This window comes from Pseudophryne corroboree, chromosome 4, assembly GCF_028390025.1.
Source record: "Pseudophryne corroboree isolate aPseCor3 chromosome 4, aPseCor3.hap2, whole genome shotgun sequence".
Taxonomy (NCBI): domain Eukaryota; kingdom Metazoa; phylum Chordata; class Amphibia; order Anura; family Myobatrachidae; genus Pseudophryne; species Pseudophryne corroboree.
In genome coordinates, this window is record NC_086447.1 from 319,630,938 (window position 1) to 319,775,116 (window position 144,179).

A 144,179-nucleotide genomic window follows, 5' to 3' on the forward strand; every position below is an offset into this window, starting at 1 on the left:
ATAGATTTAGATTTGTTGGGGGGGGGAGGTGTTATACACTGCTCAAAAAAAATAAAGGGACCACTTAAACAACACATCCTAGATCTGAATGAATGAAATATTATTTTTAAATACTTTGTTCTTTACATAGTTGAATGTGCTGACAACAAAATCACACAAAAATTATAAATGGAAATCAAATTTATTAACCCATGGAGGTCTGGATTTGGAGTCAAACTCAAAATTAAAGTGGAAAAACACACTACAGGTTGATCCAACTTTTATGTAATGTCCTTAAAACAAGTCAAAATGAGGCTCAGTAGTGTGTGTGGCCTCCACGTGCCTGTATCTCCTCTCTACAACGCCTGGGCATGCTCCTGATGAGGTGGCGGATGGTCTCCTGAGGGATCTCCTCCCAGACCTGGACTAAAGCATCCACCAACTCCTGGACAGTCTGTGGTGCAACGTGGCGTTGGTGGATGGAGCGAGACATGATGTCCCAGATGTGCTCAATTGGATTCAGGTCTGGGGAACGGGCGGGCCAGTCCATAGCATCAATGCCTTCGTCTTGCAGGAACTGCTGACAAACTCCAGCCACATGAGGTCTTGCATTAGGAGGAACCCAGGGCCAACCGCACCAGCATATGGTCTCACAAGGGGTCTGAGGATCTCATCTCGGTACCTAATGGATGGCAGTCAGGCTACCTCTGGCGAGCACATGGAGGACTGAGCGGCCCCCCAAAGAAATGCCACCCCACACCATTACTGACCCACTGCCAAACCGGTCATGCTGGATGATGTTGGAGGCAGCAGAACGTTCTCCTTGGCGTCTCCAGACTCTGTCACGTCTGTCACATGTGCTCAGTGAGAACCTGCTTTCATCTGTGAAGAGCACAGGGCGCCAGTGGCGAATTTGCCAATCTTGGTGTTCTCTGGCAAATGACAAACGTTCTGCACGGTGTTGGGCTGTAAGCACAACCCCCACCTGTGGACGTCGGGCCCTCATACCACCCTCATGGAGTCTGTTTCTGATCATTTGAGTAGACACATGCACATTTGTGGCTTGCTGGAGGTCATTTTGCAGGGCTCTGGCAGTGCTCCTCCTGTTCCTCCTTGCACAAAGGCGGAGGCAGTGGTCCTGCTGCTGGGTTGTTGCCCTCCTACGGCCTCCTCCACGTCTCCTGATGTACTGGCCTGTCTCCTGGTAGCGCCTCCATGCTCTGGACACTACGCTGACAGACACAGCAAACCTTCTTGCCACAGCTCGCATTGATGTGCCATCCTGGATGAGCTGCACTACCTGAGCCACTTGTGTGGGTTGTAGACTCCGTCTCATGCTACCACTAGAGTGAAAGCACCGCCAGCTTTCAAAAGTGACCAAAACATCAGCCAGAAAGCGTAGGAGCTGAGAAGTGGTCTGTGGTCACCACCTGCAGAACAACTCCTTTATTGGGGGTGTCTTGCTAATTGCCTATAATTTCCACCTGTTGTCTATTCCATTTGCACAACAGCATGTGAAATTGATTGTCAATCAGTGTTGCTTCCTAAGTGGACAGTTTGATTTCACAGAAATGTGATTGACTTGGAGTTACATTGTGTTCTTTAAGTGTTCCCTTTATTTTTTTGAGCAGTGTATAAATTGCAGTGTAAAAATAAAGCAGCCGTATTTAGCATGCACAGAAACAATATAACCCATCCAAATCTAACTCTCTCTGCACTTGTTACATCTGCCCCGCCTGCAGTGCAACATGGTTTTGCCCATTAGTGTGCTTTTTTGGTTTGCTAACAAACCTGAATAAACCCCTCAGTTACTTAAATTGGCCACTGAACCAGAAATGGAAATTGTATATTACCTTACATCAGCGCTTAAAGTGGTTCTAGAGAGGTGGTGTAACTCACTCCTCAGCCCCACCCTTGTGGGTGTTACATCACTAGCCCCGCCCCTTCTTTCCCACCTAGCAGATGCCATGCCCATAGCCCCTCCCCTTCTTGCCCACCTTGGAAAACATTAATCTGCTGCTCCACTCTGTCAATCTCACCACTGGCTGCCTGTTGTTTACCAATTTCCATATAAAATACTTCTGACACAATTCTATAAATAGAACTACACCAACATACATCTCTTCTCTTATCTCACAATATCTCCCAACTCGCTCATCCATTGTGCACAAGATCTGCATATCTCACACAAGCATTACCTGCTCCCAGCCGCAGTTACAGGACTTTTTCCATGCAACACCCACTCTGTGCGATATTCTTCCATTCACAAGACCTTCTTCTAGTCTCCAAATCTTTTAGTATTCTGAGAATTTACATCTTCAGGCAGTTTATCATATTCCAGAACCAACATACTGTAACCTCCTTAAAATATTCTACCCAAATTACCTTCTACACAGTCCACACATACCTTTTTCATGTTCTCTCCTTCCACACGTCCTGCTAACACCAGAAATAAAAGAACCTCTGCATCTGGTTAGACTTCTTTAATGTGGAGGCCGGATCTAGGCTGGAGCAACAGGGAGAGTGTCCCTCGACGCACCCAGCCAAAAGGGACCCACAATAAACATACATTCATCAATTCAACCCTCAGTGGGAGATTTAAACTGTAAAGCTGCCAGAGCAGATGCTTAGGTTACTAAGGTGTCTAAAGGGGGGTGCACACGGAGAGATCCGTGCATAAATCTAAGCAATCTGACTAGATTTCTTAGAAATTAAGCACAGATCTCTCGTGTGCATGCCCCCCAGCAATAGCAATGTGTTATCGCCGGTGCTAGGCTCAATCTAGCAGGTCGCTCACTTCAGCGCTGTGTGAAGTGAGCACCATCGCTCAGCACACATCACGCTGAGTGGGGGGAGAGATGTGTGCTGAGCAGTCACTGATAGATCACTCAGCACACATCTCTAGGTGTGTACCCCCATTAAGTGTTCTTTTGACTCACCAATCCTTGTAACAGGAATTTCTGTTAAACGTTTGTCACTACTTCCTTTGCATTGGATCAGCACACAGCTCCCCCACCCCAGCACATTTACTCTTACACACAGCTCCCCCACCCCAGCACATTTAATCCCACACACAGCTCCCCCACCCATTCACTTTTAATACCACACACAGCTCCCCCACCCCAGCACATTTAATCCCATACACCGCTCCCCCAACCCAGCACATTTAATCCCACACACAGCTCCCCCACCCCAGCACATTTAATCCATCAGACAGCTCCCCCACCCCAGCACATGTAACCCCACATACAGTTCCGCCCCAGCACATGTAATCTCACACACATCATCTACCCCTACATGGCCCACCCTTGCAGGTCTTTCCTACCTCTTTTGCCACTTGCCCCGTCATTGACAGCCTCTAATATGGTCTGCACGGGTCCTTGCCTTGTACATTGTGCAGCAGCTCCTACCCTTTACGCAGCAGGAGAGACAGACGTGAGGGGACAGCCCTCCATGACTCATTCCTTCTGCCAGCGCTAGGGGGACATGTGGAGACAGGATAAAGTAAACTCTGTGTGCCGCTACCCACCCATCAGCTCTATTAACGTGAGAGGAACGGCACAGCACATTGACAGCGGGGAGGATGCTCAGCCTAATCAATTAGTCCTGTGGCCGGGTAGTAGTTGGGCTGGTGGTGGCGGAACTCGTTCCGCCTCTCAATACAACTGACAGAACGCAGTACCACCCTGTTCCATCCCACTTTAACCCCTGCCTTATATACAGTAATAATTTTAAGAAATAAGGGTATAGTTTGAGTCACATCCCAGTAATAAAGTTAATGGAAGTGTAGTAGTAAAATGCATGTCACTAGTAAATGATAAAATTAAAAGCAAAAGCTCTCAGGGTACAAATTAAAGACTGGAAGAACAATAAGGGACATTGGGTTATTACTAAAGTGTTTTATAGCATTGACCATTATAAATGCTGTAAGTCCACACTTTGGTCACTGTTGCTGCCTCACAGATAGAAATTAGTTCTGTTCACAGTCTCAGAGTTCACTCAGAAACATACTGGAAAGTTAATTGGCTTCTGACAAAAAAACGGACCCTTGTGTGAGTAAGAGAGATTAGATTGTAATATCCAGTCACCCAAGATGGCTACCTCCCCCTTTTAAAAAATGTAAAGTGCTTTGAGTCCTACTTGGAGAAAACCACTAAGATAGATAGATAAATAGATAGATAGATAGATAGATAGATAGATAGATAGATAGATAGATAGATAGATAGATAATTAGTATTATTACCTCATCAAGATAAACCCATTTCACTTTGAAAGTTTTGGCTTAAAAATCTATAAATAAATGCGCTATAAATTGAGAAAAAACAACTTATAGTGTAATACAGTGATTCTCAAACGGTGTGCCATGGCACCTTGGAGTGCCTCGGGATACTTGCAGGGGTGCCTTGGATGTGTTGTCCAGGACCAATTTGAATTATTTACGGTCCATGTGATAGCCAAAACCTAGTGCTAATGGCTGCTGATGGGTGTCTGCTGATGGGTGCCATGAAAAAATTCTGATACACTAGGGTGCAGTGATTCCAAAAAGTTTGGGAACCACTGGTGTAATATCTTCAATGATAAAGCTAAATAGTGCTCACAAACAATGTGACCAACAGATAACATGCATTCTGGAACTGTCTCATCTGTAGTACATCACATTGGAGTAACACAGAAACCTCAATTAAGTATCGTTTCCCTCACGTTCATTCCCCAATATTAACTGGAGAAATAAAAAATACTATACCGGCAAATTTACCAATGAGTGATATACGAATGTTAAATGGTGCTCCAGGCAATCAGCTACTAACTGTCATATATTTAATAAATGACAGGAGCTGATTGGCTGGAACACTGTAACATTTGTAACGAGTCATAACAAAAAGATCACTCTTTGTTAAATATCCCACCTCAGTATAATAATAATATGCACAATTGTTTAAATTACATTAACCTCCACCTGTGCTGCAAAAAACAGTGCAGAGAAAGATGACTTTGTGAATGGACAAAACCTCCACCTCAGGAGTAATGACTTTGTACCATATCACTGCAACCAATATGTGAATACACAAGGCTACTACTAGGACATGCTGTTATACAGTATATGCAAAATATATACCAGATACAAACTTGATATGGAAGCTCATCTGGAGCCATTCAGGTTATTTAGCCATCTGTATCAATGTGGAATCAAGAAAGGGGACATGATGAAGTTCTGCTTTGAATAGCATAAGAGACTAAACGCAAGGAGGACGATGGTAACCCATATTGTCTCCTACCCTGATGATAACAATGTGACTTTGGGGGATAAAGGGGGGAGGGGGGTTAGACTGCACACCCTAATCTTAAACATAAGAGGTGCTACTTTTCCACACATAAAAAAAGAAAAATGCAGATGCACACACTAACCACTAAGAACACTGGTAATAAAAACAATTATAGTAAACGTCACAATTTAATACTGAGTAAGACTGAGTTTCTTAGCACAATGTTTGGCCAAAAATATGGGCTTACCAACTATATCACAGTGACCTCATCAGATGGGTCACTAACATCCCTAATGCCAACATATTATATAAATGTATCCAGATCATACCCATCATAGTGCCCATTCTAATATGTAAACAGCAATGCAAGGACCCATATTATTTAAATACACCTTAGGGCAGGTTGGTGGGGTACTTGTCCAAGCAGAAGGGTCTTCACCTTCATGTGTACATACATACACATTTACAGAGTAAATGGGGGTTGTGGACTACATAGCCTAATCTTAAACATAAGAGGTACTACTTTGCTGAGACTTGTAGTACCACACATAAAAGAGGAAACTGCCGGTGCACACTCTAAGCATTAAACAACACTGTTAATCAAAACAATTTTAATAAAGTCTAGAATTTAAGATTGAGAAAAACTGAGGTTCTTAGCACAATGTTTGGTCAAAAATGTTGGCCCACCTACCACATCACATCATCAGGTAGGTCCCTAATACTGATACATTATATAAATGTATACAGTTCTTACCTATCATAGTGTCCAATCTAATATGTGGTCAGCAAATGCATGGCCTACAGTATACTATTTAAAAACACCTAAGGGTAGATGGGTGGGGTATTAGTCCAGGAAGAATGGTCCCCACCTTCAAATATACATATGTACACAATTACAGAGTAAACTGGGGAGGGGTTGGAAAGCACACCCTAGTCTTAAACATAAGAGGTGCTACCTTGCTGAGACTTGCAGTGCTACACCTAAAAAAGTAAAATGCAGGTACACACTCTAAGCATAAATAACACTGCTAATCAAAACAATGATAGTAAAGTCTAGAATTTAACATGGAGTAAAACTGAGGTTCTTATCACAATTTGTTGCCAACAATGTGGGCCCACCTATCATGTTAAGATGATCTCATCAGGTGGGTCCTAAAGTCCCTTTACACTGACATATTATAAAAAAAAGTGTATCCAAATCTACTATATCATAATGCCCATTCTAATATGTAGCCAGCAAATGCAAGGATCCATACTATTTAAAAACACCTAAGGGCAGGTTGGTGGGGTGCTATTAGGGGTCCTAGTGGATGGGGCGTTATTATTGTATGTGGTATGTTAATAACACATTATTAAAAATACTATACAATGGAAGCCACCATTTCTTGTTTCCACATGGGATATAAATAAAGTACTGTAATCTCTGCACCTTTTTTTTTTTAAGCACAGGTGGAGGTTAATGCACTTTAAACACTTGTGTATATCAGTATTTTTATATAGTATCTATTTTTGTCCACAAATTATCCAGTTAATATTGGGGATTGAATAAGGAAAAATATTCTTTTGTTTCTGGCTCAAATACATATTGGGACTTACTTGCAATAGTCTTCAAGGAGCTGCCATTTGGAGTGAAAAGCTGAAAAGCTTTAAGAAAACTTTCACAGATAGATTGTATATGTGCAGCGCTGTTTTAATACCTTGTTGCTATATAATTAAATGTATGCAGGTTTCAGTAACTTGCTGGAAACAAAAATATTTGACATGAGGCTTTCTGTTGTTTGCATTTATGAAAGGGCACAGCAGCAAGCCCTTTAGAGTACTAACAATTTTACACATTGTAATTTCTATCAATATATGGGATATTTTACATTTATAAATGTAACAATTTTACAAGAATAGCTTAAGCGTTCACAGGACAGTGAGAAACATATGTCACTGGATTTAAAATGTCCACTATTACGAACTCAATTTAAACAGGAGAATAAATATGAAAATTCTTTCAATATCTATGTATTAATAGCTGAAGAATTACTTTTATGAGTGACATATTTCTATGATGCCGTTGTCTGAGCATCATAATACCAAATTAAAGGTCTTGGGGGGGGGGGGGGGGGGTATTCAGAGTTGTTAGCAAACAAAAACAAAAAAAGCACACTAATGGGCAATACCAGATTTAGATTTGGGTGGGGTATGTTCAAACTAAAATGTAAATTGCAGTATAAAAATAAAGCAGCTAGTAGTTCCCCTGCACAGAAACAATATAACCCACCGAAATGTAAATTTCTCTGCACATGTTACATCTGCCCCGCCTGCAGTGCACATGGTTTTGCCTATTAGTGTGCATTTTTGTTTTGCTAACAACTCTGAATAACCCCCTTGGTCCGTAGATTAGCTCAGAGTTATGTGGCAAAATGTCCACCTGCCACTTGCAGTGCATCATCATTGTGCTCTGGAAAATGTGAAAATTGGTGAACTCTCCCTGTGCATCTGCTGGATGACCTGAAAAATGTGACCTGCTGGGTGGTCTGGAAACTGTGACTGTTTTTTGCAGCCACCCACTAAGCAGGGATTTTTCCAAATTCAATGCCTAAGGGGGTTAAAAGGAGTAAAATGTTCTGCCTAGTAAACATTTGCCCAGTTGAAAACGGGAATAGGAGCTAGTTAAAGATGATTACATAACGATATGCTGCAATAAGTCTTTTTTTTTTTTTTTTTTCAAAGTAACAACCTCCCAAGTGCATTTTTTTTCAAACTGACATATCACAATATTGGTCAAAGCCCATCTGTTTATAATATGATGTCTGCACATAAAATGCTTGACTCATAGGTAGGCATTAAAAAGCATTCCAAAAGAAGTTACAGAAATACCTTTGGACAAATCTTATAATATGTATAACTTAAATATAGCAGCCAGTAGCATCCAGAGCACAAATCCAGCAGTCAACGTCGTCATCATCATCAACAAGTAAACTTGCACCAGGCCTTTGAAACACACAAAGATCTACTTCCTAAAAATCGTTACTTAAAGATACATGTTGATCAAAAACAGACACATCAAAAGGTCAAACAGAGGTGAACAGTTTTGCATGATGCTTGTTTGCAAACCATGTATTAATAATTACTGAGCTTTGTGTTTGAAACACGCATTCGATTAGAGGCAGTTTTTAAAGTAGCATAAAGGAAAAACATAGGGGGTAATTCCGAGTTGATCGCAGCAGGAACTTTGTTAGCAGTTGGGCAAAACCATGTGCACTGCAGGGGAGGCAGATATAACATGTGCAGAGAGAGTTAGATTTGTGTGGGGTGTGTTCAATCTGCAATCTAGATTGCAGTGTAAAAATAAAGCAGTATTTACCCTGCACAGAAACAAAATAACCCACCCAAATCTAACTCTCTCTGCACCTGTTATATCTGCCTCCCCTGCAGTGCATATGGTTTTGCCCAACTGCTAACAAAGTTCCTGCTGCGATCAACTCGGAATTACCCCCATAGTTGGATAAATGCCCTCTAATCCAGAGAAGATCTATTACTAAGTTATAATGAACAATGAATAGGAAAAGTAATATGTGATTTAACTATGAGTGTTAAAAGTCTGATAAAATAAACTTATAAGGGAAATGTACCAATCCTTGTAAAGAGTGGCCACGTTGCTTAGTTATAAGCAATCAACCAGCTTCTAGCTATCGTTTAATAGACTGTACTAGATAAATGCTAGCTAGAGGCTAAATTATTTCTATGGGCCACTTCTCCACTATTTACAAGCTTGATACATTTCCCCCCATAGTTATTGATCATGCCCACAGTAAGTGTAGCAGGACAGTATCAGTCCATGGTAAAGCAGCTACATTCAGAGCATCACAGCACATTTTCCCCATATTATACCACTGAAAATTCATTCTGTGCAAAGAATTCATCCTCACAAATAATGTTGCGTGAGTAGTGCTTAGATGCCCTCCTTATTATGGTGGGAGCCATCACCACACACTGCCATGATAATTGAGAAGATCATGCAAACTTTAACATTCTTCAATTAGGAGCTCTTACATATTTTGAGGTCTGTGACCTGCAAAAAAAATGAAATTGACCTATGGACACATAGATGACAGCTATTATACCCCAAATTCAGGGGCAATTGTGTTCACTAAAAGCTTGCATTTACATACTCTGGTGTTGATGTTCCAGCAGAGAAAAGAGTGGAGAAGTGCGCCAGAGGAGAAGTTACCCAAAGCAACCAATACACTTCTACTCATCATTTATAGAATATTCTTGATAAATGCTACCTCAAAGATGACTGTTATGGGCAACTTCTCCAATGCTCTACATCTCCACTTTTTTCTATGCTTGATACATCAACCCCTCTGTTTTATTAATTTGTATAAAAAAATGTATACAACAGAGCACAGTTCAGAATGAGCTGTGCCATTAGAGATATCCCATGTACAATCAATAAATCCAGGGCTCGGAAATATTTAACATCCAGATCAATAATAAGAACGGTAAAAAAAAAAGAAAATAGATATTTTTTGAGATACACTAAAAAACATCTCAAGGTGGTCTCATTGGTCCAGACCAGCAACATCACTATTAACAGAGTAGATTGGTGATTACTGGAAACTTTCAATAGTTTAAGAGGAAAACTAATCACACAAAAGAAGAGGAAAGGAAAAATTAGTTTGGCAAAGTGAATTTATATCTAAGCTCCTGAAAGGAAAGTAGGGTGCACCCTGGGTCAAAAATATCATTTACGGCTGTAATACCCAGAACAAAAGCATGGTTACACCAAGATCTAATATATTTGGTTGCCACGCTGGTCCTTCAAAATGCATCTTTAATACATCAGAAACAACTCCTTGTCTTGTTCGCAAGAGGAGAAGAAAAAGAGATTTGCTAACTTACACACTCATCATTCCTCCTCCTCTGCATTCCTCCTCCTCTGCATTCCTCCTCCTCCTCCTCCTCCTCCTCATTCCTCCATCCTTTTGCATTAGCAGTGGGATGCAGTGATGCCGCTTAATGGTCACTCACCTACTTACCTGTCTCAGCTGTGTCCTCTCAGCTCCACTCCCGATGCTCCCTCTTCCTGCCAGGTGACTCGGCTCTCAGGCAAAGTGTATGGCAGAGCCAGTAGCATGGAAAACAGGAGAGCCGCCCCGAGCAGCAGTTGCCCAAGCATGGCACACACTGCACCTATCCAGCAATTCTTGAAATGTCAGGCAGCAGCAGCAGTCACCAGCAGTTCCTGCACTGAACGCACAACCACCACACAAGCATCCTCACTGCACTGCACACACAGAGAAGAAACTGGGCGCCCACCACAGAGATGTATATTAGTAATATACATGACAGCGGGCACTGAGCAAATTGCAGCGGCAACCAATTCCACCCACAGGCCATCTGTGCTCAGTGCACAGACCGCAGCACCCTAGTTACAGCCCTGGCCCTTTACCTGGACAGATGCAGGGTGAAATAAGTAGGCAAATTATGCAAATATGCATAGAAGCTTACCAGTGCGCCAACTTATTTGCCCACAAGATATGTTCTTATTTGAACTCTGCGTCAGCCCCTGTGTATGGCACTTGGTTTTCAAACTAACAGTCTTGCCCGTACTTCTTTAAACTTGACCCTTTACATAAGTTTTACTGTTTTTTCATTTACATCTTTTTTATGTGATTGTAAAGATGTTTTTCTTTTTTAATTAAAACTAAAATACAAAAATGTTTCCATTATAATCATCCACACTGAACATCTCTGAGAATCTGAATTAGCTTGCATGGCCTTGAAGGTCTGACAGTCTGTATGTAATGCGTAATTTTGTTTTGAACCGGGCTCAAAACTCGTACAAATGATACCATGGAAACAAATTATTTACTTGATCACAGACAGAGCTTAGGTGATGTACTGTAAGGCTTTTATTTTTCAGTCATATTCTTTAACTCAAAAAGCTAAAGTTTGATCAGCAAACTGTGAAGTTGGTGCATTGGGAAGAAAATGTAGATTAATATGTCTGTATATTAACATCAATATGGATCATAACCAGCAGTTCTAAATGATACATTTAATGAGATTATACACTGATATTATATTTATTTATTTATTTATTTATTTAATATCCAGTGGTTTTCTGCCACCCTAATACTTATGTCAGTGTCACCTGCTGATGTAGCTATGTTTATTTACCCTGTTCTTGTCCTATATTGTCTTCAACTTTAAGTCACTTTTTTCCTGTTTTGATTGTTCTTTTATGTACTCTGTAATTGGGCGCTGCGGATCCCGTGTGGTGCCATATAAATAAATGATAATAATTTGCATTTCTACACAGAGCACAGGGGCATCATCGCTGAACACGCCCTTTGCTTCTAGCTATCAATCAGTATCAGGGCAGTAAAGTGTCTGGCTGAGCCCAGGTACTTTTCAGGGTGTGTGGCCTAATCGAGGAAGGCGTGGCCATGCACTCAGAAAAAAATGTGTACCGGGCTAAGGAGAAGAGCTGCTGCTGCCAGGTATGGGAACGTATCTTGGCCCTGCTGGGCCCCTCCATCAGTCCTGGGCTCAGGTAATTAGTACCTGCTCCCCCCCCCCCTCTCGGTGCCACTGGTCAGTATTGCAGTATCACCTACAGTGTCCTTTGGATGCTATAGGTAGGCCCCCCGCCATGTGTACAGCTGTTCAAACCATCCTTAAGGCAGGTCTTCTGGGTCTCTCAGCCCCTCTATGTGCAACATCATGATGTCATGCGCAAAGGCACGGTGTGGCACAGAGTACCATAAAGCCCTGTGGCGGTACTCTTGTTTGCTATGCTGAATTGTGCATAAGCAGAGGTCCTTCTGGTCTCAGATGGTCTTGCACCAGGTATAGGGCTGGTGCAGGTGATAATGACAATGACTATTTGAACATGCGCATAGATAGGAGCATTGTGGTCACATAGATGTATCTATGCAGCTCAGCATGTGAACAAATATTCGCATTTAGTTCCACAACAAATCTGATTTATAATAACAATTCAAAGGACATGGCCTAGTACTGATTTCTGAGACATCCCACAAATAACCATCCCAATCTGTTTCCCATCCCTCTGCCAGTTTTAGAAGCATATAGATACTGTTTTAGCTGCAATACCAATCTGTTATTTGGAGCGGTATCAAATATTTTACTACAATCCAAATAAATCACATCAATTACATTACCACAATCCGATATTCAGCTTACATGCTCAGAGAAACTCATCTCTCAAACGCTGTGTTCATTCTTTAAAGATTTTACTCACCGCCAAAATGTCAGATTCACTGGTCTGTAATTTCCTTGTTTCCTTTTCTCTTTTCCTTAATATTGGGACTGCATCTGTCTTCCGCCCAGTACTGATTTCTTTATGTAAGAGCTCTTAAATGACTTACATAACTTAAGATACCGTCTTCTGCCCATAGGGGTGAATACCATTTAACCCAGATAATGTATCACTCTTAACAAGTTATAAATGTACTTTCTTGATACAGACCAATGGTGCCTGATTTATGTATATATATATATATATATATATATATATATATTTATTTAAATAATCGAGCAGATCCATACAGTGTGCAGCTGTCCAGTCCCTTGCAGCCACACACTATATAGATTTGCTCAGCTGCAACACTAATCACCCCTTTACAAAGTACAAGGTAAACTTCAAATTGTTACAACTCTCCAGCTTGGAATTCTCTCATGACAATGGCATGGAGAGGCTTTGAAGATTTTGCTATGGTGCTCACAAAGTTCTAGTTATGCCCCTGATGTCATCAAAATGGCAATGGTGGACTAGTGATGACTTACCTGGTACAGCATATCCAGAGTTTCCAGCAGTGTCTTCCTTTTCAAGCAGTGATGTACTGATGACTTCTGTCAAATCTTGCAGCATTTCTGGTGGTGAGAATTGGTAACCCTAACCCCAACCTCCCTCCTAGTGCCTACCCCTAATCCTACCTTCATGTAGCCTAATGCTAATCCTCCAGTCCCTGCAGAATGTCAACATTTCACATATTATATTTTGCAGATGCCAACATGTTCCTAACATTTCAACAATGTTGATATTATAACTGTCAACATTATGATTTTCAACATTGTAAATGTCGATATTATAACTACAGGCCAAATTCATAGATGGACGGTATTACAGAGCTGCTGTGTCTTTGTACACAGTGGCTTTACAATAGCATCGGATCCCTCTGCCATTTGAGTATCCCTCTGGTTACTCAGTATGGGCAGGAAATTCACGCTGCTGATGTCAGTAAAGCTGCACCCAAAAATGAAGCCATTGGCTTCAGCATGCACAGAAAACAAGGATGCCACACTCCTCTTCTGCAGTGCTGCTTGTCACCATCTCCAAATGCCGGCACCATGTCAATCATGCCTCGGAATGTGAGGCACTACAAGTTACGTCACAGCCCCTGATCTGAACATGCACAGTGCGACTTCTGCATATGCACAGATCGGAAAACATCGAAGATGTACTCAAACCATTGGATTGGCATGCATCTCTGAAACAGGCCCTTGATCCCATATTTTTCATTGAAGTAGCTGCACAGCAATAGAAATATATTATGTAAATGCAAAAAAGTTATCAGTGATTGTACTGACCAATATATGTGGCATATGGGAGCTAGGAGTCTGGGGGGAGGGTTTAGCTAGAAACTATGGGTCATGCAGCGAGTATAGTAGGGATGGTGTTGGTGAGATAAATGGGGGAGGAGAAGGGGGGAGGGAAAGTGCAGCCAGTAAGGGTATTTACATGGGTTCTATTAAGGATGTTTAGAAAGGTATTGCTAAAGCATTAAATAATAACAATTATGTGTCATCATTACAGACTATAGAAAATGTTGTACGGGACTTAAGGGAAAATACTTATGTCAGGGCGGTGATTTTAGTTGGGAACATTGGGTTGACCAAAGAGAAAAGTAAGGGGGGCAATACTAAGTACGGTGGGGTTGGAGAGGGAGCGAGAAGGACAGTCTGTATCAGTAACTCTACGGATGCACTAGTTAACCAGGATGGGAAATCTTTAGGAAAACAAACAAATAAAGGAACCGATAAACTAAAATCTATGCTTGCAAATGCAAGAAGTCTAGCAGGTAAAATGGGGGAATTGGAATTGTTAGCATCAAAGGCTGAGTATGACATTATAGGTATTACGGAAACATGGTGGGACGACTCTCATGACTGGGTTGCTAACTTGGAGGGGTATTCTCTTTTTAGGAGGGACAGGGCTAACAAAAGAGGAGGAGGTGTATGTCTTTATGTTAAACCATCACTTAAACCATACCTAAAGGAGGTTGTGTCACTAAGGGTAGAAATCTCAAGTGGGGGAATTGATGCAAAAAAACTAGTCATAGGCACGTGCTACAAACAGCCGAATATTAGCATACATGAGGAAGAACAACTATTGCAGCAAATCAAAACGGCTGCGGGATTGGGGGACATCCTTGTCATTGGGGATTTTAATTACCCAGATATAAACTGGAGTAATGATTCATGTGCTAAAGCGAGGGGCAGCAGGTTCTTAAATATGTTTAGGGATCACTACTTGTCTCAGTTAGTCGAGGACCCAACTAGGGGTAAAACTACCCTGGATCTAGTAATTACTAATAATGTGGACATTATATCAAACACTAAAGTTGGGGAGACTTTGGGTAACAGTGATCACTATATGATCACATTCGACATCAGTTTCAGGAAACATAGCTACAGGGGTTCCACCAAAACTTTTAACTTTAGGAAGGCTAATTTCAGTATGCTTAGATGTGCACTTAACGACATAGAGTGAGAGGTTCTGTTTAATAACAAGAACACTTCGGAAATGTGGGCTGTTTTAAAAGGGTTGCTGGATAGCAATATTCATAACTTTATTCCCATGGGCAGTAAACGCAGGAATATTAAACTCAAACCGATGTGGCTTAACAAGAAGGTTAAGGCAGAAATGGATAAAAAAGTGGGCTTTCAAAGTATTTAAATCTAATGGAAAGGAGGAGTCTTTCATGTATTACAAGGAGTGTAATAAGAAAAGCAAAAAAGCAATAAGAGCAACTACAATGGAAAATGATAAGCAAATCACTATAGAGAGTAAAACCAATCCTAAAAAGTTTTTTAAATACATAAACAGTAAAAGGTTAAAAAAGGAGAATATGGGTCCATTAAAAGATGAATTAGGAGAATTGATAAATGATGACGAAATAAAAGCGGAAATACTGAACAAATTCTTTTCATCAGTATTCACCAGTGATGAACTGATGGTGGGAGTAGAGCATAACAATTGTGACAGTAATGATTCATGGTTAGATACTTGTATAAGAGCGAAAAAGTAGTCAGAGAGAGACTAAGCAAAATTAAGATTAATAAATCACCTGGTCCTGATGGACTTCACCCGAGGGTTCTTATTGAGCTTAGTTCACAACTAGCATGACCCCTATACTTGATTTTCAATAGTTCAATTAGATCAGGCATGGTACCGAATGATTGGCGTATAGCTGAGGTAGTGCCATTATTTAAAAAGGGATCCAAAAATCTTACAGTAAACTACAGACCAGTTAGTTTAACATCTATAGTGGGGAAAATATTGGTAGGAGTTCTAAGGGACATCATACAGGAGTATCTAAAGTCCGCTAGGATTATTAGCAAGAACCAGCATGGGTTTGTGAGGGACAGGTCATGTCAGACTAACTTAATTAGCTTCTACGAGGAAGTGAGCAATAATCTTGATCAAGGAAAAGCAGTGGATGTGGTCTTCCTAGATTTTGCAAAAGGCTTCGATACAGTTCCTCACAGGAGACTGATGATCAAATTAAAGGAGATTGGCCTAGGAAAAACTATTTGCACATGGATAAGCAGCTGGTTGGATAGCAGGGTACAGCGAGTAGTGGTCAACGGGAAGTCCTCAACCTGGACCCCAGTAGTCAGCGGAATACCACAAGGGTCCGTACTCGGACCACTACTGTTCAACATATTTATCAATGACCTAGAAATAGGCCTGGAAAGCACAGTGTCAATCTTTGCAGATGATACTAAACTGTGTAAGGTAATTAATTTAGAATTGGATGTGGAGTCCTTGCAGAATGATCTATCTAAACTTGAACTCTGGGCGTCTAAATGGAAAATAAGGTTCAATACAGACAAAAGCAAGGTTATGCATTTTGGGACTAAAAACAAACTTGCATCCTACATATTAAATGGGGAACGCCTAGGGGAAACAGAGTTGGAAAAAGATTTGGGGGTATTCATTGATAATAGGCTTAATAACCATACACAATGTCAAAACGCAGTAAAGAAGGCAAGTAAGGTGCTAGCATGCATAAAAAGGGGAATTGAGACAAGGGACTCGGATGTAATCATGCCGCTGTATAAGGCATTGGTACGTCCGCACCTGGAATATTGTGTTCAGTTTTGGGCACCATTGTATAAAAAAGACATCAGTGAACTCGAAAGTGTTCAAAGGCGAGCTACTAAATTGATTAAAGGCCTAGAAGGACTGGACTATAAGTTAAGAATTACTAGGCGGAATATGTATACACTAGAAAAGAGGCGCCTAAGAGGAGATATTATTAATATCTTCAAATATGTACAGGGACATCACAAAGAGTTATCAGAGGAATTATTTATTAAAAGAACACAGTTTAGGACACGTGGGCACTCGCTGCGACTGGAGGAGAGAAAGTTCCGAACGCAACGGAGGAAAGGGTTCTTCACGGTTAGGGCAATCAGGATGTGGAATTCCCTGCCAGGGAAGGTGGTAATGGCGGACTCTGTAATTGGATTTAAAAAAGGAATGGATACATTTCTGAATGAAAAAGCTATCCAAGGTTATAATACTTAAAATATCAACGTGGTTAATCCGGGGGTATCATGAGTTATAGTAGCTAACTAGTCATAAAACATTATTTAGCAAGTATGTAGAATCATCACAACTTAAAACAGGTTGAACACGATGGGCAATTTGCCTCTATTCAACCTCAAATACTATGTTACTATGTTACTATCTTACTATGTACTGAGCTTTGGAGAGAGATAAAGTGGAGAGAGATAAAGTACTGATTAATCAGTGCCATGTTACGGGCTGTGTTTGAAAAATGACAGGAGCTGATTGGTTGATACATTATCTCTCTTCACTGTATCTCCTCCAAGGCTTAGTACATCTCTCCCTATTTGTAGATTACCATATCAAGCACAACAAAATAATTGCTATCGCAGTGAACAGATAAACCCCCAAATAATTGTCAAGAGACCTCATTTCTTGCAAGTCCTATTCTCACGTTGTGTGTTAATAACTAAAATGTGACAAAAATTGTTGTTTACATCACATTGAATAAAACGACATAGTCACCCAAAAAAATAAGTGCTTATCTGGAGCATGCGCACTCCCGTTTTTCGACCTATCCTATTAGAAAATCATGAAAATTGATGACCTGCGATGTGTTAACCATCAAAAAGTGTAGGTAAAAAATCAGCCTGTGACATAGGATAACAATACAGAAGTATATTAGAGGGCATAATTAAAAAAAAAAATTAGGGACTTAAAATGTGATAAATGGTTGCAATATGTATGTTATAAAAACACTTGAAAAATTATAGAAAGTGAGCTTTTTTGTGTGGAAAATAAATGCTCTCATTAAATTCGGGTCACATGAAAACGGGTATGCTGTAAATATATATTTGGGTTAATTAAAGGCACTTTTAAAAACCTTGCAAAAACAACCAATTACTCCCACCTGGAAGCCTAAAAACACTTGTCCCACTCATAGAGTACCCCATATACCTGCAGTGGCGCACCCAGGGGGGGGGGGGGGTTTCCGAGCACCCAGAAACCCCCCTCCACTAAAGAAAAAAAAAAGACATTTTTTTTTTTAAGCTGCATGAGTATTATTAATGGCTGTCTAGCGTCCTCTGCAGCCTGCTGTCTTCCTGGTGGCACTTGTAAGTGCAATAAAAGTTTACTTTGGGGGTAATTCCAAGTTGGTCGCAGCAGGAAATTTTTTAGCAGTTGGGAAAAACCATGTGCACTGCAGGGGGGGCAGATATAACATTTGCAGAGAGAGTTAGATTTGGGTGGGTTATTTTGTTTCTGTGCAGGGTAAATACTGGCTGCTTTATTTTTACACTGCAATTTAGATTGCAGATTGAACACACCCCGCCCAAATCTAACTATCTCTGCACATGTTATATCTGCGCCCCCTGCAGTGCACATGGTTTTGCCCAACTGCTAAAAAATTTCCTGCTGCGATCAACTTGGAGTTACCCCCTTTATTTTAATTATAGCACATATATATCCATGTGCATACATATATACACATGTATATACATACATACATATACACACACACACACACACACACACACACACACACACACACACACACACACACACATGATATATATATATATATATATATATACATGTGTATATATATATGTGTACTGTATGTATGTGTGTGTACATATATATATATATATATATATATGTATGCATGTTTAATATGCTATGTATATGTGTATATGTATGTGTGTGTGTATGTATATATATATATATATATGTGTAGATATATGTATATATATATATATATACACACACACACACACACACACACACAGACACACTAGTTTTACGGACCCAGCATATACTGGGTCACCTCAGTCCGCACCCCCGTGATTGGCTCCTCCCAGTTCTGGAAACCCCCCCATGCAAATCCTGCATTTGCCACTGACCTGTCCCATACCTTTTACCCAATTTACATCACTTGTACTTTTTCACCCCAAAACTAACTTATTATTATTATTGGCTAATTAAAAAAATTAAAATCTTCAAAGGGCCTAATTAGTCATTAAGGAGGGTGTTCAAGGGGTTCTGTACCAAGTCCCAACATTTTTATACAAAAATAGGGATTTTCCCTAAACTTTTAACCTGCTCAGAGTAGGTGAAGAGAAATTTGCGATAAAGTATTTTAGAGAATTATCACATGCAAGTAATTGGATAGCTGCGATATTGCGGCTCATGAAAAAAGTGCATTTAGCATTTTCTGCATTGAAAACAGGTTATCACAGCTAACTGGATACCCCTTAAAGTGCATAAAATTACAATACAAACAAAATGCAATAAAGTAGGTATGAACACAGTAGAGAATTTACAGTACGCACAATTTTTGCTGACACTTGTACACTAGTTGAAGGGTGCAGAAGATGGGTATATATACACAGTACAGTACATAAACTCTTCCTCACTTTTGCCATTATCTCATCCCCATGCTTAAAGTGGGGGGGTGATTTGGGAGAACAGCGGTTGGGATGCCGATGATCACATGACTGACACCAGCATCCCGACAATTAGAATGCCGACAGGGAAAAGGGTAATTAATTTACCCCTCCCCTGTCCCCTATCCTAACCCTAATCTGCCAGGGGGTGGCGGCTGGGTCTAAGACTCGAAGGATGGGGGTCCATGGCTAACCCCCCTCTAGTACATAATTGGGTCCTAACCGTCATCCTAATACATACCTTTGTATGTTGGCAGTCAGCATTCTGGTGCCGGGATTCTGAATGGTGTTGAGATTCCGGCGTCCGCCTCATCACCATCTGTATCCAGACCACCGGGATGTTGACCGCATCCCTAAAGTGGTACATAACCCATATTCTGCATCAGTTTTCAGCAAACCCTGCTTTTGTTGTTATGATTGTGTGTGTATAATGTGTTCATTTTCGTTTATTTCCCTTTGTATACTTTCTGGTGCCTCCTGTTTTCTTTTATATAAAATTATTTTTATTCTGTGCACTTGAACAGGTGTAGTACAGTGGGGGCTGCCTTCTATATTGAATTTACAATTTCTATTTACCAATACAGTAACTTACAGCACATTAAAATCACCCAAATGTCTTAGAGATATCATATACATTATATTTCTCTAACGTCCTAGAGGATGCTTGGGACTCCGTAAGGACCATGGGAATAGACGGGCTCCGCAGGAGACATGGGCACTTTAAGAAAGACTTTAGGTCTGGGTGTGCACTGGCCCCTCCCTCTATGCCCCTCCTCTAGACCTCAGTTTGATACTGTGCCCAGAGGAGATGGGTGCACTTCAGGGAGCTCTCCTGAGCTTCCTGACAGAAAGTATATTTGTTAGGTTTTTTATTTTCAGGGAGCCTGCTGGCAACAGACTCCCTGCATCGAGGGACTGAGGGGAGAGAAGCAGACCTACTTCTGTGAGTTTCAAGGCTCTGCTTCTTAGGCTACTGGACACCATTAGCTCCAGAGGGATTGGTACGCAGGTCTCACCCTCGCCGTCCGTCCCAGAGCCGCGCCGTCGTCCCCCTCGCAGAGCCGGAAGATAGAAGCCGGGTGAGTATGAGAAGAAAAGAAGACTTCAGAGGCGGCAGAAGACTTCATGATCTTCACTGAGGTAACGCACAGCACTGCAGCTGTGCGCCATTGCTCCCATACACCTCACACACGGCAGTCACTGTAAGGGTGCAGGGCGCAGGGGGGGCGCCCTGGGCAGCATATAGACCTCTTTTGGCAAAAATAAGTATATGTACAGCTGGGCACTGTACATATATAAGAGCCCCCGCCAAATGTTGAGATTTTCAGCGGGACAGAAGCCCGCCGCCGAGGGGGCGGGGCTTCTCCCTCAGCACTCGCAGCGCCATTTTTTCTCCACAGCACCGCTGAGAGGAAGCTCCCCGGACTCTCCCCTGCTTATACCACGGTAGACAGAGGGTTTTAAAGAGAAGGGGGGGGCACAAGATTGGCGCATATTGTATATGTAAACAGCGCTATCTGGGTAAACATAATATTATTGTGTTTTTGTCCTGGGTCATACAGCGCTGGGGTGTGTGCTGGCATACTCTCTCTCTATCTCTCCAAAGGGCCTGGTGGGGAAACTGTCTTCAGATAAGAGGTTCCCTGTGTGTGTGGTGTGTCGGTACGCGCGTGTCGACATGTCCGAGGTAGAAGGTTCACCTAGAGAGGAGGGGGAGCGTATGAATGTGAGGTCTCCGACACCTGACTGGGTGGATATGTGGAATGTTTTAAGTGCTAGTGTGAACTTATTGCACAAGAGATTAGACAAAGCTGAGGCTAAGGAACAGTCAGGGAGTGAACCCGTGTCTGTCCCTATGTCGCCGGGACCTTCAGAGTCTCAGAAGCGCCCACTATCCCAAATAGCAGACACTGATACCGACACGGATTCGGACTCCAGTGTCGACTACGATGATGTAAAGTTACAGCCGGAAGTGGCTAAATGTATTCGATATATGATTATTGCAATAAAAGAAGTGTTGCATATCACAGAGGAACCCCCTGTCCTTGACACGAGGGTACACATGTATAAGGGAAAAAAGCCTGAGGTAACTTTTCCCTCCTCACATGAGTTGAACGAATTATGTGAAAAAGCTTGGAAATCTCCAGACAAAAAACTGCAGATTCCCAAAAGAATTCTTATGGCGTATCCTTTCCCGCCAACGGATAGGGTATGGTGGGAATCATCCCCTAAGGTGGACAAAGCGTTGACACGCTTGTCAAAAAAGATAGCGCTGCCATCACAAGATACGGCTACCCTCAAGGATCCTGCAGACCGCAAGCAGGAGATTACCTTGAAATCCATTTACACACATTCTGGTACATTACTCAGACCGGCAATTGCGTCGGCCTGGGTTTGTAGCGAGGTTGCAGCATGGACAGATTCCTTATCGGCAGAGATTGAAACCCTAGATAAGGATACCAATTTATTGACCCTAGGCCATATAAAGGATGCTGTCTTATATATGAGGGATGCTCAAAGAGACATTAGTTTACTGGGTTCCAGAATAAACGCTATGTCAATCTCTGCTAGACGAGTCCTCTGGACCCGGCAGTGGACAGGTGATGCCGACTCAAAAAGACATACAGATGTAGCCACCTTTATCTTGACTGTTTCTCCGCCGAGACGGGCGTTTAGTCACGCTAAGGCGATAGCTGAGTTTAATCACAGGTAGGCGCGTTGCGGCGATCTAGATACTCATCATGCATTACACATCTCCACCACTGTGTGGCTAATGCTCCACTAATCCAGTACTTTTGATCGTACAGTATAGCGGCGGATTGATCTACAGCTCTGGCAATACTGTAGGCGTAACGGGAGGCGGTGGAAAAAGTATGGAGTACTGTATGTGTATGGAGACGCAACTACAGTAATTGTGTAAAAGGAAGAATGTACAGGACAATGTATAAACACCGTGCTTTTAAAATACATGAGCGTCTGGGAATGGAGGGCTACAGTAGCTAGCAGGAGGCGGTGGAAAATACCGTGCTTTACAAATGCGAGCGTCCGAGTCCTCTAAGGCATAAACCAACACCAATGGGGTGGGGGCCGGGCGCTGTTTGCAGTACTTTCACACATGAAATTGGGAGTCTCTCATGAGGCGTCGTGGGCTAGGGGTGAAGGCTCCCACCTCCCACGCTGGGGGTCCTGGGTTCGAGACGTGATGTGCCTTCTTTTTTTTTTTTATTGTAATAATACACTGTATTATTTTATCTACATTGTAAGACAGTCAATGGAAAGGTGCACACAAGTTACATATAAATCAGAGTACATCTGCAGGAGCGATTCTTTACGCTAAATGCAACTAAACAGCGGGAATGAGTAGAAATTAGTGTATTCTGACGCTACTGTGAGCAAAACAGTACTATACAGTAGATATTCGGCGTTTGTGTATTGCACATGACCTGAATTCCCTCCCTGTCTACTGCATGATCTGTGCAGGCTCCCAGGGGGGAAGGGCAATAGGCTAGCAGGAGGCTACTGGGGACTCAGACTCATACAGTACTTGCATTTCAAAAGCACAGTATTTTCCACCGCCTCCCGCTTGCCCATCGCCCTTCCCCCCTGGGATCCTGCACAGGTCATGCAGTAGACAGGGAGGGAGTTATTCACGTAAACTAGGGCAAAGCTGCAGGAGCAGTTGTACTGTTTAGGGTCTATGCACCATATGGTATACATACAATTCTATAGCAGGGCAGACTCAATTGAAATGGCTACCGCCTGTGTCTCCTCGCCCAATGGAGGCCCTCGGCTATGGAGCAAGTAACAGCACAGATTTGGTAGGTCACGGGGCAATGCTGAAGGAGCGTCAGAATCCCCTAGCTAAAATACACAGGGGTGATAGGGATAAGTGAGGTCTTTGCGCATAACGATACACCGCAAAGTTCCCCATGGTTTTGATTATGCCTTTTCTTTGAACACGGTATTTTCCACTGCCTCACCCTACCCCCATCCCACTTTCCCCTTCCCCCCCTGGGAGCCTGCAAAGTACATGCAGTAGACAGGGAGGGAGTTCCGATCAGGTTACAAGACATGTGCAACAGTATACTACTGTATGTAGGAAAATCCACCGCCCACTCTGATTTATGTGAAACCTGTGTGCACCCTTCCATTGAATGTATAACAAAGAAAAATAATAATAATAAAGTGAATGTTACAGGAACACATTAAAAAAAGGTTGGCACTTCCTTCCCATTGGTGTTGGTTTATGCCTTAGGGGACTCGGACGTTAATACTTGTATTTCAAAAGCACAGTGTTTTCCACCGCCTCTCCCTACCCCCATCGCCCTTCCCCCCTGGGAGCCTGCACAGGTCATGCAGTGGACAGGGAGGGAGTTCAGATCAGGTACAATACACAAATGCTGACGATCTACAGTACTGTGTTGCTCAGTTAGTTGCGTTGGAATACACTAATTTATACTCATTACCGCTGTGTATTTGTATATAGCGGAATGAATCGCTGCTGCAGATTTACTTTGATTTATGTGAAACCTGTGTGCACCCTTTCATTGAATGTACAACAAAGAAAAACAATAATAAAGTGAATGTCACGGGAACATAGAAAAAAAAAGGTTGGCACTTTGTGACTCTCAGCATGGGAGGTGGGAGCCTTCATCACTAGGTTGGTATGGAAGGGGAGACAATTAGCTACCGGAGGGTACCAACCCCAAGTTTCTGTGACCCCCACAAGGCTCATGGCAAGCGTCGGAACCTATGGTGGGTCTGAATTAACGGTCCCATTATAGTCTATGGGAAAATGGGTCCACTTTGCGTACCGATATCTCTGGTTCTGGGTGTCCCAGAGACTCAGGACTGGTACCATACAAAAGAGGAGACTTTTGGCTTTCGGTGCAGACCAACCACTAGTTTATGTGACACTGGAAAAGGAAACGGGAAGCAACCGTGTTTCGGGTCCCCTCCAGTTGTCCGCTTAGCTTGCACAGGATACAGGGTTTCTGGCTAGATAGGAAATACTGTACAGAAATGCTAAGCATGGTAATTTGACATCCAGGAACATAGGGAGGAGTTTTTATCTCACTCCATTATACTTAGAAAAATTACACTTGCCACTGTACGTTACAAGCTGTTTGTGCTAATTAGTACACTAGTAGAACATACTGTACAGAGATACTAAGGACAGTGATTTGGCATCCACGAACTTAGGGAGGAGCTTTTATCTCTCTCCATTGTAATCTTTCTAAGTATAATGGAGAGAGATAAAAGCTCCTCCCTAAATTCCTGGGTGCCAAATAACCGTCTTTAGTATCTCTGTATAGTATTTTCAATTAGGGTACTAATTAGCACGGACAGCTTGTAAAGTACAGCGGAAAGTTTAATCTTTCTATGTAAAATGGAGAGAGATAAAAGCTCCTCTGGAAGTTCCCAGATGCCAAATCACCATTCTTAGTATCTCTGTACAGTATGTTCTACTAGTATACTAATTAGCACGAACAGCTTTTAACTGGATGCCAAATCACCATACTTCGTATCTCTGTACAGTATGTTCTATTAGGGTACTAATTAGCACGAACAGCTTGTAACGTACAGCGGCAAGTTTAATCTTTCTATGTATAATGGAGAGAGATAAAAGCTCCTCAGTAAGTTCCTGGATGCCACATCACTATACTTAGTATCTATGTACAGTATTTTCTATTAGGGTACTAATTAGCTGTTCGTGCTAATTAGTACCCTAATAGAAAATACTATACAGAGATACTAAGGACGGTGATTTGGCAACCAGGAACCTAGGGAGGAGCTTTTATCTCTCTATATTATACATAGAAAGATTAAACTTGCCACTGTACGTTACAAGCTGTTCGTGCTAATTAGTACACTAGTAGAACATACTGTACAGAGATACTAAGTACAGTGATTTGGCATCCACGAACTTAGGGAGGAGCTTTAATCTCTCTATTGTAATCTATCTAAGTATAATGGAGAGAGATAAAAGCTCCTCCCTAAATTCCTGGATGCCAAATTGCTGTCCAGAGTATCGCTGTACTCTATGTTCTACTGGTGTACTAAATAGCACGAACAGCTTGTAACGTACAGTGGCAAGATTAATCTTTCTATGTATAATGGAGAGAGATAAAAGCTCCTCAGTAAGTTCCTGGATGCCACATCACTATACTTAGTATCTCTGTACAGTATTTTCTATTAGGGTACTAATTAGCTGTTCGTGCTAATTAGTACCCTAATAGAAAATACTATACAGAGATACTAAGGACGGTGATTTGGCAACCAGGAACCTAGGGAGGAGCTTTTATCTCTCTATATTATACATAGAAAGATTAAACTTGCCACTGTACGTTACAAGCTGTTCGTGCTAATTAGTACACTAGTAGAACATACTGTACAGAGATACTAAGTACAGTGATTTGGCATCCACGAACTTAGGGAGGAGCTTTATTCTCTCTCCATTGTAATCTTTCTAAGCATAATGGAGAGAGATAAAAGCTCCTCCCTAAGGTTCCTGGATGCCAAATCACTGTATGTAGTATCTCTGTACAGTATGTTCTACTATTGTACTAATTAGCACGAACAGCTTGTAACGTACAGTGGCAAGATTAATCTTTCTATGTATAATGGAGAGAGATAAAAGCTCCTCAGTAAGTTCCTGGATGCCACATCACTGTACTTAGTATCTCTGTAAAGTATTTTCTATTAGGGTACTAATTAGCTGTTCGTTCTAATTAGTACCCTAATAGAAAATACTATACAGAGAAACTAAGGATGGTGATTTGGCAACCAGGAACTGAGGGAGGAGCTTTTATCTCTCTACATTATACATAGAAAGATCAAAACTGCAACTGTACGTTACAAGCTGTTCGTGCTAATTAGTACACTAGTAGAACATACTGTACAGAGATACTAAGTACAGTGAATTGGCATCCACGAACTTAGGGAGGAGCTTTAATCTCTCCAATGTAATCTATCTAAGTATAATGGAGAGAGATAAAAGCTCCTCCCTAAATTCCTGGATGCCAAATTGCTCTCCAGAGTATCGCTGTACTCTATGTTCTACTAGTGTACTAAATAGCGCGAACAGCTTGTAACCTACAGTGGCAAGATTCATCTTTCTATGTATAATGGAGAGAGATAATAGCTCCTCAGTAAGTTCCTGGATGCCACATCACTATACTTAGTATCTATGTACAGTATTTTCTATTAGGGTACTAATTAGCTGTTCGTGCTAATTAGTACCCTAATAGAAAATACTATACAGAGATACTAAGGACGGTGATTTGGCAACCAGGAACCTAGGGAGGAGCTTTTATCTCTCTATATTATACATAGAAAGATTAAACTTGCCACTGTACGTTACAAGCTGTTCGTGCTAATTAGTACACTAGTAGAACATACTGTACAGAGATACTAAGTACAGTGATTTGGCATCCACGAACTTAGGGAGGAGCTTTATTCTCTCTCCATTGTAATCTTTCTAAGCATAATGGAGAGAGATAAAAGCTCCTCCCTAAGGTTCCTGGATGCCAAATCACTGTATGTAGTATCTCTGTACAGTATGTTCTACTAGTGTACTAATTAGCACGAACAGCTTGTAACGTACAGTGGCAAGATTAATCTTTCTATGTATAATGGAGAGAGATAAAAGCTCCTCAGTAAGTTCCTGGATGCCACATCACTGTACTTAGTATCTCTGTACAGTATTTTCTATTAGGGTACTAATTAGCTGTTCGTGCTAATTAGTACCCTAATAGAAAATACTATACAGAGAGACTAAGGATGGTGATTTGGCAACCAGGAACTGAGGGAGGAGCTTTTATCTCTCTACATTATACATAGAAAGATCAAAACTGCCACTGTACGTTACAAGCTGCTCGTGCTAATTAGTACACTAGTAGAATACTGTATAGATATACTACAGACAGTGATTTGGCATCCAGGAACCTTAGGGAGGAGCTTTTATCTCTCTCCGCTGTAATCTTTCTAAGTATATTGGAGAGAGATAAAAGCTCCTCCCTAAGTTCCTGGATGCCAACTCACTGTCTGTAGTATCTCTGTACAGTATGTTCTATTAGTGTACTAATTAGCACGAACAGCTTGTAACATACAGCGGCAAGTTTAATCTTTCTATGTATAATGGAGAGAGATAAAAGCTCCTCAGTAAGTTCCTGGATACCAAATCACCGTCCTTAGTATCTCTGTACAGTATGTTCTATTAGGGTACTAATTAGCACGAACAGCTAATTAGTACCCTAACAGAAAATACTGTACAGAGATACTAAGTACAGGGATGTGGCATCCAGGAACTTACTGGGGAGCTTTTATCTCTCTCCATTATACATAGAAATATTAAACTTGCCACTGTATGTTACAAGCTGTTCGTGCTAATTAGTACACTAGTAGAACATAGAGTACAGCGATACTCTGGATGGCAATTTAACATCCAGGAATTTAGGGAGGAGCTTTTATCTCTCTCCATTATGCTTAGAAAGATTACAATGGAGAGAGATTAAAGCTCCTCCCTAAGTTTGTGGATGCCAAATCACTGTACTTAGTATCTCTGTACAGTATGTTCTACTATTGTACTAATTAGCACGAACAGCTTGTAACGTACAGTGGCAAGTGTAATTTTTCTAAGTATAATGGAGAGAGATAAACTCCTCCCTATGTTCCTGGATGTCAAATTACCATGCTTAGCATCTCTGTACAGTATTTCCTAGCTAGCCAGAAACCCTGCATCCTGTGCAAGCTAGGCGGACAACTGGAGGGGACCCGATATACGGTTGCTTACTGTTTCCCTTTCCAGTGTCACATAAACTAGTCGTTGGTCTGCCCTGAAAGCCAAGAGTCTCCTCTTTTAAATGGTACCAGTCCCGAGTCTCTGGGACACCCAGAACCAGAGATATCAGTACGCAAAGTGGATTCATTTTCCCATAGACTATAATGGGCCCGTTAATTCAGACCCACCTTGGGTTCCGACGCTTGCCATGAGCCTTGTGGGGGTCACAGAAACTTGGAGTTGGTACCCTCTGGTAGCTAATTGTCTCCTCTTCCATATCAACCTAGCGATTAAGGCTCTTACATCCCACACTGAGAGTCCCAGCTTTGAGTCCCAAAGTGCCAACCTTTTTTTTTTATATGTTCCCGTGACATTCACTTTATTATTGTTTTTCTTTGTTATACATTCAATGAAAGGGTGCACACAGGTTTCACATAAATCAAAGTAAATCTGCAGCAGCGATTCATTCCGCTATATACAAATACACAGCGGTAATGAGTATAAGCTAGTGTATTCCGACGCAACTAACTGAGCAACACAGTACTGTAGATTGTCGGCATTTGTGTATTGTACCTGACCTGAACTCCCTCCCTGTCCACTGCATGACCTGTGCAGGCTCCCAGGGGGGAAGGGCAATGGGGGTAGGGAGAGGCAGTGGAAAATACGTGCTTTTCAAATACAAGTATTTGCGTCCGAGTCCCCTAAGGCATAAACCAACACCAATGGGAAGGAAGTGCCAACCTTTTTTTAATGTGTTCCTGTAACATTCACTTTATTATTATTTTTTTTCTTTGTTATACATTCAATGGAAGGGTGCACACAGGTTTCACATAAATCAGAGTGGGCGGGGGATTTTCCTACATACAGTAGTATACTGTTGCACGTCTTGTAACCTGATCGGAACTCCCTCCCTGTCTACTGCATGTACATTGCAGGCTCCCAGGGTGGAAGGGGAAAGTGGGATGGGTGTAGGGCGAGGCAGTCGAAAATACTGTGTTCAAAGAAAAGGCATAATTAAAACCATGGGGAACTTTGCAGTGTATCGTTATGTGCATATACCTCGCTTAGTCCTATCGCCCCTGTGTATTTTAGCTAGGGGATTGTGACGCTCCTTCAGCATTGCCCCATAGCCTGCACAATCTGGACTGTTACTTGCTCCGTAGCCTAGGGCCTCCATGGAGCAAGGAGTCATAGGTGGTAGCCATTTCAATTGAGTCTGCCCTGCTACAGAATTGTATGTGTACTGTACGGTGCATAGAACCTTAACAGAACCGCTCCTGCAGCTTTGCCCTGGTTTATGTGAATAAAAAAATAATAAAGTGTCTGGAAAAAACTAACATGCATTCGTACTTTAGAAATCTAACTCGGGACTCTGAGTATAGGAAGCGGAACACTTCACCACTTCGCCGCAGACAGATGAATAAATCCATTGGTTTTGATTATGCTGTAATGGCTATGGGATTAGGACGCTAACATACTGTACAAGATTCCTAATCTCAAGAGGCAATAGTGAACTTCTAACACGTCCATTTGCGACAGTGTAAACTACTGGTTTTATGTTGTTTTGTCTGCGGGACTTGGACGCTCACATATTCATAAAGTACTGTAGATGGATCATATACTGTATGCTGTACTATTTGCGTCTGTACCGTATATACTGTATTAAATAATGCAGCATAATGAGTATTTACTGTATTAAATAAAGCAGCGTAATGAGTATTTACTGTATGCAGCGTAATGAGACGCTTAGTAAAGTAGTCCTTATTATATATTTCAGTATTGTATTTTACGGGAGACCACACGCATGCGCAGTGGTGATTGTAAAAGGCGACATCTGGTGGATGATCGCAGGTATTACACGTAAAGGTAACGCCAAACGCTCTGTCTGCCTCCGTGCGATTAGGTACGCCTCTCTGTGACTAGGCGCGCCTCCCTACGCTGCGTATGCTCGATCGGGACAAACGCCTCAGCCAGTCAAGATAAAGGTGGCTACATCTGTATGGAGGTTTTACCTTACAAGGGGGAGGAATTGTTTTGGGAAGGTCTCTCGGACCTGGTCTCCACAGCTACGGCGGGTAAATCTAATTTTTTGCCTTATGTTCCCTCACAACCTAAGAAAGCGCCACATTATCAAATGCAGTCCTTTCGTTCAAATAAAAGCAAAAGAGTGCGTGGATCGTCCTTTCTTGCCAGAGGTAAGGGCAGAGGTAAAAAGCTGCACAGCACAGCTAGTTCCCAGGAACAGAAATCCTCCCCGGCCTCTGCAAAATCCACCGCATGACGCTGGGGCTCCGCTGGGGGAGTCCGCCCCAGTGGGGGCACATCTTCGACTTTTCAGCCACATCTGGGTTCACTCACAGGTGGATCCCTGGGCAATAGAAATTGTTTCTCAGGGATACAAACTGGAATTCAAAGAGGTGCCTCCTCGCCGGTTTTTCAAATCGGCTCTACCGACTTCTCTCCTGGAAAGGGAGATAGTGTTAAATGCTATTCACAAATTGTGTCTTCAACAAGTGGTGGTCGAAGTTCCCCTACTTCAGAGAGGGAAGGGATACTACTCCACCCTGTTTGTAGTTCTGAAACCGGACGGTTCGGTCAGACTCATATTGAATTTAAAATCCCTGAACCTATAAAACGGTTCAAGTTCAAAATGGAATCGCTCAGAGCGGTCATCGCCAGCCTGTAAGGGGGGGGATTTTATGGTATCCCTGGACATAAAGGATGCATACCTTCATGTTCCCATATATCCACCTCATCAGGCGTACCTGAGATTTGCGGTACAGGATTGTCATTACCAATTTCAGACATTGCCGTTTGGGCTTTCCACGGCCCCGAGGATTTTCACAAAGGTAATGGCGGAAATGATGGTGCTCCTGCGCAAGCAGGGTGTCACAATTATCCAGTACTTGGACGATCTCCTCATAAAAGCGAGATCAAGAGAGAAGTTACTGAACAGTGTGTCACTTTCAGTGAAGGTGTTACAGCAACACGGCTGGATTCTCAATATCCCGAAGTTGCAGCTGGTTCCTACGACTCGTCTGAGCTTCTTGGGCATGGTTCTGGACACAGACCAGAAAAAAGTTTTTCTCCCGATAGAAAAGGCTCAGGAACTCATGATTCTAGTCAAGAACCTATTGAAGCCAAAACAAGTGTCTGTGCATCATTGCACTCAAGTCCTGGAAAAAATGGTGGCAACATACGAGGCCATTCCCTTCAGCAGGTTCCATGCAAGGACTTTCCAATGGGACCTATTGGACAAGTGGTCCGGATCACATCTACAAATACATCAGCTGATCACCCTGTCCCCCAGGGCCAGGGTATCTCTCCAGTGGCGGCTGCAGAGTGCTCACCTTTTGGAAGGACGCAGGTTCGGCATTCAGGATTGGATCCTGGTGACCACGGACGCGAGCCTCAGAGGGTGGGGAGCTGTCACAAGGGGAAGAAACATCCAAGGACTCTGGACAAGTCAAGAGACTTGTCATCACATCAACATCCTGGAACTGAGGGCCATATACAACGCCCTACATCAGGCGGAGAACTTACTTCACGAGCAACCAGTTCTGATCCAGTCAGACAACATCACCGCAGTGGCTCATGTAAACCACCAAGGCGGCACAAGGAGCAGGGTGGCAATGGCGGAAGTCACCAAGATTCTTAGCTGGGCGGAAAATCATGTAAGCGCACTGTCAGCTGTGTTCATTCCGGGAGTGGACAACTGGGAAGCAGACTTCCTCAGCAGACACGACCTGCATCCAGGGGAGTGGGGACTTCATCGGGAAGTCTTTGCACAGATTGCAAGTCAGTGGGGACTGCCCCAGATAGACATGATGGCCTCCCATCTCAACAAAAAGCTACAGAGGTATTGCGCCAGATCAAAAGATTCTCAGGCGGTAGCAGTAGACGCCCTGGTGACATCGTGGGTGTTCCAGTCTGTTTATGTGTTTCCTCCTCTTCCTCTCATACCCAAGGTATTGAGAATAATAAGAAAAAGAGGAGTGAGAACAATTCTTATTGTTCTAGATTGGCCAAGAAGGACCTGGTATCCGGATCTGCTGGAAATGCTCACAGAAGATCCGTGGCCTCTTCCTCTATGACAGGACCTGTTACAACAGGGGCCATGTCTGTTCCAAGACTTACCGCGGCTGCGTTTGACGGCATGGCGGTTGAACGCCGGATCCTAGCGGAAAAAGGAATTCCGGATGAGGTCATTCCTTCGCTGATAAAGGCTTGGAAGGACGTGACATCTAAACATTATCACCGGATATGGCGTAAATATGTTTCTTGGTGTGAGGCCAGGAATGCTCCTACGGAAGAATTCCATCTAGGCGTTTTCTTCACTTCCTACAAACTGGAGTGAATTTGGGCCTAAAATTAGGCTTCATTAAAGTTCAGATTTCGGCCTTATCCATTTTCTTTCAAAAGGAATTGGCCTCTTTACCTGAAGTACAGACTTTTGTGAAGGGAGTACTGCATATTCAGCCTCCTTTTGTACCTCTGGTGGCGCCTTGGGACCTTAACGTGGTGTTAAGTTTCCTTAAGTCACATTGGTATGAACCACTTAAAACAGTGGAGTTGAAATATCTCACTTGGAAGGTGGTCATGTTGTAAGCCTTGGCTTCGGCTAGGCGAGTTTCGGAATTGGCGGCTTTATCACATAAAAGCCCCTATCTTGTTTTCCATATGGATAGAGCGGAATTGCGGACCCGTCCTCAATTCCTACCTAAGGTGGTCTCATCCTTTCATATGAACCAACCTATTGTCATGCCTGTGGCTACACGTGACTTGGAGGATTCCGAGTCCCTGGATGTGGTCAGGGCTTTGAAGATTTACGTGGCCAGAACGGCTAGGATCAGAAAAACAGAAGCACTGCTTGTCCTGTATGCAGCCAACAAGGTTGGCGGCCCTGCTTCAAAGCAGACTATTGCTCGCTGGATCTGTAACATGATTCAGCAGGCGCATTCTACGGCAGGATTGCCGTTACTGAAATCGGTTAAGGCCCATTCCACTAGGAAGGTGGGCTCGTCTTGGGCGGCTGTGCCGAGCTGCTACTTGGTCGGGGTCAAACACCTTTGCAAAGTTCTATAAGTTTGATACCCTGGCTGAGGAGGACCTCCTATTTGCTCAATCGGTGCTGCAGAGTCATCCGCACTCTCCCGCCCGTTTGGGAGCTTTGGTATAATCCCCATGGTCCTTACGGAGTCCCCAGCATCCTCTAGGACGTTAGAGAAAATAAGATTTTAAACCTACCGGTAAATCTTTTTCTCGTAGTCCGTAGAGGATGCTGGGCGCCCGTCCCAAGTGCGGACTACTTCTGCGAGACTTGTATAGAGTTTTGCTTACATAAGGGTTATGTTATAGTTCCATCAGGTTGGACTGATGCTATGTTATTTTTTCATACTGTTAACTGTTTACTTGATACACAAGTTATACGGTGTGATTGGTGTGGCTGGTATGAATCTTGCCCTTGGATTAACAAAAATCCTTTCCTCGTACTGTCCATCTCCTCTGGGCACAGTTTCTCTAACTGAGGTCTAGAGGAGGGGCATAGAGGGAGGGGCCAGTGCACACCCAGACCTAAAGTCTTTCTTAAAGTGCCCATGTCTCCTGCGGAGCCCGTCTATCCCCATGGTCCTTACGGAGTCCCCAGCATCCTCTACGGACTACGAGAACAAGATTTACCGGTAGGTTTAAAATCTTATTTTCTTTTCCATACTATGCTTTAGTAAGCCATGTTTAATAAGCTGCAAGGACAGATTAAATGAAAATATTTATCTTCTGTACTTTCAGTGATTAAGCTTGTGCAGTATGTTTTGCCACTGGAAGTCTCAGATAAATGCCTCCCATCCCAAACAACTATGGGAATCCTTCCGTAGTTTGTCTGCAATATTTTCAGCACAATATCAGCATTTACCAAGCCCTCTAATGAGTGTAAATGATTCCCTGCTTTGAGTCTGATTCTCAGCTAATCTCCAACAGATAAATCCTAAATTAAGAACTAGAATTGAAGTTGGTGTATCATCTAATTAAACATATTAAAGACTGATGACTGAATACGTGATGCCATCTGTGCAAACTTAGCAGTTCTGATTTGACAAACCCATGAGAGGCTCCAGCTATAGAGGCAGAATGTCATTCAAGCTTATCCATGTGGCTTGGCTCCTTAGAAGGAATGCCAGTTTGTTGCTGAAGACAGTTAATCTGACGGAAGTAAATTCAGGTTTTGGCATAGATGAATGGCAAAATAAGGAGAACAATCTGCCAAACAAAATGATTTGAAGAAAATATATGACATGACCTCCCCAGACAACATCTTCACTTGACTCTGTCAATCTCAAGAAACACAACATATATGTAGTTACCTAAAGTATCAGACTCATTTAACCCATGGCACTGCAGTCAAAGCAGAGATAAATTCATAATCACCAACAGTCCATTCAGTCAACAGGCCCAGATGATCACAAGTAAAACCACACACAGAAATAGCTATATTGCTTAAAAAAAATGAGATAAAGAAATATGCGCCCACATAAAGTCTGTACAGAAGATCATTATGTGAGCTGCGTGCTGTTATTCAGCTGAAGCATGACAGCTCTTTACCTGGAGGGCAAATTGTTCCTAATAGGCCACTTAGCCAGTCATCAGTAGTCATCACATCTCCTGCAAATCTAGCTCAGTGCTGGGATAGACAACCTGCGACTCTCATGATATTGTCAATTGCTAAATCCCATGATTTGGCAACTGCCTGCCTGAGAATCACAGAGGTTGTAGTTCGACAACAGATAAAGATCTAAATTTTGACTACCCACTCTCCAGTAAGAGCAAATATTTCATTCAGAATAACTTGAGCAATGACAGGGCACAAACAGAGACAAAACAAATGTGCCAGTGACAAATCTTATGCACCTTCACAGAATATACTGCTGACACTAGATGAACAGCCACCAAAATATAACTTTTATTACTCTTTTAAACACACACTAATATTTGCCAATCCATACAATATAAAAATGCATCTATGAAATGGGATTGTAAACTGGAAAACATGGATATGAAATAACTTGCATAATGCATCATATGTGTAGCTTTTTCAAGGATAGACTACATTTAGGGTTAGGCTGAAGGGTTCGGATTCAGATCCCAACGCAAGTGGGCTGCACGTTGTAAAGTACTGATGTTCGGTATTTCGTGCCTGCGCCGAACCAATACTGCACTTGTGCAGTCTGCTGCTATTTGGGGTTCATTGGCAGTGGCTGTTTCCCAAAACTGAGATGTGCTGTCTCGGTTTTGGGGGAGTGATAAGGCAAGGATCTCAATCGGAAGACATAGATTTCTTGGCCTATTTAATGGATCTGCAACGCCCATCATACACGACCCCATAGATCACGCAGCTGGCTGATGGTGTCGCAGGTGATCTGAAGCTGCGTCTGAGGATGCAGCCTGGACCACTAATGCAAGCAGGAGGCATCTACTTATATCAGACATCTCCTGCTGTGTTACTATATTATTGCATCGTTGCTGCTTTCAAGGAAAATCATATTGCTGGTAGGTTGCAAAGTTTGTACCTAAATGCATTATTAGTAAATGAGCACTACTGACATGCCGGTCAATGTGTAAACTTTGTAAACACTACCAATGTGAACATTTTCTGGATTCCTAAAGACACACAAGGCTAAGTAAGCACTGGTGAACCATGTAGCAGGGCTTAAAGTGGTCCTGGAGAGGTGGTGGAACTCATTTACCTTGCTACCCACATTAAGCGGAGCCAGGGCCAGTGCTAGTATTTTTGGCCCCCTCTGCAAACTATATATTAGTGCCCTACTTCCCTCAAAGAAGCAATGTGGTCGCACAATAATGGTGGTCATTCCGAGTTGTTCGCTAGCTGTTTTCGTTCGCAGCGCAGTGATTAGGTAAAAAAGTGGCACTTCTGCACATGCGTATGGTGCGCAATGCGCACGCACAACGTTCTTTCACAACAGCCGATGCAGTTTCACACAAGTTCTAGCGACGCAATTCAATCGCACTGCTGGTCACAGAGTGATTGACATGAAGTGGGCGTTTCTGGGAGGTAACTGACCGTTTTCGGGGAGTGTGTGGAAAAATGCAGGTGTGTCAGATACAAATGCAGGCGTGGCGGGGGAAACGCAGGCATGGCTGGCCGAACGCAGGGCGTGTTCATGATGTCAAAACAGGAACTAAATAGTCTGAAGTGATCGCAAGCTAGGAGTAGGTCTGGAGCTGCTCAGAAACTGCACAATCTTTTTTTGTAGCCACGCTGCGATCCTTTCGGTCGCACTTCTGCTAAGCTAAGATACACTCCCAGAGGGCGGCGGCTTAGCGTTTGCACGGCTGCTAAAAGCAGCTAGCGAGCGAACAACTCGGAATGAGGGCCATACACTCCCCCTGGGGGCGGCGACTATTTGAATGCAAGACAACAAAGTTTGCAGCCCAGCGATCAGATCCGAATCACATTTGTGGTCCAGTGGGGTAAGTTAGATGTAGTTGCTTATTATTGTTGTTAATGACATGGACTTTTCAAGTGTAAAGCACAATAGAATATGCTGGCTCCAAATAAGTGAATGTTAATAAATAATGTGTCTAGTCTTATGTTTTAATTTTCATGTTTTTTTTTATATTTTGAATAAAAAAAACTACTGAGACTTCTTTTTCTTTATTACTATTTGTACTATCCAAGATCACTGCAGAATATTTTGTTTAATGCCAGATGAGTTTGCATGTGTCACTGTGAGAAAATTGGTCAGTTGTTGGCTACATTCCCACAGAGAACTAAAGGTTAACCTAGATGCAGCGTGCACTTTCCAGTAGCACAAAATGTCTCTGAATCACTCCTTTATGTGACTAAGAAATACTCCCAGGAGATCTTAATAAACTGTCCATTGTGTGAATTACTGGTACACACCGACTCTCCTCTCAGCCCTGAGAGATGCAGGCACTAATAGATGGTCAGGGGATTTTGCCCTGATACAAACCAACCCTGAATTAAACCTGTCATTTTATTCTGTGGTGCGAACATTAATGAGGCTATAATCTTTTCTTGTCCATGTACTATGAATCAGAGAGCAGTGTCTCATCTTACATTTGAGTCCATTGTTTTGATTAGATAATTTTCCTATGCCTTTTCATTTTTTTTTTTAAATTATAGTTTGAATTGGTCTTGAATAAAATCTCCAGTCATTTAATAATTTTGCTCCTATTATAATGTCTGCCTGGATGACAGAGAGAGATGAACAGAAAATGCACTTTATGAATTTCTCGCCACTCCTCATTAAATGAATGCGAGGCTATATGATCTGCCCTGATTCACCACACAACATTACTGTTACATCAGTAATACCTCTGGCTTTACATTGTCACATGATAAGAGGATCTTCTAGGTGTGGTCTAGTGGTTTCAGTGCAACACCTACTGTACATTATCCGGCAATACACACCGGAGACATGAGATTTGTTCACACATTAATTCTTTAAGTGTTTAAGGATCTTCCAAAGTAATGGACAATATATTACAAACTGTTTCAACAAGCCTATATCATAAATGTGTCATCTCTGCGTGAGGGCCTAAAATACATGATTGTAATCCCACATCAATAATATTCTGCATGTTGTGCTGTCATGAGATCAAACGGCAGAGATTGTATGTTGATACTTGTTACGGTTATATTTAATGGTTTGTACAACTTCCACAGAAAATATGTGATTATGTCTCGTTCAGATGTTAGATGCTATATGTGTGTATTCCTTATTTCTATGTATTTTTCTTCAGCTACTTGCGCGTCATTTAGCATTTATGGCCACACCATAGGGAACAATATGAGTATTGCTCCATTTGAAAAGGCAGAGGTCAACCAGCTTATTTGGGCAGATCTGTGGTGCCCTGACGCCTACAGACCAACACTCACCAGCTGCCAGGTCATAACTTAATGTGTAAAGGAATGTGGTCCTCAGTATGTCTTGTTTATCTCTCACTAGCATTCAAGTTATGGACATAGTGAAAAGTACAACACCCACTTGGAAGGAAGAATTGACAGTACCAGCAGAGAGTTTTTAGCCTTTAAGATACATCTTCTATGTTCACCACTGCAGGCCTAACTCACTCTAAAAGCAGTCTACCAGTTTTGCTCTACACATCACATTGTCAGAGATGTATTAAGGTATGTGTAGGCCCCAGAGCAACTGACTTATGGGGGCCCCTACCAATAAAATTGTTAAAATAATATACTGCTATATTAATAAAAAAATATAATGTGTAATGCCCCTAGTTCACATTATGCCACACAGAACCCCCAGTTGATAGTATACCACATTGCTCTCATGCTGGTGATGTATCTACAGTATGTGTGGGGACCCCTACATGTGGGCGAGCCCATGGCCAACCACCCTGCCCACCCTGTTTGAGTGAAGGGGCTGAAAAAGGCATAAACCCCACATCTACTCTACAGTAAGTCAACACATCCCTCAGGTATTACAAAACAAAGCTCGTTCTGTAACCTTCGAAGACAATGCTTACTTTGAATGAACATTTCAGCCAACATTTCCAATAGACAGTGTCACGCCGCCGCCCCGTCCGCCTCACTTACCTCTCCGGGCGCGCTGGTCCTCCCTGCGGCCGTTCTCGCTGGCGGCTCCCGGCTTCCGTCGCTCGGCCCGGCGTCTGGGCGGGTGACATCATCAGGTGCTTCCCACCAGTCAGATGGTGGTGGGAAGTATAAATTCAGGCGCCAGGCACTGCATCAGTGCCTGAGTATCATCTATTCTGCCTACAGAAGCTGTGATCTCCAGTGCTCCCGCATTCCTGTGGTTTCCACCTCCGTGCCTTCGAGCACCTCTGTGCCTCCAAGCACTTCCGTGCCTCCAAGCACCTCTGTGCCTCCAAGCACCTCTGTGCCTCCAAGCATCTCCATGCCTCCAAGCACCTCTGTGCCTCCAAGCACTTCTGTGCCTCCAAGCACCTCTGTGCCTCCAAGCACTTCCATGCCTCCAAGCATCTCCGTGCCTCCAAGCACCTCAGTGCCTCCAAGCGCCTCAGCGCCTCCAAGCACCTCAGTGTCTCCAAGCACCTCAGTGCTTCCAAGCGCCTCAGTGCCTCCAAATGCCTCAGTGCCTCCAAGCACCTCAGTGTCTCCAAGCACCTCAGCACCTCCAAGTACCTCAGTGCCTCCAAGCACCTCTGTGCCTCCAAGCGCTTCAGCGCCTCCAAGCACTTCAGCGCCTTCCCGCACCTCAGTGCCTCCAAGCACTTCAGCGCCTACAAGCACTTCAGTCTCTCCAAGCCCCAGTGCACTTTAGCGTAGTTTGTGCCTCCAGCACCTGGTATTCCTCACTGGTGCATCAGCACCTTTCAAGTTCTGTCTTTCAGGAGACCTTCAGCGTCCACGCGTGCCTCCTGTTTGCCGACCTGATCCTGCATGAGGAAGACTTACATTCGGCCATCTCTGCTGCGGACCAGTTGCGGTTCCTCTTCCCGGTCACCGGAAGAAACCCAGAGTCCACAACACTCCCAAACCAGGTCAGTGATAGTATACTCAGGCCTCATGGACCCGGGGGATCGGAACACGGACTCAAGTGCCATCCAGAATCTGGCTTCCCGAGTCCAAAGTCAGGAAGCGGCACAAGGTCAGGTGATGCAGTACCTCCAGGAGTTGTCTGGGTGTCTGGATCAGATTCAGGTGTCCCTAGCCTCGGTAATTCCAGCACCAGTTCCAGTAGCCGCACCATTTGCCGCTTCCAGCAATGTTCAGCCATCGGCCGGTACCACTCCGCGCCTTCAGCTGCCTACTCCGTCCCGTTATAATGGGAATCCTAAAAATTGTCGTGGTTTTCTAAACCAATGCGAGGTACATTTCGAGCTACTTGCACATAACTTTCCTACAGACCGGTCCAAGGTGGCATATATTATTTATCTGATGGAAGGATCTGCCTTGGATTGGGTGTCTCCATTATGGGAACGTTCTGATTCACTGGTTTCCAATTACTCTGAATTCATCACGTCTTTTCGATGAATTTTTGACGAGCCTGGCAGGATGACTTCGGCCTCTTCTGACTTGCTCCGCATCCGTCAAGGCTCCCGATCCGTGGGTCAGTATGTGGTTCATTTTCATACCATTGCCTCTGAACTTTGCTGGAATAATGAGGCTCTGAGAGCTGCTTTCTGGAACGGTCTCTCCGATCGCCTGAAGGATGAGTTGGTCACTCGGGAGCTTCCGGATTCTTTAGAGGAATTGATCTCTCTCTATGTCAAGGTAGATCTCCGGATGCAGGAACGTGGAGGTGAACGTAGTCGATCTGATCGTTCTAGGTTCCGGCTTCCCCCTGCAAGGCAAGCGGTGGTCCCAAGTCCGGACGAACCCATGCAGATTAACCGATCCCGATTGTCCCCGGAGGAGCGACAGCGTCGTCATGAAGGTAAACTCTGTCTGTACTGCGGAGCTGCGGGTCACTTCATCAAGTCCTGCAAATCCCGTCCGGGAAACGGGCAGGCCTAGCTTGTTCCGGAGGAGTCAAGTTGGGGGTTACGACCAAATCTTCTCCGACTTCGGACTGTTTGCTTCCTGTAACGTTAACCACCAAGGTTACTTCCAAGTCTTTTGAAGCCCTGTTGGACTCCGGGGCTGCGGGGAATTTAATTTCTTCTCTCTGTGTCCAAAGCCTGAATTTGGAAGTACGGTCCATCGAACGGCCTATTTCCTTGACAGCTATCAATGGTACTAGGATATCCAAGGGTATCATAACAGAGCGCACGGTTCCAGTTAAATTACAGGTCGGGGTTCTACATCAAGAATATTTGGAGTTCCTGGTGATTCCGGAAATGCATCACGATCTGGTTCTCGGAATGCCTTGGCTCAAAATTCACAATCCCCATATCCATTGGAAGACCGCACAGATTCGGTCTTGGAGTTCTTTTTGTCATGCTAACTGTCTCACCCACGTCTGTCCGCTTCGTGTTTCTACTAAGGCGGAGGAAGAATTTATCCCGGAGGCGTACCAAGAGTTCAAGGATGTGTTCTCGGAACAGGCGGCTGACCAGTTACCACCCCATAGGTCTTGGGACTGTCCCATTGACCTCATCCCAGGGAAAATGCCGCCCCGGGGTCGCATTTATACTCTGTCCCTTCCAGAGACACAAGCTATGTCAGACTATATCAAGTCCAATCTTCACAAGGGATTCATTTGCCCCTCTATCTCCCCGGCTGGAGCGGGCTTCTTCTTCGTGAAAAAGAAGGACGGCGGGTTAAGACCATGTATCGACTACCGCGGCCTAAATGGTATTACCATCAAAAATAAATACCCCTTGCCTCTAATCACAGAGCTATTTGATAGAGTTCGTGGTGCCCACGTTTTTTCCAAGCTCGGTTTGAGGGGGGCCTATAACCTTATACGCATCAGAGAGGGAGATGAATGGAAGATCGCCTTCAATACCCGGGATGGGCATTATGAGTATCTGGTGATGCCGTTCGGTCTTAGCAATGCTCCTGCTGTCTTCCAGGGATTCGTCAACGAAATCTTCCGAGACATGTTATACCTAAGTGTCGTGGTATATTTGGATGACATACTGATTTTTTCCAAAGACCTTGCTAAACACAGGATACAGGTCAAAGAGGTACTCCGCCGTCTACGTGAGAATCATCTCTATGCCAAGATATCCAAGTGTACCTTCGAAGTAACATCAATACCGTTCCTCGGTTATGGAGCTTCGCATGGACCCGGAGAAACTTTCCGCCATTCGGGACTTGGCACAGCCACTCTCCTTGAAAGCAATACAAAGATTCCTGGGTTTTGCGAACTATTACAGAAAGTTCATTAGAAGTTTCTCCACCATTGTTGCACCCATTACCGCTTTGACGAGAAAGGGTTCCAACCCGGGTTTGTGGCCTCCCGAAGCTATAGAGGCTTTTCCCCACTTGAAATCGGCTTTTATGTCCGCCCCAGTACTCCAACAACCAAATTTCGAGGAACCTTACTTCCTAGAAGTTGACGCATCCTCGGTCGGAGTTGGGCCCGTTCTTTCTCAGTACTCCTCAGATAAGAGATTATATCCGTGTGGTTTCCACTCTCGTAAATTATCTCCGGCTGAACGAAACTACTCTATTGGAGACCAGGAACTATTGGCAATTAAATCTGCCTTGGAAGAGTGGCGATATCTCTTAGAAGGGGCCAAACATGTGATTACCATTTACACTGATCACAAAAATTTGTTGTACATCAAAACCGCACAGTGCTTAAATCCTCGCCAAGCTAGATGGGCACTCTTCTTCACTCGATTCTCTTTTGTTATCAAGTACCGAGCCGGGACTTTCAATACTAAAGCGGATGCACTGTCCCGTTCACAAACTCCCACAGATGAAGAGGATTCTTTTGAGCGGAGTTTAATTCTGAATCCAATTTCTGTCTCCGCTGCCTCAACTACTCCAGGTCCTACCCCTGGAAGAATGTCCATACCAGCTAAATTCCGGTCGAGGACCCATATCTCTAAGTTTTCCGGTCATCCCGGCGCTCAGAAGATGTACAAGTTTCTGCAAAGATCCTACTGGTGGGACTCCATGAGGAAGGATGTGCAGGATTTCGTTAATTCTTGTCCACAGTGTACACAGCATAAATCTCCTCGCCTACCTCCTGCTGGGTTACTTCATCCTCTGTCCATTCCTATGAAACCCTGGACTCACATTTCCATGGACTTTGTCCACCGACTTGCCCTGTTCCAAAGGTTTCAACACTGTCTGGGTGATCGTCGACCGTTTTTCGAAGATGGCGCACTTCGTTCCATTGACTGGTCTGCCGACAGCTCCTAAATTAGCTCTAATATTTGTCCGAGAACATTTTCGGTTGCATGGGTTACCGCAAGAAATAGTCTCTGATCGAGGGGTACAGTTCACCGGAAAGTTTTGGAAAGCTCTCTGCTCGGCCTTACAAATTAAACTTAAGTTTTTGTCCGCTTATCACCCCCAAACTAATGGACAAATGGAACGAGTCAATCAAGACTTAAAGACTTTCCTCCGTCTGTATCTCTCCCCTTCACAGGACAACTGGGTAGAGTTATTGCCTTGGGCAGAGTTTGCACATAACCATTCATTTCATTCCTCCACTGGCGAATCTCCGTTCTTCATCAACTATGGCTTCCACCCACAAGTTCCGGAATTACCAATTCTTCCAACAGGAGAGGTTCCAGCTGTGACTTCCACTCTACTACACTTTAGACAAATTTGGAGTAAGGTTCATGCTAGTCTTAAAAAGGTTTCTGTCCTATACAAGTTCTTTGCGGACAAGAAACGGCGAGCCGCTCCTCAATAAAAGGTTGGTGACAGGGTATGGCTCTCCACACGTAACCTCCGGCTAAAGGTACCCACCATGAAGTTCGCCCCAAGGTTCATCGGTCCTTACCCTGTGCTACAAATCCTGAATCCTGTGGTCTGCAAGTTGGGATTACCTTCTCATCTACGCATACCAAATGCCTTTCATGTTTCTCTCCTTCGTCCTCTCATCCTTAATTGTTTTCATTCTAAGCCTTCAAGCCCCACTTCGGTAGAAACTGAAACTGGGACAGACTTTGAAATCAAAACTATTCTGGACTCTCGTTATCTTCATAAGAACCTGCAATATCTGGTAGAATGGAAAGGTTATGGTCCTGAGGAGAGAAGTTGGATAGGAGCTTCTGAGGTCTCAGCTCCTCAACTAATCCGAATCTTCCATGTCAAGCACCCTACGAAACCTGGGAAGTGTCCAGGGGCCACCCCTAAAGGAGGGGGTACTGTCATGCCGCCGCCCCGTCCACCTCACTTACCTCTCCGGGCGCGCTGGTCCTCCCTGCGGCTGTCCTCGCTGGCGGCTCCCGGCTTCCGTCACTCGGCCCGGCGTCTGGGCGGGTGACGTCATCAGGCACTTCCCACCAATCAGATGGTGGTGGAAGTATAAATTCAGGCGCCAGGCACTGCATCAGTGCCTGAGTATCATCTATTCTGCCTACAGAAGCTGTGATCTCCAGTGCTCCCGCATTCCTGAGGTTTCCACCTCCGTGCCTCCAAGCACCTCCGTGCCTCCAAGCATCTCTGTGCCTCCAAGCACCTCTGTGCCTCCAAGCACTTCCGTGCCTCCAAGCACCTCTGTGCCTCCAAGCATCTCCGTGCCTCCAAGCACCTATGTGCCTCCAAGCACTTCTGTGCCTCCAAGAACCTCTGTGCCTCCATGCACTTCCGTGCCTCCAAGCATCTCTGTGCTTCCAAGCACCTCAGTGCCTCCAAGCACCTCAGCGCCTCCAAGCACCTCAGTGCCTCCAAATGCCTCAGTGCCTCCAAGCACCTCAGTGTCTCCAAGCACCTCAGTGCCTCCAGGCACCTCAGTGCCTCCAAGCACCTCTGTGCCTCCAAGCGCTTCAGCGCCTCCAAGCACTTCAGCGCCTTCCCGCACCTCAGTGCCTCCAAGCACTTCAGCGCCTACAAGCACTTCAGTCTCTCCAAGCCCCAGTGCACTTTAGCGCAGTTTGTGCCTCCAGCACCTGGTATTCCTCACTGGTGCATCAGCACCTTTCAAGTTCTATCTTTCATGAGACCTTCAGCGTCCACGCGTGCCTCCTGTCTGCCGACCTGATCCTGCATGAGGAAGACTTACATTCGGCCATCTCTGCTGCGGCCCAGTTGCGGTTCCTCTTCCCGGTCACCAGAAGAAACCCCGAGTCCACAACACTCCCAAACCAGGTCAGTGATAGACAGCATATATAGTTTCATCAAACTACTGTAAGAGTCAGTTATATGCAATATTTACTTACCTGGGAAAATAACTTACCTAGGGCATGCTGGAAACCCAACCATATCCAGTATTATATTTACATTCCCAGTATTTTACATAAGGTTATATTTATTATTGTATGAAAATAACAAGTTCAGTGGTTAAAAGTATACATGGTAGCCAGTCCTTTTTCAATTACTAAAATCCCTGAAAGCTCCGTACGAGGTGGTAAAGCTGCCATCGGCTGATATGGTGTGACTCAAAACACAATGTCAAAGCTTAATCACACGGAAAGAAAGCTTCTAAGAAATAAAAAAAATTGTAACACCTTTGCCTCGATACTGTGTTTTACATTTTATGAGGCATGAAAACATTTTCACACTAAATATACACTCAAGCTCAAGACTGTCTAAATATACAAAATAATGGAATGCCAGCCACAAAACATAAGGTGCTGAAAAAACATCAGCCTGTTCTAAACATAGGCTGTACGAATATGCTTAATAATTTTCACAATAAAATCTACAGCTGGCTTTAACATATTCCAGTAAAATGTTTTCTTAATCCATACCATAGTAATTACAAGGTAACTCTACCCACATAACATTTTATATCTACAAGATTATTCTAAAATAATTGGGATTAACATTTCTGCTGTCTGATGGTGGAAACACAGCATAGTGGGTAACTGCTTTTTTTAAAGGTAGCCAACAGTTATTAATCATTTTTCTGGGCTATATGTACAAATGGACTTTCATTTGAAGAGTATTTATTACGCGCAAACAAAATGCAAGTTATAAAAATAATGTCACTATGTCACGTTTATCACATGGATTTTGTGATCCTTCTTCAGGCTGACAGAGTAATTGGTTTGTTGTTTGATTGTCACTGCTTTGGAACATTGAACATTATCAAGCACTGAGGTTTCAGTTTTCTTTTCTTCTAGCGTTGCAAGATTATATTTAAACCGTGAAATGAGAAGATGTTGGTGTAGAACATACTGTATGTAATAATATCTTTGTCAGTGATGCATTCACTGTCCAGAATTCAGTAAATATTGGAACAAGTGCTAATGTTACAGCACACAATGGGCTTGATGCAGAGCTGAAGGCAATTCGGCCGTATATGCTCGAAGTAAGGTTTCAGGGAAATGAATGCGCACTTTCACATATGTACAGTTTTACACAACTTGTCTGTATGGTTGGTTGCTGCTCTTCGTCATCATCAGCATAGACAAAGGGGGTGGGGGGGGGGGGTCTGGTTGTCTGGAAACCCCTCTCCCAAGCCAGCACCATGACCACAATAGCAATAGTATATAATACAATACAGTTTTGCTAGAGATGCATTTTTAAAGATTTCCTCAGTATCAAAAATGAAACAATGAGCATAACCTGTGGATATTTTAAAATGTGTCAACAAGTAATGAATACACCTGTTCATGCACTGTTAGGGGTACACTGCTATCACCATCTATAGGCAGTGGCATATCTATAATGGGTGCAGTTTGTGTGGTGCACACGGGCCCCTGGGTCCAGAGGGGGCCCAAACCTCACCCATTTCTTCTATACTTATCTTTCTGTCGTCCATCGGATGACCGTGTGTGTGCCCCCTCCTCTCCCATAGCCTGCAGCGCCGCTGCTAGCGCACTGAGCACGACATTCTGGCACAGTGCCAGAGCCTACAGTGCATGCGCAGGACTCCGAAAAAATGGCTGCAGCACCATTTTTCGGAGTCCTGCACATGCACTGTAGACTCTGGCACTGTGCCAGAGTCTCAGTGCTCAGAGCGCTAACAGCTGCTCTGCCGGCAACGGGAGAAGATGGGGCCCACACACAGAGACTGCACACGGGTCCCCTCCTCTCTAGATACGCCTCTGTTTATAGGGTTAATCATTAATACTCTATAACATACACTATCCATTACACATAAGAAGACCAATGTATACATATATATCCAGGGAAGTAATGGGTTCTCTTACCTATCCCCCATCAGCTCAGACAGGATAGCTCTACTGCAGCATTTAATGGCTTACTGTGATTGCTGGCACTGTATAGGTTGCAATTAGAATATACACTGCACTTTGTATGAAGCATATTATAGCTGGTTAAGTGCTTTGTAAAATCTGCATTTGAAACCACCCCCGTCCTCTAGAAATCCTGTATTGCCCCTGATCAGGGTGCATTTCCACCACCCCAGACTTGGTACAAAAACTACGTCTAGAAACAGGCATATTTATGCTTCTGACCAACTCCGCAAAGCCAACAGTTGTATTATAATGCAAACACTGAACCTTGATAGAAAAGAACACATCATTATAGCCCAGTGGAGATGCACTTGAAACATATCCGACTCTGCATTGCCTATATCTGCATTTGCTCATTTTTCTAGAGCATCTCCAGTGTAAAAACATGCACAATACCTGCACCCTGCAAAAGGCATGCATTCAGCTTGACATCAGCCCAGGCATGCATTCAACTTGACATCAGGCCAAATACTGTCTGTGCTGCTGGGAACATATATATCTACAGTTTTCTGGAATTCTGCACATTTCTAGTGAGAAACTCTCAACACTGAATGGGCTTTAAAACTATACTGCCAAGATATACAAGGGTAACTTAATTAAGATTAGTCACAATAATCAAGAACTTGTGATGTTTAAGCTTTTCCAAGGTATCACTTGGACTGCTTGTCATGCACTTCATTCTGTTTGGAAGCACATACTAATAACTGTGTCCAGATATAGGGCCTGATTCAGTAAGGATTGCAGTTTCTGCGATCAAATAGTTGCCGCCCAGAAACAGAGAAAAACGACCAGCGCAAAAATTGCGAATGCATCGCAATATGCGGGCTGATCACAATTACTGGAAGATTGAAGATTTTTCCTATCTGCGCCAGGCAAGGTTGTCCACAATTTCTGCTAAACAAGAGGCTGGAAGTGGTCATCGCTAATGTCAGAAGGCCCTCCTTAAAAACACCTGGGTACGCCTGCGTATTGGGTCGATACCGGGTTTTTTGTGCCGTGTGAACGGGGTATCAGTGAGTGAGAGAATGAGGGTTTTCACATTTATATATATAGATTCCTTCTTTTAGATGATAAGCAGATAAATCAGTTGCAATGTATATAACCTTAGGAGCACGATTGCAGAGGTTATTTTAAAGACCGGGCTGTATGCCTTGCCAACTGGATGAAGTAACCCTTTAATTAACACATCACTAGTTAGTTACACAGTATAAATGTCAGTCAGGTAGCAAACTACTACATTCTACTTAAACTTTCATAAAATGAGCAGGCTGGCATTGCTGAGCAACCCCATGAACTAATGAAGTAAACATTTGCATCCAGTGAGACATGGAAAGGGTCCAGGCTCTCTGAGTGTACACCTGCAGAACCTATGATTCAACTCTGAGTCACTGTGCAAACGTTAGCATAGCAAAGCCAGAATCCCTGCACAGAGCCCTGCTCAGCTTGTCCTTTCTTGTCCTGCTGAAATAATGACATTAATGATGCTTCCTGACACATCACACAGATTTTTCACAGGACCGTATATCTCTTTAAAGATAAAATTATTTTCTATACAATTAAGAAATAATAAAATGTATTTATAGCATAATAGCTTGGATTGAAAATAAGAAAAATGATTATATACAGAATTGTGAAGTTATCTGTATTGTTTACTCACTTGGGGGCAGATGCACTAAGCTTTGGAGAGAGATAAAGGTGCATATGCATCATCACTTGAAGAGTGAAACAGTACCAGCTAATCATAATCGTGCGCACGGGGTGTGCCTGGTGCGCACAGGCACCCCCTAATGTCCGGCACCCCCCTCACCATTAGCGAATTTACTCCGCTAAGCCGCAAAAGCAGAGGCTTAGGTCCAGGTGACTTGCTTGAATTGAGTAGGAGCCGGCACAGTGATCAAGCCGAATATAAACAACAGCTCTCAGCAGGCCTTGCTGCCGGATGCTGGAGCTGAAGTTTACTTTCAGTTTGACCGCGTTAGTGCGGTGCGCAGGGGCGGATTGGGTCATTCCAAATCATACTTGCCTACCTGACCCTCTCCATGAGGGAGAAAATGCTCTGTTCCTGGACTTTTCTGGTAACGTATGATTGCCATCACCTGTGGTGAGCTAGTTAATTGATAAGAAAGGCGTTTCACCACAGGTGATGGCAATCATACATTACCAGGAAAGTCCAGGAACAGAGCATTTTCTTCCTCATGGAGAGGGTCAGGTAGGCAAGTATGTTCCAAATGTCCCTGACCCTCAGTGGCTTTCCGGCAATGGTATTGTGCCCACACCAACCACCACCCTGGCACCGCACCGCCCACCCACTCACCATTGCGCTGCCGAAGGCCCGTGGTGTTCGGCCGCAGCGGCATGACTTATCTACAGCAGAGCAGCTCTCAGTTTGTGCTGCTGTCGGGAGTACGACCGCGACGCCAGTGCTGCTACCTGGCCTCACTGTCCACTGTCCTCTGGCTCCCAGAAGGTAAGGGTGGCTGGCAGGACACAGGGATATAGAAGGGGAAACACACAGAGCCATAGAAGGGGGAGATGGGGAGGATTGACAGAGAGACATAGAAGGAAGGGGGGGAGGGGCAGAGAAACAGAATGAAGGGGGGACGATGACACAGCAAGACATAAAATGAAGGGGGAGACACAAAATGAAGTGGGGGAGGCTGTTCGACACAGAGTGAATGGATGGGGATAGTAAGAGACCCAGGCAAAACATAATGGTTTGACAGAGAGACACAGTCGTGAGATGATTTTGTGACTGAGAGATGACGCACTGGGGGAGATGATGATGTCGCTGAGAGATGCAGGGGGAGATGGTGTGGCAGAGAGGCAACACAGGGAGGAGATTATGGTGTGGCTGAGAGACGCAAGGGGGATGCAAAGCTCATACTGTTTGACTGAGAGACGCCAGGGGGAGGCTCATAATAATGTGAATATGGCTCATACTGTGTAGCGTAATGTGAATTTCCACTCATACCATGTGGCGTAATGCAAATTTTGACTCCTACTGTGTGGCATAATGTGAATTTAGTTTCATACCGTGTTGCGTAATGTGAATTTTGGCTTATACCATGTGGCGTAATGTGAAATTTGGCTAACATTGTGTGGCATAATGTGAATTTTGGCTCATACCGTGTGGCGTAATGTGAATTTTGGCTCATACCGTGTAGCGTAATGTAAATTTTGGTTCATACACTGTGTGTAATGTGAAATTTAGCTAATATGGTGCGGTGTAATGTGAATTTCGGCTCATACCATGTAGCGTATTGTGAATTTTGCCTCATACCGTTTGGAATAATGTGAATTTGGCTCATACTGTGTTGCATATTGTGAATTTCGGCTCATACTGTGTGGTGAAATGTGAATAAGGAGCAGCAGCTGGTGAGCATGGGGACATGTATGACAAATGCTGGTGTCCTGCATATATAGAGTCTGATGGCATAAAAAGAGGCAAATGTGGCTCTGATGGCACATTAATAAAATTTTAACTTTACTTGTGTTATATTAAAACTCAAATGTTCGTCCCCCTAAATCTCCAGTACATTTCAGAGTGGCCCACTGAAAATAAAGTGTTCAAGGGGTGTGGTGTGTGTGTGTGTGTGTGTGTGTGTGTGTGTGTGTGTGTGTGTGTGTGTGTGTGTGTAGGGGGGTATACATATGCACCTAGACCCATCACTCTCTAGTTCCGCCACTGGTCAGGGATAGGTTGGGGAAGAGTAAGCAGCGATAGGGTGCAGCAGCAGCTAGGTCTCAGGTTTATGCCGTAGCGAACAGTCAGTACCGACCGGTGGTCGCACCCTTATGTTTTATTTCTATGGAGTTTATTATATCTACCTGTATTATTATGAACTAGGGAGAAATTAGATTAAGCCATGTAATTTTTCTGCATGTAAAATAGTGCTAGACACACACGTCCAAAAGGCAGTACACCCCCTAATAAAATAAGTTGTGCACGCCTATACTTCTAATCAGCTACAAATTGTCACTATACACGCTGTGTTTGAATGTAAGGAGATGATTGGTTCATACTCTCTCTCCAAGCTTTGATGCATATGCCCCATAGTACCAGCCAATCAGGATGTGTTTGAAAAATGACAGTTAGGAGCTGTTTGGTTGGTATTTTATCTCTCTCCACTTTATCAGTCTCCGAGTGGTGCATTTGCCTCTATATAGTGAAAGAATGGAGAGACATTGATGTCTGCATTGCCTGCTAAGGCTTCCACAAAAATATTTAATCAAAACTATTAGATACTACCTGAGAGAAGAAAATGTTAAGCTTTGAGACTAATATAATAATATACAGTATGTGTTCATTAATATAAACCTCATACTTAGATTACATTTTAAGCTTATTATTCATTATGGAGGAATGTAAGGGGCACCTTGTTGCATGGTGGTGCTACTATCTTCTGTCTCTATAAGATCTCATTGTAGAACAGTGATACTGTTCAAGCATTGTTAGGACACATATACACTAAAATTATTATTTTTTCATTTATTACATGTATGTATTACTTTTAGAGATGAGCGGTTCAGATGACCTCTAATCCGAACTCGGCCAAACTTCCGGTATCTTCGTCTATCTGAACTTGGGGGTTCTCGTTAGGCCAGGATTCCAGATCGAGGCAACCCGTCATCCTCCCAGCATCAGATTCTCATGGTTTTTGGATTCTATATAAGGGTGCCGTGGCTGGGACACGCCGCCACTTCATACTGTTCTCTGATACGCTGCTGCATGGTTCATGTGCCTGTGTCCAGACTCCATAAGTGGTTGTGCTGTGTCCAGAGTGACAATGACCAATAAAAAGTGGCTGTGCTGTGTCCATACAAGTGACTGTACTGTGTTCAGACTCCAGATAAGTGGCTGCGCTGTGTGTCCAGACTCCATACAAGTGGCTGTGCTGTGTGTCCAGACTCCATACAAGTGGCTGTGCTGTGTGTCCAGACTGCATACAAGTGGCTGTGCTGTGTGTCCAGACTCCATAGAAGTGGCTGTGCTGTGTGTCCAGACTCCATACAAGTGGCTGTGCTCAGTAGCGGATCTTGCCACGGGCAAGCAGGACTTTTGCCCGGGGCGCCGCCTTCCGGAGGGCGCTGGCGCCATCCGGAGGGCGCCGCACCGTGGCAAGATCCGCCACTGCTGCCCGCTGTGTCCCCCGTCCGCCTCCGCTGCCCGCTGCCCGCTGTGTCCCCGCCTCCTGTGAAGGGAACTAGACGCGTAGCGTCTAGTTTCCCTTCGTGGAGTGTACCTTTGCTGAGCGGTGCGCGATGACGTCATCGCGCACCGCACAGCAAAAGGTCCTCTCCACGAAGGGAAACTAGACGCTACGCGTCTAGTTTCCCTTCGTGGAGAGGACCTTTTGCTGTGCGGTGCGCGATGACGTCATCGCGCACCGCTCAGCAGTCAAGCGGCGCTAGTAATGTACAGGGGGCGTGACTGACCACGCCCCCTGTATTAGGCCACGCCCTGTTTCCTGCCCGGGGCGCCGAGCGGGCTTGAACTGGCCCTGGCTGTGCTGTGTGTCCAGACTCCATACAAATGGCTGTGCTGTGTGTCCAGACTCCGTACGGTATCCGGATGATAGATAGACAGTGTCTAGTTAGACAGTCAATAGATAGACACCATATGTTAGACAGACATTAGGTCAACAGGGTCAAAAGCTCGACAGTGTCAAAAGGTCAACATGAAAATGGTTGACATGAAAAAAGGTAGACACAGTTTTAAAAACAAAATTACATGTTTTTGGACTGTTTCATACCTTCTCTATCCATATCAGCATAGAGTTGGTTATAAACCTTGTGGCGAGCGCAGCGAGCCACAGAGGCCGAAGTGCGGCGAGCGCAGCGAGCCCTGCGAGGGGATGCCTTTCTACAACTGGGGTTCCCAGATGATAAAACTATCCACACAAACCACAAAAAGCATAAAAATGGTGTCTACCTTTTTGTGTCGACCATTTTCATGTGGACATTTTGACCCTGTCAACCTTTTGACACTGTCGACCTTTTCTTCTGTCTACTTTTTTATGTCGACCTTTTGACCCTGTCGACCTTTTGACCCTGTCGACCTAATGTCTGTCTAACATGTGGTGTCTATTTATTGACTATCTAACTAGACACTGTCTATCTATCATCCCACACCCATACCATACAAGTGGCTGTGCTGTGAGTCCAGACTCCATACAAGTGGCTCTGCTGTGTCCATCTAAAATGGTTGTGCTGTGTCCATCCAGAAGTGGCTGTGCTGTGTGCATTAAGTGGCTGTGCTGTGTCCATCCACAAGCTGTGTCAATTCCCCAGTCCAATTCTGTAACACAATGGTGCTGCACTAACTCTGCAGGCCATACCCCTCCCACTGAGTTCACATATAAACAAAAAAGTTTACAAAACATTAAGTAAAAAAGTAAAAAAAAGTTTTAAAAATTGTATCATTTGTACTCCAGTGCGCTTGTTGTTAAGTGTTAACTTTAAGTAAGCCCTGTAAATACACAGTGTAAGCTGTGCTGCCAGTTAAAAGATTAATAAAAAAATATATTTTTGTATAATTTGTTTGTACTGTTCTGTGCACTCTACCTACTACAGTACACTAGTGCACTTTGTTCACTTCACATAAATCCTGTGACTCTACACAGTGTGAGCCGAGCTGCCAGCTAAAAAATGGATAATGTTCAGTTTAGAGAAGAGCAGTAGTAGCAACCAAATACTATTGCTGCAGCTGCCGCAAGCAGTCATGAAGACGATACTAGTAATTCAACATCCTCTAAAGCTGATGCGCAAGGGCATAGAGGGTTTAACCACTTAACTGACTAATTATTTTCTGGAAAAAAGCGCTCAGAAAATATCAGGGTTTTTTTTTATGAGTGAATTAGTTGTAGATTGTGTATTTAACCTTATTTAAAATGATTTTAGTAAAAAAATATATATATTTTTTTTTTTAATATTTGGAAAACAATCATTTCCCCCCCAAACATTAGAACATTGATCGACAACATTGGAACATCTCGACCATCTGAAACATTACGGCTTTCATTTTGAAAGCCGGGACAGCCACCAGGTACACGTGGGGAAATGGGGGTGTTCATTTACACTTCCCCAGCGGCTGCTATTGTCTGCAGCCGCTGGGTGAGGTGTCAGTGATCAGCAGCACGGCAAACACTGGGGGGGTTGCAGGAAGGTAGACTCTCTTCCCTGCCGCTGCAAACACTCTCTATCTAACATGGCAATGGAAAGGAAAAGCTCAGGCTTTGGCCTTTATTTATGAGTGGTGGTTCTGAAAATGTTAGTGAGGCATCTTCTTCTGCCTCTCATGATGATGTAGGACCTTTTCACTCAGTGTATAGAAGAGGTGTAAAAAAAATTAAATCCTCTAAGGCAGTAGAAGAAACTGTGTGTTCGGAAACATAAATGTAAAAAAATCCCTGAGGAGAGTCAAAGGGTGTCCTCAACGGCTAAGTGTGAGCCTCACGTATCTGATACTGTACTCGTAGGGAAGCTGTCTTCCACAATTTCTGCTCCCTGTAAATGTGGGGAGGAGCAGCAGAAGTATAGCTGATGTCCATAGGCGTTTCTATAATGTGTGCAGTGTGTGTGGTGCACACAGGCCCCTGGGTTCAGGGGGTCCACACCACACACACTGTACCCATATATTATACTTACCCCTACAGAGTCCTGCAATGGCGGCCCTGCACTGCAGACAGGAATCACTCAGAAAATGGCCACCGCGGCCACTTCCGAGTGATTTGTGTATACGCACTGGAGATGTCCCCAGGAACAAGGTGCGGTCGCCATGTTCCTGAAGACCTGTGCATGCACAGTAGACTCTGGACAATATGCTAGAGTTTACTGCTTCCAGAGAAGAGAGGGCCCGCGATGGAGGCTGCACGCAGGTCCCCCTCTCTTAAAACTGCTGGTGACATAAGGAATTGAGGATGCCACTGAGGAAGTGCAAGAGGATGAGGGTTTGAGTAGCTGATGCTGGCACGAATGAGGATATTGAGGAAGAGAATATTATTTGTGTAAAAGTCAGGCACCAATGGAAGCAGCTCTTGGCTATGATAACAAGTCCATTGTTATGTCTGGGCATAGGATCAACAAATCCACCTCTTATGTGTCAAATTATTTTTACTCAAAACCTGGCAACAATTGTCAAGCCATCTGTAGGTGTACTGTACTACCACAGTAAGTAGAGGACAATCTAGGAACCATCTCCCTTTTAGGTCATTTGCAGTGAGCTCACGAAAAGTTTTTGACAAAATCAGAAACTGGTGCTAAAAAAATAACAAGTAGTCCAGCATCAGCTAGCTCCCTTCTCTCAACTAGATCCCAGCACCTGCAATATCCACCACCAACACCTTCATCCTCAATATCCTCAGTAATGATCGGAGGTAGTCCTGCATCCAATTTGTTAAGGCTAAGTTACTCCTCCCCTATCCAGGATTCTTCAGAAGAATCTTTCAGCGCTAGGCCTGCTGCTCCTGCTACTGGGGATGGATCTTCATCCCAGCAGGTGGAACAAGGAGACTACTATTTTAAAAAATCAACTGAGTGTGAAACAATCCTTTGCAAGAATAAGCAAGTATGACAGTTCTCATTCAGTCGCACAGTGGAACACTGAAGCCATCATGGCTAAGCTAGTATTAGATCATCCAATATCCACCATTAATGCAGTAGGTTTTACACAGTGTACTGAGGTTCTGTGTTCCCGATACCAAATTCTATCTTGGTTCCATTTTACCCATAAATCCATTTCTCAGCTGTACAAAGACATTAAAGATAACCTAATTATTGGCCTACAAAATGCCATTGTACCCACTGGCCACTTGACCACAGATATGTGGACAAGTGGTAGTGGGCAAACTAAAGATTACATGACTGTAACATCCCACTTGGGGGGGGGGGGGTGAATTGCCTTCAGCAGCAGCAGCAGTAGTGTCTAACAAACAATGCCAGCTCATTCAGAGGCATGCTACGCTGTGGATCACTGGCTTCAATAAGAGGCATACTGCTGACAACGTCTTAGAAAAACTAAGGAATGTCGTAGCAATATGGCTTACCCTACTTGGACTCTCCTCAGGATTTGTGATTTCTGATAACACCACAAATATTGTGAAAGCATTACAGCTGGGTGAATTCCAACATGTCCCATATTTTGCTCACACAGCCAACTTGGTGATATAGCTTTTTTTATTTAACCACTTAACTGACGATTTTTCCCCAAAAAAACGCTCTGAAATTGTCAATTTTTTTTATGGGGGAATTAGGTGAAGAACATGAATTTAACCTTATCCAAAATGATTTTAGTTTAAAAAAAAAAAAAAAAATGTTGAATTTTTTCATTACATCTTTTTCTGAAACATTGGAACATCGGTCAGAAATATTGATAACATTGGAACACCGGTAACATCACGACCATCGCAATGTTACTTTTTACCCCCAAGACAGTTGCCAGGTACACAGGGAGGGTCTGGGGGTGGGTTGGGTAGGTTAGTTTACCCTTTCCCAGCTGCTGCCATTGTCTTCAGCCGCTGGGTGGGGGGTCCTCCTGTGATAGCCAATCAACAATGATCTGCAGCACGACAACACTGAGGGGAGGGTGCAGGGAGGCAGAGGGACCTTCTGGTCCCTCTGAGAGCAGCAGTAGAGGGAAGTTTCTCTTCCCTGCCTCTGCTAACATTGTCTGACTGGTTGCATCCTGATCCAGATAAAGCACTTGCTGGTGTGGTCGCATCTGATGCGACCATGCCAGGCAAGTGGTTAAGAAATGACAAAAAATAAAAAATTACAAATTCTGTGATTTTAGTTTTTGTTTTCATTTTTTTTTTTAAAATACAAAGCTAAAACCAGTCAAGGCGTGTAGGCAAAACCAAAACCATGGTCCGGTGCATATCTCTAATTACGTTAATGAATTTTATTCTTAATATCTTGATGCATATATATATATTTATAAAATCAACTGAGTGCAAAGTATTATTGGGTAACATTCAATACATTTTTCTTGCTTGTACAGATGCCTCTCTCTGCTGTGGTTGTTCATTTATGCCCCATAGTAGTGTCCTAATTAATTTTATGCCACATGATAGTGCCCCAGTTCATATTACATCACACAGTGCACCCAGGTCACATTATTAGTCTGATATGTATGGATCTTTCTTCTTGGACGCAAATGCTGGGTTTTTGCATACAGTACATGCGAATAAGCAACTTTATGCATTATTCCATATGTCCATCTTATTCTGAGTCAGAAGCAACTTGTTTGGATCTGTCTTTATGTGAAATAGTATGTTTCAGGTTGTGAAATAAGTTGTGGAAAGATGATGGTAAGGATACTTGTAAGAGTGTCAGGGGTGTGTAATAGGAGTGTTGTAGGTGTGAATCAAAAGTTCTGTATGATTTTGAGTTGTGCATATGGGAAAGGGAAGCCTGTGTGAGACGGATCTTTTGCACCTAGCATGGGGCTGGTGGAAGTGCACAAACTAATGATGGTTGTTACAGCAGCTGGCATAAAATCAATGGGCACTGCGTGTTTCCGCTTGCACGCATATGATCCCCCAGATTATTTGAATGGATACTCACAGCAGCATGAAGTAGTAAAATGGTCTTCAGAGGCTGCCCACAACTTCATTTCTTTGCCTACTACTCAGAGCCGCCACAATGCCACAGTTTTATTTACATTTGTTCACATTGCCACCTTGTAGTGCCCCAAGTTCATATCATGCCATCTTGTAGCACTCCCAGTACACATTATACCACATTGTAGTGCTAACAGTTCACATTATGCCCCACTGTAGTTTCGAGATAATGACACCTCTCACCTACAGTGAGTGGAAGTGCAATATCCATCTGCTCCCCTCCTTCCCTACAGCCTGTGTGGCCAGAGTCTGCACACTGAGCGTGTACTGGATTTCATTCACTACTCATTGGCTGGCCATCTAACACATCTGAGCTCAATGAGCTGAGCAGAGTGGAGAGTGAGTCTGACATCAGTGGCAGCTATTGCTTACTCAAGTGATCTGTTTGTTAGCTGGGGCACTCCGAGATGGGCTGGGTGTACATACCCCTATCCTAGTTATTCTGGCATGTAGGTTGATGCAGGGGAGTCAGGACCAAACCAACAGCACCCACTGCATCCATAGTAGCTCCACCCTTGCATGTAGGCAAAGTTCAGTGGAGGCATGTTCACATACTTTAAAAGTGAGCTATGCAGAGCTGGATGTAAGTGAAAACACACCTTCTTGGTTGTGTATTTTCAGCATCTAATATGGGGCAAGTGCAATAATGAGCTGAAAATGAGTACTTGTAGTGGACGGGCAGGCAGACTTAATTTGATATGCGTACAACTCTTCATATGGGTGAATATATGCATGTTTTTTCTGCATGATTCTTGTATACAAAATACACCTAACTTACTTGCAACTCTGCATCAGGCCCAAGATGTCTACACAGAGAACATATAACAAGACATTTTAGCAGCCTAACCAGTGGAACAAGGTTAGCTCCACCTGATGTGACCCAAGTCATAAATTAGAGGGCAATCTCATAATCTTTTACAATGGTTGAGTCTCCCTTGAAAGCAGAACAGGGCTCCATTTAACATTGATACTTATACCCCTTTTACACTCGCACTCCCGGGTCACTCCCGGGATGCTTCCCGGGATGCGTCCCAGGATGCCTTCCCGGGACTGACCCCTTTCACACTGCACTAAGACCTGGGATCGACCCGGGACAGCCCCATTTACACTGATCCCGGGATATCCCTGCAAATGCATATGCATGTCATTAGAAATGGCCTTTTCTGGCTCACATAGATGAGGTCACACTAGTCAACAAAGGGAGGGGTGGTGCCTGCTCACACCATTGCTGCAGTCTTGGCCGACGGAGTACCAGTGTGTATGCCTGAGCTCATGATTCTTTCTGCTTTGCAGATGTTTCATACAGCCACTGACAGAATGATGCAGCTTGTCACACTGTGCAGTATACTGCACATATATTTTATGAGGAGGAGGAGGGCGCAATTTATGCTGGATAGGGCTGCTAGTCGCCACCAATATTTGCGCAGGAGAAGAGCCCTCATATCATCCAGGATGAGTACCATCCTGAGCGTGAGTATGGGCCCTAACCGCTCATTTTGGTCCAGAGATCGCCGGCACGGAGAAGCCTTTATGAGGACCGTGGAAGCTTACCAGGATGAGGAGTGGATGGCTAACTTCCGTGTGTCTCGTGCAACCTTTAACTACATCCTGGAATTACTTACCCCAGCACTTGACATGCAGACCACCAGACTTAGGAGACCCATCGAGGCACGCAGGAGATTAGCTATTGCATTGTGGTGGTATGCTACCCCAGGAGAGTACCGCTCAGTCTCATGCTTGTTCGGTGTTGCGATCTCCACCTGCTGTGTCATAGTCCACCAGGTGACTAAAGCAATTGTATCTACCTTATACAAGCGCTTTATATCTCTACCACAAGGACAGCGCTTACAGGATACCATCAAAGGATTTGTGAAGCGAGGCTATCCGCAGTGTCGAGGAGCGATTGATGGGACACACATCCCCATTATTGCCCCACGTGACAACCATGCTGACTATTTTAATAGGAAGGGCTGGCACTCCATCATATTACAGGCTGCTGTGGACCACAAATATTGGTAAGTGTTTATTTTTGGGGTGGTGGGATGAGTTGCATGTGTGAGTTTTACATTCTAACTTTTTTTCAATTTTACTGTTCTTTAGTTTCCTAGATGTGTTTATTGGCTGGCCAGGCCGATCTCATGACTCCCGAGTTCTTGCCAATTCTGACCTGTACAACATCGTAGAGGAGAAGCAGGGAGGCTGGCTGTACCCCAAAGAGTGTGCAAAGATTGTGAATGGGGTGGAGATCCCTGTCCACATCATCGGGGATGCAGCATACCCTTTACGCCCCTGGATTATGAAAGGCTACACGCAACAGGTCCAGTTAACCCCAGAGCAACAAACCTATACTCACACCCTGAGTTCAGCAAGGATGGTGGTTGAGAACGCCTTTGGCAGGTTAAAAGGAAGATGGCGTTGTTTGATGAAGCGCAATGATGTGGACCTAAAGAATATGCCTAATGTAGTAGCTGCGTGCTGTATACTGCACAACATCTGTGAACTGAAAAATGAGCTATTCCTTCCTGAGTGGACTGTGCTGGACCCTGAGGTTATAAACCCACATGTGGAAGGTGCTTTGTTTGGGACTGCCTCAAACTCCGCTGCAGAAAAAATACGCCACACTATTACGTCCAACCTTGCAGCACTGGTACAATAGTGTTTAAGAATCAGCACAACATGTTTGGTGAATTACGTTTTTTTTATTTTGTATTCAACCTTTGATCTTTGGTTTCAATATTTATGATTTTCCAAAAAAACCACATTGCCACAAACTTTGTATATATGCAGAAACAATGTAGAAAACACTGAAAACATGGTCTACTGTTACGCACAAATGGGAATATTATGCATAGATTTGCAAACAAGTTTTGATTGGCATTAAAAAAAAAAAACACTGGTAGGCTTGTAGATACAACACCATAAACCACAGTGTCCCTGCAGTATATTATTACTGTGTAAAAAATAAATAAAAAGTGCTTTAATGTAGACACTATTGACTATACAAAACAGAACATAGAAAAAAAATTAAAGAAGGCACAAACAGTTGTGCATAAACAATGACCACACTGTGGTTATTTAACAACAAATAACAACAATAAGAAATTCACTGTGTTTCACGGCAAATTGCGCAATACAGTAAACTCTGTGCTTTGCGCTCTAGATGGTGCAGTATTTGGGGCATAGTATGGGCCAGGATTAAATTATGAAAAACCCTGCTCAGGGTATTGTGAGTTGTGGTGTTGGATTGGTGCTCTTGAGGTATTGGTCATACGCTCATAGAACGCCATGTTCATTTGGTGCAATTCCCTGTGGCAGTCATACTGCTCTCTACTCATGCGTTCCTGCATTGTCATGACTTGGGAAAGAAATGCATCATGCATTTGGCGTTCTGCCTCTAGAAACCTGTCGAGCCTTGCATCCTCCTGTGCGGACATTGTAGCGTCCATCTCTCGGAGTTGCTCGACAAGGACATTTGACATGGCTTTAGCCACTTGCTCCGCTCTGTTCAGTTTCTTCCTTCTAGGCTGTACGGTGTAAACTGTGAAGAGAAGAAATACAAAATGAGCGTATATAAAAATAGCAGCGTTAGCAAACATGTGTTTGTGGCATTAATCCACCTACACACTAGCTACTCTGCAACATTGAACTATTTATAAAAATGCAAAGCCCCCCTGGGTGGGGGCAGAAATTGCAAAGCGTGCCACCGTGCCAGCAGCGTGCTGAGCGCAGTGATCCTGCAAGGGGCTCATTTGCGCTCGCCACACTGCCGCCACACTGGCCACTCATACTACACACATAACCGGATGATTAACAATTGTGGATTTGTGCTATGAGTGTTATTTTCTAAACATGTACTTACTGTTTTTCTGTAAAGTTGGGGTGACGGTGACGGCACTTTGTACAGTCCCACTGTCACTGGTCTGAGCTTCCACGACGTCTTCAATTGTTGCAGTTATGCTGTCGTCGTTTCTGGATGTGTTTATGGACGGCTGGGAGGATGTGTCGCTGTCCTCAGGTGTGTCGTTAATTAACAACGGGGATGACGGACAGACGTCACTGCTTGTCTGTGTCTCTTCTGGAGTGCCTTTTGTAGCAGTGTACTGTGAACTGGAAGACAGACTCACCGGACTGCATATAGCTGTGTTTCCAAAGATATTGGCACAGATGTCATAGTACTGCCAGTCGATACGGCCAACACCGCTCTTTTTCCTGTTGTTGTCATGCACCTTCAGAAACTGCTTTTTAAGAGTTTTCATTTTGTTTAACACTTGCTGCTGTGTGCGGATGATTCCCCTGGCTTCCAGCATCTTGGAGATGTTTTTATAAATCACTGCATCTTTAACTGTGCCTGTGATCTGCCTCATTATTTCCTCCTCTCCCCTAATGCTCAGCAACTCTCTAACCTCCTGGTCTGTCCAGGTCGCCATGCTGCCTTCCTCACACGCATCAAGGACGCTCCCCAGGGCTCTGAAAGATGACATCATCTTTTCTGAGCCCATGAAAGCTCCAATCGGAGGCCTTTTAACAGTCCCGGATAGTGAATCCCGGGACGGGCCCTTTCACACTACCCAGCTTCCCGGGACGGTCCCGGGACCAACCCTGGTCGAGACCAGGGTTGAAATCCCGGGATGCTCGACCCGGGAAATTGTCCCTGTACCCTTTCACACTGACAAAAATCTCGGGATGATGCGCGTTCACGTGCAATATCCCGGGATTTTCATGCGAGTGTAAAAGGGGTATTATTAACAGTGACATATTTTGTGTAGTATATGGTAGCCTATCACTGGCAATTAAAGGGGTTGTTGTATGTCATCTGCATCCAGTTTGGGCAATGTGCATCACACTTGTACCCGGAAGGTACTCGGGAATGCATGCCTGGCAATGGTAACTGTATAGCCATATATACTGTAGAAGGCATAAGTGGTACAATGACTAACAAATGTAAACTAAGATTTCTGCTGTTTGCTAAATACTGAAAGGAGGACATAATCCCTTTAGCAAGTGTTAAATTGTTTATATCATGATGTTAAATGGGGCCCATAGATTTGAATTTACACCTTTCTAGGTTTTACAGAAAGTTCTTCACCATCCCAGGATGACAACCTAATCCACGAGGTAGGGTCAGGACCAACTACCTACACATGGGAAATTCCTTGGGTGGTCCTGCCTAGAGTACATGACTGCTGAAGCATGTGGACTGGCTTACAAATAAACGTTGTCAGAAATGCTGGTATCTATTACTCTTAAAGTTCTTCTGGCATATAGCAAGCTAAGATCTGTTCCACAGTGTTCATAGGACACTCAGGGAGAGATGTACTAAGCAGTGATAGAAGTGGAGAAATGAGTCAGTGGAGAAGTTGAAACCAATCAGCATTGACATAACATTTATAATTTGCATACTATAAAAGGATACAGAGCAGCTGATTGGTTGCCATAAGCAATTTCTCCACTGGCTCACTTCTCCCCTTATTCTGCACAATACATTGAGCAATAGACTGATATGAGGGATATAAACTGCAGGTAACGGGCTTAACTCAAGAGAGGAACAGTAAGACTAGGGTTACCACCTCATCCCTTTAATTCTGGACACATATTAATTACACAGGTTATGTGCCTGATTAAGACCAGGTGAAATGGAGTCTTGAAGTCAGCCAGCCATAGAACTTGTGTAATTAATATGTGTCCAGAATTAAAGGGATGAGGTGGTAACCCTTCGTAAGACACATACTGGGTTTAAAGAACAAACTCCCGGGGAGTTGGATCAAGACCCTGACTTTCACCCTTACAAATATTTGGCCAAGGCCAAACTTGTCTTTTTTCACTCTTGGACTAGATTTGTCTGTCCCACTAAAAGTTTCCTCTTCTCACTTCCACAATAATATCCAAGTATAAAGTAGTGTGGCACATCACAATGTATGATATCATAGACCGCTATGTGGTGGAAGAACATAGGGGCAGATGTACTAACCTGGAGAAGGCATAAAGAAGTGATAAACCAGTGATATGTGCAAAGTGATAAACGCACCAGCCAATCTGCTCCAATATGTAAATTAACAGTTAGGATCTGATTGGCTGGTGCCTTTATCACCTTGCACATATCACTGGTTAATCACTTCCTTATGCCTTCTCCAGGTTAATACATTTGCCCCAATGTAACTTACTTGGGAGGATGCATTCTGTCTACATACTTAAATAAGGTTGTGACATCTCCGTAGGTAGGAATCAAATGCATTTTCTGACTGCATGTAATAAAAGGGATGTAGTTACTGTATGAAAATATTTTGCTGGAAATAGCATTATAAATACTAGAATATGTGGGGCATGCATAATTAAAAGATGATGGGGGTTAAAAGGCTTAATTGTCAAAACATAGTTGCAAAAATCTTGTAACGATATATTTGTGTTTTGTGGCACTAATTCCCCTCCAGGTATATTGCATGAACTTTTGTTTTTGGGCTAAAATTAACTACAGTATGATGTGTACTATACTTTCATACCTGGCTGTCTAACACAGTGGTAAACTATTAGCAGTGATCTATCCAGTCAGGTGCTCAAGCTGTCACTCACACCACTGTGCCCCAGGCTAAGGAAAGATGTGAATGATATGAAGGATGGGAAAATGTGTGTGGAGCAGGAAGCGTGACCATTTGTATGATGACTATCTGATAATGAAACTTTGTCTACTGATGATAAGATCTGTGTCACAGACCACTTGTTTATTTATGCATCCTGACAGTACACAGGGCTTACCAGCTGCAGGGGTATATCGTAAAGACAACCAATATTATCATTATTATTTTATAATTCTAAATACTGCAAGTGTCACCTGCCAAGAAGCATAGGGTCACTGAAATGTTGGCAGCAATGCACTAAAACATGAAACACAGCAGTCTCACGTGGAAGTGAAAAATAAGAAATAAGGTAGAAAAAGGTGAGATGTTGTAATCGGACTCCAGTAACAATATGGGATAAACCGAATAATCTTTTTCATTAATAATGCAGAAATACATTTAACAAGAAACATTAGTGGCATGATAACATATAGTTATAGTAGGTTATTTATAATAAAAGTTTTTAATTCAATAGGAATTGAATGTTAACTGTAACATTGAGAAAATTGGACTAAACCAGTGATCGCACCCTATATAGACCCATGTTGCTCTGATTGTGTTTTAATCACATTGCAGGGGCCATTCAGTATCCTCTGCCTGCTTTTCAGACACAGGCATACAGCATGCGGCTGCAATGCTGCACATTGATAGGTGGATGACACTGATCATTCTCCAATCATAGTGCTGCAAGAGGAGATGGTGCTATGCTAAATCCTACTACCCCCTCTAACCCTACCCCTGTGCATGTGTATGGGCATGGGCATGTGTAATAAGTTGCATAAGTTGTATTTTTCTTCTATTATTAACACACACCAGACACCACTGAGTTTAGTAAAATATTTAGCTAAAAGTATTGTAGTACAATATATACCTAGTACATAAATTATAGCAAACATAACAGCCTCACTCATTACTCATTGGGGGGTATTCAATTCAGCAATTAGTGCCACCAGGCATTGCCTAAATGCCCGGCTGCGCACTTATCTGCCATATACAATAGTAAGTTTTCCCTCACACATACCAACAGTAACTAATGCTCTTGTGCAGGTTATATTCAGTTAGTGACACTTATTTTTGGGAGCAGATATTAACATAACATTTGAGACACTAACTTGCCTAACTCACTGCTGTCTATGGTGGCCAATCCCGGGATCGGTGGGATCCCGGGATTTAGGGCCAAAAATGGCCGGGATTTAATCCCGGGATTTGAAGCTCCAATCCCGGGGATTGAGGGATCAGCGTTGAGCGTCCACAGGACACTCAGACGCTGCCTGGCTTCCTCCTTCCGGGTCCCCAGCGCAGCGTTAGAGGTCACGCTGCAATGCCAGCCGCTGCTGGGAGCTGCCAGTAGCATTCAAAGGATGTTCCCCTCCCGCCCTCTCCCGGTATATGGTGAGTTTATGTGCAGGGCGGGCGGGGCGGGGTGGGGTGAGGGGGCAGTCACCTAGCTAAAAGCCAATCCCGGGAATCCCAGGATTGGCCATTTTTCAATCCCGATACCCAGGATTGAAAAAATGGCCCAGGATTGACTTCCCTACTGCTGTCCAATTTATTCATTGGCTTGGACAATGTATGGCCCTCCACAAAATGTATGACCCTCCAACATGGCTTCTGACAGACAAAACACTCTCCACTTTCCATTTATTTTTTCTCATGAAAGCAACCTAGGCTAAATTCAATAGAAAATAAGTGGCATGTTCAAGCAGAGCAATGTATACCAGGAGAATATAGGGTCATGTGGAAGGTTGTAATATATTACCACGTAGCTGTGTGCTGTAGGAATTGGCTTCATCCTATCCTTCACCCACCTGTACAATTTGAACCTGACATCATAACTAAAGGTTGGAGTTTAAAATTAGCGGTATGGAAAATCAGATCATTTTGCAGTCATGTGAGGGCTGTAACTGAGACGGTACAAGAAGTACCGCTGATCAGTGTACAGAGCCAAGGGGCTAACAATGTTACTGTCCTAATGACACCTATAGTCGTCTTGTATGATGCTTGGAAGGGCACCGTGTAGCCCAGAAATTCTGTTGTATGATCGTTGGAAGAGCAGCCTGGCAAGCCTTTGTATGATGCTGGGAAGGGCACCCTGCAGCCTGGCAAACCTTAGTATGATGCTGGGAAGGACACCCTGAAGCCTCACAACCCTTTGTATGATGCTCTGAAGGGCACCCTGAAGCCTGGCAAGCCTTTGTATGATGCTATGAAGGGCACCCTGAAGCCTGGCAAGCATTTGCATGATGCTGGGAAGGGCACCGTGAAGCCAGGCAAGACTTTGTATGATGCTATGAAGGGCACCCTGAGGCCTGGCAAGCCTTTGCATGATGCTGGGAAGGGCACCGTGAAGCCAGGCAAGACTTTGTATGATGCTATGAAGTGCACCCTGAAGCCTGGCAAGCCTTTGTTTGACGTTTGGAAGGACACCCTGAAGAACTACCATCCTCATCGTTACAAGTTCACTGAATGAGAATATACTATAATACTTTAGCATTTTTAATATTTATTCTCATTTATTAAGAAAGGATGAAAAAATTGGATTTTTAATATGTAATTGGTTAGTATTAAAAAGAGGCATAGTTCCACCGGCAAATATTTCCAATAACACATCTTTGGACCTGTGTCTGTTCCTGAAATTATGGTCAGTTATCCTCTGTGGCTTACCATCCAATCAGATATCCTCATTCATTGGCGCACAGACAGGTGGCCATGTTTCTGAGCTACAGTAGACACAACATTGTGTCATACTGTATGTAGACTTTGGCAGGTTCGCTTTTGCAGCACACCTTGGGGCTGATTCTGAGTCACACGGATCTCTCTGTATGAATACAAATGGCGAGTTCTTTCACCCAGCACTTTTTGCTTATTTCTGCCCTATTTTGATCCATATATTACTTGACTGGAACCGTCTTACCATGGAAAGAACATGGTGATGACAGACTGACTGCACGGAACCTCCCGGAACTGTGGTAGTGTCATGGGCGTGAATCAAAAGCTGTGCGTGACTCTGAGTTGTGCCTATGGACAAGGGAAGACTATTTCAGATGGATATCTTACAACTAACATGGTGGTGCATGTGCAGATACTCATGTGGGCGGTTGCGATGAGCAGCACTGGTTTGTGCTTGCATGTACATGATGCCCCACATTAGCATTTAGTAGTAAAATAGGCTTTCACAGCTGCCAACAATCACAGCCACTTTGTGTGTGACTTAGGGTCAGCCCCATTGTGTCACAATGTTTTAGTGGTGGGTGTGAGAGGGCAGCGGGACGCGGGGACGGGGGAAGTCGCTGGCCCCCGTTCCCCCCGGTCAGCGGCGGCGTTGCGGCGGGTCCTCAGTGCGGAGGGGCTTGCATCCGGTGGGATTCAAGCCCCTCCAATCGCGGGCGAGGATGGCGCCGGGCGGGAGCCAATCAGGGCTCGCGCCCGGTCAGCCAATCAGAGCATGCCGCGACGAGCCAATCAGGGCTCGCCGCGTCGTAGCGCCGCCCCCTCCCAGCATCTTATAACAGACGCGGCGGAGCGGGAGCGGCCAGTCGGCGCCGGGGACGGAGCAGAGAAGAGCTCCAGAAGAGGAAGAAGGAACAGAAGAAAGAAGACGGCGGTGGTCCAGGAGAAGAGGCGGCGGCAGCGACGGCCAGGAGGCAGAAGACAGAAGAGGTCCCAACGCGGAGAGCCTGTCGACGGCCGGGAAGAAGGCGTCGGGACGACTGCGGAAGAGGAGCCCACCGGAAGTCCCGGAGGAGAGTGTCGCGGTGTGTGGGAGGCAAAAGAGCTAACGAAGCTCCCCACCGCGGCCTCTCCCTACGGCCCGGTAAGCGGCCTCGTGCCGAGTCTCCAGCCTCCTCCTAGACCACCGGGTGATCGGGCGCTAGGCCCGTGGGCATAGTCAGGCCCTCTCGGCCTGTGGCCAGTTAGTCGGGCCCTTCCGGCCCGTGGGCAATAAGGTCGGCGCGTCTGGGCCTGTGAGGCCGCGTGCAGTCGGGGCTCCACCCGGCCCGCGGCCTGTAAGGCCAGACCCGGCCATTCTAAACTGGGGTGCTGGGCGTTAGGCTCGCACTCTCATCAGCCACCCAGTCAGGCGGGCATTAGGCCCGGGGCATAACGGGCCGTAGGCCTGCGGGCCACAGGAGCACCCAGCAAACTACGGGGGTAGAGGATCAAAGGTGACCCAGGGTATTACGTTCGGGTCATCCCACGGTACCCACTAAGGAGGGAAAGGCCATCGGGGTGTTCTCAAGCCAAGCGGGGCCCTGCCTTTTTGTGCACCTCCGCGAGCGAGCTGTGCGGCCGCTCGGGTGGGGTACATTGTAGGCTGGGCACGGAGGGTCGGCTGACCCTCACGCCTTGCGTACACTCCCAGGGCGGGGAAGAGCCGTGGAGAGTTGGTCACCACTAGGGCGAGGTGGCAGAACCTGCGCCGGACCGGATGGTAAGGTACCCTCCATTTATATTATACTCGCATTACTCTTGTGTTTGCTTGACCTGTTGTTAGTGATTAGGTGAAGTAGCCGTCCCAGTAAATTGTTGCAGTTCATAATAGTTAGGCTCAGTTTGTTGTTAGCCGTTGTTTAGTTGTAGGGAGGCTGCTGTCATTCTTTTCCCCAGGAGCGGAGTGGCGTATCAAGCAAGTTGACAAGAGTACCAGCGTGAGTATTATTTGTGAGTGTGTGTCCTTGTCCGTGTTGAGCACCGGTCGCGGGATCCCGCTAGGCCTAGCGGGCTCGCTCCCACCTCGGTGCGCAAGTGCCAAATAGGTGACGATTGGGTAGCTGAGGCCCACGGGCCGATGATGACATTCACCTAATCGGTGAACGTCGCAGCCACCCCCGGTGTGCCCCTGATCCCCAGGCCAAGAGGGAAGTGGGCCCGCAGTGAGAGTATTTCTTGTTCCCTTTAGCCGGCAAGTTCTGGGCGGAGGTCCTGAAGACACGTCCTCTGAAATCAACGCTGCACGGGAGGAGCGTGTGTCCGGACGGAGGTAAGCAGTGATTCACTTACACGGCCGCTGGCTTCATACACTTCAGTATCCTTACATTTGGCGTAGTCGGCAGGATCCTTAGAGAAGATGGATCGAGAAGTGGACAAGCCGGAGGACGACGGTAACGAGTCCCCCGAGGAGGTGAAGGACGGGACCAGCAATCCGCCTCGGGACAGGATACCCATCGGGGCGGCCCTCAACCACCTTGACATGTTCGACGGGCAGAATATGCCCTTGACGGAGTGGATCGAGCAGTTGGAAACCACGATCGACCTCTACCAGATTCCGAGGCGGGTACAGGTGAATTTGGCGTTGAAAGTCCTGACTGGCGACGCCCGGAAGACCGTGAGAGTACGCCCCGAGCGGCTTCGTAAGAGCCTGGCTGACGTCTTCACCATCCTGAGGGGCTTGTATGGGGAGAAGGCCACCACCACCACGCTGAAGAAGCGTGTGTTCGCGCGGGTTCAGAGGGAAGATGAGACGATTTCTCAGTTCGCGAACGCGATCCAGGAGTACATGGGTGAGATCCAGACGAGGGAAGATGAGGAGCTGATGACAGGGGACCCGGATTCCACCTTGAGAGGTATTTTGATTGGTGGACTGAGGAGCAGGTCCCTGCGGAACTACCTCCAGGATAAAGTCGATGGGGATGGCGAGCTCACCTTCTTCGAAGTGTTAGAGATGGCGCTGAAGAAAGAAGAGAACGCGGAGCTCAGTTCCAGCGCCGTGTCTACACCACCCACTCAACCGATAGATAGGGTCCGGGCGCCAGAAGTTAGTCCCTTGGAGGGATGCATCAAGGAGCTGACCACCACGCTCCTTCTCGTCCAGGACGAAGTGTCCCAGTTAAGGCAGAGGGTGGAACGAGCCGAAAGCCGCGACGCCGACCCAGAAAGGAGGGGTTGGGACAACGAGGATCGGGCCAAAGAAAAGAACCCTCGGAGGAAAAAGGAGACGGAGACCGCTGGACGTCGGGGAGGGGAGGTGCGCCCGAGGGGACCCCGCGAGTTGGTGTGTTGGGAATGTGAGGAGCCTGGACATTTCGCTCGGGATTGCCCGGAGCGCCGCTCCGGACGGGAGGGGCGTAGGAGACCTTTAAACTAAGGTCCCTCGCGGTAACGGGACAAACCGCGGGGGAAGGCGGCGCCCAAGTAGACGTCGTCAACTCATCGGACTTGTTCGGTGAGTGTCCCACGGTAGTGGCGAGGTTAGGAGGGAGGGATCAACGTTGCCTTTTGGATACCGGATCACAAGTGTCCACCATGTCCGAGAAGCGGTTTAGGGAAGATTATGCCCATCTCACGACCACCAGTGTCGGGAATTGGGTAACCCTAGTGGCCGCAAACAACCTTCCCATTCCCGTGACAGGGGTCGTGTGGATTGAGGTGGAGGTGTATGGGCAGTCCCTTGGAAAGAAGGGGTTCGTAGTGGTGAGTGGCGAGGAGTTTCATCATGGGCCGGTGATTCTGGGGATGAACATCCTACGGAGTCTCGATCGAGTACTTGTACACGATAAGGGCCCCCAGTACTGGAAGTATCTGGGTGTGCAGAAGCCGGTGCAGCAAGCTTTCCAGAGGGTCGTCCAGCGGAACGAGGAGACCGCCTCCATGGAAGCCTTGCGCCCCCTCGGCCTGATAAAGTCACGACATAACCAAAGGGTGAGGATCCCAGCGAGACAGGAGGTGGTCCTGGAAGTACCCGTCCGTGCGCAGCAGCGGCTGGAAGGAAGGGAAGTTGTGATAGAACCTTGTTGGTTCAGACAAGTGGAGGCCGGGTTGCTGCTGGCCAGAACCGTAGCGGTTGTACGGAATGGCACCGTACCCCTGCGGGTGTGCAACCTGGGAAACTCACCAATCAAGATCCCGGGCAGGTCGGTGCTGGCCCATCTAGAGGCTATCCCCGAGGGTGGCATTGAACCCGGCCCTAGGGTTACCTTGAAGCCGGACGCATGCGAGCCTTGGACGTTGGCCGTCGCCCTTGAGGAAAAACAGGAACCCTCCGCGGAGTGGAACGGGGACGTGATCCTGAACCAGATGGATGTATCACTGGAGGGCCTTGGTACAGCAGAGGTGGACCGGGTGAAGCAAATGTTGTGGGCACGACAGAAGTCGTTCTCCCGCAGCGAGGAGGATTTTGGTCACACGACCGAAATAGAGCACGAGATCAACACCGGTGACAGTCTGCCCGCTCGGGAGCGCTATCGGCAGATTCCCCCGAAGCTGTACCAGGAGGTCAAGACCATGATCCAACAAATGTTAGCCAACGGCGTCATCAGGGAAAGTAAGAGCCCATGGGCTGCCCCCATCGTGTTGGTAAAGAAGAAAGACGGGACCATCCGATTCTGCGTGGACTACCGGAGGTTGAACAGCTGCACCGTCCGGGACGCTTACCCGTTACCCCGCATTGAAGAGTCGCTGGCGGCTTTAGGGAAGTCGCGCTTCTTCTCCACGTTAGATCTGGCCAGTGGGTACTGGCAGGTGCCCGTCGCGGAGAAGGATCAGGCGAAGACGGCATTCGTTACGCCCATGGGGCTTTTTGATTTCTGTCGAATGCCCTTCGGGCTCTCCAATGCACCGGCCACGTTCCAGCGCTTAATGGAGCGCTGTCTCGGGGACTTGAACTTCGAGGCAATCCTCATCTATTTGGACGACATCATAGTGTTCGCCCCCACCCTGGAGGAACACTTGCATAGGTTGGAACAAGTACTCCAGCGATTGGAACAATACGGCCTCAAATTGAAACCACGGAAGTGCCACCTCTTGAAGTCCAGCTTGGAATACCTGGGCCATGTAGTCTCAGAGGAAGGGGTGCGGCCCACCCCCGATAAGATTGCCGCAGTCCAGGAATGGAGGACCCCGGGCAATGTGACGGAGTTGAGGGCATTTCTGGGATTGGTAGGCTACTATCGGCGGTTCATTCGAGACTTTGCCAAGATTGCAGGCCCCCTGCATGGACTGTTGCGAGGTGTTGCCACAGATGTGCGGAATCGGGCAGTGGCGTGGGACCAAGCACAGGAGGTTGCCTTCACGGGGCTTAAACAAGCCCTCACCCAGGCCCCCGTGCTGGCTTATGCTGACTTTGACAAGCCATTTATATTGTACACCGACGGGAGCCACCAAGGCCTGGGGGCTGTACTCTCCCAGCTGCAGGAGGGCCAGGAGCGAGTTATCGCATATGGGAGTCGGAGTCTCCGAGAGTCGGAGCGGAACCCTGACAACTACAGCTCGTTCAAGCTGGAGTTGTTGGCAGTCGTCTGGGCGGTCACCGAGAAGTTTGCAGAGTACCTGACCGCCACCGACTTCGAAGTGGTCACAGATAACAACCCCCTGTCGCACCTGCATACGGCTAAGTTGGGCGCCCTGGAGCAGCGTTGGGTAGCACGCTTGGCCAAATTCTCCTTTAAGATCCGGTACCGGCCGGGTAAGGCGAATACCAATGCAGACGCCCTGTCCCGCTACCCGGTAGGGCTACCTACGGGGCCCACGGACGAAGGGAGAGAGGGTCAGGAGATCCCTGACCTTACCAGGATGACCCCAGCCCGACCGGGCCCAGGGCAACACGCGGGATCCTACTACAGAAGGCCTTGCCGGATTGGGCTGTGGCACAAGGGCAAGACCAGGAGGTGCAGTGTGTGCGAGGGTGGAAGGAGCGGGACCACTGGCCGTCCGCCGCGGAGAGGCTGCAGCTTAGCCCGTGGGGCAAGAGGCTGGTACGTCAGTGGGAACAATTGGCCGTACGAGGAGGGGTATTGTGCCGCCAGGCTTATCTCGAGCATGAGCTCCGGAGGGTGTGGCAGGTTGTCCTCCCCAGAGAGTTGGCCCGTGGTCTGGTGACAGAGGCCCACGAAGAGGGCGCCCATTTTGGCACAGAGAAGACCCTGCAATGGGTCCGCCGGCAGTACTTCGTCCCGGGTTTACAGACCCTGGTGGAGAACGTGTGTCAGACATGTAGGAGGTGTGCTGTTACCAAAAGTGGCGAACAACGGGCACCAGTGCAGACCATTCGGACCACCAGACCCCTGGAACTCCTCATGGTGGACTATGTCTTGGTAGGGGAGTCGGTGCGTGGGTACCAGTATGCCATCGTGATGACCGACCATTTCACCAAATTTACAGTGGTTGTCCCTACCATGGACCAGACTGCCGACACGGCGGCTAAGGCCATTGTGGAGCACTTTATCCGAAGGTACGGCTGCCCGGAGCGCCTCCATTCGGATCAAGGTGCATGCTTCCAAGGTCGGGTGATGGAGCGGCTGTGTCGCACCTATGGCATGAATAAATCAAGGACCACCCCGTACCACCCCCAGGGGAATGGAGCCTGCGAGCGATTCAACCGGACGTTGCTACAAATGCTGCGGGTCTTGGAGGCTGACAAGAAGCGGCGCTGGCCCGACTTTGTTCCGGAGTTGGTGTGGGTATACAACAACAGAGTACACCGGACCACGGGGTTCTCGCCTTATTTCCTGCTGTTCGGCCGACCAGAGAAGGACCTACAGGACCTCGATCTGTCCCTACCGGCGGAGGAGGAAGAGTGGACGCACAGTGGTTGGATTGAGGAGCAGAGACGCCGACTGACGTTCGCCCGGGAGATGGCAGCGGGGAACATCGGGTCCAACCTGCACCCTAGCCCCGGGAGGTCGTTAGGAGGACCATTCGCGGAGGGACAAAGAGTGTTAGTCCGAGAGAAACGTCCTGGAAACAAATTGAGCGAACGATGGGAGGTGATGCCATACATCGTGCAGCGGCGAGTGTCTCCTGACAACCCCGTTTACGAAGTAAAGGCAGAAGACGGGAGTGGGCGTGCCCGCACTTTACATAGGAACATGCTGCGTCCCTGCCTATCTGAGGACCTGCTCCCCATGGAGACAGTCCCAGGGGCTACTCCGGGAACGGAGGAGGATGATTGGTGGATTCCGCCGCCTGAAGGGGCCTCGGACCCTCCGCCATCGGGGGAGTCAGCCGCGAGTGGTGAACTGGTGACTTCTGTGCCAGAGGTTCCCGTCCCCACCTCAGCAACCCTACCCAGGCGTTCAACTCGAACTACCCTTGGGGTGCCGTCCCCCCGTTTCGCGGACCCAAACTTCGAGTGGGCTGCAGCTCGCATCTTTGTAGGGTCTACAAAGGAAACAGGGGGGGGAAATGTGAGAGGGCAGCGGGACGCGGGGACGGGGGAAGTCGCTGGCCCCCGTTCCCCCCGGTCAGCGGCGGCGTTGCGGCGGGTCCTCAGTGCGGAGGGGCTTGCATCCGGTGGGATTCAAGCCCCTCCAATCGCGGGCGAGGATGGCGCCGGGCGGGAGCCAATCAGGGCTCGCGCCCGGTCAGCCAATTAGAGCATGCCGCGACGAGCCAATCAGGGCTCGCCGCGTCATAGCGCCGCCCCCTCCCAGCGTCTTATAACAGACGCGGCGGAGCGGGAGCGGCCAGTCGGCGCCGGGGACGGAGCAGAGAAGAGCTCCAGAAGAGGAAGAAGGAACAGAAGAAAGAAGACGGCGGTGGTCCAGGAGAAGAGGCGGCGGCAGCGGCGACGGCAGCGACGGCCAGGAGGCAGAAGACAGAAGAGGTCCCAACGCGGAGAGCCTGTCGACGGCCGGGAAGAAGGCGTCGGGACGACTGCGGAAGAGGAGCCCACCGGAAGTCCCGGAGGAGAGTGTCGCGGTGTGTGGGAGGCAAAAGAGCTAACGAAGCTCCCCACCGCGGCCTCTCCCTACGGCCCGGTAAGCGGCCTCGTGCCGAGTCTCCAGCCTCCTCCTAGACCACCGGGTGATCGGGCGCTAGGCCCGTGGGCATAGTCAGGCCCTCTCGGCCTGTGGCCAGTTAGTCGGGCCCTTCCGGCCCGTGGGCAATAAGGTCGGCGCGTCTGGGCCTGTGAGGCCGCGTGCAGTCGGGGCTCCACCCGGCCCGCGGCCTGTAAGGCCAGACCCGGCCATTCTAAACTGGGGTGCTGGGCGTTAGGCTCGCACTCTCATCAGCCACCCAGTCAGGCGGGCATTAGGCCAGGGGCATAACGGGCCGTAGGCCTGCGGGCCACAGGAGCACCCAGCAAACTACGGGGGTAGAGGATCAAAGGTGACCCAGGGTATTACGTTCGGGTCATCCCACGGTACCCACTAAGGAGGGAAAGGCCATCGGGGTGTTCTCAAGCCAAGCGGGGCCCTGCCTTTTTGTGCACCTCCGCGAGCGAGCTGTGCGGCCGCTCGGGTGGGGTACATTGTAGGCTGGGCACGGAGGGTCGGCTGACCCTCACGCCTTGCGTACACTCCCAGGGCGGGGAAGAGCCGTGGAGAGTTGGTCACCACTAGGGCGAGGTGGCAGAACCTGCGCCGGACCGGATGGTAAGGTACCCTCCATTTATATTATACTCGCATTACTCTTGTGTTTGCTTGACCTGTTGTTAGTGATTAGGTGAAGTAGCCGTCCCAGTAAATTGTTGCAGTTCATAATAGTTAGGCTCAGTTTGTTGTTAGCCGTTGTTTAGTTGTAGGGAGGCTGCTGTCATTCTTTTCCCCAGGAGCGGAGTGGCGTATCAAGCAGGTTGACAAGAGTACCAGCGTGAGTATTATTTGTGAGTGTGTGTCCTTGTCCGTGTTGAGCACCGGTCGCGGGATCCCGCTAGGCCTAGCGGGCTCGCTCCCACCTCGGTGCGCAAGTGCCAAATAGGTGACGATTGGGTAGCTGAGGCCCACGGGCCGATGATGACATTCACCTAATCGGTGAACGTCGCAGCCACCCCCGGTGTGCCCCTGATCCCCAGGCCAAGAGGGAAGTGGGCCCGCAGTGAGAGTATTTCTTGTTCCCTTTAGCCGGCAAGTTCTGGGCGGAGGTCCTGAAGACACGTCCTCTGAAATCAACGCTGCGCGGGAGGAGCGTGTGTCCGGACGGAGGTAAGCAGTGATTCACTTACACGGCCGCTGGCTTCATACACTTCAGTATCCTTACAGTGGGCAGGGGGTTCCCAAATCTCCCCCTGATGTTCATTTCCAGGACACTCCCCAGAAGAGCCAAGTAGTGATTCATCTGAAATCACCAACAGATCACAGAGATGAGAATAACCCCTTCTATTCATGCACCTGAGAAGGATTACTAAATCGATTGAGCATCTACCATTTTATAGTGTTGCTCTGAGAGGTATGTTTGTGCATGAATGCCTGGTTTCCTATAGATTGTACTCTTGTGAGGAGGGCCATCCAACCCTACCTCTATGTCTATGTTATTACCCAGTTTTATTACTGTTGTTCCAATTGTAAAGTGCAATGAAATATGCTGCGCTATGTAAGAAACTGTTAATAGAATAATAAATAACTAAATGCATCCATCTCTGAATAAGCCCCATAGTACGGTAGCTAGTGATGAATATTACATTCTGTATGAACTTCTTAGGCACTGTTTTTCAGTCCATTGGAAACAATGCTCTTGAATTGTCTCTGCCAATGTGTCAAAAAACTTGCAAGATGTATAATGGATTTTAGCGGAATATTATTAAATTGCTACATATTATTTTTATGGGATTTTGGCAAGTAGTGATTTCTATATACTTGGCTGTAATATACTATTATGTGTATGCAGCACTGGTACTCCCAAGTAAGTGTATGCAGCACTGGTATTCCCAGGTTAGTATAGGCAGCACTGGTACTCCCAGGTTAGTGTATGCAGCACTGGTACTCCCAGGTTAGTATAGGAAGCACTGGTACTCCCAGGTTAGTATAGGAAGCACTGGTACTACCAGGTTAGTGTATGCAGCACTGGTACTCCCAAGTAAGTGTATGCAGCACTGGTACTCCCAGGTTAGAGTAGGCAGCACTGGTACTTTCAGGTTAGTATAGGAAGCACTGCTACTCCCAGGTTAGTATAGGAAGCACTGGTACTCCCAGCTTAGTGTATGCAGCACTGGTACTCCCAAGTAAGTGTATGCAGCACTGGTACTCCCAGGTTAGTGTATGCAGCACTGGTACTCACAGGTTAGTATAGGCAGCACTGGTACTCCCAGATTAGTGAATGCAGCACTGGTACTCCCAGGTTGCTATATGCAACACTGGTACTCCCAGGTGAATGTATGCAGCACTGGTACTCCCAGGTTAATGTATGCAGCACTGGTACTCCCAGGTTAGTGTATGCAGCACTGGTACTCCCAGGTTACGATATGCAACACTGGTACTCCCAGGTTAATGTATGCAGCACTGGTACTCCCAGATTAGTGTAGGCAGCACTGGTACTCCCAGGTTAGTGTAGGCAGCACTGGTACTCCCAGGTTAATGTATGCAGCACTGGTACTCCCAGATTAGTGTAGGCAGCACTGGTACTCCCAGGTTAGTGTAGGCAGCACTGGTACTCTCAGGTTAGTGTATGCAGCACTGGTACTCCCAGGTTAGTGTAGGCAGCACTGGTACTCCCAGGTTAGTGTAGGCAGCACTGGTACTCCCAGGTTAGTGTAGCCAGCACTGGTACTCCCAGGTTAGTGTAGGCAGCACTGGTACTCCCAGGTTAGTGTAGGCAGCACTGGTACTCCCAGGTTAGTGTATGCAGCATTGGTGCTCCCAGATTAGTGTAGGCAGCACTGGTAATCCCAGGTTAGTGTAGGCAGCACTGGTACTCCCAGGTTAGAGTAGCCAGCACTGGTACTCCCAGGTTAGTGTAGGCAGCACTGGTACTCCCAGGTTAGTGTAGGCAGCACTGGTACTCCCAGGTTAGTGTGGGCAGCACTGGTACTCCCAGGTAAGTGTATGCAGCATTGGTACTCCCACATTAGTGTAGGCAGCACTGGTACTCCCAGGTTAGTGTAGACAGCACTGGTACTCCCAGGTAAGTGTAGGCAGCACTGGTACTCCCAGGTTAGAGTAGGCAGCACTGGTACTCCCAGGTTAGTGTATGAACGTCATATTGCTCAGTGTGTATGCCCAGCATGGGAGGGTAAACACTAGGCAATGTCGCTTGTAGAGCTTGTCGCCTAGTGTGTACCCACCTTTAGTTTTAGATATTGTTTCTTAAGTACACAACAATAAACATATGTTTTCAAGCTGATTAGGATGTTCTTTCATTGCAAACCGATCACTCACTTCACTGTAATCCTGCAAATAGCTGACGGCAGCATTATCATGAGAATATTTATATAATTGGTAGGGATTCAGATGCATTTAGCCAGGGGCAGATCTACTATGAAACTAATGAAGCTTAAGCTTCAGGGCCCCTAATCCCGAAAGGGGCCCATTTCCACCTCTTGGTTTTATGTACTGTACGGTTATAGCTTGTCACCAATAACACCATTACAACCAGACTTATAGTACAGCACAGCTGCTACTACAGCTTGGATGCATGTCGCTTAGTACAGCAGGAGCTGCTGGGAGTTGTAGTCTGTTGTAGTCTAGCTTTGTGATTTACTCTCTGTAAATAGTGTGAAATGTGTATCTGTTTAAAACTACAATTTCCGATGGGTCGCAGTTAACATGGCGGCTGTCGGGATCCCGTTGTACAGGATACCGACGCTGAAATCTCAACAGCCGACAATAACAACAGCTGGAATCCTGCCACAACATAGCTATTGCCACTCGACACCCATAGAGTGGGAATAGATCCTGTGGTAAGCGCAGCAAGCCACCGAGCCCGCAGCATTGTGAGCACAGCAAGCCCAGAAGGGGACTCTCAGCACTCGCCCTGCTGTCGTCATTCTAGCTGATGGGATGCCGCTGTCGGGATATTGAAAGCCGACATTCCATCTGCCCGCAAATCAATGTATTCCTTCCCAACAGCCTGCAGAACTTCTCTTTGTGACATTCCCAGGAATGACTACTTATCAGGTATGTACTTAGAAATGTGATTAGTAATGCAAAGGACAGCTCTCCCAGTGAGAGATGTCCTTTGTGATAGCAGGACTTCCGGGTTCAGGACTTGGGAGTCCTTCTGCGCATGTGCAGAGTGGTGCGACGGCGGGAGTGCTGGAAAGGATCTGAATAGATCCCTCTCAGGAGGAATTGCGAAGAGAAGCCCATTGGCTTCTTATGGGTAATGTCAGCAACAGATTGCATTACCCACCAGGTCCAAATTCTGAAATGTATAGCATTCCGGAGCTTGGTACATACAGGAATGCAGTAAGAACTCTGGAAACAGGATTTTCTGAGTTTTTACTGCATTTTCAGCTTTAGGACATCCCGCCATTTGTGAAGTAAAAGGCAGAGAAATGTGTTATGTCAAACACAGCATGAGCCCATTTAAGCAAGTATAAAACATTTAAGTCGACATTGGTCCTTTGAAGCAGATTTTTGCATTATAGTACATGATATTTACAGAAAAAAAATATTTAGTGCCTGTTACTTAACAAAAAAACCCTGTAAATTTAAAACCAAGTGTCATATTCTTTTGCACATCAGGCCCACTGTGTGTACATTGGAACTTAAAACAACAACAAAAACAAACATTGATATACAAGCAAGGGTGAATTGGGATGGAGAACCAGCCCAAGAAATTTATGGAAGCAGGCCTAATGGGGGTGTGGTCTGATGAGGGGCTGGGGTCTGTTGAGGGGTGCGGGATCCCTCCTCATAGGGTCTTTTGTATGTAGTTGTGGCCTTACTTGCATATTATTCTGCAGTTGTGTCTGAGACCAGGGGCAGATTGGGAACTAAAAGTGACCCTGTAACATTTTGCAGAAGTAGTCCAACAGGGACAGCACAAGACGTATAACATACTGTGTAGCCATGGCAGCATCACTGGTGGCAGAGTTGCTGTACTGCAGAGATGGAATAATAGAATGAATGGGGAGAAAACAGTGTAATGAGTGTGGTGGGCTGCCTGTCATGTGGGGGGTGGGGCCACCTGACAACACACTAAACAGGCCCCACAGACATGTCGGCCTACCAGGAATCTTCCTGGTGAGTCCTATGGGCAATCTGCCCCTGTATACAGTCAATTGAAAACTTATATAACTATAGTAAATAAAACAGATAAACAAAATAATAATACATTAAAATAATATGCCAATTTATTTCTGATATTACATAGCAGGTAAAGCATAATGTGGCCACAGTCTATCTCTATCATCACATTATTGACATATTTTAGGCCCATGTAAAAGGAAATCTGGTAAGGAATCTTTATTTTTACATGTAACTAACATGGCTTTCAAGCAAACCTGCAGTGCAAGGATGGACTGTTAACAAGGAACAATACTAAGCTTTCTGTCTTTCGTGCAGGTGGATTCTTGAATTTTAATATTTCCGTTTCGCACCCCATGCAACTTAATGCTTGCCTCTTAACATATGCATGTCCGGCTTGAGACAGAGATATACGTATATACAGCTTTCAAACAAGTGTTTTTAACTTGATATGTGAGTCTCGGCTAAACAGCTGAACATAAATCAAGAGGTACCGCAGTGCTATCTCATTGCCAAAGGGATCAGATTTCTGGTTTGATTTCCCTACATCTGTTTGGGAGGTAATTCCACCTTCCCACCTTCACAATCGAGGTTGGGCCTGAAGGGTAAAGGTTTCAGATTCTTAGGTGTGGTGCACAGAGTTCTGCTCTTACATACCTGGGAATTCATTTTATTTTTAGCCTGTTTGTTTTTTAAAGGTTGTGGTCACTGTGCAGTGAAATGTAAAGGTTTTAATGTATATACCACAGTAATATATTAAACACCATCCCTTTGAAAGATTTACTGCACATTTTACTTATAATGTCATTTTAGGGCGTGAATGGCTAATTAGAGCCTCCGTTTTCGGTCCTGTTTTAGACACATATTTGTTTTTTATTTTCAGACATATGAGATAATATACAGTGTAACTACATAATACTTTATAGTAAAATAAATACTTGTTTGTCTACTGCATATAAATCAGCACATCAATTATTTTAAAGCATTTCTTTTATTGATAAATTTTTAATGAGCTATGAGTTATGGATTTGGGAATTATTGGTTAGTCAGAATATGCAAAAAAAGGTAATAAATAAATGTGTTATTTGTTTAATATGCTAAAGAACACAAATTATATTAAAGAGCTTCTAATAAAGTTTAATAAAAAAAAGTTCCCAAACTGCGCTACAATTGGAGAGATTATTTTTTGTGTAGTCAAATTGAAAACAATGCTCATTTTGGGGGGGTTTTATGTGAGAGGGATTGTGCACTCAGAATGTGTACCCCAGGGTCAAACTGTCAACCAAAGTTTTTATTTGGAAGTTTTGAAAAGGTTGCGGAAAAAACATCTTGATTTGTGGTGAACAGGTAACTGGTTCTTCCATCATGGCAACGCACCTGCCCACACACTGCTGAGTGTAAAACAATTTTGAACCAAAAACGACATGAGACTTTTGCCTCACCCACCGTATTCACCTCATCTCACCCCATGCAACTTTTTTTTATTTCCTTGTATGAAAAGAGACCTTAAAGAAAAACGTTTTTCTGATATTGAAGGGGTTAAGCAAAAAACGACAAAAGTACTAAAAGGCATCAACGAAGATGAGTTTAAAAAATGTTTGAGCAATGGAAAAAAGGAGAGTACTTTGAGGGTGACTAATGTTTCAAAATGTACAAATAAATAATTATTAAGTAACTTATTCCTGTTTCTTTTGGGTACCCCCTCGTATGCCCAGCAGTTCCCTAAGGTTTTACATAAGAATTTTCATAATAACAGTTACAAATATGTATTAGTGTATAGTATACCAACAAATGTACTCACATATCTGGAAAACCCTTCATTTATCTGATTCATAAAATAGGTATTGTTGTCCAAACTCCATTTTTTTTATTCTAAAAACAGTTTCTGCTACAAAGCTACTGTATAGACTTTTTTCCCCTCCTGCCAGGATATTCTCAAGCATGTAAGTGAGAACTGTTTGTCCTGAAGAGGTTGAAGCCTAAAATTCTTTGCGCTACCTCTCTATTAAATAAGCTCTGATAAGCTCCCATTTGATTTCCTTTGATAGACCTTGATCCCAGCTTTACTTAATCAAAGAACTAATCTTCTCTAATTTAATTTTAATCTTGCGCTCTCTACATTGTCCCACTGAGACTTTACTTTCTCAGCACGTTGTTAGGATGCTACTGAAGTTTTTAACAGTATCTACAGAACCAGTTTTTCATTGACAAGTGTTGCCACCTACTTGTGGACACTGTGCTGTTTAACTGAGGAAAGCTAACCTGCAGCTGAAGAAAATGCAGGTGCATAATTGGGGTCTTGATCTTTTACACAATATTGGGGATCCATTACATGCTGTGTTTGCATGGAGGACCTAGGTTTCTCAATGGGGGACATATGATACATTGGAAGGAAGATAATGCATTTTTCCTGAACTGCTCCAAAGACTTCTGTCAGCAACTGCCTATTTGTGTGTATTAATTGATGCACATGGCTTAATAAGTGAAGTTTTGTTTGGATTATGGGTTTTCAAGGACCTTTTAAGAAACAAATATGTGCCTGTTAATGCGGACAACAGAAAGGTCTACATTCACTACACTCCATTAAGCTACTTACCATGATGTTCGCACTGTTTTAGGACATTAATCCGGACACCAGAATAACAGCAATGTGCTGGCTTTGCTACATTATACTATAGAGCAGGACAGTGCCAGATTAAATGATTAGGGTGTCATATATTTAATGGGATAGTCAGCACTATGACTTTTTTAATATGAAAGGGGCCTGTGTAAGAAATGCAATTTGCCGCTATATGGTTACCTGCATTTCAGAGATGTATGTAGTCTCACGGTACTCCTAATGGCATTCCAACTACTGCAAATCAGACTAGAAAATTACTATCCAAGCCACTGCAAAGCAACTGAGTGGCTATAATAAACGCCGGCGGTCATGATATTGTGCAGATGGAACACATAATCGTTGGATGCAAAGGGACTGGACATTGTATAAGTCAAATATGACTCACTTGCCTCCCAAACACTAAAAGGAGAAAGTAGTTGTAAGTGTAGAAACCATTGACATCTCACCAACAATTTGCATAATTACTTTTTGCAAACATATCTCTTGTGTTGGTGCAAGTGTACACTTAAAATGACGATGGCTATGAAAGGAAGTGTGCATGTGTGGGTGGTCCAGGGGCAACTCTGCATACAGGCAAACATAAGGCTTTAGCTCTATGTACGCACTGCAGAGCAATTATGCGCAACTTACATTTAATTTATGCACTTTATGTGAAACTCGAAATTCAGATTTAAAATCCAAATTCTGACCCACGGGTAGATACGAAGCGGGACTCAGTGTTGATTGGATCTCCTCAGGAGATCCGGACCAGGTTTTTGTTCGACTCGGATTCACAAAATTCATGTGGATTAGGAACAGCACATCTCTTTTATAGATGTTGATGATATCCAAATTTGCAACCAAAGAAAAACATTTTTAATAGCATTGTCCCAACAGCTTTGATGATGCATGGTATCACTGTTGCCATAATGAGCCAATATCTATGTATCCAAAGGAAATCTCAGCCCTTGTTAAAGATAATCTACTAGGCACATGCAAGGCACTAATTGATATCACGGGCAAACAAAATGAATCCTGAATTCATGTCAGCCTAGCCACTATAGGCCTGAGACAGACACTGCAACATCCGTCTTTTGTTGGTCGCACAACTATGACTTTATGTAAATAACGTTACAAGTCCTTGCCTGGTGTACATCACTTTGAGAGTCTTCAGATGCTCAAATACTGCTTAGTGCGTCTTTAAACGCAACCATTGGTCACACCATTGAAACTTACGCTAAGTTCAATGTTAGGTGCAGAGTCTCTGTCAGAGCACGGCCTCCAATGTGAACGATTATGAGTTCACAAACATTTCAGTGACATGCCTGTGACCTCAATAACACACGTATAAGACAGACCATCAGGGGCTGGCTGGCAACTTTCAGCCTGGGGGGCAGACTCAAGCAAGTGGCCCAGCTTTTCACAGGAAATGCAATGCAAAAATGGCCCTGGAACACTAAAATTGCACTGGACCGGGGGGCAGTTGGCACCCTGCCCCCCTGACCAGTCAGCCCCTGCAGACCATCTCTGTGCTTCTGCATTGTCACCTCTCTCCCACCTTCCAGTCACCAACTTCAATACATTTTTGAGACAGTGCGTCTCAATCGCAACTTTGTGCGTGTGGACTCTGGACGCATGCACAGTGGGACTTAGACAGAAGAAAATATTTCCGAGCTCCATCTGACGGTGACATTGTCTCTGGCTCACAATCATGAAGTAATTAAATAATAGGATTACTTCTGCAGATTGCAGAAGTATAGATTGCATTTGCACTGTACCCCAAAGCTTTTATTGATAGTCAAGATCCAGTGAATCCTGTACAAAGGACTGCCACCTTCTACAGTTGCATTGTGGCAGTAGTAAATGCCACGTTTGGCTCTATGAGTGATGGGATTCACAACTCTAGCTTTGGTAAATAATTCTAATTGAAAATAAATTGTCTAAAATGTGTCAGATTTCAGAGATGATCCTAAAATCATCCTATATGTCTGCAAAAAAACTATACAAAACAAAAACAGCACAAAACACTATAAACAAATACGGCTGCAGATGACTCTTTAAAAATGTATTTCATTAGGCCTTCATTCACTGTGAACTTGATTGAGAAATATAAGAATAAAGCTGATAGTGTCCTCCTTTTCAATTTGTTGGGCTGCTCCTTTTTATGGTTTAATTTGTTGAAAATGTAAAATTACAGTAATTGTCCTCAAATAACTGACATTATTTGACATTACAACAACAGGGGAGTGGAACCAAATGACAAATGCACAAAAGACTTTTGTTATCTTTATTTGTCTGCCTGAATAAATCTCAACAAGTTTTACAAAGATTTAACCCTTGGGCTGCCAGGACGAACAGGAGATTGTTGACATAAATGATTCTGCTGGAGGCAGTTTTGGTAGTTGATGGGTTAATGTCAGTGCACAGGAGCATGACTTTAACCTTCAATCTAGTGTCAGGATTCACGTCACCTGCTTGAATTTATTGTTTATCACAGTCAGAGGCAGACAAAATGGTTTTTTTCAATTCATCTGATGACAAATTGATCCCCCCCCCCCCACATTGCCTTATAAAATGTATATTACTAACTACTGTTTTGTTATTTGCTTTTTTTTTTTTAATGGCATGTGCCCTTCTCCGCAAGGAAAAGTTAACCAGCTGCGGGCATCTGAGCCTAGGCTACTATTGGAGAATACAGTACAGTGAGAAACTATTTGGAGGTCCCCATTTTCCAATAACTAGCACTAGGCTGAAACAGCCAGGCACCTGACACTAGCATGGGGACACAAACATGGTTGGAAATAACTAGGGAAGTTGGGAACACCCCCCCCCCCCCCTAAAAAAAAAAAAGTCAATAAATAAAAATAACTACATGTACACAAACCTGGTTTTGTTCAAACTATTCAAAATATTGTGAAAAAATTACGTTCAGGCTATGTGTCTAAGGTGTAAATAGAACATAGATGCATTTTCGTGTTTAGACTTAGGTGCCAACCCCACTATCTCATTATGTTATGCAAATATTCTAAATACACGGAAAAATCCCAAATCAAAAGTGCTTCTGGTCCCAAGCATATCACAACCTGTAATAGTAAAAGTAAATAGTTAATATATATCGTATTTTTACTAATGCACTACAGGTCCCATCAAGCCTACCACAGCTTGCGTGGTACTAGTCAAACTACAATTGCCAGCATGCCCGTACATGAAGAGCCGCTGGTACCTGTACTCCACCTGTAAAAAAATATATATTAAACAAAAGATAGTACACACACACTGAACTTGTTATTATTTTATTTAAAAAGAAACACCCCCACATAGCCCTCATTCGCCAATTTATTACTCAAAATATGAAGAGGTCACATCCTCTTCGGTCCATGTAGCACTCCACGCCTTGGCAACACATAAAAATGCAGCCTGAATGAGAAGTCACTAGGGGATGTCCAGCTCAATAAGGTTCCTAATCCTTAAACAGCTCACCTGTATAGCCCAGACCTGCACAAACAAACAACTACTGTAGCAACTGATCTGGTCTATAAGCAACGTCACTGCCTCTAGTCCAGCTTGACAAGCTGCCAAACAGAAGATGGACATGAATCCCCAACAGAGAAGCATTAGTGACTAATGCACGGAACCATGGGCAACAAAACAGGAAAGGACACCAGCAATACAATTATCAACACCAGGGACATGTTACATGCACAGTGATCTCTGTATATTGCAGGAAGTATTCTAGCGATTGAAATACAATACAGGAAGCATCCTAATGACTGACATACTACACATAACATTCCAGTGAAAACTGTAGAACAAATAATGGAATAATTTACCAGTCATGCCACTGGCGATGCATATTAATTGAATAGCTCCGGGTGTAGTTATTTGAATCTGTCCCTATAAGTAATAAACACAGGGAATGGTGGAGTCAAAAGATAATACATATCTGAAGTAAAAAAAAAATAAGAATTTACTTACCGATAATTCTATTTCTCGGAGTCCGTAGTGGATGCTGGGGTTCCTGAAAGGACCATGGGGAATAGCGGCTCCGCAGGAGACAGGGCACAAAAAGTAAAGCTTTATGATCAGGTGGTGTGTACTGGCTCCTCCCCCTATGACCCTCCTCCAAGCCTCAGTTAGGATACTGTGCCCGGACGAGCGTACACAATAAGGAAGGATTTATGAATCCCGGGTAAGACTCATACCAGCCACACCAATCACACCGTACAACCTGTGATCTAAACCCAGTTAACAGTATGATAACAGAGGAGCCTCTGAAAGATGGCTCCCTACAACAATAACCCGATTTAGGTAACAATAACTATGTACAATTATTGCAGATAATCCGCACTTGGGATGGGCGCCCAGCATCCACTACGGACTCCGAGAAATAGAATTATCGGTAAGTAAATTCTTATTTTCTCTATCGTCCTAGTGGATGCTGGGGTTCCTGAAAGGACCATGGGGATTATACCAAAGCTCCCAAACGGGCGGGAGAGTGCGGATGACTCTGCAGCACCGAATGAGAGAACTCCAGGTCCTCCTTAGCCAGGGTATCAAATTTGTAGAATTTTACAAACGTGTTCTCCCCCGACCACGTAGCCGCTCGGCAGAGTTGTAATGCCGAGACCCCTCGGGCAGCCGCCCAAGAAGAACCCACCTTCCTTGTGGAGTGGGCATTTACCGATTTTGGCTGTGGCAGGCCTGCCACAGAATGTGCAAGCTGAATCGTACTACAAATCCAGCGCGCAATAGTCTGCTTAGACGCAGGAGCGCCCAACTTGTTGGGAGCATATAGTATAAACAGTGAGTCAGATTTCCTGACTCCAGCTGTCCTTGAAATGTATATTTTTAAAGCTCTGACAACGTCCAACAACTTGGAGTCCTCCAAGTCGCTTGTAGCCGCAGGCACTACAATAGGCTGGTTCAGATGAAATGCTGACACCACCTTAGGGAGAAAATGCGGACGAGTCCGCAGTTCTGCCCTGTCCGAATGGAAAATCAGATATGGGCTTTTGTAAGATAAAGCTGCCAGTTCTGACACTCTCCTGGCCGAAGCCAGGGCTAGTAGCATGGTCACTTTCCATGTGAGATATTTCAAATCCACATTTTTTAGTGGTTCAAACCAATGAGATTTGAGAAAGTCCAAAACAACATTGAGATCCCACGGTGCCACTGGAGGCACCACAGGGGGCCGTATATGCAGTACTCCCTTAACAAAGGTCTGGACTTCAGGAACTGAAGCCAATTCTTTCTGGAAGAAAATCGACAGGGCCGAAATTTGAACCTTAATAGATCCCAATTTGAGACCCATAGACAATCCTAATTGCAGGAAATGTAGGAATCGACCGAGTTGAAATTCCTCCATCGGAGCACTCCGATCCTCGCACCACGCAACATATTTTCGCCAAATGCGGTGATAATGTTGCGCGGTTACTTCCTTCCTTGCTTTAATCAAGGTAGGAATGACTTCTTCCGGAATGCCTTTTCCCTTTAGGATCCGGCGTTCAACCGCCATGCCGTCAAACGCAGCCGCGGTAAGTCTTGAAACAGACAGGGACCCTGCTGAAGCAGGTCCCTTCTCAGAGGTAGAGGCCACGGATCCTCCGTGATCATCTCTTGAAGTTCCGGGTACCAAGTCCTTCTTGGCCAATCCGGAGCCACTAGTATCGTTCTTACGCCTCTTTGCCGTATAATTCTCAATACTTTTGGTATGAGAGGCAGAGGAGGAAACACATACACCGACTGGTACACCCAAGGCGTTACCAGCGCGTCCACAGCTATTGCCTGCGGATCTCTTGACCTGGCGCAATACCTGTCCAGTTTTTTGTTGAGGCGAGACGCCATCATGTCCACCATTGGTCTTTCCCAACGGGTTACAAGCATGTGGAAAACTTCTGGATGAAGTCCCCACTCTCCCGGGTGAAGGTCGTGTCTGCTGAGGAAGTCTGCTTCCCAGTTGTCCACTCCCGGGATGAACACTGCTGACAGTGCTATCACATGATTCTCCGCCCAGCGAAGAATCCTTGCAGCTTCTGCCATTGCACTCCTGCTTCTTGTGCCGCCCTGTCTGTTTACATGGGCGACTGCCGTGATGTTGTCCGACTGGATCAACACCGGTTTTCCTTGAAGCAGAGGTTCTGCCTGGCTTAGAGCATTGTAGATTGCTCTTAGTTCCAGAATGTTTATGTGAAGAGACGTTTCCAGGCTCGACCACACGCTCTGGAAGTTTCTTCCTTGTGTGACTGCTCCCCAGCCTCTCAGGCTGGCGTCCGTGGTCACCAGGATCCAATCCTGTATGCCGAATCTGCGGCCCTCCAATAGATGAGCACTCTGCAACCACCACAGAAGAGATACCCTTGTCCTTGGAGACAGGGTTATCCGCTGGTGCATCTGAAGATGCGACCCTGACCATTTGTCCAGCAGATCCCTCTGGAAAACTCTTGCGTGGAATCTGCCGAATGGAATTGCTTCGTAAGAAGCCACCATTTTTCCCAGGACTCTTGTGCATTGATGTACAGACACCTTTCCTGGTTTTAGGAGGTTCCTGACAAGTTCGGATAACTCCTTGGCTTTTTCCTCCGGGAGAAAAACCTTTTTCTGAACCGTGTCCAGAATCATCCCTAAGAACAGCAGACGTGTTGTCGGAATTAACTGGGATTTTGGAATATTCAGAATCCACCCGTGCTGCTTTAGCACTTCTTGAGACAGTGCTAGTCCCATCTCTAGCTGTTCTCTGGACCTTGCCCTTATTAGGAGATCGTCCAAGTATGGGATAATTAATACGCCTTTTCTTCGAAGAAGAATCATCATCTCGGCCATTACCTTGGTAAAGACCCGAGGTGCCGTGGACAATCCAAACGGCAGCATCTGAAACTGATAGTGACAGTTCTGTACGACGAACCTGAGGTACCCCTGGTGTGAGGGGTAAATTGGAACGTGGAGATACGCATCCTTGATGTCCAAGGATACCATAAAGTCCCCTTCTTCCAGGTTCGCTATCACCGCTCTGAGTGACTCCATCTTGAACTTGAACTTTTTTATGTACAGGTTCAAGGATTTCAGATTTAGAATAGGTCTTACCGAGCCATCCGGCTTCGGTACCACAAATAGAGTGGAATAATACCCCTTTCCTTGTTGTAAAAGGGGTACCTTGACTATCACCTGCTGAGAGTACAGCTTGTGAATGGCTTCCAAGACCGTCACCCTGTCGGAGGGGGACGTTGGTAAAGCAGACTTCAGGAAACGGCGAGGTGGAGACGTCTCTAGTTCCAACCTGTAACCCTGAGATATTATCTGCAGGATCCAGGGATCCACCTGCGAGTGAGCCCACTGCGCGCTGAAATTCTTGAGACGACCCCCCACCGCCCCCGAGTCCGCTTGAGAAGCCCCAGCGTCATGCTGAGGCTTTTGTAGAAGCGGGGGAGGGCTTCTGTTCCTGGGAAGGAGCTGCCTGTTGCAGTCTCTTCCCCTTTCCTCTGCCTCGTGGCAGATATGAATATCCCTTTGCTCTCTTGTTTTTAAAGGAACGAAAGGGCTGCGGCTGAAAAGTCGGTGTCTTTTTCTGTTGGGGAGTGACTTGAGGTAAAAAGGTGGATTTCCCGGCTGTAGCCGTGGCCACCAAATCCGATAGACCAACACCAAATAACTCCTCCCCTTTATACGGCAAAACTTCCATATGCCGTTTTGAGTCCGCATCACCTGACCACTGTCGCGTCCATAAACTTCTTCTGGCCGAAATGGACATAGCACTTACCCGTGATGCCAGTGTGCAAATATCCCTCTGTGCATCACGCATATAAAGAAACGCATCCTTTATTTGCTCTAAAGACAGTAAAACATTGTCCCTATCCAGGGTATCAATATTTTCAATCAGGGACTCTGACCAAGCTACCCCAGCACTGCACATCCAGGCTGTCGCTATAGCTGGTCGTAGTATAACACCTGTATGTGTGTATATACTTTTTTGGATATTTTCCATCCTCCTATCTGCTGGATCTTTAAGTGCGGCCGTCTCAGGAGAGGGTAACGCCACTTGTTTTGATAAGCGTGTGAGCGCCTTGTCCACCCTAGGAGGTGTTTCCCAGCGCGCCCTAACCTCTGGCGGGAAAGGGTATAAAGCCAATAACTTCTTTGAAATTAGCAGTTTTTTATCGGGGGCAACCCACGCTTCATCACACACCTCATTTAATTCATCTGATTCAGGAAAAACTATAGGTAGTTTTTTCACACCCCACATAATACCCTGTTTTGTGGTACCTGTAGTATCAGCAATATGTAACGCCTCCTTCATTGCCAAAATCATATAACGTGTGGCCCTACTGGAAAATACGGTTGATTCGTCACCGTCGCCACTGGAATCAGTGCCTGTGTCTGGGTCCGTGTCGACCGACTGAGGTAACGGGCGTTTTACAGCCCCTGACGGTGTTTGAGGCGCCTGGACAGGTGCTGATTGATTGTCCGGCCGTCTCATGTCGTCAAACGACTGCTTTAGCGTGTTGACACTATCCCGTAATTCCATAAATAAAGCCATCCATTCTGGTGTCGACTCCCTAGGGGGTGACATCCCCATATTTGGCAATTGCTCCGCCTCCACACCAATATCGTCCTCATACATGTCGACACACACGTACCGACACACAGCAGACACACAGGGAATGCTCTTAAAGAAGACAGGACCCCACTAGCCCTTTGGGGAGACAGAGGGAGAGTTTGCCAGCACACACCAAAAGCGCTATATATGACAGGGATAGCCTTATAATAAGTGCTCCCTATATAGCTGCTTTAATATATATAATTTTGCCACAATTTTGCCCCCCCTCTCTTGTTTTACCCTGTTTCTGTAGTGCAGTGCAGGGGAGAGCCTGGGAGCCTTCCTGACCAGCGGAGCTGTGTGAGGAAAATGGCGCTGTGTGCTGAGGAGATAGGCCCCGCCCCTTTTTCGGCGGGCTCGTCTCCCGCTCTTTAACGGATTCTGGCAGGGGTTAAATATCTCCATATAGCCCCCGGAGGCTATATGTGAGGTATTTTATGCCAAAAAATAGGTTTACATTGCTTCCCAGGGCGCCCCCCCCCCCAGCGCCCTGCACCCTCAGTGACTGCCGTGTGAAGTGTGCTGAGAGCAATGGCGCACAGCTGCAGTGCTGTGCGCTACCTTAAGAAGACTGAGGAGTCTTCTGCCGCCGATTCTGGACCTTCTTCTCTTTTCAGCATCTGCAAGGGGGCCGGCGGCGAGGCTCCGGTGACCATCCAGGCTGTACCTGTGATCGTCCCTCTGGAGCTAATGTCCAGTAGCCAAAGAAGCCAATCCATCCTGCACGCAGGTGAGTTCACTTCTTCTCCCCTAAGTCCCTCGTTGCAGTGATCCTGTTGCCAGCAGGACTCACTGTAAAATAAAAAACCTAAGCTAAACTTTTCTAAGCAGCTCTTTAGGAGAGCCACCTAGATTGCACCCTTCTCGGACGGGCACAAAAACCTAACTGAGGCTTGGAGGAGGGTCATAGGGGGAGGAGCCAGTACACACCACCTGATCATAAAGCTTTACTTTTTGTGCCCTGTCTCCTGCGGAGCCGCTATTCCCCATGGTCCTTTCAGGAACCCCAGCATCCACTAGGACGATAGAGAAATATATATGAATGAAGCACTGTAAATGACTATGGAACTCTCTCCATGACACTGATGCACTATACTGTACATGCCACTAAGAGCTCACTATGGGCGAGATGTACTAAAGCCTAAAATGCAATAAAAACCCAGAAAAACAGGTTTTTGTGATTTTTACCAGATTTCCATATATATCAAGCTCCAGAATGCAATGCATTCTGGAGTTCGGAGCTGGTGGGTAACACCATCTTTGGGTGGCGTTACCCAATATAAGCCTATGGGCTTTTTTTCGCTACTCCCCCTGAGAGGGATCCAAGCAGATTGCTCCCAGCACCCTCTGCAGCCACCACATCACTCTGCGTATGTGCTCTCAACCCGGAAGTCCACACACCACCAAGGACAGCTCTTATCAGGAGAGCTGTCCATTGCGATACTAATCGCATTTGTAAGTACATATGCAATTAGTATGTACGTGATAAGTGGCAGTATGTGCCGCATTGCAGATGTGATGCTTAGTACATCCCGCCCTATATGTCCTGTAGATCTCACTACATCCAATTAGGCTTCACACATACCACAGACCTACCCACATTCCATCAAACCTGCCTGCATAACATATTTTTTAGATAGATAGATAGAAAGAAAGATGCAGAGTAGGTTTAAAATCAGAGGCGTAACTAGAGTAGGGCGAGCAGGGTGCATGCCCTGGGCGCCGTGGCAGGCACAGCTGAGGGGTGTGCCACCGTCCAGGGCATCGCATAGGCACCGCAGCCGCCGCCACCTGACCACCCGCCCGCTGTCTCTTTCGCTCCCACCGCCCGCACATGACCCATTTTCACCGCAGAGCAAGTTCCGGTGGTGCTCGGCGGCGTTACTGCAGCAGCAGCTCCTAGCCTCCCTCCTTGCTAGGGCAGCTGCCGGGAGCGTGACCGTGATGCTAGCATCACGCTCCCTGAGCTTCTGTCTGCCGCCAGACCTCACTGTTGCCGCCGGCTCCCTGCTGAAGCTGAAAGGTGAGGAGGGGGAAGGGGGTAAACACTAGACACACAAAGAGAGGCATAGAACAGGGGGGAAGTTATACAAAAAGAGAGGCATAGAATGGGGGGGTTATACACAAAGAGAGGCATAGAATGGGGGGGGTTATACACAAAGAGAGGCATAGAATGGGGGGGTTATACATAAAGAGAGGCATAGATAGAATAGGTGGGGTTATACACAAAGAGAGGCATAGAATAGGGGGTGGGAGTTATACACAAAGAGAGGCATAGAATAGGGGGGCTATACACAAAGAGAGACATATAATGGGGGGGTTATACACAAAGAGAGGCATAAAAAACGGGGGGGGATTTATACACAAAGATAGGCATATAATAGGGGGTGTTATACACAAAGGGAGGCTTTGAATAGGGGGGTTATACACAAAGAGAGGCATAGAATAGGGGGAGGGGGGTTATACACAAAGAGAGGCATAGAATGGGGGGGTTATACATAAAGAGAGGCATAGATAGAATAGGTGGGGTTATACACAAAGAGAGGCATAGAATAGGGGGTGGGAGTTATACACAAAGAGAGGCATAGAATAGGGGGGCTATACACAAAGAGAGACATATAATGGGGGGGTTATACACAAAGAGAGGCATAAAAAACGGGGGGGGATTTATACACAAAGATAGGCATATAATAGGGGGTGTTATACACAAAGGGAGGCTTTGAATAGGGGGGTTATACACAAAGAGAGGCATAGAATAGGAGGGGAGGGTCACAGTGAAGCAAAGAATGAAGGTGGGGAAGGGACACAGAGAGACATAGGGGGTATCCAATTAGCCCCAATGCCGTTTTGGCTGATAAAAATGGCCGGTATTTTGATTAATGGCCAATGGTCATTATCATGGTATACAATTACAGGCCATTTTTATTGGCCAAAATTGGACCCGCGATTGTGCGATAATACATGGGAATGGGGATAAGTCCCCAATCCCATGTGTTATCGCAGCTACGGTAGGACACTTATTGGGGATTATGCTTTGGATGCCTGAGGCACCTGAAGCATAATCCCTGATTAGTGCCGGCATCGGGGCTATTTGGATAGCCCCCGGCAATAAAATTACCCCAGTGATCATTGACAGTGGGTAACTGGATATCCCCCATATACTGATGGGGGAGATGATGCATGCTGATGGTGTGCTGAGAGATGACATGGGGAGGTGATGGTGTGCTGAGAGACGATGCAGGGGGAGGTGATGGTGTGCTGAGAGACAAAGCAGGGGGAGGTGATGGTGTTCTGAGAGACGTCACAGGGGGAGGTGATGGTGTGCTAAGAGACGACAGGCAGGGAGGTGATGGTGTGCTGAGAGATAACACAGGGAGGTGATGGTGTGCTGAGAGATGACACAGGGAGGTGACGGTGTGCTGAGAGATGACACGGGGAGGTGATGGTGTGCTGAGAGAAAACACGGGGAGGTGATGGTGTGCTGAGTAATGATACAGGGAGGTGATGGTCTGTTGAGTGACGACAGACAGGAAGGTGATGGTGTGCTGAGAAACGACACAGGGAGGTGATGGGTGATGGTGTGCTGAGAGATGCAGAGGCAGGAAGTGACAAGGGAGGCACGTGTCTGGTTGAACCGCTATTGTATGATGATGACCTTGTTAATATTCCTACATAAACAGGTATCTTCCAGGTGATGTGACTTACATGAATAGTGAATACCAACTGAAGACGACCTTCTTCCCAAGGAGGATACATTTCTTCAGAGGTTCCACGTTGTGAGAAACCATCATATAGGTAAGGTGTGTATGCAATGGAAAAGAATGTTCCCATAGTGACGAGAGACAGGTAGACTGGTGGTGTGTCATGTTGGCACGACCCATTTTCAGTGACTACGCCCCTTCTGGCATGTGGCCACGTCCACTTTGGCATGTGCACATATTGTTCTTTATATTTCTTTTTTTTTTTTAGGGGGGGGGCGCCGTTCTTCATCTTGCCCTGGGCACCGAAGACCCTAGTTATGCCTCTGTTTAAAATATTTACAAAATATATTTTATAACCTCTTCAGATTAAAAAGGAATAAAGCATTTTTAAAATGAAAAAGACCTTATAATTTAAGAGTATAATTATCATTCAATATTTGCGGGGTACTCTTTTTAGGAGCTACCCGCCCGCAAAATATTACGGATCCCCCAGATTTTCCTTGAAGGGATCATAGCAGATATTTCTAATATCTGCTACGGTGCTTCCATTTGTGTTTGCAAATGCAGCACCCATGGGTTTCTAGTGGGGCTGCTGTGCAGCGGGTTTAAAAGACATTCCAGAGCTTGGCCGTATTTCCAGAAAACATTAACCTATAGCAGTGACTCCCAAACTTTTTTGAATTACGGCACCCTTACGTATCAGAATTTTTTTCACGGCACCACTAGGTCAAAAGTTTTTTATTGAGGAAATTAGAAAGAAGTATTAAACTAAGTAAATTGTGTTCCTATGTCATCCGACGATCGGTATTCTAACCGCATACCATCCATAGGTTCAATTGCATGGTAATGGACAGAATTTGCTTCTGTTTATTTACATATTTTATGTTTGCCAGCCCCAGCACTGGTTTTGCCTATTACATTGACCATAAATAATTTTAATTGGTCCTGGACAACCAATACAAGCTTCCCTGCAAGTGTCCTGAGGCACCCCAGGGTGCCACACAGTTTGAGAACCAATGTCTTATAGTATCCAATAAATTACTATGTAGTGGGGTCCCCTGGATACCTCTCTGTCACCCCCCCGGTGACATATGTCCCGACTAGTGCTGTAGACCAAAACCAGGAAGCAGTGTGAAAGCGTTACGCTATCATATTGCTTCCAGTTCTTCACCAGGTCAGACTCTTATTGAATATTAGTACATTTGTGTGAAAAATTTATTAGGATTCAATCGGATACCTCCCAGCACCCCCATGGTGCTTACGTCATATAATGCATGCGCAGACAGACTACCGGTTCCTAAACCCGAAAGTACCAACATCGCAATGGACAGCTCTTACCGGGAGAGCTGTCCTTTGCTAAAATGTTCATGCATAAGATGTTAATAAACAGCGATATGCATGCAGGGAGTTATGGGATGCATTGCAAGCATAATACGATGCTTGATGCATTCCACCCGCAATGTGAAAGACTGCAAGGGAAAAAGGGGATAGTAAGAAAGACTGCAGAGAAAAGGGGACAGTGGGAAAGACTGCAGGGGGAAAAGAGACAGTGGGAGAGATTGCAGGGGAAAAGGGCACAGTAGATGAGACTGCAGGGGATAGGGAAATAGTGGGAGAAACTGCAAGGGAAAAGGAGATAAAGGGAGAGACTGCAGTGTATTGGGAGTACCTCTGAGGTGTGCACCGCAGCCAGCTGCTACAGTGCCAGGCCCAGCCTTCTTCTATGTGGTGCCAATGGAAGCAGGGATCAGGGAGGTAGGAGGAGAAGAGAAGAGAGTTGGGGCAGGGTTAATGCAGAGATGAGGAAGGAAAGCTGATCTGGTAGGGGGCCATAGGAGGGAACTGTGAGTGGTGTTTCCCTTCATAATCTAGCCCTGTGGCAGTCACCAATGATTCCAGCCACTGCATTTCAAAAGCAATTTGTAGTCAGGGTTATTGGAGACACCAAGCCCCCTTTATCTGCTCAGGCCCCATATAGGTATATCACCTGAAACCCCCTGATGTGGCCCTGTCTGTATCTACCAGTCCCTTCTCATGCTAGTTACACTGTGCTGCAGCCTGACAATGCAGGCAGAGAATCCTTCACGGCGGTCAGGTACATTCATACATAGTACAGCGGTGGTCCTAGTGTTGCAGATTTGTACCGGCCCAGGAAGCAGAGGGCACCCTGTCCACAGACTAGCCCGCCCCTGTTAAGTGACAAGCAGTACAACACTAAATGAAACAGGAGTCAAATCTTGAGTGTCACACTTCGCTCTAATAAGCCTGTTTAATATGGGTTTCATGAGAGCTATTTTCTGTAGTTTAATTTAGAATGGGTTCACCGCCTTACTGGATTAGCCGTCAGCCCTATATCTACTTCCCTTGTATAATCCACTGGTGAGCCATACTGCACTCCCCCTGTCAGTGCTGTCCTGATCTCTGTCCTACTCTAGCCAGTTAGCCATGGCAGACAGGTTAACAAGAGAGGACCATTTACCACAAGCAGGGATACAGCAGTCTTTGTTGGGCTTCCTTTGCACTGCACCACCCTTTTGTAAAGGCAAAGAATTTGCAGTGTGGTGCACTGTTGAACCCGTATGTGAGGACAGATGATCCCAGGTAGAGCTTTCTTAACACTGGGCCATTGGGGTCTCCATTGTGAAGTTACATGACTTTGAGCCACACCCCTACATCTATGCAGCTGAAATTTATGACCGACATCCCATCCTGCTTTCTACAGAATTGATCAATACAATATAATACAAATGCCACATAAACCCCCTAGACTATTTGTGCATTTTGTGAATCAAGTGCAAATTCTTAAAGATGTTAACAGCCACTTGAAGGTGGGTCTCTAGAAAGCAGTCACAAAAATATAGAAACCCCCAAACAAGCTATTATATTACCCAAATTGCTTCTCTTCCATGTCCTTCTTTGATTTCACGATCCAAAGCTGTTTTTTTTAATCCATCATAAGGGCAATCACATCAAGAAAATATCCCTGCACAATTTTTGCCCTAGCGTTTTCATTCAGAAATGGAAGTATTGGCACAATGAACAATCTCGCCCTACCCTGAAGCCACATGATCCCTATGCTCTCTACACTTCCTATAGGAGAGTTTAACAACGTTCACGGCATGGGCATAAGACCCATAACACACCTCAATATCATTAGGTCAGGAGTCAAAGAAGACCCAGGAGATCCAGCAGTCCTTAGATATGGACAATCCAAAGAACCTGGACTGTGACAGACCAGAGCAAAAGACCTGTGAACCTAGAACAGAATAAAGATTAGACACTGAGACAGTCTGAGCCGTTATAGTGGCATACGTAACCTGAGGGAGACATCATCAGTACCTGGATGACCCCCAAGGAGAAGGGGCCTCACTGAAGGAGGTCAAGAGTGAGAGTGTAGAGGGAATAGGTGGAGCACAGCCACTGAAAAGGGGAAAAGGGGCAACTGGCAAAAGCAACTGTGAAATGGCCTCCCAAGATGGCCAAAGGGCAGAGGGAGAGGTGGCCGGCACAGAAACAACTCCCTTCTTTAAACCTTATAAGAGTGGCAGTTCTTCAGATGAAAAGGGCCAGCAGGGAGAGTAGGTAATTGCAGATCAGATCTACAGACCCTGGAACAGCTGAGACCACTGCAGGTCCTGGAGCATCCCCCACCCAAGGGATGGATTGGCCATAGGGCTCACCAGGAAGATTCCTGGTAGGCCAACATGTCTGTAGGGCCTGTTTTGTGTTTTTGTCATGTGGCCCCACCCCCACATGAAAGGCAGCCCAACGCACTCAGTACACTGCGTTGTCCCCATTCATTCTATTATTTTATCTCTGCAGTACAGCAACTCTGCCATCCAGTGATGCTGCCATGGCTACACGGTATGTCATACCTCTTGTGCTACCCATGCTAGGCCACTTCTACAAAATTTTATCAGCCCACTTTTAGTTCCCAATCCACCCCTGATCTTAGACACAACTGCAGCAAAAGGTGCAAGGAAGGACGCTATTGCATAAATCAGGCTCTATGAGGGATCCCAGCCCCCTCAACAGACCCCACACCCTCATCAGACTGCACCTCCATTAAGGCTGCTTTCATTAATTTCCCCCCTGGTTTTCCATCCCAATCCACCCCTGCCCCACCCCCAGGCTAACACCCCACTGAGCCCCAACCTGCGCATGCACCATCATTGCTCTACCACACTGCTTTTACCTCTTAACCACGATGGGCTCTTCTTGGAGACCATATCCTGACAAGAGATAAATAGTAAATTTGTGTTAAAATATTCATGTTTACGCTGCAAATTTATGAAAAAAATATTTATCACATTTGCATTAAAAATGCATATTGGGATAAATATGCTCCTAAATACAGTGGTTTGGAAGTCAAAAATGATGGCAATAAACTTTGAATTGGAGCATACTGTTTAAATTGCATTCCATTCCATTTCCTCCTTTATTTTAAACAATTTCCTCATTATGGGCCTAATTCAGAATCAATCTGACACTTGCTTCAGACTTAAATTGGTATTTCTCACACTGTGTACGTATGACTTTTTTAAATCTAAAGCTCCAGTCTTCGGCATGCAGTCCCTGAATGGCGAAAGTGTTCCAAAAATTTTCGGGCCACCGAAAGCGTCTCCTGCACGGCCCTGTCGTTTCTCAAAAAATGCTGCATCACCAAATTTATTGTGTGAGCAAAACATGGGACATGCTGGAATTTGCCCTGATTTAATGCCCGCACAATATTGGTGGCATTGTCTGATATCACAAATCCCCAGGAGAGTCTAAGTGGGGTAAGCCATTGGGCGATAATTTCCCTCAGTTTCTCTAAGAGGTTGTCGGTGGTGTGCCTCTTACTGAAACCGGTGATACACAGCGTAGCCTGCCTTGGAACGAGCTGGCGTTTCTGAGATGGTGCTACTGGTGCCGCTGCTGTTGTTGCTGCACAAGGCGATAAATCTACCCAGTTGGCTGTCACAGTCATATAGTCCTTAGTCTGCCCTGTTCCACTTGTCCACATATCCGTGGTTAAGTGGACAGTGGGTACAACTGCATTTTTTAGGACACTGAGGACACTTTTTCTGACGTCTCTGTACGTTCTCGGTGTCGCCTGCCTAGTGAAGTGGAATCTAGACGAGATTTGGTCACACTACCTCCATCCAGTGCCACATTAAGTCCCACATGGGCCTGGAGCTGAGATTTAGGAAAGGCCTATTATGTGCCGTTGCAGGTAGTGTGATCAGTGCTGCAGAGAAATTCTCCCGGAAGGGAAGAGGGGGTGTGATGACATACTGTATCACTTTACTACCTCCCCACACTACATCACTGAACTACCTCCCCACACTACATCATACGCTACCTACCCACACTACAGTACATTACTATACTACCTCTAAAAATGTGCACCGGATATTTTTTTGGTTTAGGGTTTTGGTTTTGGATTTGGTTCCGCGGTTGTGTTTTGGATTTGGACGCGTTTTGGCAAAACCTCCCTTAAGAATTTTTGTCGGATTCGGGTGTTTTTTTTTAAACCCTCAAAAACAGCATAAATCATAGAATTTGGGGGTAATTTTGATCCTATAGTATTATTAACCTCAATAACCATAATTTCTAGAGATGTGCACCGTAAATTTTTCGGGTTTTGTGTTTTGGTTTTGGATTCGGTTCCGCGGCCGTGTTTTGGATTCGGACGCGTTTTGCCAAAACCTCCCTGAAAATTTTTTGTCGGATTCGGGTGTGTTTTGGATTCGGGTGTTTTTTACAAAAACCCCTCAAAAACAGCTTAAATCATAGAATTTGGGGGTCATTTTGATCCCATAGTATTATTAACCTCAATAACCATAATTTACACTCATTTTCAGTCTATTCTGAACACCTCACACCTCACAATATTATTTTTAGTCCTAAAATTTGCACCGAGGTCGCTGGATGGCTAAGCTAAGCGACACAAGTGGCACTGCAGTGTCAGACAGGATGGCACTTCAAAAAAATAGTCCCCAAACAGCACATGATGCAGAGAAAAAAATAGGCGCAATGAGGTAGCTGTGTGACTAAGCTAAGCGACCCAAGTGGCCGACACAAACACCTGGCCCATCTAGGAGTGGCACTGCAGTGTCAGACAGGATGGCACTTCAAAAAAATAGTCCCCAAACAGCACATGATGCAAAGAAAAAAAGAGGCGCAATGAGGTAGCTGTGTGACTAAGCTAAGCGACCCAAGTGGCCGACACAAACACCTGGCCCATCTAGGAGTGGCACTGCAGTTTTCTAGCGAGAGGATGAGTGCTTCCATCCTCATGTGAAGCTGAACCACTAGCCATGAACATAGGCCAGGGCCTCAGCCGTTCCTTGCCACTCCGTGTCGTAAATGGCATGTTGGCAAGTTTACGCTTCTCATCAGACGCTTTCAATTTTGATTTTTGGGTCATTTTACTGAACTTTTGTTTTTTGGATTTTACATGCTCTCTACTATGACATTGGGCATCGGCCTTGGCAGACGACGTTGATGGCATTTCATCGTCTCGGCCATGACTAGTGGCAGCAGCTTCAGCACGAGGTGGAAGTGGATCTTGATCTTTCCCTATTTTAACCTCCACATTTTTGTTCTCCATTTTTTAATGTGTGGAATTATATGCCGGTATCAATAGCAATGGCCTACTACTATATATACTGTGCACAACTGAAATGCACCACAGGTATGGATGGATAGTATACTTGACGACACAGAGGTAGGTAGAGCAGTGGCCTTCCGTACCGTACTGCTATATATACTGGTGGTCACTGTCAGCAAACTGCAAAACTAAAATGCACCACAGGTATAGAATCTAGATGGATAGTATACTTGACGACACAGAGGTAGGTAGAGCAGTGGCCTTCCATACCGTACTGCTATATATACTGGTGGTCACTGTCAGCAAACTGCAAAACTAAAATGCACCACAGGTAAAGAATCTAGATGGATAGTATACTTGACGACACAGAGGTAGGTAGAGCAGTGGCCTTCCGTACCGTACTGCTATATATACTGGTGGTCACTGTCAGCAAACTGCAAAACTAAAATGCACCATAGGTATAGAATCTAGATGGATAGTATACTTGACGACACAGAGGTAGGTAGAGCAGTGGCCTTCCGTACCGTACTGCTATATATACTGGTGGTCACTGTCAGCAAACTGCAAAACTAAAATGCACCACAGGTATAGAATCTAGATGGATAGTATACTTGATGACACAGAGGTAGGTATAGCAGTGGCCTTCCGTACCGTACTGCTATATATACTGGTGGTCACTGTCAGCAAACTGCAAAACTAAAATGCACCACAGGTATAGAATCTAGATGGATAGTATACTTGACGACACAGAGGTAGGTAGAGCAGTGGCCTTCCGTACCGTACTGCTATATATACTGGTGGTCACTGTCAGCAAACTGCAAAAATAAAATGCACCACAGGTATAGAATCTAGATGGATAGTATACTTGACGACACAGAGGTAGGTAGAGCAGTGGCCTTCCGTACCGTACTGCTATATATACTGGTGGTCACTGTCAGCAAACTGCAAAACTAAAATGCACCACAGGTATAGAATCTAGATGGATAGTATACTTGACGACACAGAGGTAGGTAGAGCAGTGGCCTTCCGTACTGTACTGCTATATATACTGGTGGTCACTGTCAGCAAACTGCAAAACTAAAATGCACCGCAGGTATAGAATCTAGATGGATAGTATACTTGACGACACAGAGGTAGGTAGAGCAGCGGCCTTCCGTACCGTACTGCTATATATACTGGTGGTCACTGTCAGCAAAACTCTGCACTGTACTCCTCCTATATAATACTGCTGGTCCCCACAATAAAGCAGTGTGAGCACAGATATATGCAGCACACTGAGCACAGATATGGAGCGTTTATCAGGCAGGCAACGTATACTGGTGGTCACTGGTCAGCAAAACTCTGCACTGTACTCCTCCTATATAATACTGCTGGTCCCCAGTCCCGACAATAAAGCAGTGTGAGCACAGATATATGCAGCACACTGAGCACAGATATGGAGCGTTTTTCAGGCACACAACGTATACTGGTGGTCACTGGTCTGCAAAGCTCTGAACTGTACTCCTCCTATATAATACTGGTGGTCCCCAGTCCCCACAATAAAGCAGTGTGAGCACAGATATATGCAGCACACTGAGCACAGATATGGAGCGTTTTTCAGGCAGAGAACGGATAAAACTGGTGGTCACTGATCAGCAAAACTCTGCACTGTACTCCTCCTATATAATACAGCTGCTCCCCAGTCCCCACAATTAAGCAATAAGCACAAATATTTGCAGCAACATTAATAAACGGAGAGGACGCCAGCCACGTCCTCTCCCTAACATTTCCAATGCACGAGTGAAAATGGCGGCGACGCGCGGCTCCTTATATAGAATCCGAATCTCGCGAGAATCCGACAGCGGGATGATGACGTTCGGGCGCGCTCGGATTAACCAAGCCATACGGTAGAATCCGAGTATGCCTCGGACCCGTGTAAAATGGGTGAAGTTCGGGGGAGTTCGGTTTCCGAGGAACCGAACCCGCTCATCACTAATAATTTCCACTCATTTCCAGTCTATTCTGAACACCTCACACCTCACAATATTATTTTTAGTCCTAAAATTTGCAGCGAGGTCGCTGGATGACTAAGCTAAGCGACCCAAGGGGGCGGCACAAATACCTGGCCCATCTAGGAGTGGCACTGCAGTGTCAGACAGGATGGCAGATATATATAAAAAAAAGGCCCCAAACAGCACATGATGCAAAGATAAATAAAAAAAAAGAGGTGCAAGATGGAATTGTCCTTGGGCCCTCCCACCCACCCTTATGTTGTATAAACAGGACATGCACACTTTAACAAACCCATCTTTTCAGCGACAGGGTCTGCCACACGACTGTGGCTGAAATGATTGGCTTGTTTGAGCCCCCAACAAAAAAGAAGCAATCAATCTCTCCTTGCACAAACTGGCTCTACAGAGGCAAGATGTCCACCTCATCCTCATCGTCCGATTCCTCACCCCTTTCACTGTGTACATCCTCCTCCTCACAGAGTATTAATTCGTCCCCACTGGAATCCACAATCACAGGTCCCTGTGTACTTTCTGGAGGCAATTGCTGGTAAATGTCTCCACGGAGGAATTGATTATAATTCATTTTTATAAACATCATCTTCTCCACATTTTCTGGAAGTAACCTCCTACGCCGATCGCTTACAAGGTTACCGGCTGCACTAAACACTCTTTCGGAGTATGTACTGGAGGTGGGGCAACTTAGGTAAAATAAAGCCAGATTGTGCAAGGGCCTCCAAATTGCCTCTTTTTCCTGCCAGTATACGTACGGACTGTCTGACATGCCTACAGTGATGCTGTCACTCATATAATCCTCCACCATTCTTTCAATGGTGACAGAATCATATGCAGTGACAGTAGACGACATGTCAGTAATCATTGGCAGGTTCTTCAGTCCGGACCAGATGTCAGTTTTCGCTCCTGACTGCCCTACATCACCGCCAGCGGGTGGTTTTGGAAATTTTATCCTTTGCCTTGCAGCTCCAGTGGCGGGAGAAAATGAAGGAGGAGCTGTTGGCGGGTCACGTTCCGCTTGACTTGACAAGTGTCTCACCAGCAGGTCTTTGAACATCTGCAGATTTGTGTCTGCCGGAAAGAGAGATACAACATAGGCTTTAAACCTAGGATCGAGCACGGTGGACAAAATGTAGTGCTCTGATATCCACAGATTGACCACCCGTGAATCCTGGTTAAGCGAATGAAGGGCTCCATCCACAAGTCCCACATGCCTTGCGGAATCGCTCCATTTTAGCTCCTCCTTCAATCTCTCCAGCTGCTTCTGCAAAAGCCTGATGAGGGGAATGACCTGACTTAGGCTGGCAGTGTCTGAACTGACTTCACGTGTGGCAAGTTCAAAGGGTTGGAGAACCTTGAAATCATTCTCCACTGCGCTTGAGTCAGGTGCATTCCCCCTCCTTTGCCTATATTGTAGGCAGATGTAAAGGATTGAATGGCCTTTTGCTGCTCATCCATCCTCTGAAGCATATAGAGGGTTGAATTCCACCTCGTCACCACCTCTTGCTTCAGCTGATGGCAGGGCATGTTCATGAGTGTTTGCTGTTTCTCCAGTCTTTGGCACGCGGTGGCTGAATGCTGAAAGTGGCCCACAATTCTTCGGGCCACCGACAGCATCTCCATTACACCCCTGTCGTTTTTTAAAACATTCTGCCTCACCAAATTCATTGTATGTGCAAAACATGGGAAGTGCTGGAATTTGCCCACATGTAATGCATGCACAATATTGGTGGCGTTGTCTGATGTCACATTTCCCCAGGAGAGTCCAATTGGGGTAAGCCAATCTGCGATGATGTTCCTCAGTTTCCGTAAGAGGTTGTCAGCTGTGTGCCTCTTATGGAAAGCGGTGATACAAAGCGTAGCCTGCCTATGAACGAGTTGGCGTTTGCGAGATGCTGCTACTGTTGCCGCAGCTGCAGTTGTTGCTGCGGGAGGCAATACTTCTACCCAGTGGGCTGTCACAGTCATATAGTCCTTAGTCTGCCCTGCTCCACTTGTCCACATGTCCGTGGTTAAGTGGACACTGGGTACAACTGTATTTTTTAGGACACTGGCGACTCTTTTTCTGACGTCTCTGTACATTCTTGGTATCGCCTGCCTAGAGAAGTGGAACCTAGATGGTATTTGGTACCGGGGACACACTACCTCAAGCAATTCTCTAAGTCCCTGTGAATTAACGGCGGATACCGGACGCTCACGTCTAACACCAACATAGTTGTCAAGGCCTGAATTATCCGCTTTGCAACAGGATGACTGCTGTGATATTTCATCTTCCTCGCAAAGGACTGTTGGACAGTCAATTGCTTACTGGAAGTAGTACAAGTGGTCTTCCGACTTCCCCTCTGGGATGACGATCGACTCCCAACAGCAACAACAGCAGCGCCAGCAGAAACAACAGCAGCAGTAGGCGTTCCACTCAAGGATCCATCGGAGGAATCCCAGTTAGGAGAGGACTATTCAGACTTGCCTGTGACATGGCCTGCAGGACTATTGGCGTTCCTGTCTAAGGAGAAATTTGACATTGAGGGAGTTGGTGGGGTGGTTTGCCGGAACTTGGGTACAAGAGGAAGAAGGGATTTCGTTGTCAGTGGACTACTTCCACTGTCCCCCAAAGTTTTTGAACTTGTCAATGACTTCTGATGAATGCACTGCAGGTGACATATAAGGGAGGATGTTCCTAGGTGGTTAACGTCCTTACCCCTACTTATTACAGCTTGACAAAGGCAACACACGGCTTGACACCTGTTGTCCGCATTTCTGTTAGAATAATTCCACACCGAAGAGGTGATTTTTTTTTGTATATTGACCAGGCATGTCAATGGCCATATTCATCCCACAGACAACAGGTGTCTCACGGGGGTCCAGACTTAAACAAACCACCTCATCATCAGAATCCTCCTTGTCAATTTCCTCCTCAGCGCCAGCAACACCCATATCCTCATCCTGGTGTACTTCAACAGTGACATCTTCAATTTGAATATCAGGAACTGGACTGTGGGTGTTCCTTCCAGCACTTGCAGGGGGCGTGCAAATGGTGGAAGGAGCCACCTCTTCCCGTACAGTGTTGGGAAGGTCAGGCATCGCAACCGACACAATTGGACTCTCCTTGGGGATTTGTGATTTAGAAGAACGCACAGTTCTTTGCTGTGCTATTGCCAGCTTAACTCTTTTAATTTTTCTAGTGGGAGAATAAATGCTTCCATCGTCATGTGAAGCTGAACAACTAGCCATGAACATAGGCCAGGGCCTCAGTCATTCCTTGCCACTCCGTGTCGTAAATGGCATATTGGCAAGTTTACGCTTCTCCTCGGATGATTTTAATTTAGATTTTTGGTTCATCATTTTACTGAACTTTTGCTTTTTGGATTTTACACACTCTCTACTATGACATTGGGCTTCGGCCTTGGCAGACGACGTTGATGGCATTTCATCGTCTCTGCCATGACTAGTGGCAGCAGCTTCAGCACTAAGTAGAAGTGGATCTTGATCTTTCCCTATTTTACCATCCAAATTTTTGTTCTCCATTTTTTAATGTGTGGAATTATATGCCAGTAAAATATATGGAATTAGACGGCAGTAATGTCTGGAATTAGATACCACTAGACAGATAACAGATACCACTGTGACTGGAATGATGATGACATATGCACAGTGACAGGACACTACCACAGCACCCTACAGCAGCTAGATGCAGCACAAGACACTGGACTTTTAGTAATGTACTGTAGTTTACTGGTCACCACAATGCAGCAGCAAGGCAATGAGCACTGATGAGGATACTAGAACTGACACTGGGCAGCGAGAACAGCACTGGACTATTGTACTGTAGTATACTGGTCACCACAATGCAGCACAGATAATGTGCACTGATGAGGATACTAGAACTGACACTGGGCAGTGAGAACAGCACTGGACTATTGTACTGTAGTAAACTGTTCACCACAATGCAGCAGCAAGACAATGAGCACTGATGAGGATACTAGAACTGACTACTAGAACTGACACTAGGCAGCGAGAACAGCACTGGACTATTGTACTGTGGTATACTGGTCACCACAATGCAGCAGCAAGACAATGAGCACTGATGAGGATACTAGAACTGACACTGGGCAGTGAGAAAAGCACTGGACTTGTCACGATCCAGGTAATTCCTTATCACTATTTACCTTCCAAATGCCTCCTGAGACTGTCCCAGTGTTCCAAGCCTGGATTCCATCTGTGCTGTCTGTGTGCAGCATGCTGCATCTCATTGTCTCAAATCTGTTTACTGTGATTCTGGCAGCTTCATGGTTAAAACTCACATGCAAGTTACAAACAGTCTTTCCCTCCAAGTTCAAACATGGGCGCAGCCATGTTTGTTTTCATCACATGTTACTTTTCAGCCAATCAGCTGCACTCTGCTCCCAGCCTGATTACACAGCAGCTGCTATCTGGTCTCTGGTTAATTGCCCACCAATCCCTGCTAACCTGTGGGTTTAAATAGCCTGTCCCAGCACTGAAGGATGTCAGTGCTTCAATGGTCTTCAGTGTTTCCAGTGAGCAGTTCTTCCATGGACTTTCTCTGCAGTGCTTCATTTGTCTCCAGTGGTTCCTGTGTGCAGTCTTCTACAGATTCTCCAGTGAACTCTCCTGCATTCAAGCCTGACTCCTCTGTGTTACACTCTGTGGTGTAACACGACACCTCTGTGATTAACCCTCTACAACATCACCTTACTCACCTGTGTCTGTATTCCGGCTTTCCAGCAGCCACTCTTCAACAACTACAGTTTTCCAGCGCACTCCAGCTTCTATTTCAATTTTCCAGCGAACCCTAGCTTCATTTACAGTTTACAGAACTTTTCTCTACATTCCAGGTTACTGGTATTAACCAGTTGCACACCTAAATTTCCACTTGTGACTTTCTATTGTTTTTTCACGTTTTCTGACTTTTCATTTAATAAAATCACTGAAAGATATTTCCAGTTGTCGTGGTCACGCCTTCGGGCATCCTTGCTACTGTCTTTACGCATGTCCAGGAGTCCCATGGCTCCTCCTAAGTTCAAGTACCCGTCAGCTCCTACAGCTGAGGCTCCCAGTCAGGGTCTCCAACCCTCAGTTGTGACAGTAAGCACTGACCTAATGGATCTGGCCGGAGACCAGGCCCAAGCGTTTAACCCGATGCAACGACTTGCAGCACGCTTAGAACTTCTGGAGGCTGCACAGGGTCAAGTTTTTCGCTGTCTCCAGGGCCTTTCCACCCGGCTGGATGGAATCCAAGTAACCCTTAATGGTTCAGGGGCATCCAGTGTCCTGACTCTCAGTCAACTGTTGGTTCAGTTACAAGACCTTCTTTCTAGCATCGTTCCAGTTATTTCAAAGTGTCTCTGTGATACTCCTATTATTTCTGCTCCCGTCTCCATGAAAGCCTTCCCACAGTCTGCTGAGAACTCAGATGCAACAGCTGCCAATCTCTCTATGTCCAAGTCGTTTCCCCTTGCTCCAAGTAAAGATAAGTTCCGGAGTAAGCCACGGTCTAGACTTTCTGAAGAGGAACGCAAGCGTCGCATGCAGTTTCAACTCTGCTTCTACTGTGGGGGTTCTGATCACTTTATTAAAGACTGTTCTCTCCGTAAGCCGAGGAAGTGGGATAGATCTCCACATCACAGCATTCATAGTTACAAACCTTCCTATGTGGAATCTCCAGCTCCTTCTGAGCCGGTCAAGAAAAATATAAAAGTTGATCAAAGAAAAACCCAATTCTACAATTGGGGTCCTGTGTCCAGGAGCCCCATTTCCAATTCCGGGAAACAAAAGAGATTTAATGAGACTTTCTTCACCAAAGGGAAATCCAATTCCGCAGTCCAAGACGGGGCGTCTGTTTCTACAGCTCCAGGAAAGGTATCCAATGTTCAAGCTCTACTAGGGGCATATGAGTCTTCTCAAAAAGGAGTTTCTGATCTGTTAACCCCAGGAGGGGTGCTGGAGAAAACAACCCTGAGAGAGGTGTCTGATTCGTCAACCCCAGGAGGGGTCACCGAAATTTCAGCCCCAAGGGAAGTATCCAGAGCCAAGTTCCCAGATGGAAATTTTTGTGCTACAGATGCAGTTATGAACTCCTGTTTGCCGTTTTCAGAGAGCACCACCCTGTTGGCATCCAGCATGGACCAGGTCCAGGATGGTCTAACTGAACATTTGGATACCACTCATTCCGGTTCCAACCGGATTCTGACTCCTTCGGTTCCAGCCGATTCCAGTAAGCCTCCTTCAGTTCCAGCTGATTCCAGCACCTTCGAATCTAATCAAGTCCTATCCGTTAGTCCAAAGACTCCTATGGTTCCAGCCAGTTCAAGTTCATCAGGATTCAATTCAGGTTCCGAAGGTGAATTTGTTGATGACTCAAGCTACATTATGGGAGGTCCTGCTCTTTCCTGTTATGCTTTCACGCATGAAGAGGTTCCAGAATTACCAAAAAGTTCTACAGGTCTCTGTATGAAAAGTCCTCGTTCTAGAAGAAGATTTAATTTAAGACTTAGTGGAGTGCTAGCTTCAAAAGCACGATTTTCTCGTACTTCTAATCCAGGAAAGGGACCTTCTACAGGTTATTCCTCAGTCCTTTCAGATGAAGAAGATTGGGAGGACTTCTAGCAATCCAGTTGCTTCAGGCTTTCCACGCCAGATTTCCTCCTCAAGCCTAAGAAGTGTCCTGGGGCCACTCCTAAAGGGGAGGGTACTGTCACGATCCAGGTAATTCCTTATCACTATTTACCTTCCAAATGCCTCCTGAGACTGTCCCAGTGTTCCAAGCCTGGATTCCATCTGTGCTGTCTGTGTGCAGCATGCTGCATCTCATTGTCTCAAATCTGTTTACTGTGATTCTGGCAGCTTCATGGTTAAAACTCACATGCAAGTTACAAACAGTCTTTCCCTCCAAGTTCAAACATGGGCGCAGCCATGTTTGTTTTCATCACATGTTACTTTTCAGCAAATCAGCTGCACTCTGCTCCCAGCCTGATTACACAGCAGCTGCAATCTGGTCTCTGGTTAATTGCCCACCAATCCCTGCTAACCTGTGGGTTTAAATAGCCTGTCCCAGCACTGAAGGATGTCAGTGCTTCAATGGTCTTCAGTGTTTCCAGTGAGCAGTTCTTCCATGGACTTTCTCTGCAGTGCTTCATTTGTCTCCAGTGGTTCCTGTGTGCAGTCTTCTACAGATTCTCCAGTGAACTCTCCTGCATTCAAGCCTGACTCCTCTGTGTTACACTCTGTGGTGTAACACGACACCTCTGTGATTAACCCTCTACAACATCACCTTACTCACCTGTGTCTGTATTCCGGCTTTCCAGCAGCCACTCTTCAACAACTACAGCTTTCCAGCGCACTCCAGCTTCTATTTCAATTTTCCAGCGAACCCTAGCTTCATTTACAGTTTACAGAACTTTTCTCTACATTCCAGGTAACTGGTATTAACCAGTTGCACACCTAAATTTCCACTTGTGACTTTCTATTGTTTTTTCACGTTTTCTGACTTTTCATTTAATAAAATCACTGAAAGATATTTCCAGTTGTCGTGGTCATGCCTTCGGGCATCCTTGCTACTGTCTTTACGCATGTCCTGGAGTCCCATGGCTCCTCCTAAGTTCAAGTACCCGTCAGCCCCTACAGCTGAGGCTCCTAGTCAGGGTCTCCAACCCTCAGTTGTGACAGGACTATTGTACAGTAATATACTGGTCACCACAATGCAGCACAGATAATGAGCACTGATGAGGATACTAGAACTGACACTGGGCAGCGAGAACAGCACTGGACTATTGTACTGTAGTATACTGGTCACCACAATGCAGCAGCAAGAGAATGAGCACTGATGAGGATACTAGAACTGACACTGGGCAGCAAGAATAGTACTGGACTATTGTACTGTAGTATACTGGTCACCACAATGCAGCACAGATAATGAGTATTGATGAGGATACTAGAACTGACACTGGGCAGTGAGAACAGCACTGGACTATTGTACTGTAGTATGCTGGTCACCACAATGCAGCACAGATAATGAGCACTGATGAGGATACTAGAACTAATACCGGGCAGCGAGAACAGCACTGGACTATTGTACTGTAATATACTGGTCACCACAATGCAGCAGCAAGACAATGAGCACTGATAAAGAAACTAGAACTGACACTGGGTAGTGAGAACAGCACTGGACTATTGTACTGTAATATACTGGTCACCACAATGCAGCACAGATAATTAGCCCTGATGAGTATACTAGATCTAACACATGGCAGCGAGAACAGCACTAGACTATTGTACTGTAGTTTACTGATCACCACAATGCAGCAGCAAGACAATGAGCACTGATGAGGATACTAGAACTGACACTGGGCAGCGAGAATAGCACTGGACTATTGTACTGTCATATACTGGTCACCACAATGCAGCAGAAAGACAATGAGCACTAATGAGGATACTAGAACTGACACTGGGCAGCGAGAACAGCACTGGACTATTATACTGTAGTATACTGGTCACCACAATGCAGCACAGATAATGAGCATTGATGAGGATACTTGAACTGACACTGGGCAGCGAGAACAGCACTGGACTATTGTATTGTAGCATACTGGTCACCACAATGCAGCACAGATAATGAGCACTGATGAGGATACTAGAACTGACACTGGGCAGCGTGATCAGCACTGGACTATTGTACTGTAGTATACTAGTTACCACAATGCAGCAGCAAGACAATGAGCACTGATGAGAATACTAGAACTGACACTGGGCAGTGAGAACAGCACTGGACTATTGTACTGTAATATACTGGTCACCACAATGCAGCAGCAAGACAATGAGCACTGATGAGGATACTAGAACTGACACTGGGCAGCGAGAACAGCACTGGACTATTGTACTGTAGTATACTGGTCACCACAATGCAGCAGCAAGACAATGAGCACTGATGAGGATACTAGAACTGACACTGGGCAGCGAGAACAGCCCTGGACTATTGTACTGTAGTATACTGGTCACCACAATGCAGCACAGATAATGAGCATTGATGACGATACTAGAAATGACACTGGGCAGCGAGAACAGCACTGGACTATTGTACTGTAATATACTGGTCACCACAATGCAGCATAGACAATGAGCACTGATGAGGATACTAGAACTGACACTGGGCAGCGAGAACAGCACTGGACTATTGTACTGTAGTATGCTGGTCACCACAATTCAGCAGCAAGACAATGAGCACTGATGAGGATACTAGAACTGACACTGGGCAGCGAGAACAGCACTGGACTTTTGTTCTGTAATATACTGGTCACCACAATGCAGCAGCAAAACAATGAGCATTGATGAGGATACTAGAACTGACACAGGGCAGCGAGAACAGCACTAGACTATTGTACTGTAGTATACTGGTCACCACAATGCAACACAGATAGTGAGCACTGATGAGGATACTAGAACTGACACTGGGCAGCGTGATCAGCACTGGACTATTGTACTGTAGTATACTGGTCACCACAATGCAGCAGCAAGACAATGAGCACTGATGAGAATACTAGAACTGATACTGGGCAGTGAGAACAGCACTGGACTATTGTACTGTAATATACTGGTCACCACAATGCAGCAGCAAGACAATGAGCACTGATGAGGATACTAGAACTGACACTGGGCAGCGAGAACAGCCCTGGACTATTGTACTGTAGTATACTGGTCACCACAATGCAGCACAGATAATGAGCATTGATGACGATACTAGAACTGACACTGGGCAGCGAGAACAGCACGGGACTATTGTACTGTAATATACTGGTCACCACAATGCAGCACAGACAATGAGCACTGATGAGGAAACTAGAACTGACACTGGGCAGCGAGAACAGCACTGGACTATTGTACTGTAGTATGCTGGTCACCACAATGCAGCAGCAAGACAATGAGCATTGATGAGGATACTAGAACTGACACTGGGCAGCGAGAACAGCACTGGACTATTGTACTGTAGTATACTGGTCACCACAATGCAGCACAGATAATGAGCACGGATGAGGATACTAGAACTGACACTGGTCAGCGAGAACAGCACTGGACTATTGTACTGTAATATACTGGTCACCACAATGCAGCAGCAAGACAATGAGCACTGATGAGGATACTAGAACTGACACTGGTCAGCGAGAACAGCACTGGACTATTGTACTGTAGTATACTGGTCACCACAATGCAGCAGCAAGACAATGAGCACTGATGAGGATACTAGAACTGACACTGGGCAGCGAGAACAGCACTGGACTTTTGTTCTGTAGTATACTGGTCACCACAGTGCAGCACAGATAATGAGCACGGATGAGGATACTAGAACTGACACTGGGCAGCGAGAACAGCACTGGACTATTGTACTGTAATATACTGGTCACCACAATGCAGCAGCAAGACAATGAGCACTGATGAGGATACTAGAACTGACACTGGGCAGCGAGAACAGCACTGAATTATTGTACTGTAGTATACTGGTCACCACAATGCAGCACAGATAATGAGCACTGATATTGAGCTGATATTGAGCTTTCCACTCAGTGAATGTAGCCACGTCCTCTCGCTATCTTGACAATGCACGAGTAAAAATGGAGGTGACGCTCGGCTCTTTATATGGAATCCGAATCTCGTGAGAATCCGACAGTTGGATGATGACGTTTTGCCTCGTTCGGGTTTACCGAGTCAAGCTGGAAGAACCGAGCCTGACTCAGACCCGTGTACACCACGTGAAGTTCGGGGGGGGGGGGGGTCGGATCTCGGAGAACCAAACCCGCTCATCTCTAACTACCTCCCTACTTTATATTACTGTGTAACAGTACTTCCCTACATTATATCACTATAATACTCATTCACACCACATCACTGCACTACATCTCTGCAGTATATCACTAGGCTACCTCCCCACACTATTTCACTGCACTACCTATCCAGACTACATTCCCGCACTACACATACCTACCCACACCACATTACCTCACTACTTTCCAACACCACCGTACTGCACTACCTTCCCACACCACATTACTGCGTTACCTTCCCACATCACATTACTACAATTACTATGCTACCTTCTCACATCACATTACTGCGCTATCCTCCCACACCACACTATTGCGCTACCTTCCCACACCACATTACTGCGCTACCTTCCCACACCACATTACTGCGCTACCTTCCCACACCACATTACTGCGCTACCTTCCCGCACCACACTACTGCGCTACCTTGCCGCACCACATTACTGCGCTACCTTGCCACACCACATTACTGCGCTATCTTCCCACATCACATTACTGCGCTATCTTCCCACACCACATTACTACGCTACCTTCCCACACCACATTATGCGCTACCTTCCCACACCACATTACTGTGCTACTGTCCCACACCACATTACTGCTCTTCCTTCCCACACCACATTGCTGCATTACCTTCGCACTCCACCGTACTGCACTACCTTCCCACACCACATTACTGCACTATCTTCCCACACCACAGTACTGTACTACCTTCTCGCAGCACATTACTGTGCTATCTTCCCACAGCACATTACTGCGCTATCTTCCCTCACCACCATACTGCATTACCATCCAACACCACATTACTGCACTACCTTCCCGCACCACACTACTGCACTACCTTGCCGCACCACATTACTGCGCTACCTTGCCACACCACATTACCGTGCTACCTTCTCATACTACATTAGTGCGCTACCTTCCCACATCACTGTACTGCGCTACCTTCCCACACCACATTGCTTCATTAACTTCCCACACCACCGTACTGCGCTACCTTCCCGCACCACCATACTGCGCTACCTTGCACTATCTTCCCACACCACATTACTGCACTACCTTCCCACACCACCATACTGCACTACCTTACCACACCACCGTACTGCACTACCTTGCAGTACCTTCCTACACCACATTACTGCGCTACCTTCCCGTACCACATTACTGCACTATCTTCCCACACCACATTACTGCACTAAATTCCCGTACCACATTGCTGCACTACTTTCCCGTACCACATTACTGTACTACCTTCCCTTACTACATTACTGCACTACCTTCCCACACCACATTACTGCGCTACCTTCCCACACCACATTACTGTGCTATCTTCCCACACCACATTACTGCACTACCTTCCCACACCACATTACTGCGCTATCTCCCCACACCACATTACTGCGCTATCTTCCCACACTACATTACTGCGCTATCTTCCCACACCACATTACTGCGCTATCTTCCCACACCACATTACTGCGCTATCTTCCCACACCACATTACTGCGCTATCTTCCCACACCACATTACTGTGCTATCTTCCCACACCACATTACTGCACTACCTTCCCACACCACATTACTGCGCTATCTCCCCACACCACATTACTGCGCTATCTTCCCACACCACATTACTGCGCTATCTTCCCACACCACATTACTGCGCTATCTTCCCACACCACATTACTGGCGTATGCCGCTGTGGAAAACTACATGCAACTACGGGTAGCGGGAGCATACCTTCCCACTACCCGTACCCATACGATGCCTTTGACTCCCCCTCCCTATGCAGGGCACACATTAATTGCCCAGTGCCCAACCACTATTACATTAGATGATTGCCCCACTACCACAGCATTAAATGAACAGCCCATCCATTCACCCCCCCCATTACACTAAATAATTAACCCTCATCATTTCAATAAATCAATAGCACTTCTCTCACTTGCATCATATTCCATTATTAACCCTCCATATACTGTATCAATACATTAGTAGCCCAGTCCCCTACCCCCAGTACATTAAAGTATAAAAGGACCGAGACGTCCACCCCTATTAAACTAAATTATTAACTCCACCATACTAATAAATTACACATACATATCACAAGCAAAACAATTGAATTATTAAAGTCTGTGATCAGTGGTGGTGCACCCACACAAGGAGGCACTGCTCTGAGACTCAGGCTGTAGGACACAGACTCTCCTTACCTGAATAGCAGCAGCAACAGCAGCCAGCAGGTCATCCCAGATAAGCAGCAGCCTGCCCTGTCACAAACACAGGGGCCGCCTTCATGGAGTTAAGAGTGCAGATGCGTCTAGTGCTGGTGTGTCAGCCACGCTGCAGCTCTTTTTTATCATCACATGCTGCATAGCACTGAGGGGAGGAGGAGCAAGGAAACTGTGAGGCGCAGGGAGGACCTGTGAATTCTTCTACTGTGCCGCAGTCTGCCGCTGCACTGAGACCAGCTTCCGGCCAGCTGGCAAGGGGGAGATCACTTGCGGTGTGAATGGGCGGGCCTCAAGTGGCCGTTTGAAGCTAGAATTTTTTTTCCTGTCTCCAGCAGAACGTATTATATAGATCCTATGTGTGGTGGGCCTATGTTGATGGGGGACCTGGAGCTGCAGCTCCATCAGCCCCATTGTTAATCCAGCCCTGCCTACAATTAATTGTCTAAATCCCACTGCACTAGTGGTGGATACCGGACGGACGTCTAACACCACCATAGCTGTCAAGGCCTCAGTTATCCGCTTTGCAACAGGATGACTGCTGTCGTACTTCATCCTCCTCGCAAAGGACTGTTGGACGGTCAATTGCTTAGTGAAAGAAGCAGTGGTGTTCCAACTTCCTCTCCGGGATGATGAACGACTCCCAGCAGCAACAGCAGCAGTGGCAGCAGTAGGCGTAGCAATGCAGGATCCTCCGAAGGAATCCCGGATAGGAAAGGAGTCAGTCATGCAAGTGACATGGCCTGTAGGACTACTTACGATCCTGATTGAGGAGGAAATTGACGAGAAGGGAGTTGCTGGTGTGGTTTGCAGGTGCTTGGATACAACAGAACAAAGGGATTTATGTGTCCCTGGACTGCTTATGGACTTAGCCACAGTTTCTGAACTTGACAGTGACTTTTTATGAACGCACTGCAAGTGAAGTATAAGGGATGATGTTCCTAGGTGGTTAATGTCCTTACCCCTACTTATTACACCTTTACATAAGGAACACATGGCAAGACAGTAGTTGTCCGGATTTGGATAGAAATAATTCCAGACCGAAGAGGTGGATTTTTTTTGTCTTCTGCCCAGGTTTAGTCAACTGTCTCCCCCGGTGCCTGATTTAAATAAACCACATCACCATCAGAATCATCCTCATCAATGTCCTCCTCAGCACCAGCTACACCCATATCCTCCTCCTGGTGTACTTCAATAGTGACATCTTCAATTTGAATATCAGAAACTGGACTGTGGCTGCTCCTTCCAGCACTTGCAGAGGGCGTGCAAATGGTGGAAGGAGCTGAGGAGGAAGTTGACGATGAGGATTCTGATGGTGATGTGTTTTTTAAATCAGGCACCGGGGGAGACAGATGTTGTCTGTGGGATGAATTAGCCCATTGTAATGCTTGGGCAAAATACAAAAAAAAATCCACACCACCAACTCCCTCAAAGTCAACTTCCTCCTCAGTCAGGAATGTCAACAGTCCTGCAGGCCATGTCACTGGCAAGACTGAGGAATCCTCTCCTAACCGGGATTCCTCTGGAGGATCCTACTGTTGCTGTTGCTGCCACTGCTGTTGTTGCTAATGGGAGTCAATCGTCATCCCAGATGGGAATTCGGAAGACCACTTGTAGTACTTCAACTAAGCAATTGACTGTCCAACAGTCCTTTGCGAGGAAGATGAAATATGACTGCAGTCATCCTGTTTCAAAGCGGATAACTGAGGCCTTGACAACTATGTTGGTGTTAGGCGTGCGTCCGGTATCCACCATTAGTTCAGTGGGACTTAGAGAATTGATGGAGGTAGTGTGTCCCTGGTACCAAATCCCATCTAAATACAATTTCACGTAGCAGGCGATACCGAGAATGTACAGAGACGTCAGAAAAAGTTTCCTCAGTGTCCTAAAAAATGCAGTTGTACCCACTGTCCACTTAACCATGGATATGTGGACAAGTGGAACAGGGCAGACTAAGGACTATATGACTGTGACAGCCAACTGGGTAGATGTATTGCCTCCCGTAGCAACAACAGCAGCGGCACCAGTAGCAGCCTTTCGCAAACGCCAACTCGTTCCTAGGCAGGCTATGCTATGTATCACCGCTTTCCGTAACAGGGACACCGCTGACAACCTCTTACGGAAACTGAGGGACATCATCGCACAATGGCTTACCCCACTTAGACTCTCCTGGGGATTTGTGATATCGGACAACGCCACTAATATTGTGCGTGCATTACATCTGGGCAAATTCCAGCACATCCCATGTTTTGCACATACAATTAATTTGATGGTGCAGAATTTTTTGAAAAATGACAGGGGCATGTAGGAGATGCTGTCGGTGGCCCGAAAAATTTCGGGACACTTAGACATTCAGCGACTGCGTGCTGAAGACTAAAGCGCCAGCAAACACTCCTGAACCTGCCCTGCCATCATCTGAAGAGGTGGTATTGAGGTGGAATTCAACACTCTATATGCTTCAGAGGATGGAGGAGCAGTAAATGGCTATTCAAGCCTTTATATCCACCTATGATATAGGCAAAGGAGGGGGAATGCATCTGACTCAAGCGCAGTGGAGAATGATTTCCATCTTGTGCAAGGTTCTTCAACCCTTCGAACTTGCCACACGTGTGTCACAACTGAGGGCCTGAGCTGACGGGAGGCAGCCTCAGTTGTAGGGGCTGAGATGTACCGGAACCTGGGAGGTTGTATCAGACCCCTGGACATGTAAGTAACATGAATAATAACTGCCCGAAGGCGTGACCACGACAACTTAGATAAAAGTCAATGATGTTTATTATGACAACTCCGCATCACAGCAGCAATAAAGGAAAACGTAAAAGTCAGCAAAGAATAAATACAGTTCCTGAGTACTACAGCATGGCAGGAGCCACAGGGCACTGGTAGTGTGAGATAGTTCTTATGATCTTCTAGATGGAAAGTCCTTACCAGGCCCGGCTGTAGCAATGGAGATAACCCAGGATTGTACCAGCTGGTGTTCCAGGAAGAGCTGGGTTGCTGAAGGTAAAACAGCTGCTGTGGATACTGGCTGGAACCAGACTGTTGTTAGCACGGAGTGGATACTGGCTGGAACCAGTTAAATAATAAATGAACTTTGGGAGCGATGAAATGTGAACTGAAATGTAGAACTTGAGAGCGGAGAAATAATAATTCCGGTGGAGAGTGGTAAAGTGTAGAAAGGACACCGGCCCTTTAAGGGAAGCTGTATTCTGCTGGAAGCTGAGGCTGGAAGCAGGTAGTGTTGTAGCTGGAAACAGATGAATCCACAATGGATTGGAGAGTCAGGCTACACCGCAGGTGGAATGCTGGTGCGGGTCTCTATGGTGGAAGTCTTGAGACAGGAGCTGGAACCTGGAAGACAATCATAGAAGAGAGACAAACAGGAACTAGGTTTGACAACCAAAGCACTGACGTCTTCCTTGCTCAGGCACAGCTTACTTATACCTGCAGCAAGGAAGGGGTTGGCTAGGCAATTATGCAAATCAACAATACAAACAGCAGATTGGTGGAAATGATCAGATGACAGAATCCAAGATGGCTGCGCCCATGCAGACACTTGGAGGGAAGTTTGGTTTGTAATCCATGTGGTCTGGGAAACAGTAATGGCGGCGCCGGCCACCGGAGACAGGAGACGCCAGGCTGATAGATGCACATTTAACCACGCGGGCACAGCGGAGGCCGCGGCTGATGAAAACACCACTCTGACACTCTGCATGTGGAAACTCAGGAACAGCGGAATCTGGTCCTGGAACGCTGAGCCCGCCTTAGGAGGCATCTGAAGGGTAAGTAATGGCGTCCAGATACCCGGATCGTGACAGCACCCCCCCTTTAGGAGTGGCCCCAGGACACTTCTTAGGCTTTAAAGGAAACTTTGCGTGGAAATTTCGGACCAAGGCAGGAGCATGGACGTCAGAGGCATTGGTCCAAGAGCGTTCTTCAGGACCATAGCCCTTCCAGTCAATGAGATACTGAAGTTGACCGTAACGGTGACGTGAGTCCAGGATCTTGGCCACTTCATACTCAACGCCTCGTTGAGTTTGGACTTTCGGAGTTGGTGGAAGTGAGGAATGAAACCGATTCAAGATTAGTGGTTTCAATAGGGAAACATGGAATGTCCTGGGTATTTTTAAGAAGGGAGGTAACTGGAGTCTGTAAGCAACAGGATTGATGACTTGATCAATTTTAAAAGGACCGATGTAGCGAGGTGCAAACTTCATACTGGGAACTCTTAACCTCAAATTCTTCGTGGATAACCATACCCGATCACCCACCTTGAGAGCAGGAACTGCTCGACGCTTCTTATCCGCAAACTTCTTGTACCTGAACGATGCCTTGAGCAGAGCTGATCGTACGCTCTTCCAGATATTGGCAAACTGATGCAAGGTGATATCCACTGCGGGAACAGAAGTTGCTGGAAGCGGTTGGAACTCAGGGACTTTAGGGTGGAATCCAAAGTTGGTGAAGAATGGTGTTGAAGAAGATGAAGAATGATACTGGTTGTTATGACAGAACTCGGCCCAGGGAAGTAATTGAACCCAGTCATCTTGAGAGGAGGACACATAGATGCGGAGGAAGGCCTCCAAGTCCTGATTCACCCTCTCAGTTTGACCATTGGTCTGAGGATGGTAAGCCGTGGAAAACTTTAACTTGACTTGGAGGACTTGACATAAACTTCGCCAGAATTTGGCTGTGAATTGAACTCCTCGATCTGAGATAATTTCTTCTGGAAGACCGTGGAGTCGGAAGATCTCTTGTATGAATACTTGAGCCAACTTGGAAGCTGACGGAAGACCGGTGAGAGGAATGAAGTGTGCCATCTTGGTGAACCGGTCAACTACCACCCAAATGGTATTGAACTTGTTGCACATGGGCAAATCTGTAATAAAATCCATCGACAAATGGGTCCATGGTCGACGGGGAACAGATAGTGGAACCAGTTGCCCCGCAGGCGACTGGCGGGATACTTTATGTTGAGCACACTTTGGGCAAGATGCAATAAACTCCAAAACGTCCTTTTTCAGAGTTGGCCACCAATAGGACCTAGAGATAAACTCCAGGGTTTTTTGGATACCTGTATGTCCGGCAAAACGGGAAGCATGGGCCCAATGCATGAGCTTCTTCCTTAGTGTCGGCTTCACAAAACTTTTCCCTGATGGGGGCGTAGAGTCCATCCCTACCGTGGAGAATGCCAACGGATTTATAATAGGATGCTTGTCTGAAGACTCTGACTCATTTTCTTGCTCCCATGAGCGGGAAAGGGCATCGGCCTTGCGATTCTGAGAGCCCGGACAGAACTGGAGTTTAAAGTCGAACCTGGAAAAGAAAAGTGCCCATCTGGCCTGACGAGGGTTGAGACATTGTGCGCCTTTTAGATATAGAAGGTTCTTGTGGTCTGTAAGGATGGTGATTGAATGAGAAGCTCCCTCCAACAGATATCTCCACTCCTCTAGAGCGAGCTTGATGGCTAGCAACTCCTGGTCGCCAATGGCATAGTTGCGCTCCGCTGGGGAGAACTTCCGTGAGAAGAAACTGCAAGGATGTAAATGACCATCTTTAGCCCTCTGAGATAACACCGCTCCTACTCCAACGGAGGAGGCATCCACCTCTAAGATGAAAGGAGAGTCGACGTCAGGCTGTTTCAGGACAGGTGCAGAGATGAACCTCTGTTTTAAAAGATGAAAAGCTTGCATGGCTTCTTCAGACCACTTGGACGGGTTAGCACCCTTCTTGGTGAAAGCAGTAATAGGCGCCACAATGGTGGAAAAGTCTCGTATAAACTTTCGGTAATAATTGGCGAACCCTAAGAACCTCTGGACCCCTTTGAGGGTTAAGGGTACTGGCCAATTCTGGATTGCTTGTAGTTTCTCAGGATCCATCTCTAGTCCGGAACCGGACACAATGTACCCTAGAAACGGAATGGACTTGACTTCAAAGACGCATTTCTCTAATTTGCAGTAGAGATGATTGACACGGAGACGGGACAGAACCTCCTTTACCCAGAAACGATGTTCCTCTAAATTGTTGGCAAAAATGAGGATATCATCTAGATAGACCACGACATGACGGTATAGAATGTCTCTGAAGATCTCATTGACGAAATGCTGGAAGACAGCTGGAGCATTGCTCAATCCGAAGGGCATGACGAGGTACTCATAATGTCCGTCACGGGTGTTAAATGCGGTCTTCCACTCGTCACCCTCACGGATCCGGATGAGATTGTATGCACCTCTCAGGTCCAGCTTTGTAAAGATGGTAGCTCCGCTAACTCTGTCAAAGAGCTCAGTAATCAGGGGTAAAGGATAGCGGTTCTTGATGGTAATGTCGTTCAAACCTCTGTAGTCGATGCACGGCCGCAGACCACCATCTTTCTTCTTTACAAAAAAGAAGCCTGCGCCGGCTGGAGAAGAAGAAGGTCGAATGAACCCCTTTGCTAGGTTCTCTTTTATGTATTCCTCCATAGAATGCGTCTCGGGGAGAGACAACGGATAAGTTCGGCCTCGAGGTGGAACCTTCCCTGGAACGAGATCAATCGGGCAGTCCCATTCTCTATGAGGGGGAAGGATATCAGCAGAAGCTTTACTGAACACATCCGTGAAATCTTGATATGGAGGAGGTGGAACATCAGACGACCTGGGGGAGGAGGAACAGACAGGCAACACTTTAAACAAACATGTCTTAGTACAGGAGGAACCCCATGCCAGGATTTGCGTAGTCGTCCAATCAATTGTAGGATTGTGAAGACGGAGCCATGGAAGGCCCAGGACCACAGGATGTGTGGCTCTTGGAATCACTAAAAGTGAAATAAGTTCGGAATGAAGAACTCCCACTCTCAGACGAACTGGTAGAGTCCTTAGAGAAATAACTGTATCAAAAATTTTACTGCCATCCACAGCAGTTAAGGAAAAGGACGAAGGAAGTCTCTCGGTGGGTAGGGACCACCGTTTAACATAGGCTTCGGTAATAAAGTTCCCAGCTGCTCCGGAATCCAGGAGGGCAATGACGTTCTGATAACGTTGAGCAACTTGAAGCGAGACTGGGAGGTTACAATCTTGAGGAGATGGAGAGGAGATCATTACTCCTAGCCGGCCCTCTCCTTGGCGAGCTAGGATTTGGAGTTTCCCGGACGTTTGGGACAGGCATTAATGGTGTGAGACGGAGCTGCACAGTACAAACAGAGAAACTCGGAGAGACGTCTTCGGCGCTCAGCAGGAGTTAAACGGGAACGGCCAATTTGCATGGGTTCATCTTTAGTTGGTGACAGTTGGCGAGGAGGAGGAGCAGAAGATTTTGGAGCAGATGATCTTCCACGCTCAGTTGCTCTCTCTCTGAAACGTAAGTCAACTTTCGTACAAAGTGAGATTAACTCATCTAACTTGGAGGGTAAGTCTCTGGTAGCTAACTCATCTTTAATACGCTCGGATAAACCATGCCAGAATGCAGCATACAGGGCCTCGTCGTTCCATGCCAGTTCGGATGCCAGGATCTGGAACTGTATAAGATATTGTCCTACAGTACGTGATCCCTGGCGTAAACGGAGAATCTCAGACGAAGCTGAAGTTACCCGGCCTGGCTCGTCGAAGATGCGCCTGAATGTTGACACGAATGCAGTGTAAGAAGATAGCAGGGTGTCGGACCTCTCCCATAACGGTGATGCCCAATCGAGGGCTGAGCCACTGAGAAGAGAAATAATGTAGGCAATTTTTGTACGGTCACTGGGGAAATTGCCAGGTTGTAGCTCAAACTGAATCTCACACTGGTTGAGAAATCCCCTGCAGAATCTTGGAGATCCGTCAAATTTTGCTGGCGTTGGAAGATGAAGACGTGGAGCAGGAATGGGTAAGGTGGGTGGGGTTATAGCTGGAGTCACTGTGGTTGACGCACCAGACGCGCCTGATCCATGGAGAGTGGTCTGAATCCCATCCAGCCGAGTAGAGAGATCCTGGAGACAGCGGATGATGTGGCCCTGTGCAGCCTCCTGATGTTCTAGTCGGGCTGCCAGTTCTTGCATCGGCCTGGCCGCTTGATCCTGGTCTCCGGCTGGATTCATTAGGTCAGTGCTTACTGTCACAACTGAGGGCCTGAGCTGACGGGAGGCAGCCTCAGTTGTAGGGGCTGAGATGTACCGGAACCTGGGAGGTTGTATCAGACCCCTGGACATGTAAGTAACATGAATAATAACTGCCCGAAGGCGTGACCACGACAACTTAGATAAAAGTCAATGATGTTTATTATGACAACTCCGCATCACAGCAGCAATAAAGGAAAACGTAAAAGTCAGCAAAGAATAAATACAGTTCCTGAGTACTACAGCATGGCAGGAGCCACAGGGCACTGGTAGTGTGAGATAGTTCTTATGATCTTCTAGATGGAAAGTCCTTACCAGGCCCGGCTGTAGCAATGGAGATAACCCAGGATTGTACCAGCTGGTGTTCCAGGAAGAGCTGGGTTGCTGAAGGTAAAACAGCTGCTGTGGATACTGGCTGGAACCAGACTGTTGTTAGCACGGAGTGGATACTGGCTGGAACCAGTTAAATAATAAATGAACTTTGGGAGCGATGAAATGTGAACTGAAATGTAGAACTTGAGAGCGGAGAAATAATAATTCCGGTGGAGAGTGGTAAAGTGTAGAAAGGACACCGGCCCTTTAAGGGAAGCTGTATTCTGCTGGAAGCTGAGGCTGGAAGCAGGTAGTGTTGTAGCTGGAAACAGATGAATCCACAATGGATTGGAGAGTCAGGCTACACCGCAGGTGGAATGCTGGTGCGGGTCTCTATGGTGGAAGTCTTGAGACAGGAGCTGGAACCTGGAAGACAATCATAGAAGAGAGACAAACAGGAACTAGGTTTGACAACCAAAGCACTGACGTCTTCCTTGCTCAGGCACAGCTTACTTATACCTGCAGCAAGGAAGGGGTTGGCTAGGCAATTATGCAAATCAACAATACAAACAGCAGATTGGTGGAAATGATCAGATGACAGAATCCAAGATGGCTGCGCCCATGCAGACACTTGGAGGGAAGTTTGGTTTGTAATCCATGTGGTCTGGGAAACAGTAATGGCGGCGCCGGCCACCGGAGACAGGAGACGCCAGGCTGATAGATGCACATTTAACCACGCGGGCACAGCGGAGGCCGCGGCTGATGAAAACACCACTCTGACACTCTGCATGTGGAAACTCAGGAACAGCGGAATCTGGTCCTGGAACGCTGAGCCCGCCTTAGGAGGCATCTGAAGGGTAAGTAATGGCGTCCAGATACCCGGATCGTGACAACGTGAAGTCAGTTCAGACACTGCCAGCTTGAGTCAGGTCATTCCCCTCATCGGGCTTTTGCATAAGCAGCTGGAGAAATTGAAGGAGGAGCTAATACGGAGCGATTCCGCAAAGTATGTGGGACTTGTGGATGGAGCCCTTCATTTGCATTGCCAGGATTCAAGGGTGGTCAATCTGTCGAAATCAGAGCACTACATTTTGGCCAGGTTTAAAGCCTACATTGTATCTCTCTCTCCGGCAGACAAAAGTCTGGAAAGGTTCAAAGACCTGCTGGTGAGAAAATTGTCAGCTCAAGCAGAACGTGACCCGTCAACAGCTCCTCCTTCATTTTCTCCCGCAACTGGGGCTGCGAGGTAAAGGATAAGATTTCCTAGCCCACCCGCTGGCAGTGATGCACCGCAGTCAGGAGCGAGTGCTGACATCTGGTCCGGACTGAAGGACCTGCCAACGATTACTGACATGTCTACTGTCACTGCATATGATTCTGTCACCATTGAAAGAATGGTGGAGGATTGTATGAGTGACAGCATCCAAGTAGGCATGTCAGACAGTCCGTACGTATACTGGCAGGAGAAAGAGGCAATTTGGATGCCCTTGCACAAACTGGCTTTATTTTACCTAATTTGCCCCCCCCTCCAGTGTGTACTCTGAAAGAGTGTTTAGTGCAGCCGGTAACCTTGTCAGCGATTGGCGTAGGAGGTTACTTCCACAAAATGTGGAGACGATGATGTTCATCAAAATGAATTATAAATTCCTCTGGGAAGACCTTGACCAGCAATTGCCTACAGAAAGTACACAGGGACCTGTGATGGTGGATTCCAGTGGGGACAAATTAATATTCTGTGATGAGGAGGATGTACACACTGAAAGGGATGAGGAATCGGAGGATGAGGATGAGGTCGACATCTTGCCTCTGTAGAGCCAGTTTGTGCAAGGAGAGATTGATTGCTTCTTTTTTGGTGGGGGCCCAAACAAACCAGTCATTTCAGTCATAGTCGTGTGGCAGACCCTGTCGCTGAAAAGATTGGTTTGTTAAAGTGTGCATGTCCTGTTTATACAACATAAGGGTGGGTGGGAGGGAGGGCCCAAAGACAATTCTATCTTGCACCTTTTTTTCTTCTTTGCATCATGTGATGTTTGGGGACTAGTTTTTTAAAGTGCCATCCTGTCTGACACTGCCGTACAACTATTGGTGTCTTGTGCTGCCATAATTCCAGTGGTGGTGTCCTGTTCTGTATATTATTTACCACAAATAAAAGGGTTATATACATTACTTATATTATTATCCAAATCATTTCTACAGGGTTTGCCCTGTGTGGTGTAGGGGTAAGCTCATCTGTGCTGCATTTTATTATAATAGCTCCAAATAAAAGGGTAATTATTATCTAAATTAATTTTACAGGCTTTGCCGTGTGTGTGTGTGGTTTAGGGGTACACTCTCCTGTGCCACTAATTTTGTGCGTGTATTACATCTGGGCAAATTCCAGCACGTCCCATGTTGTTTGTGCCGCACACTTGTGTCACTTAGCTTAGTCATACAGCTACCTCATTGCACCTCTTTTTCTTCTTTGCATGATGTGCTGTTTGGGGTCTAGTTTTTTTAAGTGCCATCCTATCTGCAACTGCAGTGTCACTCCTAGATGGGCCAGGTGTTTATGCTGCACACTTGTGTCACTTAGCTTAGTCATACAGCTACCTCATTGAACCTCTTTTTCTTCTTTTGCATGATGTGCTGTTTGGGGCCTCTTTTTTAAGTGCCATCCTGTCAGCAATTGCAGTGCCACTCCTAGATCGACCAGGTGTTTGTGCTGCACACTTGTGTCGCTTAGCTTAGTCATACAGCCCCTCGGTGCAACCTTTTGGCCTAAAAACAATATTGTGAGGTGTTCAGTGTTCAGAATAGAGTGGAAATGAGTGGAAATGAATGTTATTGAGGTTAATAATACCGTAGGATCAAGATTACCCCCAAATTCTGTGATTTTAGCGGTTTTTATGTTTTTTTTTTAAATCATCCAGATCCAAAACCAAAACCAAAACTCGAATGGGTGGTTTTGGCAAAACCAATCCAGATCCAAAACACGAGCATGGAACCAGAACCAAAACCAAAACACAAAACATGAAAAGTGTCCGCCGCACATCTCTACTTAGAATGCACAGTTCTTTGCTGTGCTTTTGCCAGTTTAACTATTTTCATTTTTCTAGCGGGAGGATGAGGGCTTTCATCGTCATGTGAAGCTGAACCACTAGTCATGAACATAGGCCAGGGCCTTAGCCGTTCCTTGCCACTCTGTGTCGTAAATAGCATATTGGCAAGTTTATGTTTCTCCTCAGCCGATTGAAAAAAAAATTGGGGGGGTAATTTTACTGAACTTTGGCTTTTTGGATCTTACATGCCCTCTACTATGACATTGGGCATCTAGTAACATAGTAACATAGTATCTGAGGTTGAAAAAAGACAATTGTCCATCGAGTTCAACCTATTTGTGGTCTCCTATGCATGATGATTTGACTAAAATTTCTGACTGATGCTGCTGTCAGCCGTTGCATTTTATCCCTATTTAAAGTAACTATAATGCATGACTATGCACCATACCCCTGGATATCCTTATCCATTAGGAATTTATCTAACCCATTCTTAAAGGTGTTGACAGATTCCACCATTACAACTCCCTCGGGCAGGGCATTCCAAACACGTATTGTCCTTACCGTGAAAAAGCCTTTACGCCGTATTGTGCGGAATCTCCTCTTCTCTAACCTGAGCGAGTGTCCACGAGTCCTCTGTGTTGATCTAACCAAAAACAGGTCCCGCGCAAGCTCTGTGTATTGTCCCCTTATATATTTGTAGATGTTGATCATATCCCCTCTTAGTCTCCGCTTTTCCAATGTAAACATGCCTAGTCTTTCAAGCCTTTCCTTGTATTCCATCGTCTCCATGCCCTTAATTAGTTTGGTCGCCCTCCTCTGTACCTTTTCAAGCACCAGGATATCCTTTTTGTAGTACGGTGCCCAGAATTGTACACAGTATTCAAGGTGTGGCCTCACTAGTGATTTATATAACGGGAGTATAATACTCTCGCCCCTAGCATCAATACCCCGTTTTATGCATGCTAATATCTTATTAGCCTTCTTTGCTGCAGTCCTACTTTGGGTACTACTGCTTAGCTTGCTATCTATGAGGACACCTAAGTCCTTTTCCAGTTCAGAATCCCCTAATTTTACCCCATTTAGTAGGTAGGTGTAATTTTTGTTCTTGTTACCACAGTGCATTACCTTACACTTGTCTGTGTTGAAGCGCATTCTCCATTTGGCTGCCCATGCTTCTAATTTAACTAAGTCGTTCTGAAGAGACTCGGCATCCTCCTCTGTATTTATAGCCTTACACAATTTGGTATCATCTGCAAAAATTGACACCATGCTCTCTAGACCTTCTGTTAGGTCGTTAATGAAAATATTGAACAATAGCGGTCCTAATACTGAGCCTTGCGGCACACCACTTAGCACTTCAGTCCAAGTTGAAAAAGATCCATTAACCACAACGCGCTGCTCCCTATTATCTAGCCAGTTTTTGACCCAAGTGCATATTGTGCTTCCTAGCCCTGATTCTTGTAGCTTGTAGATAAGTCTCATGTGTGGTACAGTATCGAAAGCTTTGGCAAAGTCTAAAAAGATTACATCCACGTCTTTACCCTGATCTAGGTTTGCGCTTACTGTTTCATAAAAGCCAAGTAAGTTGGTTTGACAGGATCTGTCCTTCATAAACCCATGTTGATTCCTTTTAATGACCTTATTGGTTTCAAGGAACTTCTGAATACTATCTCTTAGAATACCTTCCAATACTTTTCCCACTATAGATGTAAGACTAACTGGTCTATAATTACCTGGTTCAGCTTTACTTCCCTTTTTTTTTTTTTTTTTTTTTGACAGACGACGTTGATGGCATTTCATTGTCTATGTCCCTATTTTATCCTCCAAATTTTTGTTCTCCATTATTTTCTGGAGTTATATAACAATATGCGGCACAGGAGTGCGTACCCCTAAACCACACACACACGGCAAAGCCTGTAAAAAATATTTGGATAATAACCCTTTTATTTGAAGTTGTTATAATAATATGCAGCACAGGAGAGCGTACCCCTACACCACACAGGGCAAACCCTGTAAAAATTATTTGGATTAAATATTAATAACCCCTTTATTTAGAGTAAATAATATACAGCACAGGACAGCACCACTGGACTTATACGGCAGTACCGCCAGAGCCGCCAAGAGAAATCCAGGGCCCCGATACAGTAACTTCCTGCCCCCCCCCCCCCCCCCCCCCAGCAGGAGATGTGGCCACAACCTGTTAGTTGCATGGCTGCACCACATTGGGGGCATGTCTAGCACACAAGAAGTACCCACTCACAGGAGCATGACATAACCTCCCAGAAGTTGGGACAAAAGTGTTCATTATTAGGAGGGTGGGTCAGTCCCTTAAAAGCTACAATGGTTGCAGAGCGCATTCCCTGGAACACCATCATTTTGTGAAAGTGGATCCTCCATTGTAATTTTGGGATAAAGGATGCGCTATAGCGTGTAAGTATACCCTCCAACATTTTACACATAAAAATCGGTACAAATTAGGCAAAGGGGCATGGTCATGGGTAAAGGGGTGTGTGGTCACGCACCTTTCCTATACTTTCAATGGAAGTTTGGAAAGTCAAAAATCAGTACAGATGCTAAAAAAAAGGTACTGTACCTGCCAAAAAGGTACAGTTGGAGGGTATGGTGTAAGTGCAATCACTGTATACACACATGCACACACACATATCTATCTATCTATCTATCTATATACATATATATATATATATATAATCACATGTATAGTATATGCAGAAATACCACAGAACTTTCTGGACTTACCATGATTACAGTTGAATGAACTGAAATGTTGACTTGCACATTGGTGGTCATCGCCAGGATATATTGTTACATTTGTAAATCCCGAGAGTGCCACAGTATTTCTGTTTATACTACCTGTCATCCCACTAAGGGCATCTGGGCAATTGTGCAGTATTTATGGACAGAGATCCAGCCAGAGATAGAGATGATAGATAGATAGATAGATAGATAGATAGATAGATAGATAGATAGATAGATAGATAATTAGATAGATCACTACACACTCCAGCCCAGCTGTCAGCACCGTGTGCTGGACTTAGGAGAAGAGCTGCAGCTGCTGCTGCCAGTTAAGAGGGAGGACACAGGGGGCCCCCACTGGTCCCTCATTGGGCACCTCCATCAGACCTAGACCCGGCTCATTTGTACCCCCCCCCCTTTTTTCGGCACCACTGAGTACCGCTGGACTTATACGGCTGTACCGCTGGACTTATACGGCAGTGCCGCTGGTCTTATATGGTAGTACTGCTGGATTTATACGGCTGTACCGCTGGACTTATACGGCAGTACCGCTGGACTTATATGGCTGTACCGCTGGACTTATACGGCTGTCCAGTCCACTGGACTGGATTTATACAGCAGCAGCAGCACAGGACACCACCACTGTGACTGGACTGATGCAGCACAACACACCACCACTGGACTGATGCAGCATAAGACAGCACCACTGGAATGATACAAAAGAGCAAGTCGCCACCCCACTCGCCACGCCACTTTCCCGCACAGACACTGAGGAGACACGTCCTCTCGCTACATTCTCCAGGACTGGAGTGAAGATGGCGGGGCGGGAGGCACGAAATATACAAAGTCTGGATGTCATGAGAATCCAACACCAGGAGGTATATTTACTAAGCTCCCGATTTTGACCGAGTTGGTGTTTTTTCATCAAAGTGTCATCTCGGGAATTTACTAAACTGAAATCTTGGCAGTGATGAGGGCATTCATATTTTTTTGGAAGGCAAAGAAAAAAGAATACGAATGAATACACCATCGGTCAAATACGCCTGTTATTTTATACAGCTCGGTAATTTACTAAAAATTCGAATTCACAAACACTGCCGGCAATAGCCAAACACTGCAGTGAAAAAATACAAATCGTAAAAAAAGCAGTTTTAAAATAGACCAGCTTTTTTTTACTGTGTTCTGATAGGCATGCACGGATCAGTGAGATCCGTGCATGTTAATCAGTAGGAAGGGGTGTGAAAGTGTTAAAAATCAGGAAAAAAAATTGCGTGGGGTCCCCCTCCTAAGCATAACCAGCCTCGGGCTCTTTGAGCCGGTCCTGGTTGTTAAATTACGGGGAAAAATTGACAGGGGTTCCCCCATATTTTAACAACCAGCACCGGGCTCTGCGCCTGGTTCTGGTGCAAAAAATATGAGGGAGAAAAGACGTAGGGGTCCCCCGTATTTTTAACACCAGCACCGGGCTCCACTAGTCAGAGAGATAATGCCACTGCCGGGGGACACTTTTATATTGGTCCCTGAGGCCCTGGCATTAAATCACCAACTAGTCACCCCTGGCTGGGGTACCCTGAAGGAGTGGGGACCCCTTAAATCAAGGGGTCTCCCCCTCCAGCCACCCAAGGGCCAGGGGTGAAGCCCGAGGCTGTCCCCCCCATCCAAGGGTGGCGGATGGGGGGCTGATAGACTTCTGTGTAAAAATAAGAATATTGTTATTTGTAGCAGTACTACAAGTCCCAGAAAGCATCCCCCGCAAGCTGGTACTTGGAGAACCACAAGTACCAGCATGCAGGGTGAAAACAGGCCTGCTGGTATCTGTAGTTCTACTACAAAAAAATACCCAAATAAAAACAAACACACACCGTGATAGTACAACTTTATTACATAAATGCACACCAACATACATACATACATACATACAGTGGCGTCACAAGGCGGGTGCGGGGGGTGCGGCCCGCACCCGGGTGTGACGCCTGGAGGAGGGTGACACCAAATGTCAGCTCCTCCACACTGACAGGAACCAGGTGCTGCAGTGAGAAAGTTTCCTACAGCACCCGGCTCCTGTCACAGAAGAGGAGCCGACAGCGGACGGAGACTGGCTCTGGGGGAAGCCCAGCATCTCCGGAGATGCTGGGCACGCCCCCAGAGTGACGAGTCCGGGATCCTCGTGAAGCCACGCCCCCTAAGTACAAGGTCACGCCCCTTTTTTACAGCGATCGCGGCAGGAGATCAGGGGCGCGTACCGGGTGTCACCATACCCGGTGACGCCTCTGCATACATACTTACCTATGTTGACACGAAGCAGTCAGTCCTCTTCTCCAGTAGAATCCAGGGGTACCTGTAAATAAAATTATACTCACAACAATCCAGTGTAGATTGGTCCTCTTCTGTTTGTAATGCACGTACTTGGCAAAATAAAAAAACGAAAAACCCGGACCACGCACTGAAAGGGGTCCCATGTTTACACATGGGACCCCTTTCCCCGACTGGCGGGACCCCCCGTGACTGCTGTCAAAGAGTGTCCCTTTAGCCAATCAAGGAGCACCACGTCATGGCACTCTCCTGATTGGCTGTGCGCGCCTAAGCTGTCAGTCAGGCAGCGCACTGTAGATACAATGTAGCGCATAGGCGCTCCATTGTATCCAATTGTGGGAACTTTGCGGTCTGCGGTAGACCACGAGGTTAAGTGGGGTCACTCTTGTGGTTGACCCCACTTAACCTCGTGGTCTACCGCAGACCGCAAAGTTCCCACCATTGGATACAATGGAGCGCCTATGCGCTACATTGTATCTCCAGTTCGGCAGTGTTTTACTAATCACTCACGTAAAACACTGGCCAAAATTACGAATGATATCGACATCGGAATACACGAAAATGCAGAATACGACAGCGTAGTAAATGAGGCGTAAAAAATTCAAAAAGTTGCAAATTCACACATTCGATGTCATTCGTGTTTAATCTCCCTCCAAATCGACACTAATACGAATCTTAGTAAATATACCCCCAGGATAATGACGTTTTAGCTCGTTCTGGGAACCGAGTATGGCAGGAAAACCCAGCCGGACTCAGTTCCAGATTCGGATCGGGGGTGTTCTGTGGGGTTCGGATTTCCAAAATCCGAACCTGCTCATCCCTAATTTAAATAGCAATTTGCAAAAGCAGTGTAAATCTTAGAGAGTGTCTTTAAATGATAGTAGATTTGCTTACTCAGAAAAATATAATTAGACTTTATTCATTGATGCTGTGATAATTCTAGGATGTCTGCGCCATATCACTGATGTTGATCAATAAACTGTTAGCACCGGTGTTTTTGCAGCTGATGTCTTTGAATGTTATTAACTAGTTCTCGTGTCACAGAATTCTTGTTGTTATCACTATATGAAGCTTTAGTATCACACATTTTGAATGAGATAAAGTAGCATAAAGAAGATGTAGAGGTGACATAAGTTTCATTTTTAATATTAATCATTTTTTTTATTTCAATTGTAACAAATTCCTCATAGGGTTAATTAATAAGCATTAATTTTGTGTATATAATTCTGCTCTCCAGTTTTCTACTAATGCTTACTAATCCACTTTTTCTAGGGAGGATTTTACAGTCCTCCCTAGTAGTACCAGCAATTCCATATTTCTAAACGCCTTGTTTTATGCATCACATAAGGAAGAGATTTACATTTCTAGCAGGAGTACCGTTGCTGTGCAGCTGTTTCAGATCAGTGTCAGCATGTAGGCACTTGGTAAAGAAGTTTGTTTGTTTTTAAAAAAAATCCTCTTCCAAGGAAGCCTAACCTCTCCAATTAGTACAGGTGAAACAGATTTGTAATCATGCACACCTGCTTAATAACTGTCTTTATCAAACTACTGTTGGCAAAGCTATGGTTCCATATTAGTTCTTGCCAATTACTAAAAGTTTACCTGACTGAGTCTCACTTATGAAGTACAATTCGGAAAATGTGAAACTTAAAGTAGTAACTTCAAGCAGGGTTCGAATAATAATGGGACTGATGGAAATGGTATTGAAGGTCGACCACACTTAGGTCGACAGTGTCTAGGTCAACCACTATTGGTCGACAGTAAGTAGGTCGACAGGGATTCTGGGTCGACAGGGTCTCTAGGTCGACATGGTCTAGGTCAGTGATGGCTAACCTTGACACTCCAGCTGTTGTTGAACTACACATCCCAGCATGCCCTGCTACAGTTTTGCTGTTTGGCCATGCTAAAACTGATGCAGGGCATGCTGGGATGTGTAGTTCAACAACAGCTGGAGTGTCAAGGTTAGCCATCACTGGTCTAGGTCCACAGGTCAAAAAGTCGACATGAGGTTTTTTTTTTAAATTGTGTCATTTTCGCCGTACAGTGACCGGGAACCCCAATTAGTGCACTGTGTCACCTCGCATGGCTCGCTTCGCTCGCCATGCTTCGGGCAAGGTACCTCGCTCCGCTAACGCTGCACTCGGCACAGGTTACCGTTCCAAATCGTAGTCCACATGGATTGTAAAGTATGAAAAAGTTAAAAAAAAGAAAAAAAAATTACATTTTGACCTTTCGACCTAGAACATGTTAACATACTGTAGAGATCATCTCGACCTAAAATCCCTGTCGACCTAGTTACTGTCAATCAATAGTGGTTGACCTAGACACTGTCGACCTAAGTCTTGTTGACCTAGAGACTGAATTCCGGAAATGTTATGTCCATGAGCAGGACCAGATCAGTCAAGATAATTAGTGGTGATCTCATGGTGCCATCCAGAGGATCTGTTCTGTTCTTTTTTTATTTATTCTTCTTCAAGCAGAGGTTTGGGCATTTGAGGGGGATGTGTTTTTTTCATGGACATCTTGGTAAAATTATTTTTGTAGTTGTTGGGTCCCTATTTCTATAGGGCACTACCAATTCACACATGGCAGGCTCAACATTCCTTCAGCTGCACTATTGGTAAGCGTCAGGAGCAGAAACAGTGCTAATACAACAGCAAGTAACTTGCTAAAGATCTCACAAGAATATGGAGGCAAAGATATAGTTTCTTTTCAGGGAACAGCATTTGCATGGGTAGTCCCAATCCTGACTTTAGACAGAAGTCCTGCATAGAAATTGTATGTTTTAAAATCTGTAAGCAAGACAGCTACAAACCAGTTAAACATTTTCTACTTCTACATTGCTTTTAAGTGATGACTTATTAATATTTTAAAAAGTTGTGAACTTCATAGAAAGGTACCTTCTTTATAGTGGCTAGCAAAAGTGTTATAAATCTGTACAGGATATACTGTATGTATTAACTAGAGATGAGCGGGTTCGGTTCCTGAGAACTAAACCCCGTCGAACTTCACTACCCGAGTCCGGATCCGAGTCAGGCTCGGGTTTTTCCCGCCTGACACGGAAACCAGAACGAGGCAAAATGTCATCATCCCGCTGTCGGATTCTTGCGGGGTTTGGATTCCATATAAGGACCCGAGCGTCGCCACCATTTTCACTCCGGCATTGGATAGTGTAGCGAGAGGATGTGTCTCCATCCTCAGTGTCCTTCAGTGACCTGCATCGGTACAGGGGTAGTGTCTTGTGCTGCATCATTCCAGTCACAGTGGTGATGTCCTCTACTGCCATATGGCCAGTGCTGCTGTATAAGTACAGTCCATTGCAGTGGTGCTGTGTTGTCCTGCATCAGTCCAGTGGTGGTGTCCCTGTGCTACTGTATATGTCCAGTGGTACTGCCATATATGTCCATTGATACTGCCGTATAAATCCAATGATTCTGCCGTATATATGTCCAGTGGTACTAGCATATAATTCAAATGATACAGCTTTATATGTCCAGTGGTACTGCCGTATAAATCCAGTGGTACTGGCGTATAATTAAGTGATACTGCCGTATAATTCCAGTGATACTGCAGTAAATTTCCAGTGATACTGCTGTATAATTCCAGTGGTACTGGCGTATAAATCCAGTGATACTGCCGTATAAATCCAGTCCAGTGGTACTGACATATAAATCCAGTGATACTGCCATATAACTCCAGTGATACTGCCGAATAATTCAAGTGATACTGCCGTATAATTCCAGTGGTACTGCTGTATAATTCCAGTGGTACTGGCATATAAATCCAGTGATACTGCTGTATAAATCCAGTCCAGTGGCACTGCTGTATAAATCCAGTGGTACTGCCGTATAATTCCAGTGATACTGCCATATAATTCCAGTGGTACTGGCATATAAATCCAGTGATACTGCCATATAAATTCAGTCCAGTGGTACTGCTGTATAATTCCATAGATACTGCCGCATAGTTCCAGTGATACTGCCGTATAATTCCAGTGGTACAGACGTATAAATCCAGTGATACTGCCATATAAATCCAGTCCAATGGTGCTGCCGTATAATTCCATTGATACTGCCGTATAAATCCAGTGATACTGCCGTATAATTCCAGTGGTACTGGCAAAGAACTCCAGTGATACTGGCGTATACATCCAGTCCAGTGGTACTGCTGTATAATTCCAGTGGTACCGTCATATAATTCCAGTGATACTGCCATATAATTCCAGTGGTACTGGCGTATAAATCCAGTGATCCTGTTGTATAAATCCAGTCCAGTGGTACTGCCATATAAATTCAGTGGTACTGCTGTATTATTCCAGAGATTCTGCCATATAATTCCAGTGGTACTGGCGTGTAAGTCCAATGATACTGCCGTGTAAATCCAGTCCAGTGGTACTGCCGTATAAATCCAGTGGCACTGCCATATAATTCCAGTGATACTGCCATATAATTCCAGTGATACTGCCGTATAAATCCAGTCCAGTGGTACTGCTGTATAAATCCAGTGGTACTGCCATATAATTCCAGTGATACTGCTGTATAATTCCAGTGGTACTGCTGTATAATTCCAGTGGTACTGGCCTATAAATCCAGTGGTACTGCCATATAAATCCAGTTCAGTGGTACTGCCGTATAAATCCAGTGGTACTGCCGTATAATTCCAGTGATACTGCAGTATAATTCCAGTAGTACTGGCATATAAATCCAGTGATACTGCCGTATAAATCCAGTCCAGTGGTACTGACGTATAAGTCCAGTGGTACTGCCGTATAATTGCAGTGATACTGCCATATAAATCCAGTCCAGTGGTGCTGCTATATAAGTTCAGTGGTACTGCCGTATAATTGCAGTGATACTACCATATAAGTCCAGTCCTGTGGTGCTGCCATATAAGTTCAGTGGTGCTGTCTTGTGCTGTATATTATTTACTCCAAATAAAGGGGTTATTAATATTTAATCCAAATAATTTTCAAAGGGTTTGCCCTGTGTGGTGTAGAGGTACGCTCTACTGTACCGCATATTGGGGGTCATTCTGAGTTGATCGCTAGCTGCTGTTGTTCACTGCGCAGCGATCAGTTGAAAAAATGGCTAATCTGCGCATGCGTATGCTCCGCAATGCGCACGCACGGTGTATGGGTACAAACTCCATTGTGGTTTTGCACTGGTTCAAGCGATGATTCCAAATCGCACAGCCGGCCGCAAAGTGATTGACAGAAAGAGGGCGTTTCTGGGTGTTAACTGACCATTTTCAGGGAGTGCTTAGAAAAACTCAGGCGTGGCAGAAAAAATGCAGGCATGGCTCGGCGTTCGCTGGGTAGGTGTGTGATGTCAAAAGCTGTCCCTCCGTCGTTAGAATCAACGCACACGAAGAGTAACTACAGGGCTGGTCTTGTTTTGCACAAAAAGATTTTGCAGACGCTCTGCTGCACAAGCATTTGCACTTCTGCAAAGTGAAAATACACTCCCCAGTGGGCGGCAACAATTCGTTTGCACGGCTGCTAAAAACTGCTAGCGAGCGATCAAATCGGAATGACCCCCATTGTTATATAACTCTAGAAAAATAATGGAGAACAATAATTTGGAGGATAAAATAGGGAAAGATCAAGAACCACTTCCTCCTGGTGCTGAAGCTGCTGCCACTAGTCATAACATAGACGATGAAATGCCATCAACGTCGTCTGCCACGGCTAATGCCCAATGTGATATTAGAGGGCATGTAAAATCCAAAAAGCCAAAGTTCAGTAAAAAGACCAAAAAAAATTAATTTAAATGGTCTGATGAGAAACGTAATCTTGCCAATATGCCATTTACGACACGGAGTGGCAAGGAACGGCTAAGGTCCTGGAAAATGTTCATGACTAGTGGTTCAGCTTCACATGATGATTGAAGCCCTCATCCTCCCACTAGAAAAATGGAAAGAGTTAAGTTGGAAAAAGCACAGAAAAGAACTGTGCGTACTAAGATGGTATCACAAATCCCCAAGGAGAGTCCAAATGTGTCAGCGGTTACAATGCCTGACCTTCCCAACACTGGACAGGAAGAGGTGGCTCTTTCCACTATTTGCACGCCCTCTGCAAGTGCTGGAAGGAGCACCCACAGTCCAGTTTCTGATATTCAAATTGAAGATGTCACTGTTGAACTACACCAGGATGAGGATATGTGCGTTGCTGGCGCTGAGGAGAAAGTTGACGATAAGGATTCTGATAGTGATGTGGTTTGTTTAAATCAGGCACTGGGGGAGACACCTGTTGTCCGTGGGATGAATAAGCCCATTGTGATTCCTGGGCAAAATATTAAAAAAAATATAAAAAAAAACCACCTTCTCAGAATGGACGTTAACCACCTAGGAACATACTCCCTTATACGTCACCTGCTGCGCACTCATCAGAAGTTAGTGTCAAGTTGTGAAACTTTGGTTAAGAGTGTAAGCAGTCCACTGACACCTGAATCCCTCCTTGCTCTTGTACCCAAGCTCCTGCAAGCCACACCACCAAATCCCTCAATGTCAACTTCCTCCTCAGTCAGGAACGTCAGTAGTCCTGCTGGTCATGTCACTGGCAAGACTTAGGAGTCCTCTCCTAGCCGGGATTCCTCCGGAGGATCCTTGAGTGGTATGCCTACTGCTGCTGTTGCTGCCGCTGCTGTTGTTGCTGCTGGGAGTCGATCGTCATCCCATAAGGGAAGTCAGAAGACCACTTGTACTATTTCAACTAAGCAATTGACTGTCCAACAGTCCTTTATGAGGAAGATGAAATATGGCAGCAGTCATCCTGTTGCAAAGCGGATAACTGAGGCCTTGACAGCTATGTTGGTGTTAAACGTGCATCCGGTATCCGCAATTCGTTCAGTGGGACTTAGAGAATAAATGGAGGTAGTGTCCCCCCGGTACCAAATCCCATCTAGGTTCCACTTCTCTAGGCAGGCGATACCGAGAATGTACAGAGACATCAGAAAAAGTGTCACCAGTGTCCTAAAAAAATGCAGTTGTACCCACTGTCCACTTAACCATGGATATGTGGACAATTGGAACAGGGCAGACTAAGGACTATATGACTGACAGCCCACTGGAAATATGTATTGCCTCCCGCAGCAACAACAGCTGCAGCAACAGTAGCAGCCTCCCGCAAATGCCAACTTGTTCCTAGGCAGGCTACGCTATGTATCACTGCTTTCTGTAAAAGGTATACCGCTGACAACCTCTTACGGAAACTGAGGGACATCATCGCATAATGGCTTACCCCACTTAGACTCTCCTGGGGATTTGTAATATCGGACAATGCCACCAATATTGTGCGTGCATTACATCAGTGTAAATTCCAGCACGTCCCATGTTTTGCACACACAATTAATTTGGTGGTGCAGAATTTTTTGATAAATGACAGGGGCATGCAGGAGATGCTGTCGGTGGCTCGAAAAACTGCGGGACACTTTCGACATGCAGCGACTGCATGCCGAAGACTGGAGCGCCAGCAAACACTCCTGAACCTGCCCTGCCATCACCTGAAGCAAGAGGTGGTAATGAGGTGGAATTCAACACTCTATATGCTTTAGAGCAGGCCTGGCCAACCTGTGGCTCTCCAGCTGTTGTAAAACTACAAGTCCCATCATGCCTTGCTACAGTTTTGCTATTAGGGAATGCTAAAACTGTGGCAGGGCATGCTGGGATGTGTATTTTCACTACATCTGGAGAGCCACAGGTTGGCCAGGCCTGCTTTAGAGGATGGAGGAGCAGCAAAAGGCCATTCAAGCCTTTACATCCACCTACGATATAGGCAAAGGAGGGGTAATGCACCTGACTCAAGTGCAGTGGAGAATGATTTCCGTCTTGTGCAAGGTCCTCCAAACCTTCGAACTTGCCACATGTGAAGTCAGTTCAGACATTGCCAGCTTGAGTCAGGTCATTCCCCTCATCAGGCTTTTGTAGAAGCAGCTGGAGAAATTGAAGGAGGAGCTAAGACGGAGCGATTCCGCAAAGTATGTGGGAATTGTGGCTGGAGCCCTTCATTCGCTTTGCCAGGATTCAAGGATGGTCAATCTGTTGAAATCAGAGCACTACATTTTGGCCACCGTGCTCGATCCTAGCCTATTTTAAAGCCCACTTTGTATCTCTCTTTCCGGCAGACACAAGTGTGCAGAGGTGCAAAGACCTGCTGGTGAGTAAATTGTCAACTCAAGCGGAACGTGACCCGTCAACAGCTCCTCCTTCAATTTTTCCCACCACTGGAGCTGCAAGGAAAGGGATAAGATTTCCTAGCCCACCCGCTGGCGGTGATGCAGGGCAGTCAGGAGCGAAAGCTGACATCTGGTCCGGACTGAAGGACCTGCCAACAATTACTCACATGTCTACTGTCACTGCATATGATTCTGTCACCATTAAAAGAATGGTGGAGGATTATATGTGTGACAGCATCCAAGTAGGCATGTCAGACAGTCTGTATGTATACTGGCAGAAAAAAGAGGCAATTTGAAGGCTCTTGCACAAACTGGCTTTATTTTACCTAAGTTGCTCCCCCCCACTCCAGTGTGCACTCTGAAAGAGTGTTTAGTGCAGCCGGTAACCTTGTCAGCGATTGGCGTAGGAGGTTACTTCCACAAAATGTGGAGAAGATGATGTTCATCAAAATGAATTATGAATTCCTCTGGGAAGACGTTGACCAGCAATTGTCTCCGGAAAGTACACAGGGATCTGTGATGGTGGATTCCAGTGGGGACGAATTAATACTCTGTGAGGAGGGGAATGTACACAGTGAAAGGGATGAGGAATTGGAGGATGAGGATGAGGTCGACATCTTGCCTCTGTAGAGCCAGTTTGTGCAAGGAGAGATTGATTGCTTCTTTTTTGGTGGGGATCCAAACCAACCAGTCATTTCAGCCACAGTCGTGTGGTAGACCCTGTCGCTAAAATAATTGGTTTGTTAAAGTGTGCATGTCCTGTTTATACAACATAAGGGTGCGTGGGAGGGCCCAAGGACACTTCCATCTTGCACCTCTTTTTCTTCTTATCATCATGTGCTGTTTGGGGACTATTTTTTTAAAGTGCAATCCTGTCTGACACTTCCGTATATGTCCAGTGGTACTGCCATTAAATTCCAGTGATTTTGCTGTATAATTCCAGTGATTTGGGTGTATAATTCCAGTGATATTGCCATTTAATTCCAGGGATTTTGCCGTTTAATTCCAGTGATTTGGACGTATATTTCCAGTGATTTGGATGTATAATTTCAGTGATTTTGATTTATAATTCCAGTGATTTTGCAGTATAATTCCAGTGATTTGGATGTATAATTCCAGTGATTTTGCCATTTAATTCCAGTGATTTTGCCGTATAATTCCATTGATTTGGTTGTATAATTAAAAGTGATTATGACGTATAATTCCAGTGATTTTTCCGTATAATTCCAGTGATTTGGATGTATAATTTCAGTGACTTTGACGAATAATTCCAGTGATTTTGACGTATAATTCCAGTGAGTTTGCAGTATAATTCCAGTGATTTGAAAGTATAATTCCAGTGATTTTTCCATTTAAATCCAGTGATTTGGACGTATAATTCCAGTGATTTGGACGTATAATTCCAGTGGGAATTGTTTGTGCGGCTTGGCTTAGTCATACAGCTACCTCATTGCACCTCTTCAACATCTTTGCATGAGGTGCTGTTTGGGGACTAGTTTTTGAAAAGTGCCATCCTGTCTGACACTGCTGTATGAGTCCAGGGGTACTGCTGTGTTAGTCCTGGGATACTGCCGTATAAGTCCACCAATTGCAGAATTTTTAAAAAATGACAGGGGCGTACAGGAGATGCTGTCAGTGGACCGAACAATTGCGGCTCACTTTCACTACTAGATGGGCCAGGTAGTTGTGTCGCTTGGCTTAGTCACACAGCTACCTCTTTGCAACTCTTCTACATCTTTGCATGAGTTGCTGTTTGGGGCCTTTATTTTGGATATCTGCCTCCTGTCTGCCACTGAGTGCCACTCCTAGATGGGCCAATTGTTTGTGTCGCTTGGCTTAGTCATACAGCTACCTCATTGCACCTCATCTACATCTTTGCATGAGGTGCTGTTTGGGGCCTAGTTTTTGAAAAGTGCCATCCTGTCTGACACTGCAGTGCCACTCCTATCTGGGCCAGGTGTTTGTGCCGCACACTTGTGTCGCTTGGCTTAGTCATATAGCAGCCTCGGTGCACCTCTTTTTCTTCTTTGCATCATGTGCTGTTTGGGGCCTTTTTTTATACCTGCCCTCCTGTCTGACACTGCAGTGCCACTCCTAAATGGGCCAGGTGTTTGTGCCGCACACTTGTGTCGTTTAGCTTAGTCATACAGCCACCTCGGTGCAACCTTTTGGCCTAAAAAACAACATTGTGAGGTGTGAGGTGTTCAGAGTAGACTGGATATGAGTGGAAATGAATGTTATTGAGGTTAATAATACCGTAGGATCAAAATTACCCCAAAATTTTGTGATTTTATCCATTTTTATGTTTTTTTTTCAAAAGTCATCCAGATCCAAAACCAAAACTCGAAAGGGTGGTTTTGGCAAAACCAAGCCAAAACCAAAACACTAAAGTGGAATTAGAACCAAAACCAAACACAAAACACGAAAAGTGCCAGCCGCACATCTCTAGTATTAACGTGTAAATAAAGTGGATAAATTCTGCTTTTTGTCCTTGTAAAATCCTATCTACCATCTTTATAGTGGGCAGCACAGTCTTGTTGGTTTCTTCTTAATTTATAAATCTCTGTATTTTCCCCGAAAATGTACATACTGTAACTGGCACACTGATCATTAGGCCTTTCCCCTTCCATATTCCCTTAAACAGTATGTATGTTTCAATTTATAACAGAACCACAAGCAAGGGCAAATTGGTCAAAAGTGTTACCAATGGACATATAGGGCTACTTACACACTGAGGAAGCCGCTGAGGTCAGATTAAAGCGGAGAAACGCGTATGTGGATGACCGTGAGTTTATAGCCGGCCGGCTCAACTGTTGAATAGGACATCTCTGTGGGCATAAACTGCTTGTGGTATGCATAAGT